The following is a 121,896-nucleotide window of genomic DNA, read 5'->3' as shown; positions in this document are numbered from 1 at the left end:
CTACAGTCCTCTGACATGAAGACTGTGACCAATAAAAAGCATTGACACCATTTAATAAATGTAAAACAAACATCTACTGGGTCTCATGCAATAGGTTATTACTATAGCAGCCAGAGAGTTTCCAAGTTTTACCAGCTGACATTTTTTCTTCCTTTTTTCTCAATGCAATGAACCCTGCTTCCACTAGCACACAGTACATTACTATCTGCACTTCATTGTTTTGGCCACGAGAGGGCACTAATGCACATTTTGTTGAAAAGCATCCATTAATGAAATTTTTTTTTCGAGGAGATTAATTTTGCCATTACTAGACACATACAAAACCTGCACCCTGAGTAAGCATCTGTAAGGAAAACCTTACTTGGCTCCGATCCATGAGAATCAATTCAACGAGCTCAACATGGAAAGTTGACCTCTCCAAGATGATAGCACGGTTGACGTATCTGGTTTTGCCAAGTAAGGCTTCCGGTACTCCAACCTACCGAAAGTGCATTAGAAATATTACAAGCTCCATGAAGATTTCCTTTGCTCTATTGTTCATTCATATCTTACATATACACTACTCTAGCGCTGTTAAAAATAACATTTTCAACAGCATTTCTTCTCGACCAACCAAAACCACGTGATGTCATTTCCTGGGGAAACTGCGCGCATTTTGAGAGGGACGCAGTGCATTGGCTGTACAGTGGCTAGCTTAGCGACACAACAATGACTGAATAAACGTAAATACGGAATACAGACAAGACCAAACAAAACAGGCAAGTTATTAAATAAAGATATTAATTTGATGATTAATGTTTCTACAATAATTGTTATTATAGATGTTTGTATAGGAGTCAGGACGTTACTTAGTTATCTGCACGCGCTCCTCAGTTATGGAGTGAAACAGCTGGGATTTTACTGTGAGTTAGTTTGTTTGTCTGGATGGTTAATATGGCCTCTCTAGAAGACTTTGACATATTTTGTTTATGATTTTCATCTTCAGTAAGAGCTTTATCCGGGTCGAGGTGGATCCAGTTATTCCCGGGAGCATTGGGTGTGAAACAGTACTGTGCGTGAGAGTGCATTGTATGTGAGGCAGCACTGGGCGTGAGGCAGCACTGGGCGTGAGGCAGCACTGTGTTTGAGGCTGCAGCACCGGGTGTGAAGGGCAGTACTGTGAAGCAGCACTGGGCGTGAGACAGCACCTTGTTTGAGGCGGCACCGGATGTGAGACAGCACCGGATGTGAGACAGCACCTTGTTTGAGGCGGCACCGTGTTTGAAGCAGCACCTGGTGTGAGGCGGCAGCACGGGGTGTGAGGTGGCACTGGATGTGAGCCAGCACCGGGCGTGAGACAGCACCGTGTTTGAGGCGGCCCCGGGCGTGAGACAGCACCGTGTTTGAGGCGGCCCCGGTTGTGAGGCAGCACCAGGCGTGAGGCAGCACCGTGTTTGAGGCAGCACCGGGCGTGAGGTAGCACTGTGTTTGAGGCTGCAGCACCGGGCGTGAGGTAGCACTGTGTTTGAAGCAGCACCGGACGTAAGGTAGTACTGTGTTTGAGGCAGCACTGTGTTTGAGGCGGCCCCGGCCGTGAGGCAGCATCAGGCATGAGACAGCACTGTGTTAGAAGCAGCACTGGGCATGAGACAGCAGTTTGTTTGAGGCAGCACCGGGCGTGAGACAGCACCGTGTTTGAGGCGGCAGCACTGTGTTTGAAGCAGCACCGGGTGTAAGGCAGTACCAGGCGTAAGGCGGCCCCGGCAATGAGGCAGCACTGATTTTGAGGCAGCGCCGGGTGTGAGGCATCACTGGGCGTGAGACAGCAGTGTGTTTGAGGCAGCACCGGGTTTGAGACAGCACTGTGTTTGAGGCGGCACTGGATGTGAGGCAGCACGGGATCTGAGGCGGCACTGGGTTCGATGCGGGGATACACCCTGTTTGAACACCTTGGCACTGTATACTATGCACTGTGCTTACCTCTACAGGCTCGTATTAATTTATGACTGCTGTGTTGATCAACTAGAACAGGATGCGCAGGTCTGCAGCACCAAGTCAGCTCCTCCACGGCAATGCTGCAAAGAAGCCGCGATTTGTACCTCCTGCCCCGGTGCACACAGGTGCAGTGCCCACCTCAAACCCAAGGCCAGGCCCGACATCCAGCACTGTACCAACATCAAACCCAGGACAAGTTCCAACATCAGCACCCAAACCAGCATCTTCCAATGTCCTTAACAAGGTACTGTTAATGTCCTGTTCAGTAAACATTCTCAAGTGTCCTTGCACAGCTAGATCAGAGTGTTGTTATGGATATAGTGATCTATACTTTTTTCTCTACGATCAATAGAAATTAAAATAGCTTCTTAAAACATCTGCCACACTTCCACATACATTTAAATATTAATTCTATGCGTTGTTACCCGGATGATCAAGGACGAGCATCTTTTTCTGCACATTTAAACCATTTCCAATAGTAGCTATGTAATGTCGAGATGTAATGTAATGCCGTCTTTTCACACTGAGGAAAGTAAGCAACACCACAATAAGAGCCAGGGACCCCTGGCTAAACATTTGAACAGGATATTCAGTGTAAATTGTTATTGTTTTGTCTTCTAGGAAATGTGTAAATATTGTGTCTAACTGATGAAAGGCTGTAATCATTGAAAAAAATCTTAAACCAATAATAACTGTAAGTAAAGTGTAATAATGAAGGTAAATGCATTTGTTGAAAGAGTGAGGAGTTCTGCAAACTTTTGATGGTCAGTTTTTCACCACAGGATGGTCTTCAGGAGAGTTCAAGTTCAAGAGAGGAAAAAAAAAATCTAGATTAGATTACTAGATCTTTTACAAGATCTGGATGATTTTCATTTTCAAGGTCTAGCTGCATTTATAGTGCATGAGGCCTCTGCTATGCATGCTAACAGCAAACCATGGAACCACTCAAAACTGATTCTCTGCACTGTTAATTAAAGCTGTTTTCCTGTGCAGGTACAAAGGAGCTTGTCTGAGAGGACTGGAGACACTCCAGCTGTTGCCAAAGCATCTGCAGTGGGTAGGGCTTTAGCCAGGGTTCTGAGTGCTGTCGCTCAGGAAGAGAGGAAAGAAAATACCCCGGAGCGTCTCGGCTGTTCTCTGGAATCAGTGGAGCTCCCAGATTCACCCTCATCACAACAGCTGGAGTTACCAAGTTCACACACCTCCATCATGCCAACCGGTAAGATTGAGTATTGGTTCTTAACAGTGGAGTAGATTACAAACATATATATAACTGTAGACACTTTTGGTTATTCTGAACTTTTATTCAAATTATATCCACTTGATTTACTTTCTGATCAAAGTAGCTGGTTATCCAGTTCCCCCAAATATATACAGGTCATTTACTCTCCATCAAAAGTGTGTTCTATTTAATAAATACACACAAAGAATATTTTGCAGTGTAGCAGGCAGACTGAATGCAAATGAAGTCTTAAATATGAAAAGAAGACACCATTCCACCTAGATGAACATAAACCTTTGCAAAAAAACCCTGTAATGGTAATCTAATAGAAAACGAATGAGAGTAGTGCTCCGTCCTTTCTGAAATTAATTTAAAACTTGCATGAACATGAATACAGGGTTCCAAGACGAATACACACTATTGAAACTTTTAGATACTCGGACATTATGTCTTGTTACCCCAAACTAGCTTTGGGTCCCACTTGGCCACTCCAGTCAGCATTTCACTGTCACAGGATGCTTATATGAAACACTGTTATGTGTGTTGTGATTGACACTTGAAATATTGTTTGAGGGGAATGGTGCTTCATTTCTCATTTTTATTATACACCGATCCGGCATAACTTTATGAGCACTGACAGGTGAAGTGAATAAGACTGATTATCTCCTCATCATGGCCCCTGTTAGTGGGTGGGATATAATAGGCAGCAAGTGAACATTTTGTTCTCAAAGTTGATGTGTTAGAAGCAGGAAAACTGGGCAAGCATAAGAATTTTTAGCGAGTTTCACAAGGGCCAAATTGTGATGGCTAGACGACTGGATCAGAGCATCTCCAAAAGTGCAGCTCTTGTGGGGTGTTCCCGGTCTGCAGTGGTCAGTGTCTATCAAAAGTATCCTTTAAGTCCTGATCGGTGTGACCCTTGGAGGCCCCACATCACAACTTACAGGACCTAATGGATCTGCTGCCAACATCCTGGTGCCAGATACCACAGAACACCTTCAGAGATCCAGTGTTCATGCCTCAGTGGCTCAGGGCTGTTTTGGCAGCAAAAGGGGGACTAACAATATTAGGCAGGTGTTCATAATGTTATGCCTGATTGGTGTATGTAGTTATTTTGTGGTGTAGTTTGAACATGTTGCACTATCCTGTAAGATTAGGGTACACTCTGCTTGATTTTCCGACCAAAATAAATAAATAAATCCGACATCTTTCAATCCCCGTTAGCATTTTTAGACGTCCAAGTATCCCTGTCAATCACGCGCTGTGGGCGGCACTAAGGCTGTGCGCTGGAGGAAGTGACGTAATCAGTATAAATAAATTGTGGCGGTACTCGTAGCTTTCCTTCGTGATGCTTAAAAACAAGGAGCTTGTAAACAAAAGTGGATTTCACGCAATATGTCGGGCTTTGTTGGTCCTCTGAGAAAGGACACCATTATCTGATGCATCTATTTGACACAAACTACCGTGTTCTGTAAATATTTTGTCAACTTTTATTCCTTAAAGTTATATACAGTTTATATATTCCATCGGTGTCTATCTATATCTATCCATCTACATATCTATAAATTCTGTCCTCAAAACACACTGCTTTATTTCTAATGATTCAAGAGTTGGAACCGATGGTTATTCTATAATATAAATGGTGATGTGTTAATAATTATTAAACAGCTAACTGATAGATTTTTCAGCTCGGTTCAAAGTCCAGCTCTGACCGCCGAAGCTAAGCTCGACTGTAGACGGAAATGATAATAGATCGGATGTAATTGAAGACACTGAATATATTTAGTTGGAAATCTTAGCGCTATAACCGGTACAAACCTAACTTCTGTGCTGAACTGGCTCCGGCTTGAACTGCACTGCCCTCCCTTATTGTGCCCGCCCCATGAAGGAAAGGAACCAATCAGCACGCGTGGTACATATGATTGACGTCCCACGGATCAGTAGCCACTGAGCAGCTCCCAAAGCAGAGCTCAAGCACAAGAAGCAAGTCTCCCGAGACGTCCCCTTGAAATTAGGAGCAACTGGTGTTTCTCTTGCACATGTCGATGTTACAGTCGCCATACAATCATGTAGCAGAGGAAATATTAGATAATAAATCGAAAGCCAGCGTTTTTCCAGACTCGCTACAAAGCGGTTCCTGGCTGCGTCCCAAACCGCACACTACCGCACTAAATAGTATGCCGACAGAATAAAGCACAAACTATGGCTGGTTATAAAGCTCTCACTACTGTACTGAATAGTATGCAGTCTTAATACTGAGTTTATCCGTTTGTCCTCCTCGGCTTGGGGAAAAAAAAAATCCCCAACGCATTTTAGTCGTGATTTTGAAGCAATTATCAAGTTCTTTCCAATCAACAGCAATTTTATCTCAACGCCTTTGCCATGTGAGAGTGTCATTTTTTTCTGTTGTAATGCAGTTGGGTTTGTTATGTAGGTCAGGCCAGGCTTAAGCAGCTTTACTGAACCTGCGTCAGCTTAAGCTGAAAGGAATTTGAGCAGAGCCCTCCCCTATAGGCGTGGGCCTAATCGAGGCTGGCCTAGTTAAGCCTGATTTTTTTCCCCCTTCACGTCTCTCTGCGTGGAGAGAGTGTGTGGCTGTGTAACAGAACCAGCACAGAAACTCACACACACGTGCAAGTGTTTTCAAGAGAAAGACAAACTGACACACAGTACAGGGCAAGAAGCCAGGGAGAAAAGACCTAGTGGATAGAGGTGAGGGAAAAGAAGCAGAGCCTAGAGGTACCAGGACCAGTCTAGAACCAAGATGTCTGCTTTGTTTATGACGAGCAGCTTGGTGGGCAAGGCACGCTCTTCAAACTTTACTCTGTCTGAGAAACTGGACCTACTCCGCCTGGTTCAGCCGCACATCCGCATTTTGGAGGAGCACACAAACAAGCACGCAGTGATTGTGGACAAGAACCGGTGCTGGGAGAGCATAGCCGAGCGCTACAACAACCTGGGAGGAGAAAGGCCACCCCGGACAGCCCAGGGACTCCGGACCCTGTACAAACGCCTCAAAGAGAGTGCCAAGCAAGAAGTGGTCCAGCGGAGCCACGCCCAGCCTGAGTATCGGGGTAGCATCTCGGAACCGACCAAACGGATCATGGAGATGATTCCGCATCTGTTTCATGGAGGGGACAAAGAGCACAACACGCTCCACAGGTGAGGTCCAAGTATGCATGTGCACACACAACTATATGGATATGAACAACAAAATGAACACAATACAGTACACCAAAGCACATGCATATTCAAACATGATGGAAGACTGATGCAGAATGTGGGACGGTGAGCATCATGTAGTGTGATTGATTTGAACTTAAACCTACACCTGCGTTAGTCCATTAGTCATGTGCTTATTGGTTAGTGTCAATTCTCTCTCTCTTTATCTCTCTCTGTCTCTGTCTCTCTCGCCCCCTCTCCCTCTTTCTCTTTCTCTCTTTCTTTCTCTCCACACACACACACCTGTTTAAAGTCCATATTTAAGTTCTGTATGTCATAAACTATTAGTAAACAGCACTACTTTTCACTACTTTTTTCGTTTTCTGTTTCCTTGAGTTTAAAAAGCCCCATATTTTTCTTTCTTTACTCCAGAGCGCTAGACATTACTCTTCAGTGATGTAGTAACATCAGTGTGTGTATAGTTGTGGGTGGAAGAGAAAAACTGGTTGAATACAGCAGTTTAATATCTAATTTTTCATTCTTGAGACATGAAGGAGCAATGGCAATATGTGTGAAATTAAATATAAAGTTATTAAAGGAAAACGCCACACTAAAACTTGTTTAGACGCCAGAATATGCCTCTATTTAAATATATGGAAGAGAAAAATGATTCTGGTTACTGCTATATTTTTGTTTTGTTCAACGGTTTCTGTGTGCCATGCTGTCATCATACTGCTACAATGTACAGAGACAGGCTAAAAGAGTAAAGCACTGCTTCATTGCTCTCTTTAGGTAGAGATGAAACAAGGACTAAATCCCACTGGCACCACTAAGGTATGAGAGCAGGTAGTCAAAAAGTATTGCAGGTATAATTAGGACACTCTTATCCATGCTGAAAACAGATGTTGATGAAAGGAGTTATGTTTGTAGGTGTTTAGAGGAGTGTTGGGATTCAGCTCAACGGTAAACACTTCAACACACCTGAACACTCCTCAGCACACTTCTACACATCTAAACACACCAAAATATATGTAATAGATAGGATTATTTATATTTATTTGTCTTGACATGTACTATTATCATGTGAACATACTTTTACTGACTTTTCTGATAGGTTGCAATACAAGATGAACTCTCCAGTCGAGCAACCCGGCAGCAGTTCGTCTCTTCCTGCTGCGCCGGACAACACACCTGCTGCCAGAGTGGTGAGGGTGGAGTCGGAGGATGTCAAACCTCCACCTGATCTCCAAATTGTAATCCCACACGATTCACCTGTTACATTAACAACTCCACACAGTCAGGAGCCTGTTGCACAGACTGAGAATGAGGTTGAGGAGGACGAAGAGGAAGAAGAACTTGTCTCTAACGTATACGCAGCCTCTCTCTCGCCCTGCCCCTCCTCTGTGCATCTCCCACCTTCACCTTCGGCACCCGCATCCCGACGCAGCCTCTACGACAGGGGCGGTGTTTTGTTCAGAAACCCTGCGCTGGAGGCGGAGTCTTTGCAGATGATGCGAGAGGAACATGAGCTTTTACTGGCCAATCACAGGAAGCTTGGACAATATCTAGACGAGAAACGAGAAGGGTTGAAAAGAAAGCAACAGTTAGAGGAGGAGCTCTTGAGGTCAAAAGTCAAAGTGGAGAAGCTAAGGGCGGCGCGGCTACGCCATGGACTGCCCCTAATGTAGCAAACACACAAAAGTAGTGTAAAGACAGTAACGGTGCTTGTGTGTATGGGGTTTTATAAATGACTAATTTATTTGATTTATTTTTTAGTAAATGTTTTAACTATCTGTGAATATGAGACACATGATTGTATTTTGTTGCAATAATAAAGCAGTAATTTTTCGTAGTCATGTCTATTTTATTTAACAAGCTTGTTTTTTGGTTGGTTGATATATTTTTTGTAATAATCTTATACAATAACTGCTTTACCTTGTATTGGATACGCAAAATGACACCCTTTATAGCTTTCTGAAGATGTTCTTGTAGTTACAAATAATTACAAAAATAATTTAAATGTCTTGACAACCTACTCCTAAGGCGCATATAACTTGAATTACTTGAGACTAATGGGAGTTTACTATGCATACATAATACTTAGTTCTCCCCATAAACAAATATTACAGGCGTGTGTCTGTGTGCTTCCTAAAATGCATAACACTTTTCAAATAATCATTTTCTAATGAATAAAAACGTTTCTTTAATAAGTTTTTGCTTGTGTGTTTTAGCCCGGTACTACAGTGTAATGTGGTGCAAGGTATCCTCCAGGAAGCACAAGCGCTGGGAAGGTGACGCCGTACTCGTGGCCTCAGGACGCAGTGTTGTCCTCAAAGACATGGAGGGGAGAGATATTGGACGAGGTGAAAACACGACTGCACACATATTGGCTTAACAAAGTTATTACAAATAGTATCTGAGCAGGAATGTGGGTGGGTTGCTTAACTGGCTAGCTTCTGTCCTTGCACCAATATAGACTCTGTAATGCAAGACACAAGTCATGTAGGGCAGGACAAATGATTCATTCATCTTCAGTAACTGCTTTATCCTGGTCAGGGTCACTTTGGATCCAGAGCCTATCCCAGTAACAGTGGGTGTGAGGCAGAAATACACTTTGGATGAATTCCCATGCCGTCATAAAGCACCATGCACACACATTAACACCTAGGGGCAACTTGACGTAGCTGAGCCACCTACCAGCTTGTGTTTTAAGAGGTTACTTTTATTTATATATTTCACACTCCAAGTCGCAGAGATAAATTGTCGTGTTTTTGAGCTTTTCTTTGTAATATATTAAGCTGCCAGTACAAGTCAGCTAAGTGTGCATGGTTATACATTTACTTTTCTCATGAGCAGCTTTAGAAGTGCAACTTAATTTGTGTGAACGTGTGTTTAAGGGTCAGGTTACAAAGCATCTGAGCTGGAGAGTCTGTGCGAGGGCCAGACTTTGACGGTAGGAGGGAAGCAGATCGAGGTCATGGGGGTCATCTCAGATGAAGACTATGCTAAGGGACGATGTTTTCAAGATGCCATCGTGGAGGTTCCTCTAGAGATGACTGCACAAGCGCCAGTCAGACACCAGAGACCTCAGCTGGCCAAACCCTTTGCCAGACCAGCGCTGAAGGATGCAACTTTGAGAGTGTCTGAACCCGAGGGACCTGTCTGCAAGCCAAGGCATGATCCTAATAGCCCAGGTACGCAACTGGCCTTGTATATGAAACTCGCAACTGAAAGCAGAAATAACATTAAGTTCAATAACTGGCATTTTAAAATAACCCTTGCAGCCTACTGAAACTCAGTTGAAGATTAGAAAAACATCACCTGGTCTTTTTCTAATCTTTAACAGTCCAGTATCAGTGAGCATTTCCCCATTAATAACCTCAGACTTCTTGGCGAACAGGAATGGAGCATGATGTGGTCTTCTGCTGTTGTAGTTCATCTACCTCAAATTTGATGTCTGTTGCTTTTCTGCTCATCACTGTTACTCCGATATCTCTAACTTTTGGAGTGTCTTGAAATAGGAGCTCTTGTGATGCCTCGGCCCTCAGCCAATCACCAGTGGCTTTGTAATAAAAGTGGACTCGCATTAGTGGACGTGGTTGTGGACCCTCACCTTACAAATCATCTGCGACCACATCAGAGGGAGGGTGTGGTCTTCCTCTATGAATGCCTCTTGGGAATGAGGTAGGAGACTTTCTCTCTTTTCCCCCCACACTGTTAAGAAGAACACACGCTATAGACCTTTTTCCGCATGATAACAGATTTGTGGCAAGGTTTTAGCCTAGTTTACATCCTAGATGTCCATTCTCCTGATTTGTCCACCCTTGTGGTTTTATAAGGGATGTGTTTGCAAGACTGAAAAACACTAAGATCATTATCGGCCACAACCTAAAGAGCCACTTCCTAAAGAGAGCATATCACTATTTTCTATTTAGGGGCAGCTGTTATGATGCACAGTCTTATGATCACTCACAAATAAAGCAAATGATACTCATCATCCAGTAACAGTGGCATATGTCTAGGTCTCTGAGATATTAGATGGCATATGAACAGTCAGTTTCTGTAGTCAGTGTGTAGAATTCAGGAGGCAGGTTTGAGCAACTGACAAGGGACAAATTGTTATGACCAGACAACTGGGTCAGAGCATCTCAGAAAGGACAAGGCAATACCTAATAATAGTTACAGGAGGACTTTTTTTTTTTTTTTTTACAACCAACAGTGCATCACGTCCTGCTGCCTGTGGGCCTGTGTAGCTGCAGGCTAGTCCATGCTAACACTGGAACCTGAGGGAAAAATGGGATCTCTGAGAATTTGACTGATGCCTGGGTGTTGGTTCCAGATGAGCTTGTTATAGTATTCCAGAAAAGTATTGATCTCCTGGGATGCCCAGCAGTCTATAAAGTTTATAGAACATAGATTACACAGAATGGTACAAAATCGTCCATTGAGCGACAGATTCGCAGAAAAGCATTGAGAGATCTCAGAGGAGAATGACCAGACTGGTTCAAGCTGACTGGAAGGTTACAAGTAACTTAAATAAGTTACTTATTTGACCTTGGTGGAATGAAAGGTTGTCTGGTCCAATGATCTCATGTTCTTTTACTTCATGTAGATGACTGGGTATGTTTGAGCCAATTATTTTGGTAAAGAGATTTCCCCAGAATTTACGGTAGGAAGTAAATAAGTCAGTGAATGGACTGTGATGCTCTAGGCAGTGTCCTGTTGGGAAACCCTGTGTCCAGCCATTCATGTACCATCTACCCAAACAGTGCTGCGTACAAGGTGTGTGATCATGGCACTCCTATTGTGAATGGTTTGAGGAACGTGATGAAGAGTTCTGTTCCAATCTGTGGCAGGTCCACCTCACAACTTCTAACATCTTGAGCCAGGTAGCACAGCATACCTTGAGAGGTTCTTGTAGAATACATACCTTGACAGATTGGAGCTGGAGGCATGACAAGGACACTTTATGTTTTGTCCTTCTGCCACATGATGTTCCTAATAACAGATCTTCCTAATAACCTGGATAGTGACTGTAGTTTTTTCTGTGTAGTACTGCCGAAGGTAACTGTGTCAGTGTGTTGTATGTTGCAGGTTGGCTGGACGCTGTGGAGCCATTCTAGCAGATGAGATGGGTTTGGGAAAGACACTGCAATGTGTGTGTGTGTTGTGGACTTTACTGAGACAGGGACCTTATGGTGGGCGGCCTGTACTGAAGAGAGCGTTGGTGGTTTGCCCCGGTAGCCTGGTGAAAAACTGGGCTGTTGAATTCAACAAATGGCTTGGCAGAGAGAGGATCAGTGTTTACACTGTTGACCAGGTTTGTCCTGATGTGTGTTTTTGTTCTCATGTGTTTCACACTCAGAAGTATCTTTATGTCTATACTGGACTGTGGGCTACAGTAATTCAAAAGCCAGTGAATATACCTCATGTGTTTGTGTGCATGTTTATTCCGTAGGATAACCGTGTGGAGGACTTTATATCCTGTCCCCTGTCTCCTGTGATGGTGATTAGTTATGAGATGCTACTGCGCTCTGTAGAAAACGTAAAGAAGCTGGAGTTTGGTCTGGTCATCTGTGATGAGGGCCATAGGCTTAAAAACAGCAATATCAAGACAGCCAGCGCTCTAACTGCCCTGTCCTGTGAACGTCGGGTAATACTTACAGGTCAGTCACACCCACCCACCCACAAGTTCTCTTCTATTTTCTCACTCTTATTAGTGGTTTCTACTTGTTTTTACTACTATGTTTAGCTAGACTTGATTAGAAATACAAAACAAATCACAAAAATTGCACATGACCGAACTAGAATACATGGTTCATTGTGGAGCACTGCCATCTCACACTGCAGGGTCACAGGTTCAGACTTGAACTCAAATTACTGTCTTTCACCATATTCAGTATATTCACTTAACAGTATTTAATAGTAATCATTTCTTTGCTATGCCAGACTTTAGGCTGAATAATTATTGTATAGTTATCTTCATAGCAAAGTATCATTAGGACTAATGTAAGTAATTTTGCCTAAATGAGACAGATTCAATATTCATTTAAAATAAAGAAATAATACTACAATTTTAGTTTGTATCTATAACCACTACCAGGTACGCCTGTTCAGAATGACCTCCAAGAGTTCTACTCCATTATCGAGTTTGTAAATCCAGGCATTTTGGGAACTTCAGCAGCCTACAGAAAGATCTATGAAGAACCGATTCTCAGATCCCGTCAACCCACCTGCTCTGAGGTAGCGCACTCATTTTAATAAAAGAAATCACATACATTCGGATGCATATGTGAGATCTGAAGAGCTGTAATGTGTTTTAGGAGGAGAGGTGCATAGGTGAAGAGCGAGCAGCAGAACTTGCTCGGCTGACCGGTGCATTTACGTTACGGCGGACTCAGGAGATCATCAACCGTTTCTTACCTGGACGGCTGGAATGGACGGTGTTCTGTCGGCCCACATCGCTGCAGGTGCAGCTGTACAATGAGCTGCTCGCTAGCCGTCCTGTCAAAGCCTGTTTCGCTGCTGCCAGCACACACGCATTTACACACAGCCCTCACCTTGCCTGTATAAATGCTTTGAAGAAACTGTGCAACCACCCTGGGCTCCTTTACAACACAATGAAGGTTTGTGATAATGCCCAGACAACAGCTTGACTTCTTTTGAGATGCATATTAATTTCTGACTTGACTGAGAAGTGAGGAGCTAATTTTACTATTAGAGAATGAAAGAAAAAAATGATTTCTAGAATGCAGTGGTACCCGAGTTTTTAAGGTTTCCCTGTCTGATTGTAAGGTTAGGTAATCAAATCCCTGAAGTGCCAGACAGCCCCAAATCAATTCCAGTTCTTCAAATCACTTCTTCAAGCAAGAATTTAATATTTTTTTGTTTCTTAACTTAAGGCATTTGATCAGGAACACAATCACTGAACATGTCTTACATGTAAGGTTATTTATTTCTTATGATATTTTTCTGCATTTCAGGAGAAGAAGACTGATGATCTATATGACAGCATCTGTATAGATCTTTTTCCCGAGACCTACGCCACTGGAGGTTTTTGCACTGGAGACTCTGGGAAATTGCTGGTGCTCACAGACCTTTTGGCTGCTATAAAGCACGTCAACTTCACAGACAAGTACAGTCAAATACATCCTTGCACTTGGTCATGCATTAGTACATTTAGCTTCATATTAAACGTGTGCAGTGCCTTGCATAATTATTCACCCCCTTGAACTTCACCGCATTATTTTACAAACTGGATTTGCGATTGATTCAGCAAGGTTTTTTTTTTTTTTTAAACTATTAAACCATAAATGGCACAATATAACACTTGAAGGTGCATCATATTTTTTTATTGTGATACAAAGGTTAAAACAGCAATCACTATTTGGTAGAATCACATCTGGCTACAATTACAGCTGTGCATATCTGGTTCCTGATGTTTCTGCCGATTTTTCTTGGCAATGTTGTTCAAAAGCTCGATCAGATCGGCCGACAGTTTTCTTTGAGTCAATTCAACAAATTCTCTGACTTGATAACTGGTTTAAAGGTTTCACAACAGGGGAGAATACCTATGATTGTACATAATTTTTCAGATTATATGGATATCCCCCCAATCCAAATTGTGTCTATTTCAGTTGTAACACAACAAAAACTTCCATAGGGGATGAATACTTTTGCATAGCACTGTATTCAAATATGTCCGTTTTAACCGAAGGGCAAGATTTGATTGACTATTCTGTTCATTTATTCTTTACCTTTCCTTGTTTGCAGGGTTGTGCTAGTGTCTAATTATACCCAGACTCTCGATCTGCTGCAAGATCTCTGTCTTCACCTTGGTTACACCTGGTGTCGGCTTGACGGACAGACACCTGTCGCCCAGCGACAGCGTATCGTAGACTCCTTTAACCATCCAGACTCCTCCCACTTCCTGTTTCTTCTCAGTTCGAAGGCTGGAGGTGTGGGGCTTAATCTTGTTGGTGCCTCCCATCTGGTTTTGTATGATATAGACTGGAACCCAGCTAATGACATACAGGTTTGTCCAAGTAGAATCGTCATGCAAAGAAAATCAGAATGTTGCACCACACCCTGTTATACTTTAACCATACCACAAAGAACATAGTGCCGCTTAATATGCTTATGCTTAAAGTAATGACTTTAAAGGGCATTGAAGGGCAATCAGTTTACAACAACCTTTTTATTTTTTTATTTGACCTTCTATTTTTTTCCTAGCACTTCTACAAATCACAAATGATCAACTGCACTTCATCTACTCTTTATGAATCATAGATATCAGCCACTAGATGGTGCAGAATTTGAGAGAATGAGTTTCTGTAATCTTTGAGAAGTTCTATAATGACAGCAGCATATGATCTTTTGAGTATGCGGTCTTACAAAATATGTAAAGTGTATAAGCAGTTATTAATTACATTAAGGTTATTATAAATAAGTTTGAAGAATCTATTATGAAATTCTTTATTATATATATTTCTACACACACCTATCACAAGTAGCCTTTATTTGTCACATATACATTACAGCACAGTGAAATACTTTCTTTGCATCACCCATCCTTGGATCAGCCATGATGCAGCACCCCTGGAGCAGGGAGGGTTTCTCAAGGGCCCCTACAGTGGCAGCTAGGCAGTGCTGGGGCTTGAACCCCGATCTTCCAATCATCAACCCAGATCCTTAACCATTTGAGCAACTACCACCCCTGTAGCCTTTCTTTTAGCTTGAACCAGTCCTTCAGGTTGTGAATTGGGGCTTCCATTGATTGAATTTGTTTGTCCAACATCTCAGAGTTGCATCTCAACACCTTGAATTGCTTAAGGAATTGTGGCAGGGTGCATTAGCCGGTTAAAATAGTCCACTCCCTTTAGGGAAAACCTTACCATGAAGAGGTGTACTAGGTCTGTAACAATGTTTAGGTAGGTGGTATGTGTCTAAGGAACATCCATGTGAATGCCAGGACCCAAGGTTTCACAGTAGAACATTGCCCAGAGCTTCACACTGACTTGCCTTCTTCCCTTAGTGCATCCTGGTGCCTTGTCTTCCCCAGGTAACTGACCCACATGCTCCTGGCCTTGCATATGATGCAGAAGAAATTGTGATTCATTAGACACCTTCTTCCATTGCTCCATGGTCCAGTTCTGATGCTCTGTGCACATTGTAGGTGCTTGTTGGTGGACAGGGGTCAGCATGGGCACTCTGACTACACACCTAACATAGTAATGGTGAACAGTAGAGAAGTTTCAAACTTAGTCTCCATCTCTGATTTGTACTTGTTGCACTTATGCAAAATATGGTGTATTCACTCTGTTATACCTGCTGCAACTTAAATATTTTCATTTTTCATATTTAATATTTTAGTCTCATCACAATGGTTGTGTTTGCCACAAGTCAATGATGTTTGTAAATATTGATTTTGTGTTATTTTATTTTTATCTAATAATGTATTGTTTATTGAATAATTCATTTATTTTGCTATATCTTTTGTAATGTTCTAGGCCATGGCCCGAGTATGGCGAGACGGGCAGAAGAAAACAGTTCACATCTATAGATTTCTAACAACAGGTTAGACAACATTGATAATACTCAGACTTTTAATTCCACAAAACTTCCTTTTCTTAGGCCTGTAACAGTCATCTAACTGCTACACCCCATTACCTACTGTACTCTACACTACTGTATCAGTGTTATCACTCCTTCTCTATTCACTACCTTCACACTGTTTTCACAGAGGTATAACAACACATCATTTCGTTTGCTTTTAGCCAGTCTGCATCAGTGTAATATATTAGGTGGTCTGGAGAAACCAGTCAAATGCTGCTAGGCCGAATTCTTTCAAAAAGTGTTTTCTGTATCTTTCTACAAACAATACACAAGGTATTGAGCCAGTTTAACAAATAAATTTGACAAGAAATTTGTCTAAAGCCTTGCTAGTTAAGGGTGATTTTTTCACCCATTGGTCAAGAGAGAGAGCGAGAGAGACTATAAAATTCAGCTTTACCTTGTGATCTAACATAATATAATGACTTTATGAAATTAGCAGCTGTGAACAGGCCACAGGGGGGAAAATTACAGGGGATGAGTGTTCACTGTGAGCTTTTTCTCTTTCAGGTACCATAGAAGAAAAGATCTACCAGAGACAGGTGAGTAAGCAGGGACTTTCTGGAGCTGTGGTGGACCTTGGTAAAAAGGGCGAGCACATCAACTTCTCAGCCGAGGAACTACGTGACCTTTTCGCCTTTGACTCTAATACCGACTGCCTCACTCATGACCTTCTTGACTGCAAGTGCTCAGGGGATGGAAGAATGCCAGGTGATAGACACACACATTCTGGATCATTTTGCTGTATCATCAGCACTGTATTGAGTATGAAGCCTTATCATGTTGCATTCAGTATACAGTTTCAGTAGTGTACATTAATTACATTACATAATTATGTAATTACATTGCATACATAATTGCATTAAGATGTAAAGTGTTTTGATTTGGTCTTACGTACACATTTAATAAAAAATTTTTTTTTGTTCTGTTAAATTTGGAAGGTGTGGTTGAGGACGCAATCATGGCTCCAGGGAGGGCGTGTCAGTTGGGTCGCCGTGCAGAAGGTGCCAGTGTTCCACAGCGGGTCAGCATGTCTGAGCTTATGCAGTGGAAGCATTTTTCTGGAACCGTTGCGTCATATGGTGATGTTTACTTGGACCACGCACGCAGTCATATCACATATGCCTTTCAGAGCACTACTTCCAAAACCCAAGATATGGCATAAAACATTCAGGCACACAGACGCTATACATGTAAGAGCGTGGATTTATCAGATGGAATAAATCTGGTGTAAAGAAACGTATGTAAGTATTGTAACTGTAAATATAACAAAGGTTATTCGCAGAGAATGTGCTGTTTATTTTTAAATAAAAGTGTGAATTAAATTGACTTAATGTAAAGTCTGTGTTTGTTCATCTCTCTTTAAGTAAGGTTTGTACAAATATTACTAAGTAGCACAGATATTTGATTCAGTATGGTGAATCTGGAGCAGTATGAAGAATCTTAACCCTATTAACTTTACACTAAAATACTAGATAACAAGATTTAAAAATGTTTTTTTGGCTGTTCACTTTTCGGGGTTGCCACAGCGGATCATCTATTTGATTTGGCACGGGTTTAATGCTGGATGCCCTTCCTGATGCAACGCTCCCATTTTATGGGGACTCTGACTTAACCCACTAGCAAGGAACAGGCTCTGTAGCTCTATTCACATTGAAATAGTATGACTGTTTTGCCCATAAGCATTAGTGTTGAGACCAAAGACAGACAGACACCACATACACCTACTATATAAAGATTTCAATCTGTTTTTCACAACTCCACACTATTTCATGTGACTATACATGTATACTATACTATACGGTTGTACTTTTAAAACAACTGATTAGAAACAGATTTATTGCAACTTTAATACACTAGAGCAAAATTCCAGTGTCAAAAGTTTATGTACAGTAAGGTTGACTGTCTCTTTAAATTGTAAATAATTAGGAGTTAATGGCAGAGTATCACTGACTGTAAAAGGAGCTTTTAGAGACAGTGGCTTTTTGTCCTTGATACCAAGCAACTGAGGCAAGAATGAAAACAAAATAATAATAATAATAATAATAATAAATTGTGGTCCTCTGAAAGTTTGGGTCCATCATTAGGTCCATTAGGTTCATAAGTATCACAAGCTGTTATGCAATAAAGAAAAACCCTTACTCCAAAGCCATTTGATAGTGTTTTCTGCCCAAACACAGCTTACAATGTTTGACCAGGACGATTAGCACTAAGTATGAAGGAAAATGTTTGAGGTTTTTAATGCAAATTTTATTAGAATGCATGGGAGTGGCAGCATCATTTTGTGGTGGGGAACTGGTGCATATGAGTTTTTTTGTGTAAACCTTAAGGAATTCACAGCCATGACATGCAGAAATTTGTATTTCAGTTACTTGTGGTTCAAAACCCATTTCAATAGCTGGACACGTGAACATAACTTAAAGTCAAGGAACAAGGAAAGTTGTCAGCTGTCATTGTGGCTTGAATTGTGACCAATTCTGCCAAAATCGACAGCTAAAAACGTGAAATCTGGTTTTCTTCAACTTCATTTTTTAAAAGTTAAATAAATTTCTCCAAAAATGATGTTGAAAGGTTTATATTTACTTTTGGGCCAGGCTGTTGTCGCGTCCCTCAGATTTCACAAGTGCTGTGATAAAAACCGTTTGTCTAAAAGATATCTAAACCTGGCAGGGTAAGTGAGATTTCCTCCTACTGTATATAGTGATTGTCAAACTGTTGTCAAACTGCTGTGTGATAGCTGTGTCCCAAAATCGGACATAAACCCAGTTTGTCTTCAGCTGCTGGCTTTCAATATGTCTGCAATGATATTGTGCTAATATTGGAATGGAAAATTTCAAAACAGTGTAATTTTCTTCTCTCCATGTTAAGGAGATTTATAATGCTAGAACTTGGCTTGTGGTTGAGAAATGTGTGAAAAGGAAATACATTTCAGTTCTTTTTTTTATTGTATAAAATTAAAAAAAATATTGTAAAAATATTTCAGTATATATATTTCAGTATATATATTTTCATAAATATATTTCAGTTCTTTTGTTTATTGTATAAAATTAAAAAAAATATTGTAAAAATTAAAAAAAAATAAATAATAAAAAATGTAATAATAAAATAATTTAAAAAAAAAAAGATAACAAAAAATTATGCAAATATAGTGTCCACAAAGAAGGAGAAACTATTTAGCTCAGGATCAAAACAAAAATCTTCCTCATGAGAACTTTTCAATGCAAACTTTTTCAAATATTTGCGTTACATTTACATAAGTAGCAAATTATTTTCATGTCTCTTACGATTCATGGAAATGAATTCAATCACATTTTTATTCCTGGAAAATAAATGTTATTGTTTAATTATTCTTAGTTTCCAGGAACTCCTAAGTTGCATTTGACCATATGTCATAAAGGGTAAATCTGGAGCTTTAGTCATGTTTTAAAATGAACATTAAGCTGATATTCCATATGGCTTAATTAGTTAGTTAGTTTAATCCCACATCTGATCTGTTGGAGTATGGGAACAGCAAAGTGCATGATGGTTCAATTATTTACAGACTGATCAGTGACTTGCATTGTCTTGAAGAATGTAAGTCAGAAAAGTAAGTGATGCTAAGGGAATGGGAGACAGTTCAAAGAGCAAAGTCTTTGACCTTTTAGTCTGGATTACTCAAGATACAGGTACAGATATACTTAGATAAAACCACACATCTTGAAAGGATCCATTAAGATCTTAATACTCTCTGCCATATTTGGGTAAGGCACGACCTTGAGGTGATAAAAAAAAGACCACTGGTTTCAGCGTGCACACTTTTCCTTTCTGCAAGCTTGTGTTTATCAGACGACTTTTACTGACTTATACAGACAAGGACTCTACTCCAATGAGCACTGGGCTCCACTCCCCTTAGCAGCGGAACCTTTAGATAATCATTAGGTTCAATAAAATGAGTTAAAGTTTCACTGTAGCAGGAAGTTCTCCCAGCTAGTGAGCTTCACTCTGTTAGTGCTGAGCCAGAAGGGGATCTGTCCTGACAGGTGTGTTTCACTCTCTTACTCCAATGTGCATTTTCAGCGTTATTTGACTTTATATGGCTTGTCTATGCGTTTAGGTTAATAATATCCAGAGCGATGTGATAAAAGTGCCATTGTGTGTGTATATGAGAGTGAGAGACTGGGAAGCACAGGATGTGATCTTGGTTTGACTTTGTTGAGGCTTTCCTCTAGGGCTTCAGCTGGCCTTGACCTTCTATGAAGTATTTTCACTAAATGTCAATGTTTTTAGATGTAAATCTATTTGCATTGTTATGGCTTGTACAAACGGACATATTTTAAAAATGTTTTTCATTTCTAGCGCAAATCGGTCATTGCATAGGTGACTGAATATGGCCTAAGAGGCAGAAAGGCTTTTCAGGCCCAAGTCATCCTACAGTATGTCGTGCTTTTCACTAATTGGTTGTATTCGTTCAATTCGATTCATCTTGTATATTCCTTATAGCCGGCATATTTATATAGAACTGCACATTTGATTTCAGTGTGGGAGTTGTTGAGTACAAAGACAGTGGTCAGTGTGGAAGGCATTGAGTACAAAGATAGTGGTCAGTGTGGGAGGCATTGAGTACAAAGATAGTTGGAGTTCATGATTTCCTTCTGATGGGATTTGTTCTAATAGTTTTTAATGATACTTTTTTAGCATTTTTCTTCTGCATAATCATCAGGTAAAATAGTTTATTGAAACAGAAGGGTCATTCCTTATTCTACACAGTCAAAATTAGAATATGAAAACGTAAAACTTGCAAGTGCAGAATATCGGGAAAGAAGAACGATAGGCAAAGAAGGGAAGTGAGAGAATGAAAGAGTCTCAAAGTCACCTTCTCGCACTCTTCAGGCGTGTCCAAGTAGTTCACTGACACACTCACCACCTTTATTACTCCTGGTCTACTACTGGCATTAGCCAAAAGTGAAAGGATTACTGTTGTGCATGTTATTTAGTTTCTACATGAATAAAACTAATCATTTATCACTTAAATACCAGTTTAAATGGAACCCTTTACTATGTAATCTATTACGCCTGCAGGCAATCATCTGAAAGTGTATACTTAAACTAAGATTAAGGTATTTGATTTAACATATCAGAGCAGGCTAAAAAGCCCATTAAGCTCGGTGAGTCAGTTTTGTCATTGCTTGGGTTTTAAACACACTGACCTTGTGTATGAGGTTGAGAAATACTTTTGGAGAGAACAAGTGAAGTAAAAGTGTCCATAGAATTTGCATTAGATTTTATATTATATTATGTAGGGTATATATTTGCTGGATACCTTGGTCATCGTCATCATTAGGTAACTTTATTATAAAAGTGATTCGGTTCTTCTACTATCCGTATAAAGTAGCTGGGGATGTCATAGAGCCACCGTATTTTTGTATTTGTTCTGTTATGTGTCATGACTGGATTTGGAATTGTTTCAGGTATTATTTCTCATTATGGCAAGAGCACAGCTGCTGGTCCTGAGTCTACTTGTTTGCTCTGTAAGTTCAAATAGCACCTTACACTTGTGTGGTCTCATTTCCTGTAAATCAGTAACTGTACTAAAGTCCACTCTCGGCTGCTATTTTTAATCACTAAAAACCTAATTACGCTTAACTATCAATCTTGAACACCCTTTGCATCAGCCTCTGATTTTTCTAGGAGATCATGAAAATATAATAAGGGATTTTAAATGGATTAAAAACTTTTTTTTTTTTTTTTTACACAGGCTTATGGAGCTGGTTTAGAGGATAGGAAAGGACCATTAGGTGATCAAGAACTGAAAGTACCAGAAGCCACACCAGTGCCATACGCTATTTTTCAGGTAAGCGAAGATCGAGTGTGAATCTTAGCCGTTTAAACAGATCCATACTCTCTATCATTCAGTATCAGTCGTTCATTAGTGATGTACTATTTTACTGTGCTAACTCGTTTTGTGTCCAGTTTACATCCGCAGTAGAGGGCGTGTCGTCATATCTCGTGAGCGGTGAGACAGAGGGGAAGATTTACATAAGTAAAGATGGTTGGCTGTACCTTGAAAAAGCACTGGAATGGAGCCCAGGAAAAAACCATACCCTGAGTGTAAGACAGATAGTAGTGAAATCTACTATCTATCTATCTATCTATCTATCTATCTATCTATCTATCTATCTATCTATCTATCTATCTCTCTATCTCTCTCTCTCTCTCTCTCTCTCTCTCTCTCTCTCTCTCTCTCTCTATCTATCTATCTATCTATCTATAGCAACTGCTCTATTATGGTCAGGGTTGTTGTGGATCCAGGATATCTGTCTATTCTGGGAACATTGGGTGTGAAGCGGGAATACATCCTGAATGGGATGTTAACACATGATCCCTACACACACTTAATTCAAGTCCATTTTATTTTATAGCACTTAAATATTCCTAAACACCATTGTATAGCAGCATTAAGTATGTTGAAAGGGTGTTTATTATGAACATCACAGTCTTTCTAATTACAGCAGCGGTATAATTCTACAATATACAGTACATGTGAGATTATCTTCTGAAGAAGTGGCGATGACACGTTCACACACTCAGGGGCAATTTAGCACAGCCAGTTTATGTATTTGGCATGCTTTTGGGAGGTTGGAGGAAAACGGAGACGTCCATACAGACTCGGGGTGAAAATGAGAAACTCCACACAGAGAGTAACACAGTGGGCAGTTGTATTCGCTGTCCACTGTATCGCTGTGTTGCTTTTAGGTTAGTTAGGATTCCCAGAATTTATACATTTACATTTATGTCATTTGGTAGACGGCCTTATGCAGAATGATTTACATTTATCTCATACATACAGTTGAGCAGTTGAGGGTTAAGGGTCTTGCTCAGGGGCCCAGCAGTGGACCCTGGTGGCCATGGGATTGAACACACAGCCTTCTGATCTTACTTCCCCACTTTTGTAGTTGCCCAACCCACAGTTGTTTTATTAACATTCATAAATGTATTTTATTATAGATTGAGGCACATTCAGATGCCGGTGAGACCATTGATGGACCTTACACAGTTGTTCTCCATGTTGTGGATGTCAACAACAATCCTCCTATCTTCACTGAGAACCAGTATAGTGGAACAATCAAAGAGCATTCACCTGCAGGTGAGATGTTCCTGCTGAGATGTTGGAGTTCCTGAAAACTAGCCAAAGAATCTAGTGCTGAGCCTTGAAGGACTTCTATTTATTTATTATTGCAATCTTCTCTGAATGCAGGAGTTCCATTTGTACGTGTGTTTGCCATGGATGCTGATGATCCGGACACACCCAATTCACAGCTGAGCTACAGCATCGAGAGCCAAATCCCCAACCATAACGAAGTGGCTTTCTTTACCATTGACCCAAACACTGGGGAAATTTCCACCACCGAAGAGGGTAAGACAATCACTCAAACTTCATTTAAAAATGTGTGTGTGTTTGGGGGTTTGTGTAACTATTTGTGTGTTTTAGGAGCTGCATTAATAAGAGCTAGAACTGGAGTGATGTACAGTCGAGGAGAAGCCCGGGGGAATGTTGATGTTCTGAAGAAGAAGTTTGAAGAATTCTGCACTCCAAGGAACGAGATACCCCTCGAGAACAACCCCTTCTTCACCTGTGTCCAACGTGTTGGTGCGAGCATCTCACACACACACACACACTATACTACAGCACCTGCTACAGTGTTTATAGTGTTGTATAAGTTAACCAAAGAGCCATGTTTGTGTGTGTGTGTTTAAAATAATTGAGTCTACTATGGCTTCAAGCTGGACAAGAAAAATCTTGAATTTTAAGTTGACTGGTCCTGAACCTGGGTCAGGAACTCCCAAAAACTGGGAACAAAAAGGTGTTCTATTGGGTTGAGGTCAGGCCAGTCAAGTTCCTCCACACCAAACTCGCTTATCCATGTCTTTGTGGACCTTGCTTTGTGCACTGGTGTGCAGTCATGTTGGAACAGGAAGGGGTCATCCCCAAACGGTTCCCACAAAGTTGAGAGCATGAAATTGTCCAAAATGTCTTGGCATGCTGAAGCAATAAGTGTTCCTAAATGTTCACTGGAACTATGGGGCCAAGCCCAACCCCTGAAAAACAACACCTGAATTCGGTGATTTCGAGGGGTGTCCCAAAACTTTTGCCAATATACTGCGTATATATCAGAAGGACATAGACATCTAACTCTCAGCACTACATGTATAACATCACTAAACCTTGCCCATTACATATAATTTGCATATATACAATCCATATATTGTATCTATGTTTTCTTGTATTGAATTCTGTCTTTAGTGTTTAGCTCTTGTATTTGTTCTGTGCAGAGAACAGGCAACTCAATGTCATACTTGATCCAGACTACATTCTAATAGTGAGAGTGACGGATTTAGATCGGGCTCCGACCGCTCTGAGCAGCATTGCAAGGGTCAATATCGCTGTGACTCCGAATTTGTGGATTAATCCTGGAACAATCGTCATCAGGGAGAATTTTGTATCCGAATACCCCAAGTTGATAGCCACGGTCAGTTTTGGTTTAAGAGTAAAAATACATCGTTAATACAGATTTTGAATGTGATCATTTTAATTATTTTATGTGTGTGTGTGTTTTAGGTGCGTGCCAATGACCCCAATGCAGTCTACAAGTTAGTGCAAAAGGAGAGAGAGATTCCATTCCCTTTCATTATCAATGAAAATGGAGAGATTTACGTCACTGAGCCACTAGACAGAGAGCTCAAGGACATGGTAAAGTTGCATCCATAATTCTCTTGCCAAAAATTCCAATAATTGTTTCTATAATGTTTTCCCATTCCTGTAAGATTCCTATAGGGATTAGGACAAGATAATGGGATCTTATTCAGGTCTAAATGGAACTGTTTAAATCTTTATCCTGTAAATTTAATATACTTCTAGTGCATATATATCTATACATAATAACTTTTGAAAGATATGATATGGAAAATAGTATTTAGACACCACAATGGACTCTGTAAAGCTTTTTTTTTTTGGCAGTTTTGAGGATTCTTTTGTAAGAAGTCATTGTGGTTCAGTTTTTGGTTACTACTCGTCTTCAGTTTTCCAAGATTCTCCCATAAATCTTCACTGGGATTCAAGTCAGGAGACTGACTGCTACTTAAGTTGTATTAGATTTATGCTTGAGGTTGTCTTGATGAAAGTTCCCCGATTCCCATGAGATTAGGGTCTCCTAATGTGTTTCGGTACATCGCTCTATTCACGTTTCCTTTAATGACGTGTAATGCTCCAGTTCCACTATCACCATCTCCCGCTGCCCTGTACTGCACTGTGGGTTTGGTGTTCTTAGGATCAGACACACAAACTTTATGATGACGTGAATTATTGCTAAAGCGTTCTAGTCCGGTTTCATCTGACCAGAGTGTACTGTTCTGAGAGCTCTGATTTGTCTAAATACTTTAAGACGCACGTCTCTGTACTGCTTTCTTAGCAGAAGAGTTTTGCATTGTAACATTTATTTCTAGAACTTGATTTATTTTATGTAACCATTAAAAGTCGAAATACACGAGACATGTAGAGAATGTATGTAAATATGTGCTGGAAGTTATTCACCTCACTGCATGTAAAAGAATGTAAGTCTGGGTTAATGCAGTTTTATAGACGCTTCATCATGTTTTCATTGCCTTAAAAATACTAGTAATGCTTTAGTAATACTTTAGATGGTTTTAATTTATTAGACAACTTCATATAAAGTGTGATGCATGCGTTTGCAGTCAACTGTATCCCTATAATAAGTGTCGGTATTTCCACTTGTATAAAATGTAATAGGATTGCTGAAAACTTTCTATTTATAGTTTAATGCTTAATTATTAGCAATTAATTATGTCACATCAGTTTACAATCAGTTTGCCAACCTCTCTCTCTCTCTCTCTCTCTCTGTCTGTCTCTCTCCCTCTCTCTCTCTCTCTCTCTCTCTCTCTCTTCAGCTGTCTTTGAAAAATCGCATTGTCATACAAATCGCAGTGCTTCATGCTAGTTGATGATGTTTTTTTTTTAGAAATTAAGACTAATATCTTTTCTGTAGCTGGTGAACAGAGTAGCTGGTGTAAAAGTTCAATCATGGCTCTGTGTTCTGATGCAATTGTGTGTGCCTTAGTACATCCTAGTGGTCTTGGCCGAGAATGAGCAAGGTGTCCAGCTGGAATCTCCTATGGAGATCCACGTTGAAGTAGCAGATGTGAATGATAACGCTCCCGTGTGTATCAAAGACAAAGCTGTGTTTGAGGTGCAGGAGAATCAGGAAATTGGTAAGTTATATACACATACACAAGCAGGTTCTTGACACAGAGAAGACCTATTTCATTCTCTCTCGTTCTGATGCTTTCTTAGATAGCTACGTCGGAGATGTGTTGGCTCACGATGCCGATAAAGAGAACACGCAAAACTCGTTGCTGACCTACAAGCTTTTGAGCCAGACCCCCACCAGTCCGTCTGATGGAATGTTTTTCATTGACCAAGCACGTGGAAGTATCCAAGTGGCCAAACATAACTTCCGGAGAAAGGATGTGCCTCAATATCAACTCAAGGTTTCAGTTACAGATGGAGGTGAGGTGATGGTACTTCTCTGGTGATGTTCTCTACATCATTGAATGAAAGAAGCATATTTCCATCAAGTATTATCTCTAAATGGGTAAAGAATCAAGCTTACGAAGGCAGGGGCAGATCTCCAACATAAACAAATGACACCTAAAAACCCTAGTGAAAAAGCCTCACCCTTTAACAATTTACCATTTATCTCTGTAACAAAGGTCAAGTGTATAGCTAACTGTGCAGTCTGTGTTAAAGCTGTAGCTGATTATTAATTGTGTCACTTTAAAAAGTCATGTTGGCTCAATAGCACTTTATTTTCTGACATTTATATAGTTTTTTACTAATAAAAGCTACTAAGTTTTAAAATGTTCTTTTTTTATTTAAGCAATTCAGTTTTAATTCAGTCCAATTTATTTGTATAATGGCTTTACAAAAGAAGAGAAACAGAGAAAAAATAAATAAAAATGAAATTATTAAACTATTTTATCCCTATTTTATTTTATCCCTACATTACAGTTAAAATCTATTATCTGAAATATAATAAATATAATAAAGAAAAAAAAATGAAGTTCCAAAAATAAATATTGTTTCCAAATCCAGTTAGAATCTTTGCTGCTAGTTTCAGGATGTGATATCTGACATGTTTTCTCTGATATCTGATCCACCATTATTTTGTTGTTTTGGTGATTAGGTGCCAGCTATAGCAAAAAAAAACCTTCATTTCTTTATTTTTGTTCCCATCTAGTTTACAGCACAGAGTGTGATGTTATCATCAACATCATCGACCTCAATAACGAGGTCCCCATCTTTGAGAAGAATGACGTGAGTAGTATTACTTTTTACTCGAGTTTTATTCGAGTCGATCTATCTTGTCTGCTCTTACTGGCTGTGCTTGTTGACCCTGATGCAGTATGGGAGATACAGTATACCAGAATTAGCTGAACTGGGAACCACTGTGCTAACCATCAAGGCCACGGACGCTGATGATCCAGGGACAGGCAGCTCTAAGGTAGAATACCACATCAGTGCAGGTGATCCGAACCATGTATTCGCCATAGAAGTTGATGATGCCACTGGAGAGGGCAGAGTCTACATAGCACAGGTAGGAAAACTAGCCTCATGTAAAGATGTAGAAGACAAATTCATCTAGCAATTTCTGGTCTAATTTTTCGTCTTTGTCACTTTCTTTCACATGTCTCTCACCACGTGTGTAGCCATTGGATTATGAGGCTCAGTCTACCTATAAGCTACAAATCGATGCCCGTAATCCTGAGCCGCTGATCCCGGGGGTGCAGTACGACAATCACTCCAGCACCGTCGTTGTCATTGAGCTGGTCGATGTGGATGAGCCTCCGGTATTGAATCTCGATACTGTGATCGTCAACATCCCAGAAAATGTCACTGTAGGAACCACCATCTTGACAGCTGATGCTAAAGATCCAGAGGGACATAAAATCATGTAATAATTCAATTCTGTATAACTTTTTTTTATAACAAAATAGCTATTTGGTCAGCGCAGATGCTCACCATTCAACATGCATAATGTAGAGCTAGTGTACATATACTGTAGCTGCATGAAAAACAGCATGAAGTATGAATATAATGAAGTACAATGGGCTCTGGGTGTTAGGTTTAAGCTGGAGGGAGATGAGCATGGCTGGCTGGACCTGAATGCTGAATCTGGGGAGTTGAAGACTAAAGCAGGGTTTGACAGAGAGGTGGTGGATCAACTCAATGTCCGAATCATCGCATACGAGTCAGGTGAGAACGAGGCCACGGTTTATTATTAAACCCTACTTAAGTGCTTCTGAATGTCATTGTCTTTATATCAGGTGTGTCTGATCTCTAAACTCTAGTGTGGCTGCAAGTCTTCATTCCAGCCGAACTGGAACTGTGCCTTATTCCAGCTGTTGGATCAGCTGATCATGGTTTTCAGTGGAATTCCTAGCGGTTCATTTTGATTCCTTTTGTTTGGAATGAAAACCTACAGCAAATTGCATTTTATTTATTTAGCTTTCAGATGTCCCGTGCCCCATCGATGTCAACATTATAACAAATATTTTTAAGAATTGCCTACAACCTAATTCAGAATTCCTTGACTTACTTTATTGCTTCCATATCCCAAATTTTCCTGTTGTCTTGTTGACTCAACATAAGATGTTCAGACCGATTTCTTCAGTGAAATACAATATAATCTGCTAGACTTGCATAAATGAATAATTAATATACATATCCCTGTGTTTGTCGCCTGTCAGAGGGTCAGATGCAGCAAACTGAAAGGGATGTTTCCATCCAGCTGATGGATGTAAATGATAACTACCCTAAGCTGCAGAAGACTCAGGGATTCATCTGTGTGAAGAAGCCAGAGCCCTTGTTGTTGTCTGCTGTGGACGGAGATGCCGAACCGTTCGGAGAACCCTTTACCTTCACTCTGCAGCCAGCCCGCAAATCTCCTAACTGGGAGATCACACCAGTGGACGGTAAACTGTTAGCTGATGATGAAAGTGCTAAATGAATCCATTAAACACAATATATATACGAATATGGACCAACAAAAAAGAGGAAAACTATTGCTCTGTGTTATGTAGGCACCTCAGCTAAGCTCATTCTGAAGAAGAAGCCCACCACTGACCAGACCTTCAACATCGCCATCAACATCAAGGACAACGCAGGTGTAGGTATTACACAGAAGTTTGAAGGTAAGGGCTCGTTTTTTTTTTTTCACTTATCAGCTATCTGTACGTAAGTCTGGTGTATTTATTCCCTCCTCAATTTTTTCTTTTCACAGTGAGAGTATGTAACTGTACTGAGCTGGGTTACTGTTACGTTGAGCCAGGGAAGCATGCCTGGAAGTTTGGCGTGTCCACTACAGTGGCCATTCTAGGAGGAGTTTTGGGATTTATCAGTAAGATACGACATATACACATATTCATACACAGTAGTGAATGAATTTGACCAGTTTTATCTGTATATGTGTGGCAGCCTGGTGGAAAACCCTTCACATGTTTTACTGAACCATGTTTTACTTTTGGATGACCAGTGAAAAGGGAGAAAATTGGATTTTTAAAGATTTCATACCAAACATGGGGCACTGGCGGATCAGTGGTAGGTTTCTCGCCTACCATGCGGATTCAGTTCAGAGCCAATGCTCGAAACCCAGCCACTGGATGCAGTGCCGGTCCCAAGCCCGGATAAAAATGGGAGGGTTGTGTCAGGAAAAAACAAAATTATTGCCAAAGTACAAGTTCACAGTGATAAATGGTATAAATACAAGTATAAAATTCACTTGCAGCATTTAACACAAGCCTCATCGTCATCTCTTCACTCGACTGAGCTCTATTCATGCTCCAGTTAGTGGGAAAAGTATTCAGTCGCTTCTGTTGGATCTTTGGTTAAATATATTTGTTTTCTTAAATGTGAAATGGCAAAGTATACAGTTACAGTGACATCCGGTGGGTTTTTGCAGACCTCCATACATATCGGCTGATATTGGTATTATAATACCAGTCCTTTTTGAATCTAGTACAACTGGCAGGTACTGTAGAAGAAACTCCATCTATTAAGGGACATAATATCTAAACTTCAGTTCATTTGAAACTTCGGAAAGACTTTTCTTGCCTAAATCAACAATCTTCTAAAATGAAAGCTTTTATTGTGCACTTTTACATTAGTTATTGCTTACAGACACCTTTGTTTCTATGTAATGTACTGTGTGTGTTGTGTGCTCTGGCAAAGCTTTGTGTATAAACAACTAAACATGTCTCAGAGAAAGCTTGTGTAAGCCGTCACCCCCACTGGTTAGTAACTGTTGCATGGCAAATAAACAAATTGGTGAGAAAATGGGGGAAAAGTGAAATCCAGCATAGAAGTCATGGAGACAGCAAGCACTGGCCTCACAGACGACCATATAACTGCACCAGCAGGCAGTCAAACTGCATTGGGAGTAATGCAGGAAACAGCTTTCTAAAGTACAAGTAGACTTATACACTGATCAGGCATAATATTATGACCACCTGCTTAATATTGTGTTGGTCCCCCCTTTTGCTGCCAAAACAGCCCTGACCCGTCGAGGCATAGAGTCCACTAGATCACTGAAGGTGTGCTGTGGTATCTGGCACCAAGATGTTAGCAGCAGATCCTTTAAGTCCTGGAAGTTGTGATGTGGGGCCTCCATTCGTCCCCACCTTGAAACTTACAGGACTTAAAGGATACTTTTGATAGAGACTGACCACCACAGACCGAGAACACCCCACAAGAGCTGCAGTTTTGGAGATGCTCTGATCCAGTCATCTAACCATCACAATTTGGTCTTTGTGAAACTCGCTCAAATCCTTACACTTGTCCATTTTTCCTGCTTCTAACACACCAACTTTGAGGACAAAATATTCACTTGCTGTCTAATATATCCCACCCACTAACAGGTGCCATGATGAGGAGATAATCAGTTTAATTTACTTCACCTCTTACTGCTCATAATGTTATGGCTGATCAGTGTACCTACAAAATGACTCTTTGGGGATCACACAGTAGTTATATACATTAATAAGCAAGTGGTTCAGTGTGGATTTTTCCTTTAACCTTCTACATGCACTCTATTAACTAATAAATATTTCGTCTGTGTTGCAGTTTTGTTCCTGGGTTTTGTAATATGCCGCACCAAGAAGAATGAAAAGAAGAAGAAGGAGACCACGACGGCTGATGGGGAAACCAACGCCATGCTGTAGATGCCATGCTCAGTTACACACACCGGATTATTCAGTTCACATGCAGTGTTGATAGCGCGTGGTTTTGTGTTTTTTGTATTTTATTTGGCAGGTAATTTAAAGGAACCGTTGAACTATGTAATACTGTAATGCACTGGATTTGTTCCTTTCGGCTTCCAGAAATACTTTTCACCTTGAGTCACAGAAAATGTTTTGCTAGCTCTTAGAATAAATGCTTTTTAAACAGAAATACAAAATACCTGATTTAGCCAAGGGTTTGACGTAACACTCCATCTGCTCTCTGTTATATAATCTCTCCATCTGTAATTCCTCACCTGAATGGCCAGTGTTGTTTGCTGCTGTTGATTTTGTTTGTTGATTTTATGAGTGCGTGTGTGTGTGTGTTTGTGGTCAGTGAAGGGTTGGGGCACATGAATCTGTGCTTTATTAGAATGTAACTGCTTGTAGTATTATAAAGAGAAGACACTAGATACTGTAACGCTGTGTAGATTAATATATTTATTCTCATGAACTTTAATCAGTCGAAAATGTCTAAAAATTTTATCACCCTTACCCCCTTTAACCCAAACTCAGGTCCAAGTCAGAATTAAGAATGGAAAGCCAAGCTATGCTGTACTACATGAATCCTAAGCAGTAGATTTGGGTTTGTCTTAATAAACATTTGACAGAGTAGATGTTTATGGTATACTTATTTATATAAAGGTATCATCAAATCTACAAAACTTCACTATTAAACAGATCTGCTGAACACTGCTTTCGAGTTCAATTCCTCCGGATGCATGCGGACAATAAAGGTAGAACATCTTCCTTGGCTTAGAGTGTGTTGAGAAGCAGCTCTGATGCTATCATGGGCACAGACTTTTTGTTCAGTTTCAGAAAGCCTATGCACATCATAGCCTCAGCGTCTTGATTAGAGAAATAATCACGGATTAATTTAGTCTGTTTTATGTTATTTAAACATTTTCATGTGTGATCTCTGGAGAGAAAGTACACGCTCTTCTCTGTTTTAATGAGGAATCATTTTCACAGCCACTACTAAATTAAATTATTTAGAATTGCATCCATTTCTCTAGCCAATATATTTAAGAAAATGCACTCTTTGTTAGCAAGGTTTTAGGCACAGGTTTTAGTTTTTAAGTCACTGAGTCCTCTGCTCCTTACATGACATTGCAGACAGATCCCAAAGCAAACAAAATGATGTGTACAGGTCTAGTGACATCCAGTGGGTTTCTGCAGACCTACACACTGTTCTTGGCTGAAGCTGGTGTTTCGCTGTCGTAGCCCATGCGTCTCAATGTATGCGTTTTCTTCCAGGCCCCTTGTACCAATCTGGCCATTTTCCTCTGACCTCTATTATTGAAAATCACTGTCAATCAATACATTTGTTTTCGTTTGGCATTCTGCGAAAAATCTAAAGAATGTTACGTAAAAAAATCCCAGGAATTCATGAGATTCTGAAAAATTCTCAAACCAACAACCACGCCACATCATCACAGAGATCGGACTTTATCTTTATTCTGATCTTGGATGAGAACTTTTTCTCAAAACAGGAGTGATTAGACAGCAAGGGCCTACTTTACCACGCTGTAAGACTCATGTTAAATATCAGCATACAGTCCAAAGAGACCTGGCAACTCGTGTAATGTTTTATTAAAATATTTAAATACAAAAAAAAAAAAAAAACCAGAGTTCCCATATTCATACACAAGTATGTATAAAGTTATACATAGAAATATACCTGTTACAAGATATGGATATTTAAATGCTTCAAATGCATTACGCCAAGTAAATGATCAGGTATTAGACACACATTTTTGAAGAGATCTACTGTATGCCAAGTTAAATATGTACATATCTGATACTTATTATATTAAACACTAGGAGAGGTAAAATGGTGTTTTAATAGACGTACATTTGCACAGGTATTCCCATCGACCCTGTGCCACTGTATGCTAATATGTTCCGTAAAGTTGGCCATGTTAGAAAACCTTAGTGAAGAAGATTGATTTACAGTTAAATGTCGTTTACATGCAAGTGCCTAGTAAAATGTGTGTTTGTTTACTGCAGGACAGTGAAGCTACATTCGTTTTGACCTACAAACAAGCAGAAGTGGAACACTTACTGGACCGCAAGGCATTTTGTAGACTCCGATCACTACGCACATGAGAAGTGGAAGAGAAAATACATTCGGCCTGTCGTGCACTCAACATTCTCGCTTGAAGACGGTGCAGAGGGTGAACTAATCAGGTCCAGTCTATAAAACAATGCATTTCATTACATAACTCACAGACGGTATCTAAAGTTGTGCATTTGGACAGAAAAACAATTCACTTTTCCCCCCATTATTCTCATATCAGTAACTTACTGTACTCAAAATCCCTCAATGAAACAAGCCATGAAATAAAAAGAAATGATACACAGACCAGACATGCATGCTTTGCTCCTGCTAGTAATTAACATGGCTATCAATACAATACTGCATTAAGGATTTATTTTCGTCTTATTATTATGATGCTGCTACCTAAAACAGACACTTTTCACACTAAACCACTGCACCATGTCTGGGATCTCAAAGGCATCTTCATGATAACAATCATGACATTACTAGTGAATCTGATTAGACTGATTAAACACAATCAGTCTTTATCCCTCTCAATGCAAAGACACACTGAAAACTCTATTGTGTCTTAGGTCTTATACAAAGCTTTTTGGTGGACTTCAGGAAAAAGTTACAGATGCGTGCAAAAAAAAAAAAAAAAAACACAACTAAAACTTTATACGTGAACAATGAATGAATGAACAGTCTTGTTCCTGATTAGTCCAAGCAAACCATACATAAAAGTTTCCTTCAACTGAGAATTTAGGATTCTTTCAAATATAATACAGCAATGTATTGAGATTATAATACGCCTCATAACCTGAAACCTGAAAGTTGCATTTCTGGTAGTAGGCAATACTGAAATCGTAGTTTTTGGCTTCAATGCTTGATATTGGGATGCAGCAGGAATGATAAAAACAAGTCATTTAAACAAGCGTACACACTGTCGCTTATTCATGCAAACCATCCTCAGGCGTCTGGAAGTTAAAATCGGAGTTCTCTTTCATGCCACACATTTTCTCTCACTGTGCTGCTGAACTCAGACAAGCGCAGTCTGATTATAATGCATAAATATAATACGGCTTGATATGTGAGCTCTGCTGATACACACACACACACGCACACGCACACAAAACCCCCACCACCATCATATTGCTCCGCATCTACTCATGAGTGTTTACAAAAGCAGTGTGTAACAGAAACAAAGAAATAAACAGTAGAGTCAGTTCTGCTGAGCTCCTATGACGTGTGGGTTAAACTGCACTATAATGATGGTGATATCATCTCTGTACATGCGCGCTAACTCCTCTGGCAAGCTGAGCATCTTGGATAGCCTCTCGTGATCCACCATGCCAAATTCGTTACTGCCTACAGCGTGGCGGATCAGGTGCGTGGCTGCGTTCTGGTCTTGAAACGTAGAGGAGACCCGTGCCTTCCTCTCCTGTAGAAGCCCCTGCATTTGGCCCAGTGTGACCCTGTAGCCACCCACACTGATGGGCTGCTGCTGGCGAACTCCGGTCAGATGCTCCCCCACGATACGCACCACCTCCTGACGGTGCAGTGTCTCCCATAACCCATCTGAACCAAGTACCAGGAACCGGTCTTGCGGCCGAAGCCGGTGATAGGTCACCTCAGGCTCAGCTGTCAGGTACGGTGGTGTGTGGTAGTTGGGTGGCACAAACTTGGCATGCTCGTTCTCATGAAGCTGGTCTGGGCCTGACTCAAGCACGCGTCGCTGCAGTTCCACACTCCACTTGAATTTGACGTCACCAAACGCACGAAATGGCATGAGGAGACCTAGCAGCCTGTCCTGCCTCACTACTGTCTTGGCTTCAGCTTGCGGGTGCTCAGAACGCACACGGTGAACCTCGGCCTCGTTCTGTGCATTGTGATCGTTGGAGAGGGTCAGTGCCGAGAACGAGCCATCGGGCTCCTGCACACCCAGAACAGCACGGCCGTCACCTGCATTTGCCACATGTAAATCAGCACCATCTATGTGTGCCACGCATGCCGTAGCACCAGAGAAAGCCACACGTAACACCCAATAGTGCAGGAAGGCATTGGCATCCCCCACCTGTGCCTCCAAAGAGATGTCATTGTCCAGCCGTTTGAAAGCGCTTGCTAGCACCTCAGAAATTTCAGGCTGTTCTCCAGGTGTGCTTAGGTCCAGCAGCTCCTGCCAGTATGTGCGCAAGCTGTTGAAATAGAGCCGCGATGCCTCCCGGCTGAAGTAATCATTAGGGTGCTTGTGCCACTGCAGGATAGGCTGAAGGGGCCGGCCGCTCTCCACAGCGTTCTCCAGCTCAGCAAGTGTCTCGTGCGGCAGCATGGCCACGGCTATATAATAGAAGAGCCTCTCACTCAACGCCTGAGCACAGGCACAGCCTGCATGCCCATCAAAGACACCATACAGCATGCCACGTGTCTGCAAGCACGTTGCTGCACTACGCCGGTCCTCAATAGGGGCATTGGCTGGGAGTTGATTACTATCAAACCCCAAGACTGAGCTGAGGTTTTTCCCATCAAACTCAGGCACTTTGAAGCTGTACTCATTGGCCTTCAGGATACTGTTCACCTGAGGTGGTGTGAGGTAGTACGTGAGCCGGCCAGCTGAAGTCCTGTAGCTCCGCGACAGGGGCTGACTTGGAGCCGAAGTTGCATTTGCTTGGTAAACACTGTTGCATGGATGGACTTGAAAGCAGGTTTGGCACAATACGGATGGAACCCAAGTACGACCAAACCCCCTGCAATGGATTACCCGAAACAGATGGGAGGTCACCGCCATCAGAATGCAGCCTTACAAACTTCTGTCAATGGACCTGCAGCAAGAAATAAAGAGAGACACATCATGCAATATAGTTTCCTTTTAGACGCCTGTAGCAATCAACATTTTCACTTAAATTTTCCACAATGTCCTCCAGGGGTTAAACCTTTTTCCCGGACAGACCCGGTACCGGTCATACATTTTAACACTTTTGAGAGAACCATTTTCAGAACTCCTCACTTTTATCACTTGAAAGCAACAGATATGTAGTTGCCTCAAACCAATTTAGTCATATGACATGAACCAATATGTGAATGATTATATTTTAATTAAACAGGCATTTTTAAAGCATCATCCTCAAACACAGAACACAACACAATGCAGGCAGCCCTCCTGCCTCTTAAGCACCTAAAATCTCAAAAGACTAAAACTCTGTTTGACCTATTGATTCTTGTTAAGAGCTGTTGCTTGGACGAGCCTCTTCTTTCTCCCTTTTGAATTTATTTAGATAAAAAAGAAAAAGAAAAAAAAAAAAACACAGATTGCCAAGTTGCCATGAAAGCCCGAAGTGCAAAGTCCTCCGTCCTGAACGTTCCCATGGCCGAAAATTTACTGACCGTTACAAAGCGCCAACACCACAGACACCCGCTATAAATCTGCTTACAGAAAGCTTTTCCATGCTTCTTTATACTTATCGTAAATATCACACACGTTAGTCTTAGATTCTGCAGATGATCCACTGGATCCTGCGAAGGAGTTGTTGCTATAGAAACGTTCAGCACCAGACCATTAACGTAAATCACTCAATTGACTTACAGCATGAACTATCATCAGCGTTGCTGTTACAGAAACCGATCCGATTCAATAATTCAACAAAGCTGTAGTATAATTTGGGATATTCATGAAAGTTGCCAGACTGCAGGGATCTAAACTGGTTGAAAACTTTTCTCAGTCTTATTTCTCAACTCTCACGGTTGGTAAGCATGCATGTTTCCAGCTGGTCAAGGTAAAAGCTACACAGATATTTTTAGTATCGTTTCCCCAGACCCCTGACATCTTGACCTTGGATGGAGTCGTCTATAATTACAGCTTTACACACGCAGCATTACATAACACTACGAATGTTGCTTTGGCCTGTCTGCATGGCTTGCTCTTAGCCAGGTCCAGCACTAAGTTTTTACACTACAGTGTCCGCAAAGCCAAGAGGCACAAGGAAAGTGTGGCGGAGAAAATGCGTAGAAGTTAAGGTAGAGAGGGTGTTGAAAACATAAACACAGAATTCAGTGCCTGTAGTTTCTCCTGCACATAGAGTTAACGATTAATAAACTGCAAGCAAAACAAAAACACTGATAAGTGTCCGGGGAAACGTGGAAAAAAAATCTCCAAATCAGTTTTATGAGCAAGAAAACCGCCCCAAGGACTGACCACAAACCCAGAGCATTACAGCTAGCCAACATCAAGCTAGCCAGGTCCTGCTGCATACTTCTGCCAGGCAGCTAAGCGTATAAACATACATACAAAACTGAATAAGATGTGAAATTATTATTTATTTATTTTTATATTTAATCATTTTTAATACACAGCTTCCTTTCAAATCTGCTTTCCCACATAATGTGCTAGGTAGCTGGTTGGCTAACTGGAGTAGTGTGTGGAGACGGAGACTGTCAGTTACCGAACCCTGTGGGTTAAACCCACCCTGAGCTGAAGGAGCTCGCCAACTCAAAATCAACCAATAAAACCGAGTTTACAGAACACTGTAGCTTTACTACCTAAACACTAACCGGCATCCATACAGTCTTTACCTCCCAACAGTCTTTATCGCGCAGTTTGGCGAGTTGGAGCAGAGAAACAATACAACATTCACACACAAACCCACCTGAAAGCCACCAGATGGTTTTTCTCTCTCTCTCTCTCTCGCCACTGTCCGCTTAATCCAGTCAGGGGTTTCAGTAAACCGGAAGTGGGCGGTTTATAGTGATGGGCGTTTTTTGCATAATCGTGTATAAATGGCTGGAATCTACGTCAATCATTCGCCTCTGCGACACTCATCTCTGAAGGGTTGCCAACTCTGTTTGAGCGAACCGTGTTTTACTGCTCTGTTATATAATACTTGAACTTGCTTTTTTTTTTAACTTTGAATATTAAAGTGTATTTGGATGTCGAAAGTTTTTTGAAAGCAAATGAAACAAAAAGAAGTGTTTAGAAAGTTTTGGTTTCTGAGTTTAACTTACATATAACGCAGACCTGGCAACCCAAGCAGCTAGCCGGGTGTATACTTACAAGAAAACCTGATAACCTTAGAAAAAAATATAAAGTGTTATAATAGTTGTGCATTTAGCACAGAAATGTGCACTTTAAGACGACACGTTATGAAGATTTTCTGACTTTGATCGAGTGAAAAGCCGACGCAACGCTGTCACGTGCAGACGTAAACAGTGGGTGTGTCCGCGTCCGGCTGCGCCTCGTCTCAAGTATGTGCAGAAACACTGAGTGCGGTTTTGAGGGAGGAGATGAAGTCAGTCCAGACAAACTCTCTTTTCCTTCATGTAGTGTGCTGCCACCAGCTGCATCTATGAGCCATTGCAGATATTACTGAATTAATAATAATAATACACCGACCAGGCATAACATTATGACCTGCTGCCTAATATTGTATCAGTCCCTCTTTTGCTGCCAAAACAGCCCGGTCATGCACTGTGCATTCTGACACCTTCTTCAGAAGCTACAGTAGCTCGTCTGTTGGATCGGATCACACGGGCCAGCCTTCGCTCCTCATGTGCATCAATGAGCCTTGGCCGCCCATGACCCTATCGCTGGTTCACTTCCTTGGACCACTTTTGATAGATACTGACCACTGCAGACCGGGAACACCCCACAAGAGCTGCAGTTTTGGAAATGCTCTGATCCAGATGTCTAGCCACCACAATTTAGCCCTTGTCAGACTCGCTCAAATCCTTACGCTTGCCCATTTCTGCTGCTTCTAACACATCAACTTTGAGGACAAAATGTTCACTTGCTGCCTAATATATCCCACCCACTAATAGGAGATAATCAGTGTTATTCACTTCACCTGTCAGTGCTTATAATGTTATGCCTGTATGTTTTACATTACATTAGATAGTATACATTTTCATGTTGCTATTTGACAAATATCAGTCTCTCGTGCAGTTGTGATCCAGGGTGCTCACTGTCCACACTGTCCTGCTGCTAGTATTCCAACCAAAATAGTAAAATTACTATAAAATCAAAATAGAAATTCCATAATCCATAAAAGGCATGGGTATAGAAGAAGAAATAGCCTTTACTGAGATCACTTACTTCATTAAGATTTTTTATTTTATTGCAAAACAAGCAATTGCATCTCAACTTTACAAAATGTTACACAAACCTATGTTTAAACTGTGTATTGTGGAGCAGTGTACAAAATGTATTCCAGAGTAACATTTTAAATGAAAGTAAATATTGATTAAAAACGAGAAAATCTAAGAACTCCCTTATGACTTTTACCTGAAAATCAATCACTTGTTCTCTGTACTAGTTGCAAAACACCCCGTGTTGGCAGGGAAACATTTCATCAGGGAAGAAATGCATTTTATCAGTAATGAACATTCCATCAGTGTGGAAAGTAAATGTAAATAAATAAAAAAATTCCCACTACACCACAGCTGGGATGAAGTACTGAAGAGACACATCCTCCTGAAGGAGAATCAAATGAATAATCCTCTTGTCAACAATATCTGTAGAGAAGAGAAATTGAGAATGGCACTGAAAACGTTGACCCTTGATCGACATATCTTGATTATGTAAAAGTATGCAACACAGATTGCACACACAGCTAATATAACATTCTGCTGTCTAGACCAAGTTTTTGTATCCTCCACCTAATAATTTATATTTAGAGAAACTGACCACTGACTTATACTAATGTTATACTTATGCTCTAGTTGTTGAACACTGATTGAATATAATCTCACACTCTCTTAAGCAAATATTCCTGATGATATTCCCGGGTGGACTATTGGCCTAGGGGTCCCAAGCCCTGATGAAAATGTAATGGCTGCATCGGGAAGGGAATCTAAACAAATAAACCAAAAAAAAAAACCATTGCCAAATTATATATGTGGATAAATGATCTGCTTTGGGACTCACAGCACAGCTGAAAAAATAGCAATAGATTAAAATAGACAGTGAAATTTGAACATACAGTGGCTGTCACGTTTTGCACTGCGCCTCCACCAACCTCCGAGTACCAACAGTAACTATACATTATACATATGATCCCTTCCCCTTTTCACTAACTCATAATTAAAGTACATAAAACCCCTCCACATATCCACTGTCACTTGTTTTGTCATTATGGGCTGTTACCAGTTCACAGTGCTAAATCATTTTATCTCTTCTTGGACAAGGTGCAATTTCTGACCTTTGCTTGAATAATGTACTTACTGCACATGGACTTAGTCGGGTTGACCTGCTGCCCCATAAGGAATTGCTGAAGTTTCCTAATATCCACTCGTGCATGTGCCATGGTCTCGACATCTCTGCTCTGACTCTGAGACTGTGAGGCGCCTGTGGAAAATGAAATACACAAGAAGGGTGTTTAAAGATTAGTTTGGATATGATAAAGTGTGACTAGTTTAAAAAGTCATTATATGTAGCTAATCTTCTGGTGCAGTAAAACCTTGCAGAAAATGTTATTACTACCTCAGATTAGAAATCTAAAACAGATTGAATTGACGTAATAATTTTAATTTCTACTCGCAATCTTTTACTTTCAAGCACTTTTTTTTTATTATTGAAATTATTCATTGGAACCTTAATGCTACTCAGCAGGACTTTCTATATTTCTATGTAAATTAGTATGCAAACTTCCTAATCCACAAACTCACCCCATGGAGGATTGCCAAGATCTTTGAAGTGTGTTGTCACAGACACGAGATCTGTTTCAATCTTTAAGTTCATTTCGCCATTTAGGTTAGCCTCTACTACCTGAATGACCGAGAGACAGAGGAACGAGAGAGAGAGAGAGAGAGAGAGAGAAAGCAAGAAAGAAGATAGTATTATCTTGCTGAAGTGACAAAAGGAAAAAGCATCCATCTATAAATTTTCTAAACCATTTATCCTACACAGTCTAATGGGGGAGCCTGGAAACTATACAGACTTGTTTTTTTCCTGCACCATGCTGTGTAAACTCTAGAGACTGCTGTGTGTAAAAATCACATAATTGGCTGATTCCATGAAAGAGCTGGTTTATAGTTGTTCCTATTAAAGTAGCTGATGAGGAAATATGAAAGATTTATGTGGTGTATACTAATTCGGCTACTATAATGTATTATTACAGGTTCTTTCTTTTATTGTAGATAACTTAATTTCAAATTCCACTGCCCACTCGATGGTCCAGTATGGCCAATTTCCAATAAAGATGACTAAATCCTGGCTCGTATACTGAATAGTAAATCTTTGTGATACTCACCAAATAGTTGGAGAGGTTCTTCATTCTGTCTACCACACTCTTCATAGTCTTCAGAGGGGGTAAATAAATGCTAACCTAAAAATGAAAATAGAAATTTTTTCACTGACTAAAAAAATAGTACTCTTGAAGCTATAAAACCAGTCACCGCTTTTAATGAAGTGTCTCAGTTCAGCTGCTCTAAACATTTTATAAACAATTTTTTTCTGAACTTTGGCTACTGTTGCTACAGCCCACTATTGCTGATATTTGCTAATCTTTTCCTTTATTATCTGTAGATACTAATACAGAGTACTAATGCTGACTAACGCCCTCCATACCCAGTCACTTGGGGTTTGGTGGAGAGCCTCTTCTAAACAAATTTAATATTTGTGCCATAACTTTTTGATGAAACATTGATTTTTCTTCTGCGGTAAAACCAGCAAAGAGTGAATTCAGCTTATAACATATATTAGGGGTCTTCTTCAGTCAGATTTGACCTCGACACCTCACACACACTTCCTCTTTCCTCATTGAATTTGCTAATCACGGTGGTTGAAAATGTAATGCATTTCTAATGTGCACCAACATTAAGTGGAAGATTCCAATATATTTGTTAATATATCGGAAAGAATATTATGTTAAATGGACTGAAATCTAGAAACTTAAAAATCACATGCTCAAGGTAGAGTATAAGTGATTAGCATGTCATTTCACCTCACTTTAAACTTTTTTCCTATATTTCTATACTTCTGTAAAGCTGTTTTGAGAGACTGTCCATTGTTAAAAGTTAAAAACTGTGATTTTTAAGTATAATTCTGAGAGCAATAGTGAAAATGCCTCTTGACATATTCATATGAGTTTGACAGAGAGCTGGTATAGACTCCATAGGTTTGTTCATTTTATACCAAATCCATCAGGGTGTCGTCTGAACCCATGCTTCAATGTAAGCGATTAGATATGAGGAAAATCTGACCTTTTGTACAAAGCAGATAACATGGACAATATCTCAAATACACTTACGTTTAAATATAAAAAATAATGTATAGAATTCTAGAAATTCTACCAGCTATGATATTTGACTGAATCCAAACCACTAACCTGGCACCCCTGCTGGCATAAAGATGCCTTCCATACCCTTTTATTCAGTGACTAGAGGAGATGCCATTTCACTTACGTCAAAGTCCGGCATACTGGGCTCTTTAAAGTCATGCCAAAGCCTCCTGGGTATAACGTCCACTGGGATGTCATGGGTGACAACGCGACTAATGGATGAGAGCGAAGGCTTGGAAGAAAGAGAAAAATAATAAAAAAGTAAGAGACATCAATAAGAGTGAATTATTTATATTGTTTTAAATCACAAGTGTTAATGAAACATGAATTTTCTATAAAGTATGCATGGATCTCCACATGTTTTAACAAGAACTGCACATTTTTCATTGCTTGTGAAAGAATCACAATTTCTTAAACATATGATTTTTATGAATCTTGGGCTTTCACAGCCATTCAAGATACTGGATAGTGGTATAACCATTCACACAAAAAGAATAACACCACTACCAAGGCAAAGATCATGAAAATATTAATATAAATAAAACATCCTTACCAATTCTGCAGCTAGAGTAAGGCATGGACAGTGCTTCTTTGTCAGTTTTATTTTGACAGACTTGGCATTCTGTGCAGTTTTTAAAGCTCGGAATAGGTTCTCTGGATTTATTTCCAAACATATTTCATTAGCGTCTTCTGACACACCTTCCAGTTGATATTCATCAAAAAAATTACCCTTGGAGAGAATAAAATGAAAGATTAGCCAGGACTTGAGCTTATAGAATGTGACTAAAGCAACCAGTAAACTAAAAATGAACTTATACATACAGACAAGTGACAAATTAAAGGAAAATTAAAGTGTCTGTTATGCTGTGGGAAACATTTTGATGCATTGGTTTGGTTTCTCCCTGTAAGAATCATTATGGGGTTATTATGCAACCTGGCTGCATAAATGTGAACACTCCTAAACTTATAGATGAAGATTTTTTATCTTTTTTGTGTAAGAGTTTATCAGATCTTATTTAGCAATATTTTGTCATTCTCTCTTGCAAAAGCATTCTAACTCCACAGATTTTTTTTGATTGGATTTAGATCTGAACTCTGGTCAGGTTTTAGTGAAACCATTCCTTTGCTGATATGGAGGTGTGCCTCCCTGCCTCCCTGAAAAGTTTTTTTGTCTGAGGTGTGTCCCGATTCGCACCTACACTATATTGCCAAAAGTATTCGCTCACCCATCCAAATAATCAGAATCAGGTGTTCCAATCACTTCCATGGCCACAGGTGTATAAAATCAAGCACCTAGGCATGCAGACTGTTTTTACAAACATTTGTGAAAGAATGGGTCGCTCTCAGGAGCTCAGTGAATTCCAGCGTGGAACTGTGATAGGATGCCACCTGTGCAACAAATCCAGTCGTGAAATTTCCTCGCTCCTAAATATTCCACAGTCATCTGTCAGCTGTATTATAAGAACGTGGAAGTGTTTGGGAACGACAGCAACTCAGCCACGAAGTGGTAGACCACGTAAACTGACGGAGCGGGGTCAGCGGATGCTGAGGCGCATAGTGCGAAGAGGTCGCCAACTTTCTGCAGAGTCAATCGCTACAGACCTCCAGACTTCATGTGGCCTTCAGATTAGCTCAAGAACAGTGCGCAGAGAGCTTCATGGAATGGGTTTCCATGGCCGAGCAGCTGCATCCAAGCCATACATCACCAAGTGCAATGCAAAGCGTCGGATGCAGTGGTGTAAAGCACGCCGCCACTGGACTCTAGAGCAGTGGAGACGCGTTCTCTGGAGTGACGAATCGCGCTTCTCCATCTGGCAATCTGATGGATGAGTCTGGGTTTGGCGGTTGCCAGGAGAACGGTACTTGTCTGACTGCATTGTGCCAAGTGTAAAGTTTGGTGGAGGGGGGATTATGGTGTGGGGTTGTTTTTCAGGAGCTGGGCTCGGCCCCTTAGTTCCAGTGAAAGGAACTCTGAATGCTTCAGCATACCAAGACATTTTGGACAATTCCATGCTCCCAACTTTGTGGGAAAAGTTTGGAGCTGGCCCCTTCCTCTTCCAACATGACTGTGCACCAGTGCACAAAGCAAGGTCCGTAAAGAAAAAAAATTCAAGATGGCTGACAAAACTGAAAAATGTCTAACGTTAATTCAAGTTAGCAGCGTCACAATCCATGCATTTGCCACTGATTGGGAAATGGCTTTTGAAAAAAGCTAATAAAAAGTAAAAATAGATACTGGGTATTACTCTTCTAAAATTCATACACTAGATGGTAGAGCACATAGTGCATAGTGTAAGTGAAGTACATCATTTGGGACACAGCTCCTGACTTCTTATCAATTTTAGAGGAACAATATTTTCTTAATGTCCCTGTTGGGCCACTTGATAATGTCGTTACAGGGTTTCATGGTATATTTAATGCCATGGACATTTTTGTAATCTTCTCTTGATTATTTATTTATTTTTATTTTTTTCAAAAATGAGATCCTGTACCTGCTTTAATTTATTTGGGGTTAATAAGTCACTTTAACTGATAGTACACTAACTAGTATTTAACATGAGTTTGTGATTGGATGATTCCGAACACATTCTCAATTATAAAACTATTTTCTTCTCAAATATTTCTGGTTGTTTGTCACTTAAAAAAAAAGAAAAGTCGAACACAAACAGCGGATAAATTTTATTTTACAGTAATGAACTAATTACATTTTCCAGTGCTGGGCTTCCTCAGAGTGTCCGCTAACATCGGAACTGTGCAATAAGTCAATTAGCTCATTTGTAATTTTTCTAGGGAAAAAAGATGGCATGTCTTATGGTGTATTTTTTTGCACTGCAGCATACTCAGAGAATACAATGCTTAACTCCTTTGCAAACTGTGGGAAGATTGGCAGGTCTGATGTAGTCATTTTTATAGAAAGTATTTATTTTCTGCATTCCTCACAGATTAAATACCTCTGCTCTAGAGCACAGTTTATAACAAAAATCTATACAACGATAAATGATGTAAAAATCAAATGCTATGTCCTTCTCTGTCACCTAGGCGAGATTTCAGAGATTTTTCGATTATAGTGATTTTTTAAATGCACTCTCCACCACCGCCATCATCATCATCAAAACACCAAATGTAGTAATATGTTTTGGAAGAAATAGATCACCACCCAGTACAGTTCGTCTGTTTCTAAGCGATACATAATAAAAGTATGAATAAATTTTACCTGCAGTAACTCGCACCACATGCTGACTCCTCCATTGGCAACTTTTCCAGAAAGGACGAAGAAAATGTTGTCGACAGTAAGTCGCACAACACAAGTCTTTGTGAGTTTTGTAATGGTATTCACCACACCTGTAGACACAATGAGCCTGATAAACCTTTGGTGAAGAATAAAAGCTACATTCAATTCAGTTCATCTGTATAGCACTTTTAACAATAGACATTGCCTTAAAGCAGCTTTACAGAGGTATAGAAAAAAAATGATGAAGTTTCTATTTTATCCCTAATGAGCAAGCCTGAGGTGACGGTGACAAGGAAAAACTCCCTGAGGAAGAAACCTTGAGAGGAACCAGGCTCAGAAGGGAACCTCATCCTCATTTGGGTGATACCAGACAGTAAATAATGTAAACGCTGTAACTGTAACTGATGTCCTTTCTTCTACATAAGCTACAAAAGTTATGAACTAAATTTTGTCCACAATAAAGTTGTTGATCTTTCGGCTGCTCCCTACACGTGTGAGGGGTCGCCACAGCAGACCGAATGGTCCACACAACAACTTGGCAGAGGTTTTATGCCGGATGCCCTTCCTGACGCAACCCTCACATTTTATCCGGGCTTGGGACCGGCACTGCATCCATTGGCTGGGAATCGAACCCGGGCCTTCCACATGGAAGCTCGCTCATCCATGTCTTTATGGATCTTGCTTTGTGCACTGATGTGCAGTCATGTTGGAACAGGAAGGGGTCATCCCCAAACTGTTCCCACTAAGTTGAGAGCATGAAATTGTCCAAAATGTCTTGGTATGCTGAAGAGTTCCTTTCACTGGAACTAAGGGGCCAAGCACAACCCCTGAAAAACTCAACGACTTGTCCCAAAACTTTTGGCAATATAGTGTATTATCATATGTTTTCTTTATGTACACAGGCATGATTAAATAACAAAATTGTGGGTTGCTCTGGTGAGTGTGTATAGCTACTACAGCTAGCTTGCTTTGCTGAACTGTTAATCCCCTGGACAACAGTGACCACAGGATCAGTCTCTAAATATCCACAAGCGACGAACTTATTCTACAAACACATCACTACAGTAGAAGCAGCACAACTCCATGTTACTGTCCGGTGTAGAATAACGGAGAAAAACAGCTAGCCTGGTCACTTTGTTCAAACTAGTGTTTACTATTTACCTACGTGTGAAATGATTGAGACATCCCACGTCATTTATCTTCGATCGGAACTTCATTGTCACTTCAGCTGATAAAGTTGCACATTGACAGCGAGTGATTCCACGTGTTATTGTTTCTAAATGACTTTAAATAAAATTATTAATTTCTACTGTCACTGTGTCATAATAAATAACAAACCCGAGCAACTCGCGCCAATGATGCACACAAATGAATGCTCCGTAGAAACAAGGGTATTTTCTATAGGTTCCGCCTGTACATGAGTCATGAGAAGTGTACTTTATATGAGTGTCCAGTGTTAGAAGTATACATTATATGAGTGTCCAGTGTTATTAGTGTCCTTTATATGAGAGTCCAGTGTTATTAGTGTCCTTTATATGATTGTCCAGTGTTAGAAGTGTACTTTATATGAGTGTCCAGTGTTAGTAGTGTACTTTATATGAGGATCCAGTGTTAGTAGTGTACTTTATATGAGTGTCCAGTGTTATTAGTGTCCTTTATATGAGTGTCCAGTGTTATTAGTGTCCTTTATATGATTGTCCAGTGTTAGAAGTGTACTTTATATGAGTGTCCAGTGTTAGTAGTGTACTTTATATGAGTGTCCAGTGTTAGAAGTGTACTTTATATGAGTGTCCAGTGTTATTAGTGTCCTTTATATGAGAGTCCAGTGTTAGTAGTGTACTTTATATGAGGATCCAGTGTTAGAAGTGTACTTTATATGAGTGTCCAGTGTTATTAGTGTCCTTTATATGAGTGTCCAGTGTTAGAAGTGTACTTTATATGAGTGTCCAGTGTTAGTAGTGTACTTTATATGAGTGTCCAGTGTTAGTAGTGTACTTTATATGAGTGTCCAGTGTTAGTAGTGTCCTTTATATGGCAGTCCAGTGTTAGTAGTGTACTTTATATGAGTGTCCAGTGTTAGTAGTGTACTTTATATGAGAGTCCAGTGTTAGTAGTGTACTTTATATGAGTGTCCAGTGTTATTAGTGTCCTTTATATGAGAGTCCAGTGTTAGAAGTGTACTTTATATGAGAGTCCAGTGTTATTAGTGTCCTTTATATGAGTGTCCAGTGTTATTAGTGTACTTTATATGAGTGTCCAGTGTTATGAGTGTCCTTTATATGAGGATCCAGTGTTATGAGTGTCCTTTATGTGAGTGTTAGAAGTGTACTTTATATGAGTGTCCAGTGTTAGAAGTGTACTTTATATGAGTGTCCAGTGTTATGAGTGTCCTTTATATGAGGATCCAGTGTTAGAAGTGTACTTTATATGAGTGTCCAGTGTTAGACGTGTACTTTATATGAGTGTCCAGTGTTAGAAGTGTACTTTATATGAGTGTCCAGTGTTATGAGTGTCCTTTATATGAGGATCCAGTGTTAGAAGTGTACTTTATATGAGTGTCCAGTGTTAGAAGTGTACTTTATATGAGTGTCCAGTGTTAGAAGTATACATTATATGAGTGTCCAGTGTTAGACGTGTACTTTATATGAGTGTCCAGTGTTAGAAGTGTACTTTATATGAGTGTCCAGTGTTATGAGTGTCCTTTATATGAGGATCCAGTGTTATGAGTGTCCTTTATGTGAGTGTTAGAAGTGTACTTTATATGAGTGTCCAGTGTTAGAAGTGTACTTTATATGAGTGTCCAGTGTTAGAAGTGTACTTTATATGAGTGTCCAGTGTTAGAAGTGTACTTTATATGAGTGTCCAGTGTTATTAGTGTACTTTATATGAGTGTCCAGTGTTAGAAGTGTACTTTATATGAGTGTCCAGTGTTAGAAGTGTACTTTATATGAGTGTCCAGTGTTAGAAGTGTACTTTATATGAGTGTCCAGCGTTAGAAGTGTACTTTATATGAGTGTCCAGCGTTAGAAATGTACTTTATATGAGTGTCCAGTGTTAGAAATGTACTTTATATGAGTGTCCAGTGTTAGAAATGTACTTTATATGAGTGTCCAGTGTTAGACGTGTACTTTATATGAGTGACCAGTGTTAGTAGTGTACTTTATATGAGTGTCCAGTGTTAGTAGTGTACTTTATATGAGTGTCCAGTGTTAGAAGTGCACTTTATATGAGTGTCCAGTGTTAGAAGTGTACTTTATATGAGTGTCCAGCGTTAGAAGTGTACTTTATATGAGTGTCCAGCGTTAGAAATGTACTTTATATGAGTGTCCAGTGTTAGAAATGTACTTTATATGAGTGTCCAGTGTTAGAAATGTACTTTATATGAGTGTCCAGTGTTAGAAATGTACTTTATATGGGTGTCCAGTGTTATGAGTGTCCAGTGTTAGAAGTGTACTTTATATGGGTGTCCAGTTTTATGAGTGTCTTTTATATGAGTGTCCAGTGTTATGAGTGTCTTTTATAGGAGTGTCCATTGTTATGAGTGTCCTTTATATGAGGATCCAGTGTTATAAGTGTCATTTATATTAGTGTCCAGTGTTGGGAGTGTCCTTTATATGGGTGTCCAGTGTTATGAGTGTCCAGTGTTAGAAGTGTACTTTATATGAGTGTCCAGTGTTATGAGTGTCTTTTATATGAGTGTCCAGTGTTATGAGTGTCTTTTATATGAGTGTCCATTGTTATGAGTGTCCTTTATATGAGGATCCAGTGTTATAAGTGTCATTTATATTAGTGTCCAGTGTTGGGAGTGTCCTTTATATGAGTGTCCAGTGTTATGAGTGTCCTTTATATGAGTGTCCAGTGTTATGAGTGTCCTTTATATGAGTGTCCAGTGTTATGATCAGTATGTTGTAACAGTGAGGTGTGAAGCTATAACTATGTTTTCATGCACAGAAAAGTCTTTAGGACTGAGGACCTCATGACTTACTGAACACCTCTAAAGCTGGGATATGCACTAAGGAAGATTTCCACTGTGTTGTAATGTAATGTGGCAATAATCAAGGCTTTCTTCTTCTTCCTCTTCTTCTAAAAATACTTGGAGATGTGGTGTAATAGAAAAATAGGCGACCTAACTAAAACTGCATGTCCCTGTGTGTGTTATTTCTTAGATTCTTCGGAAGAGTTTTTCTTCTTGTCATTTTTTTTCTTCACGTTCATCTTCCAAACTGAAGCTCGTCTTCTGTCTCGCGGGGCCATGCTTTGGGAGTGTTTATTGCGCCATCACTACGTAATGTCCTGTATTCTGCGAAGCACAGTTTTGATGCGCAGATGGTTTGACCTGCAGAAGTTCCCACAGAGGAGGGGGAGGAGGAGGAGGAGGAGGAGGTCCGGCTCGGTCCGGCGGAAGCTTCTGCTTAAGACCATCGAGTTGTTCTCTATTCGTCTTTTTTCCTGCACACTTTCCTCAACCGCGTGGCTTTCGACTGCTATTATTATTATTATTATTATTATTATTATTATTATTATTATTATTATTGGTGTATGACGATTTATATTTTATTGAACATTTGTCCACAAACTGAGGATAAGGAAACATATCGTAGGACTCGAAATTTCTTCCAAATGGATATTAATGCCCGAAAGCTGCTGTTATTTTTTGTAGCAGGATTTTTAGGTGAGTAAAATGAAATCTATTATTTTGGCAACAGAAACCTAGTCAACAACTTTTATTGTCTGTTGGGGGAAAAAAATAGAAAGATTTGTTCCTGATGAAGTCTCTACTTCTTCTTTTTTTTTTTTGCCAATTGCACTAAGAATGTCAATTTTCCTGTATATTGCCAGGGTGCATTAAAGATTTATGTTTGCTGAAAACATTATAGGGCTAATTCGACTTTCTCCACATTTACACATCATTCACGTGCATTTTATAGTGGTGTATGTGTGAACGCAGTTTTCTACTCGGTATAGCTTCTTGTCTTAATTAGTCTACTTTACAGGGTTAATTTGACTATTCTTTTGTAAAGAACTAGAAAATTAGAAATTTTATTTGATTGTTTTTATTTATATATTTTATTTAAGTTTACCTGAACCGATTGTGAAGTGGGCGTGGTTTCCGAGCTCGATTTGCAGAGGTGTTCACGGTGTTCACCTTGAGCATTATGGATGCTGTATTAATGATGGTGGTGTTTTCAAAGTTTCTTGTTTTGTATTGGTCTTAAGGACTGAGACTATTGTATTATGAAGTGTTTTGAAAGATCAAGTTCTTTTGGTTCACTCTCTTCGTGTAAACCCAGGCAGGTTTATTAGGTCATGATGTGGTGGTCTGGTAGTTCAGTGTTAAGGAAGGTTGGTGTGATTGTACTGCGATGAACTCTTGAAGGTGTTAATGATCATTAAGTAATAATGATTTTTCAGATTTGTGTAATATTGTGCATGTGTAATTTTTTTTTTTGCAGTAATGAGATTTTTCAACACAACCTTAGGCTAAAGATTTGAGTAAATTGTTCATGTACAAACAAAAATATTGCCCTTGATTCAAATAAAATTGACTTGAAACATGCTTTGTTAGATTTATTAATATTTATGTATCATTAACAACATTTACAGGATAAAGGTACTAAGAAAAACTGATTTGTAGTAACCTCTCACAAGTGGGGAGAAGTGGACCCAAAGCATGACGACAAAATGCCCTCCACAGCGTTTTAGATAGAAAACAATAGATAAAAAAAAAACACAACCCTTTTAAAATGGCAGGTTTTTGTGTTAGAATAAAATGAAACCAAGATCATTTGTTTCAAAACGTTTTCCACCTATAGAATTATTATAACTTTTGGAGTTGGCCTCATCAGATTATAAGACATTTCACTACAATGTTTGGGGTGATATAGGTTTGCTTTTTGTGAGAAAATGCTTCCATCTATCCACCCCGCCCCATAGCCCAGACATGTGAAAAATATAAAAGTTTGTAGTCACGCTTACAGCATAATCAGTCCTTGTCAGCTCCTTCCTGTAGCTCCTTTAACATTGCTCCTTTAAACTTCCCAGTATGTTTTGGTTTTAAATTTTCTCAATTTGTGCTCCATTTTCTCTACTTGTTGATGTCTAGTATTTTGGAGATTCCCCTCTACTGATTGATACCTTTCAACAAGTGAGATACCATGATTTTTGTGGACCATAGCCCCAGCAGTCAAATGAAACCACAAAGATGTGAAGAAAATCCTGCAGAAACAGCTGACCCTTCTTTGTGGTTAACCAGAATATATACTTTGGTCTTATGAAATTGAATATGATTGCTTCGTTCTAAACACTGCCACATCCCCAGTTGTAAAAGGGTGCACACACTTACAGTATGCAGCCAGGTTTTTTGCAATCCAATCATCATTTTTTTTTCCTATTTTCCCTAAAATGTTCCTGATTATTTTTCACTTAGGGTTTTTTTTTTTTTCACATTGTAGTTTCACATAGATTGAGGGTGGAAAAAATGTTCTACGATTTATCTTCGTTTCATTTTATTACAACAAAACATTGGTCATTTTAACATGAGTGTGTAGACCTTTTATATCAATTCTAAATGTTTCCTCCTCAGGTTATCCTCTGAACACTGTATGGTTCTACAGCATTTATTATCATATCATATCATAGTTTATTAAGTGGGAGTGAACAATGCATTGAGATGCAAATGGAAAAAAAATCCAAAAGATCCAAAATCATACATGTACATAACATAAAAAATCCCAAATTATTTTCTTACGATCTTAAAATATTAATAAAGGCAGTAAGAATAATACAGCTCTGAAAAAAAAAAAAATAAGAGACCACTGCCCAATCTCCAGATTTGAACCCTATTGAAAACATCTGTAATGTCATCAAGAGGAAAATGGATGGTCAAAAAACCAGCAAGCAAAGCTGAGCTGTTTGCTTTTTTGCAAAAAAGAGTGGTATAAAGTTCCCCAACAGCAACGTGAAAAACTGGTGGAGAGCATGGAGCCAAAACGCATGCAAATCGGGGTTATTCCACCAAATACTGATTTCTTAATGTTATTTAGCCAAAGCATTTGTTTACAAATGATTTGCATTTTGTTTTATTTGAGTTATTAAAGCTCTGCAAATACTGCAGGATCTTGGGTTATTTTGATGTGTTGTCATTTCCTTTAAATATACACTCTATAGTTATTATTAAATAAAAATAAAACTATCAGCAGTTCACAAAAAAAATGAACCAAAACTGTTCATCTCAGCAATACATGAACCTGGAAGAAAAAAACATAAGAAACTGATTATTTTGCAGTGGTCTCTTATTGTTTTTCCAGAGCTGTCTTAACAAGAGTTATGTATTCTAGATAAACGTATTAATACTTGTACCTTTGTTGTTGCTTTTTTACATCTGTAATGTGCAGATAAAATGTTTCTGACAATTCTGTTTATACCAAAAGAGAACATTGAGTTAAAAGTCACATGCAGTCCTCACGTTCTGGAGTGTAATACGACAGCTCTTCACCTGGAGATGGAGGAGTGTGGAGGACACTTCAAGACTGAAATGGCTGAGTTACACCCCAATTATTCGTGCGACTTTACCCATTTTATTAGGTAACCACTTATATTTTCTACATCATGCTAGATTACAGCTGAACAGTATAAGACTCCCATATAGATCTTATATATCTTTGTATAACCAGATTAATTAGGTTGCCATCAACCTTTACAAAAGCAACATAGTAGTTCACTTAATCTTAATTCATATTCCGTTCTAAAATTTTCATTCAAAGTCAATGTCAATTGAAGCAAGTGCCCCATAAAGAGACTCTTTTTGGCCTTCATTAAAACCCTCAGGTACTGCTAAATAAACACTGAATAAGCATATTCATATACAGTGTGCAGCTATAATACACGGTCCATTAGCCATTTCAACTATAGCTGGTATGCTGGAAAAGCCTGAACAGAAGAGTGACAAATTGGCACAAACCTAGCAAAAGTCTGGGATTGAATTTAGGGTCATATTCCACCATGAATTTAGTTGTTTGTGACTATTCTTTATTATTTAATAACATTATAATTAGATATTTTGAAAAAGTGATGTGTTTCGGAATATTATATAATAGTATCAGGGCTTCGTGTAGCTTGCCATCCACAAGTCAGACCTTTCAGACTGGAGAGGCCCAGCTCTGACACCCAAGTTAATCTGGTACTCAAAAGAACTGTATATCTGAAGAGCAGTCTGTTTTAAGACCAGCAACATTGGTCCAGTTGCTGGCGCTGGAGTAAGGGGACGGGCTATTCATTTTCAAGGCTGCATGTTGGGAAAAGCTGCTGCAATGTGTGGTACACTTTGCACTGTGACCCCAAAAAGCTTCATATAGTTCCACAGATTTATAAATGTAGGTGATACATGGCAGAAACCCAGGGTTCAACCAGAAGGTCTCTTTGTACATTGGTAGTGTATATATGAATAGGTTTTCCTTTACATGAAATAAGCATTATGAGTCTGGATAAACATCTATTATCCAGAAATCTCTGACTGTATGATATATGTCAAATTTCATACCTTCAGTAATTTCCGCATTAATTACCATTTCAGTAATGTGTATCATGTTTCTAAAGTAGTGACTGAACACAATCTCTTGTTTCTCTCTACAGTGCATACCACTACTTTACATCCTGCGCAGAGAACAATTCAGTGAAGATCGGCTGTTTTTGGCCCCACCCAGTGGTAGAGCACTATATTATCCTTATCCACAAACAATTCTTTTCCAACTGCACGAAAAACAAGGACCCAAGTGACACTCTTGAAGACACTTTCAACTCAACCATAAATATTCTTATCATAGTTACAGTCTTACTTACACTGGCCATGGTCACATCAGTGGTATGTTGCAGCAAGCAAAGATAGTACCTATAGGTTGAAGATGTTATGCATATGGTATATAAGACCAGTTTTACCCAAAGTACCACTCACCTGGCTTTTGTATTTGCATGTAAACCATTTGGCTGACACCTTTGATTGAAGTGACTTGATGAGATGAGATGCAACTGAGCAGTTGAGGTCTAAAGGCCTAACTGATATTGAATAATATGGAGATGATCCTGAAGTATGACAGTGTGCATGGTGCATGGAAAGGAAAAGTATGTGAGTGACCCTAAGACACAAACTGAATGGACAAAACTATCCCCAGTTCGTTTGCACTTATAAGGCACTGGTCCTTCAAACTAAACTCTGACAAGGACATAAAATACTTTCCCAGAATCAACAATAATAGAGTGGACATAGGCTTTCATGGGGTACAAAAACTGTTAGAAATTGATGCACAATTTTTTTGAATATACATTATATAAATATACATTGTTGTACCTGGTGCCACAAGACACTGTGTTGATATATACACCATATACATTATTCTTATGTACATAGAATAAATTAAAATGGAATATCATACAGTGTATGTGAATTGAGGGTACAAAATAGAGATACTGTATAGAGATATGCACATAGCCTGATATTTTTCTGCTCTGTCTCTTTCCCACTAACATCAATTTTTACCCTTTTCCCACACTCACAAACAGACAATCCAAACAGGATGTCAACCCCCACTGGCCTTCCTTCTTTCCTTCCTTCCTTCTCCACATTACTGCAACTGAGTAGTCTCATCCACACAGACATATTCCCAACCCCCAGTGATATAAGAACTACAGTAGAAATAAAACCTCTTGAACTTAATTCTTTTTATTGCAGCGCACAGTATTTGTACTCCATCTTTAACCTTTTGAAACAAATTACAATGTTCTATGACTAATATGAAGTTAAACATTTTTATTTAGGTCCTGGTTTTCAAAAAGTGGGGTTTTAGTGCTGTACTCACATTGCTATCTTACAATGATCTTTATGGTGCAAAAATCAGTCCCAGGGCTATGAAGGTTTAATTTGTTGATAAAAAATGGGATGATGCATGATGTATAATCTCATTTTATATGATATTTATTTCTGGCTGAAAATGAAACTATTTGTTCCAGTGCAGCAACATGCCATTAATAGAAGAAACAGTTTCAAAGGATGTTTTTTATTATTATTATTAAATATGATGAATGCCTCTGGCATTAATTTCCTGTTTATGCATTAAATCACTGAGTGAATCTTACTAGCTTATAAGTTAATGCCATATTTTGCGCTGTGAAGAATAAAAATAGAATCTCTTATGCCTTGTTTGGTCAATCTTTTATAGAAAAGTTTAAAGCTAACATCTGAGGTCTCACCAATCACAGGGGACTACTTAGTGACTACATGGAAAGCCTGTAATTTACGTAATCATGGCAGTGAATTGGTTCTCTATTAAATGTCTCTATTTTATTCAGAATTCTTGGTGAATTTCAATATTTCAGTGAATCAAATGATCAAATCTCTCACCACAGCATTATGTTGGTTGGTGAACTGTTTTTATGGGACAGCATTGTCTGCATGTGAAACTCTTTTAAAGCCCCCACACACTGCTGAAAGCATCCATTAAGGCCACATCATAACCTCTGATTTAAACAGATGTACTCACACTGAGTTTGGATTTTGACCTCATGAACAGTTTGGCGATCTGCCACCCCAGTTTTGAATGTTTCTCCTACAAGAAATAGTGTATAAGAGGAAGCGACACATACACTCACTGCTGTGCTTGAGAAGTTTGGGATCACTTAAAAATGTTATTATTTTCCAAGGAAACACACATGAAATTAGTCTGAACAGAAAATATAGCAAAAGAAAAGGACATGCTGACATGTCAGAGTTAGGAATAATGATTTTGATGGAAATGATGAATGTTTTCTTCAAACTTTGCCTTCATCAAAAAAACCCCAAAACACCTTTTGCAGCAATTACAGCCTGGGCATTCTAGCTGTCAATTTTTCAAGATAATATGATGAGATTTCACCCCATGCTTCCTGGAGCATCTCCCACAAGATGGATTGACTGATGGAGTCTTCCTTCGTTGCTGAAATCAAGCTGAAATATGCAACTGATATCCCAAACTTTTGAGCGGTAATGTATATAATTTTGTATAAGTTCTCAGTAATGAAAATGTAGGACATTACCAAACAATACTAAAAACTCACTAACCTTTATCAGAAAGTAAGGGGAAATGTCAGGGAGCTACAGTGAAGCCAAAATGTGAAAGCCAAATTCCTTGGAATGTCTTGATAACCCTGAGAAAGGTGTATATCAAATAATTTTCTCTCATGCCAATTCATGATCCAGAAAAAAAAACATTACAACAACAAAAAAAAAAAGAAGTTTCCATTTTCCAGAGCCACTACAGTCTTGTGGAAGTATATTGCCGCCATCTACAGGCACGAGAAATAACTAAGGAAACATAAATAAGAGAAGGAAATGATATTCAAAATGACAATTATTGTATTTCAACTCATTAAAGGGTCTGCAGTGAAAATCTGTTTCTGCGGAAAGCTAAACGCTGTATAACTTACAAATAAAAACAAAACTATTGTATGATATTGAAATATTGTATGATCTAGGTCAGAATGGCCTCAAATTCTGACCAGACCATATCTTGTCTTTGATGTTACTAAAGCTGTTAAACACATTGAAGACTAAGCCTTTATTAGTCACATATACTTTACAGAACAGTGAAATTTTGCTTTTTATCCTTTTTGGAACCTGGGGTCAGAGTGCAAGCTTAATAGCCCAACAGTGGTGGCTTGGTGGTGGTGGTGGGGCTAGAATAAGTAACCCAGAGTATTAACTGTTGTATGGCAACAAGTCATGCATGCGCACGCACACAAACACACAATGATGTTAGTGCAAAGGTTTTGGTCACCTGAACATAACAAAGTTAGAAGCACAGAATTGCAGAGTATGTCTCTGTATGCTGTAGCTTTACAAATTGCCTTCACTAGAACTAAGGACCCAAACCTGTTCCAGAATGTCAAAGCCTTGTGCACAAGTCAGTTCCATGAAGACCTGGTTTGCCAAGGTTGGTGTGGAAGAACTTGAATGTCCTGCAGAGACCCCAAATGCACTGAACATCTTTACGATGAATTTGAAAGCCCTGTGTTGGAATGGGCACAAATCCCCCCAGCAACACTCCAAAATCCAGAGGAATGTTTTCCAGGAAAACATGGACGGTATTATATATAGGGCATTTGGGAAACTACATCTGGAAAGGGATGTTCAAAAACCACATAAGAATTTGATGGTAAGGTGTATAGTACTGTTGCAATGACATGGGTGAAAGTGTGTCATTGGATACTGCTGTAAATAGAGATAAAATAAATAGGAAATTCCATTAACTTCACAAGGTCATCACACATACTGTGTTTAGAGAAAATGTATGAATGTACAACCTTCAGTGACAACATGCATATCAACTACAATTTTTAGGTGTTGTAGTTACACTATATTGTCAAAAGTCTTGGGACAAATAATTGAATTCAGGTGTTGTTTTTCAGGGGCTGGGCTTGGCCCCTTGGTTCCAGTGAAAGGAACTCTTAATGCTTCAGCATATCAAGACATTTTGGACAATTCCATGCTCCCAATATTGTGGGAACAGTTTGGGGATGACCCTTTCCTTTTTCAACATGACTATGCACCAGTGCACAAATCAAGCACCATAAAGTCATGGATGAACAAATTTGGTATTGAGGAACTTGACTGGAGTCCTGACCTCAACCTGATAGAACAGCTTTGGGATAAATTAGAGCGAAGACTGTGATCCAGACCTTCTCGTCCAACATCAGTGCCTGACCTCACAAATGCGCTTCTAGAGGAATGGTTAAATATTCCCATAAACACACTCCTAAACCTTGTGGAAAGCCTTCCCAGAAGAGTTGAAGCTGTTATAGCTATAAAGAGCAGGCCAACTCCATATTACATTCATATGCATGTACTGTAAGGGCAGATGTCCCAGTTTTGGCCTAGATCACAGTCTCCACTCTAATTCATCCCAAAGGTGTTCTATCGGGTTGAGGTCGGGACTCTGTACAGGCCAGTCAAGTTCCTCCACACCAAACTCACTCATCCATGTCTTTATGGACCTTGCTTTGTGCACTGGTGTACAGTCATGTTGGAACAGGAAGGGGTCATCCCCAAACTGTTCCCACAAAGCTTAAGGTTTTCCAAAATGTCTTGGTATGCTGAAGCATTAAGAGTTCCTTTCACTGGAACTAATGGGGCAAGCCTGAAAAACTTAAAAACACCACCTGGAGTCAATGATTTGGAGGGGTGTCCCAGGACATTTTGCAATGTAGTGCATGTCTCTGTTAATCCCAGCCCCACTGCACTATTATTAACGTTTTTAATGCCAATAAATGTGCAGTTATCATACCAAGCTACATCTACATCTAATAGTTGCATCTTAATTACCGACGATATTCTTTTTGGATATTTGATATAACATGGAACGATGCTTACAAAAGTTTGCTCAACATGTATTTTGACAAACGGAACTGGCTCGTGTTCGTCCGCGGAGGCCTTTCAATGAGCATGCGCAGCCATGAGCGTGCGCGCGTCGACGTTGCATGGAAAAAGTTTCCCAGTACTCCCAACATATACAGATGATGTCCTGCTCGTACGGTTAAAAACATCACTGTATGCCGATTATGTCGTTACTGTACGCACCGGTACATAAAACGAGAAAAAAATTGCGACTCTAGTGAAAAGTGAAAATCGAAATGAATTTCGGCGTTCCAGCGAATTCCCTCTTGTTGTTCCGAGCTTGCGATGAAGGCGACTACGAAACTGCTAAGAGCATTCTTGAGCCTGCTGGGAACGACTCGGGGAGACAGTCCAAAACACGCCTGGACTCTGTCTCGGAGTGCAGTGTGGACATCGTGCGGGGAGGACTGCCACTTGTCCCAGTGGATTGTACTGATGAAGAAGGGAACACTGCGTTACACTTCGCCGCTGCAAGTGGACATGAGCATTTAGTTAGATTCTTATTGAGAAAAGGAGCGTCTGTGGATAGCCGGAATAATTATGGCTGGACACCGCTAATGCAGGCAGCGAGGTAGGTCATTCCTCTTTATTTACTCTGTACTCAGTTCGCCCATGTCTTTATTTTCAGCATCAGTACAGATTAAAGCACGATCAAGATTGTTGTAGTGGATATCAGAACAGCTGTGACTTGGCCCTTGGTTCGAGGGTGTAGGCCGAGTCCCTCAGGTAATCACAGCCGAACAAGGTCTCAAGTGTGATATTGCTCTTTTTTATTTATTTATTTATTTATTTAACAACGGATCTGTAAACAAGTAATTAACTCAAGACAAAATATAGACACATATTTTGGTTATCTTCTCTCCGTCAACGAAAATGGTTCCCAAAGAAGCCCCAACCGGATGAAGCGTTGTGTGTTGCCATGGCAACGGACTGACTCAGCGATAGACAGACAGACAACACGAACTAGTGCTAGAATTTGCTCTTATACTAAATATCAGCGTGTCCAATTAAATGACATTTTAGTAGAACGATAAAAGGAAGAACAATTCATTTCATACATTTATTTGCTCTTTTGAAATCTATCTATCTATCTATCTATCTATCTATCTATCTATCTATCTATCTATCTATCTATATTTTTTTATGTTTCAGTGGTGCTAGTTAATCTTATTTTCATAGTCCTAGGCAGCTGCTTAAAGGGTTGCTGGGACAAGATTTGACAAGTCAGAGTATTTATTACCTGGGCTCTCTCATTACTGACTATAAAAGCCATAGCCCTAACTATCTAATTAATGTCAGAGACCTTGGTAAAGGTTATCTGAGAGTTCAGATTTTTTGAGGTGCCCAAACGTTTCCTGCGTGCTTTCCCTTTTTTATTCTAAAAATGTACAAAGTGAAAATAATACACTAATCTTGCTTAAAATATTGAAAAATGTTTTACCCTTTGGAGATCTTACATGATCTTGCTTAAAGTGTTAAAGAAATGCTACATCTTTAACTTACCTTAACTTGAACTCCCATCATTTTGACTAGGTATGGCCAAATTTTTTGCATGCCACTATATTTAATAAAATAATGTGTGCGTATGTAATGTATGCACATCAATTCAATTTGTTTCAATTTAGTCAATCACTTTAAGCTGTTATGCATTCTCATATCCTTTCCTATTCAACACGGCTGTAAAATGCAGTTATGGTGAAATTACTGCATCGGGGTAGTTGTTAGTTCTCTTCCTCTTTGGGAACTTATTTTTTATATAAAAGAGCAGGTTTTCTGCTTGTGTACTATTTTGAGACACTGCTGTGGGACGCTGCTCACTTGTGGTCCTGGTAGACTCTTATTGGTCAGTAACTCACCATATTATTTAGTTGCACTAGACGATCATATTGTATGCCTGTTAATGCATTGACTTTAGGGCATTTTACTAGTGCATCCCTTTGTCTTTTACATAATCAGTTTTTTTTCAGTCTTGATAGCAGCATGAAGTATTATAAAGTACACTAATGGCTGTAACAGCACACTAATGGCTGTAACAGTACACTTCAGCCACAAATTTAACAATACTGGCTTGATGATTTCAATTCAGTTCAATTCTTAGTATTTTTTTGAACAAAATTTGAATGAAGGAAAAATTCGTATCATTCATATTGCAGAGGTAAGAGATATTATATCATTGAAATATAGACAAATATAGACAAGGAAAACAATAAGAAGGCCTGGGATACAGACAGCGTTATTAGTAGCCAAAGAAGAGGGAAGTTACCAATCCTAAATAAGAAAGTCCTAAGGTATGACACAAAGTGCTTTAAACCTGTGGCTACACCACACTTTAGATGATCCAGAAGAATTCTGTCATCTGTACCAAAGGCTGAACTGAATTCAAGTTCAATTTTATTTGTATAGCGCTTTTAACAAAGAGCATTGTCTCAAAGCAGCTTTACATGAGAAACAACATAAGAAAACAACAAACATATAAACAGACAGACAGTCCTAGATGTTATCCCAAGTGAGCAAGCCTGAGGTGACTGAGGCGACTGTGGCAAGGAAAAACTCCCTTAGATGGTAAGAGGAAGAAACCTTGAGAGGAACCAGACTCAAAAGGGAACCCATCCTCATTTGAACTAAAACCTACCAAAAATAAAACTACGCTTTCCAGAATCAACAGCTTGCACTGAAAATAAAATGCCAGGGTCTCTTGAGCCTGTTATAAAGAATTATATCAAATAATTTATCAGTGAATTATATTGACGCACTTTCTTTAAACTCATGCCTGTTTTTGCTCTTGGGACGGGATATGGCATCAGGGCATGAGCAGATAGTCTTTCACATAGCAGTACCCTGGTAATATAGATAAAGTGCTACATAACTTGTATGAAGTTGTATACAAAGTCCTTTCTATCCAATGCTAAGTCTGAATTTGCAAGTTACCTTCTTGATCCCTGTGGGTAGCACACCTGTCATGTCTAGTGAGCAATTTTGATCAACTGATACTTAATACGATACAAGGGACAGATGTAATTATCTGGCTGCTTGTAGACAAAGTCTGAGCATTCACTGGCAAATTGGATCTTTGGACTCTTATTTATTTTGTTTGCTAAATTTTCCACACATGGTGTTTTCAGAGGTATATCTAGCTAGTTCCATATACATGTACACTACTTCTTAAGTACTGTGGGATTTTAATTTATAATGGCTTTACAGTTTAAGAGTGGATTGACTTACCCTGTTTTTTTTTGTACAGGTTTGGCCATTTGAATGTGTCTCATATCTTGCTTGAGAATGGAGCAGAGATCAATGGCAGGAATCGCATGGGAGCTAGTGTACTCACTATGGCAGCACGTGGGGGCCACACACATGTCGCCAAACTCCTCCTTGAGCATGGAGCATTTGTGGATGACTTTGACCACCTTTCTGCGGCTGAAAGAAATGCTAATGGGAACAACAGTAACCACAATGATAATGGGAAGAACTTCTTGGATATCACATCTTTATTGGTTAGTGCTCAGCACGGTCATGAGGCGATGGTCAGACTGCTTTTGGAGTGGGGAGCTGACGTGAACTTTTCACAGAAGACCACGGGTTGGAGCGCTCTAATGTTAGCCACGTTAAGTGGGAAGGCTAGTATAGCTCAGCAGCTAGTGGAGAGAGGTGCTGATCCTGATCACCTTAATGTCCTGTCCAAGACAGCTTTTGAGGTGGCACTGCATCTTAAGCAAAAAGAGGTGAAGTGCTATCTGGATTCCATCACCACAGTTCGTCCACAACCAGGTAAGATCGGTAGATGGAAGGAAAATAGGATGTGGGGATCTTTGCTCAAATAATATTGAATGGTCTAACCTCAACTTTCAAACAGACACCACCTGTATGCATGTTGGCCTCTTGTAGAGGACACTCTTAGGTCCAAACATTTAGGATTGGATTACACTCATTACGTTTTCTCCAATTTTCCAGGTTCATAGCCCACTGTTGGTCAAACTGAATGTCTTGACTGAGTTTGCACAGTAGGTCAGAGCTGAAATTTACACAGTTGTGATCTTGGAGTCAGAGCATGTGCTATAGAAATGGCCAGTCAGACAGTGGGTCTGCCTCACACCTTGATACTGAGAGCTATTACCTGAAGTGCAAATTAAGATGGCACATTGAACACTCTTTGTTAGCTAGCTGACACTATTTTATACTATTTGTTAGCTAGACAATATGGCCACCATGATTCACTTTGGAGATTAGTATTCTTAGAGTGATGTGCATAGTGCTTTCTGCCAAGAGATATTATTGTCATATTGTCTGTCACTTTTAAAACACAGGAAAACTGAAGGGTATTTCTGAAAAAGGTAAACCAAGACAACAGTCCTTTCCACCCAGACCCTGGACATGTTTATTTGCAAACAAGAGGATTCACTGACTCAGATTCACTGAAATATGAAGAAGGGAAGCTTCTTAATAACTTAAAGTATTTACTGTTATGAACCTAATGAAATTACACAGAAATGTTACATAAACAAATGTATTAATAGAATATAACAATATAATATTTTTTATAATGTTATTATTATATTTTTACACAAATGTGAAATGTTAATCAGCTTGAAGTTGGCATGTTTTAAATGCTCTAAAAACTTTAAATAAATAAAAGTATATTGGCTCTAGTGGGTCCTTCAAAGTCCTTAGATTATTATAATATTATTATTATTTTAGTATTATCCAGCCAGGTGGGTAATTTAGCTCATAAGAAATTCTGCATACTCAATCAGTGATTCATTCACTTTTGATACAGCCAATTGTTGTAAGGTCATATGCTTATGCTAGAATTATTAGTCTTGGATCCACTGAGTGAAATGTGCTGGCATTGATGATGGGCGAGTTGGACTGCTGTGTAAAGTCTTCTCCAGCACATCCCAAAGATTCTCGATAGGGTCTGGACTGTGTGTTGGGCAGTCCATGTGTGAAACTGATGTTTCATACTCCTTGAACCACTCTTTCATAATTTAAGCCTGATGAATCCTGGCTTTGTCATCTTGGAATATGCCTGTGCCATCAGGGAAGAAAAAATGCAGTGGTGGAAAAACCTGGTCATTCAGTATATTTAGGTATTGAAGTCAGCTGACCTCATTTTTTGGCATTTCGTTGCTGAACCTAGACCTGACCTATTGAAGCAGGCCTAGATCATAACACTGCCCCCACAGGTTTGTATGGAAGGCACTAGGCATGATATGTATGTGTGTGTGTGTGTGTGTGTCACAGTCTGGGGTTCTACTGTGTTTTTTTTTCACCAAGCATTTAAGTGATCTCTGATCACAATAATTCAAATTCTTTTTCAGACCACGTTTCTTCCTTGAAGATTACGGTTCACCACTATCTTTCCAGATTGTAATAATTCATTGTACAGTTCTGAACCCAATCTCAGTATATTCAGAATTGTCTTTCGTTCTTTTCTTTGCTTGATGCAGGCCAATAATTTGACCCTTCTGAAAAAGAGTAACATCTTTTCCACGACCCCAGGATATGTCTTCCGACATGGTTGATAAGAAATGAGAATCTACTCGTTGCAGCAGTTAGGGTTAAATAACCGTCTTGTACCAGCTGAACCAGCTGAAACATATTGATCACTGCAGCTCTTACCTATTTGTTTAGTTAAATCTAGGGTTGCAACGGGACGGAAAATGTCCGCTAAATTAATGGAAAATTCCTGAAAAATTTCCATCTGACCTTCATCTCAGGAATTTTGGAATTATTCCAAGTTGGAAACTTAACAGGAATTTATAGGAATTAATGGGAATTTATTTAAATTACTTAGAAAATTGTGGAAATTTATATAAACTGTATATACAAACATTAAATATAAACATTTTGTTTGGTCATGAGCTGGCATGCAAGCAAACTAATACATAAATTAGATTTTTGACTTTGATTTAATAGTAAGTAGAACTTTAATTCATTCTTTCATTGAACAACACAAAAGCATAAATGTTGAATATAAAAAAGAAAACATATTTCCTTATGTTTGCAGTAAAATGAAAGCATCCCCTACCCTTTCCCTTCCAAAAAAGTCCCATTCAAAATTGTAATCTTCGGGTTCAAATGCAGAAATGTGGCTTCAATATTCTTGTCAGAGCATGGGCTAACCTGCAATTTTGCAAATTCCCAATTTGTTCCCATTAATTCCCATATATTCCCGTTCATTCCCATGGAAAGTTTCCAGCCTTGAAAATTCCCCGAATTTTGCAACCCTAGTTAAATCCAGGTGGTGATTTTTTTTTCCAGGCAGTGTATGTACATACATGCATAGGGAATGTAGTACAATGGCAGTGACCTGTATTGAGTTGTTTAAATTAATTACGAAGAAAAGACGGAACTGTTTTCTGAACAAAACATTTGCAGCAAGCGTAATGCCATGGGTATATCCATAGATTTTATACCTATAAAACAGGGGTCTTCAACATCCGAGTAGCTCGCCTAAAGGTTCATGTACGAAACTGATAAATCAATAAATTGAAATTGACATACAGACCTAAAGCTATAAGCACAAATTGAAGTAGTTTGGATAAAGGATAAAGGAAACACATGGCAGATCCATTCAACTTGGAAGCTGCTGAGGATTCGACAGCGTTAGGAATGAAGCTGGCGAATGAATCTATCCTGTAGACATTGTGTATGCTGTAGACATTTCTTATTAGTGCAACTGGTGTTTCTTAGTAAAGTACTGTTTAATGTTTCCCATCGCACATGCATATGAATGCCTTAACAATACTATTATTTAATCACAAAAAGTCCAATCCAATTTCAGTTTTCAAAAAATAATATTACCTTCAATATCAAAGGTGTTCCCTTTTTTCGAAAAGAGTGTTTTTTAGTCTTGCTGAGGCCATAAGGGTATGTGCTAGGGGAATTGTAAGTGACAATTTGCTGCTAAATAATGAAATCTAACAATAATAACTGATGGTCAGCTGGTTTGATTGATGGCAATAAGATATCTAAATAAATATTACTAATAATATAACACAAGTATGCTCTCTTGGCCACCTTCATTTTGTCAAACTCTAACTCTCAGTGGAAAAAAGGTTGGAGACCTAAAACATATATAGCCATATATGCAATGGCTAAAAAAGGCAACCTTAACTAGAAAGGTATTTATGTTAAATTACACTCGGCATTAGTGAGCAACTGTAAACCAACTGTGCTAATGCACCTTGTTTATAGATATGGCCAGATATCTGGCAAAATATCTATATATTTCATAACATATAGAGTACTGTGGGCCTTATGTCAAACTCACAAAATGAACAAGTAACACGTATGTATTCATTCCTGTAAGGTATGTGTGTCTAAAAATGGTGATTATAAATATACTTAATAGTGTTATATTTTCTTTATTTTTTTGGTATTTTTCTTTTTCTCCTTTTCCCACTAGATGATGAGAAAAAAAGGCCTGATGTTTTCAGTGCTCTAAAGCTAGGTAAGAACCACTGAGGATGATGAATCTTTTAAAATAATTCATCGAATAGGGTTTCAGGGTTTCATATCGTATTAACGATAAATTATTTGTGTGTGGGTGTTATAGGGAATGCTCAGTTGGTGAAGGAGATACTAGAGGAGGATCCATCCCAGGTGAACATGGCTAATGCAGATGGGGCATCACCTTTAATGATTGCAGCTGTGAGCGGTCTGTTGGAAGTGGTGCAGCTTCTGGTTGAGAGGAATGCGGACATAGACAAACAGGACGGTGTCCATGGCTGGACAGCTCTTATGCAGGCAACATATCATGGGTAAGGCTTGAATCTCTGAATTTTTAACTAATGCTGGTTTTCCCGAACAACATTTTGCCATTTTCTTGCCCTTTTAGACACACAAAAACATCTCAGACCCACATGATATTCAGTCACATATCTAGTCCTGCTCTTTTTTGTCCTTTACAGGAATAAAGATGTGGTGAAATATTTGCTGAGTCAGGGAGCTGATGTAAACCTAAGAGCCAAGAATGGATACACAGCTTTTGACCTGGTCATGCTACTAAACGACCCAGGTAGAGTGAAATGTGCTTATTGCTTTGTAATCTTAAATAATCAGCCTTTTTAAAATCTCATTTCTTCTTTCTCCCCATTCTTCTCTGTCTTACTCAAGACACTGAATTAGTGAGGCTGTTGGCTGCTGTGTGTATGATGGTAGATAAAGACAAGAGTAGGCACAGAGACAAGATCTCCACCAAGAAACACCTGTCTCCCAGCGTACTTGCGCCACCAGATGATAAAGGAGGCCTAAAGGTTGGACTTTGTGCACAATTTAATTTCTGTATGTCATACTGGTCTGAAAACATGCCTCACCATAGATTAAGTCATTACAAATACTCTTGCTTAGCTGGAATATGGTCCCTTCAAAACAGATATTGCAGAGACTTTCAGACAACCTTGTGATTCTCTTTTTTATTCTCTTCCTCTCCAGTCCTGGTGGAACCGCATGTCCAATCGCTTTCGTAGACTGAAGCTAACACACACACTAAGGCATGGTCTCCCTCCCAATCGCCTAGCTCCATTTCACGATAACCCAGGGGTTCTGCTGGATGCTACCATGAAGGCAGAGAACAGAGCAGAAACGAACAACACTGAACCAAGTGGTACAATTATTTCTCCTGCTGGAGCACCTATGGATGACCTCACCATTGCATGGACTGATAAGAGTAAAGACAGCGGTAAGAAGCTGCTCATGATTTTAGGGATTGCTGTTCTTCGTTGGAGTAATACTTATTCCCATTGATATTTCTCATTTATAATCAGCCCTGTAAAAATATGGAGATAAAAATCTATTGTAATTCAAATTTATGTTTAAGAAAATAAAGCAATGTTGAACATGTGGGATATTTCACTGTATTAACTGCGGAAAGATTTCAAGTATGAGTAAAAACAAAACTAACTTTTTTCATGTTGTCATGATACGTACAAGATTTATGAAGAATTTAAGGCAGTTATGGTATTCTATGATTTTTTTGAAGGTCTTGGCAGAAACAGCAGTGACAAAGATGACTTTCTAATTACTACAATGGTAAGGATTTTCATGACCTCATGGATTTGAAACCTTCTTCTGCATTAAGTATAATTATCTCTCTCTTTAGCTGAGAAATGGTGCACCTCTGACACGCCTGCCCAATGACAAGCTTAAAGCCGTGATCCCGCCCTTCCTGCCTCCATCCAACTTTGAGCCGTGGAACTCGGATCGCTCACGGGTTTTGAAAGAAGGCAAGACAAGTGAACAGTCACGTCTGACTATGCCTCAGAGACCAAGCAAAGCCAATTTCAACACCAGTGGAAACTCTGATATTGTAAGTATCTTGTATGGCCTTGTCTATGGTTAGATTTATACCAAGTGGAAACTACATGACTTTGAATATCTTAGAATTGCGGTACTGCTCACAGCACATTTGTTCTGCTGTATATAGCTATATTATTCTCTTTGTTTTTGATGTTTTCTTGTTCCTAACAATCTTTAGGGTGTAACATGACAAATCATTGCTTATAGAAGCAATATTATGTAATATATTGTCCTTAAATTTTTTGCCTTTGTCCTGCAACAAAATATAATGGATAATGGAACTGGATGCAGGCATGACAACAAATGAATCTTCAAACTTTAATTAAGATATTTCTTGACAGTGTTGCTGTATAGAATCAATGGAAGAAGGAACACATTTTAGTCAGTGGTCTAAAATGTAAATATATGCCATAAAGGGCAGAAATTTGCACAAACGTGGTGCAGTAATACTGGTGCTAAACATCTGTATCTGTTTTCTACTGATGTTTTAGACCTCCATAAGTCGAGTAGTGAGCAGATCCATGAAGTTTCCCAGCATCAGTAAGGTTCCATCCACCTCCCCCTCCAACTCAGGCAACTATAACTCACCTCACTCATCAGGGGGTTCCAATGGAGTAGGAGGGGTCAATCGCCATACATCCGACTTGCATAACCGATCAGGTACACCCAAACACAATATAATAATTGATATAGAAAGAAAAAAAATGCTTATTTTCGCTTTTATTGATTATAGCCAATAGTGTCACAAAGTTCATGCATAATTGTATTTAAATCAAATATTCAATTATCAGAATCATATAAGTTAGCTTTTCCTCCCAAATAAATGTTTTTTTTATTGTTATGTTTTTTAAAGCAGCAGAAGGTTTTAAGAGTCCGTGTCAATACGTTTTTGTGCTAACTTTCTAACCAATGATGCGCCACCTCTGTACATCCTCCTGGACACAAAAGGGGGTTGACAGTCACGGCTGTTTTGTCGTGCTCTGGCCCAACCACATAACATCACCATGCATGTCTCTATGAGCTCTGATTTCACGGAACTGAAAACAGTCTTTGAATATGTGCATTACAATGCAACACCTGGTTCGAATACATCCGCTGTGCAAATTGGTACTGCCTGCATGTCCAGTTTATTAACACCATGTTATGTGGCAGAAGTGAGAGCAGGCTAGCATGTGTTGTCATGTGTTTGCTGCATGCTCTTCAAGTCGAAAAGAAAGGAAGCCATTTGGAATTCAGCCTAACTATATCAAATATTCCTTTGAGAAATTGGGTTAAATTGAACATGTTTATACTGAATCACTTTATCTGCCATATTATGAGCCTGTAATTGTTCACATTCATAAAAGTGCTCCTGATTCATTAACCTGATGATTCTTTAAAAAGCTAAATATAAACAAAATTAGTCTCTTAAGAAGTATATATATGCCATATAATGGTATAGAATTGATAATCTAATAAAAAAAAAACGGTTTAAAGCATGGGACAGTGGAGATTGTGATTTAATCTCCCAGAGTTCATGAAGAAACATTATTTAATGTTATTAGTGTTAGCAATATTTAATAATTTTAGCTACACTCTTTCATTTCGCAGCAGATAAAAAACATCAAATATTCCCAGTTTACTAAGAGCTTGAACTTGGTTGACATATAATACACTTAGTTTTACATCAGGATTAATACTAGTATAATGTCTTTGTGCTGTATGCTGTGAAATTCTTACTGTGGTGCTTGACCTAGGAGCTTTTCTTAATTGTCTTACCCACGTTGTGTTATTCGACTCTTCTCAGGTGGCAGTGCGTCTGATAGTGTACTGTCTCAAATTGCTGCCCAAAGGAAGAGGGCTGCAGGTCTGCTTGATGTCAAAGCTCCACCCCCTGAGGCATCAACTTCTACACCCCTGCCCACTGTGCCTGACATTAGCCTGCCTAGCATTCAAAGCAACCAAAGCATGGTGACCAGTGACTTGCACTCCAGATGGGTATGGACCTGCTGATATTTGTTTTCTTATTACGAGATAAAAAATAATTTGGTCTATAATAATGTTGTCTTAAAATTTAAATGTTGCCAACCACAGATATGAAGATGTCTCTTAGGCAAGAAGATGGTATTCTCCACACATTGTCCACAACATCTCTCTAGTCACTTCACTGAATCACTAATCACATGTGAAATGTCTGACAGTATGTGTTCAATTTATGATTTTATTGATTTTGTAAGATAAAGTGCTCACTATTTCAGGCTTTAGGCTGTTTATTTTTTATTTGACTCAGTTACAAAGCTGGACATTTCACCCTGGATAAGATGCCACTCCATCATACCATTCACATACACATTTATATACACACACTCATTCAGACCTGGAGAGAACCCTGGGTAGAAACCAGAACCCATTGAAAACCAATGGTTTCAACCATGTTGAGAAGAAAGCCCATCAGAGTACACATCAAACATGCAGGTTGATGGGCTACAACAGCAGAAGGCCATACTGAGTTCCATTGCTGTTAGCCATAAACAACAGACTACATGCTCATTAAAACAGGACAATTCAAGATTGGGGAAAAAAACACTATCTGTTTGGATGATTCCCCATTTCTAACGTGACATGCAGACCTAACCAACCTTGTGTCAAAAATTCAGAACTATTAATTGTTTTAACATTCATTCAGTCAGTGCAGGACATCTGTGCAACAGGAAACACCAGTCACATGTCCAATGTTTTGATTGTGGAAAAAATAAGAGATTTCAATGAACAGGTTGTTGTTTACACATTTAGATGTAAATATCTGGAAATGAAATCTGAGAAATCCAGTCTATAGCCTTATATACTTTTTTGGAGCTTAAAGCCAGATTGAGTATTTTCAGAGGGGACTGTACAAATAGTTTTAATAAGTGAGCGAGTGTGTATCTCTGGTGGAAACTACTATATATGAACAGTATGTCAAGTCAGTGTGTTTTATGAGTATTGTTAATTTCCATCAATCTAACCTAACACTAGCCTACAATCTCCACAGAAGGTTGATCTGAAAAAGAGGCCTCAGTCTGGGAATTCCTCCACATCTAAGAGTACATCCCCTACCCTGACTCCATCGCCATCCCCAACTCCTAAGCCTCTAATTGGTGAAACCCTGTCTTCTGCTTCCTCCCAGCCATGTTCTAAAAGTAGTGGTGGCTCCAGCAGTGGCACCATCACTGATGAAGGTCAGTGCAAATAAAGATGATCAGACTTTATGGTGTGTAGGAATGTCTCTCTCATTCACACTATTGGAATTATACCAGTTCCTAACATACAAAAGCCAATATGGTGTCTGTTTTACATTGAAGAGTTGTGTCTAGAGCTTGATCTCCATACCAGTATGGACTATGCAGTACTCTTATTTCTGGACCATGAACGTAAACAGGGTATTCAGAAAGGAACACATTTATCTACAATATACATTGGCCACCCTGAGCAAATTGTGTCAAGACATAGAGCAGGGTAAAGGTATAAACCATATCTATGGTTTTGAATGTTCCAAGGAGCACGGTGGGTTCTATCATTGTGGAAAAATGTTTGGAATCAACACGATATCCAGCCAAACTCAGTAACCAGGTTAGAATGGCTTTGATCAGAGAGAAAACAAGATCCCACTGGCAACTTTAACAGCTTTAGAAGTCCTCTGCAGAAAAGAGAGTACTTGCTGGAACTACAGAATTTCTCCATCAGTAAGAGCTTCATGTTGGAATAGCTAAATGAAAACTGGTGCTGAATATAAGCACTGCTCATCATTTGGGCAATACCACTGTTATTGTGAAGCATGGTGTTGGCGGGAGTAATTCTCAGTGGCAGGAGGGGAAAGACGGATCAGAATTAAAGGAAGGATGAATGCAGTCGAAATACAGAGAGGTTCTTAAAGAACACTTGCTCCACAGTGGACACAGCCTCAGATATTAAGGCAAGGTTTAACCTTTCAGCACGACAACATGAATATAGCCAAGACAACCCTGGAGTGGCTTTGGAACAAGTTTCTAAATGTCCATAAATAGCCCCACCAAATCCCAGACCACATAGGACTTCAGTGAAGCAACATGAAGATGGCAGTTCAGACACCTGTAGCCTGTAGAGTCTTGTCAAAGTAGACTTAGATGTCCTCATTGATGTACTCATCAATCTATTAAACAGTAAATTGTGCACAAATCATATGTGAGAAGTGGATTAAATTGTTTCCAAACCTACAGTGTCAATGATCTTTACTTTTATTCCTTTTTCACAGATGAACTTTCAGGTATACTAAGAAAACTTTCCCTGGAGAAGTACCAGCCCATCTTTGAAGAACAGGAGGTATAGACATGGCCATCTCTAAAGTCTGCAACTTTTTCTTGTACTTACATGTTATTAAAATAACTTTTATGGAAGAAAAATCAAATGTTAAGAATAAGCACAAAGATGTGCAATGGATTTAACACAATAGTTAATAGTTTGATTTTCTCTTTAATCAAGTTCCTATTTTCAAACACTACTATTGCATGCTTGCATTTATTCATCTCTGTAAATGACCTGTATTGTTTTATTTACAGGTAGACATGGAGGCCTTTTTGACTCTGACTGATGGAGATCTGCAGGAGCTGGGGATTAAAACAGACGGGCCCAGACAGCAGATTCTGGCAGCCATTTCTGAACTTAATGCTGGAAAGGTGTGTTTTTTTTCGGTTAAAAACTGGTAGCCAACTTTGTCTATTAATATTCAAAGTAATCTGGTCCCATGTTTATAGACTGTTTTGTTATAATATCATATGAATTTCAGGGAAGAGAAAGACAGATACTGCAGGAAACTATCCACAATTTCCAGTCATCTTTTGGGAGTAGCGCAAGCAACCAGCATCCTGCAGGTTATTCACATTTTGAGTATTAAGCACAAGATATAATAGATATAAGATATAACTTTTGTGTACTTATTGCTATTTTACTGTATCTGGAAGCTCTAATATACTTTATATTTATTTTTTTTAAACTCCAGTTTGGGCAAGACATCAGCTACATACCCTTAACAAAAGGTAACACTTTGGGCCAGATGAGGGACTGGAGAATGGTGCCAACTCACTTCAAGACTGATCGTACCCAAAGCAAATGAGAAGTCACAAAGGACCTCACACGTTATTCTGCATAAGGGACTGCATCTTAGAATAACGCATACAAGCACTGACGTAGTGTCGCATATTGGATTTGTGTATTTTGCCATCCAATTTGTGCTGTTTTATGTATTGCTAAGTTTGGGCATGATGACAAATAACTGTCTCAGATGATATGATGTACACCGATCAGCCATAACATTAAAACCACTTGCCTAATACTGTGTAAGGCCCTATTGATGCAAAAACAGCTCAGACCTTTCAAAGCTTGGAGTCTACAAGAGCTTTGAAGCATGCTGTGGTATCTGGCACCAAGACATTAGCTGCAGATCCTGTATGTTTTGTAGATTGTGAGGTGGGGCCAGGACACATTAGCCTGCTCACAGAGCCCAATGCCATTAAATACCATTCCAATAAAGTGTACTTGCTCTGCAGCATTTTTTAGGTACAGTAGGTGGTATGTGTAAAAGTAACATCCACATAAATGCCAGAACCCCACATTTCCCAGTAGAACATTGCCCAGAGCTTAACACTGCCTCCGCTGGCTTGGCTTCATTCCATAGTTTATTCTGCTGTCATGTCTTCCTTTAGAAAGCGATGCACTCACACCCGGCCATCCACATGATGTAAAAGAAAACGTGATTTCTCCGAGCAGGCCACCTTTTTCCATTGCTGCTTGGTCCATTTCTGATGCTCATATGCCCATTTGTAGGCGATTTCATCAGTGGTTAGGGATCAGCATGAGCACTCTGACTTGTCTATTGCTATGCAGCCTCATATGCAGCAAGTTGCGATGCTCTGTGCTTTCTGACACCTTTCTGTCATAGCCAGCTTTATCCTTCTTGTAATTCATTCTACAGTAGCTCTTCTGTGGTATAGGACCAGACAGGCTAGCCTTCGCTTCCCAAGCTTATCAATGAGCCTTGGGTGCCCATGACCCTGTTGCTAGTTTACCTGTAGTCCTTATACCACTTTATGTAGGTATTAACTACTGCATACTGGGGTCACTCCATGATTTTGGAAATGCTCTGGCTCAGTCATCTAGCCATCACAGTCTGGCCATTGTCAAAGTCACTCAGATCCTTACACTTATTTTTCCTGCTTCACTTCAGATCAAATTCAAGAACTGACCGTTCACTTGCTGCCTAATATATCCCATCCCGTGACAAGTGCCATTAAGATAAGAATACATACTCTTTCACAAAGCAGTAGTACAACTGCTGACATTAACAATCTTTCACAGCCTCTGGAGTAATTACCAAATACTATGTTTGAATTTGTACACAGTTTTATGTTTAATTAATCATAGTTCTATGAAATGTAAAGGGCAATATGTTTACTGTATAAAAATGTATCATATACTGTACATAAAACATTTACAATTAAGCTGGTACCTCTCTGTAAGAACTGAACAGTGCTTACATGTTTAACATAGATTATGAGGGACTATATATACAGGAGTTTTCTCTATAATTAAACTGTTGCAACATTACGTTCAATCAACAAGCCATCTGTGTTTCTAACCTAAATTCGTTTCTCAGCCGTTTGTGGGGGAGCTTAAACGTAGGTGAAATGTAAAAGTGTCTGTGAGCATTTTCAATGACAGTCAAGAAAACCGAGCGTGTAATGTCTTGAAACTGATGCATACAATATTGGGCATGGATCATTCTTTTGCTTCAGATATTATCACAGAAGGAGTCTGGTTTGTGACTATTTTGTGAGTGATCATAAAAGAAAAGAAAATGCAGCATTTGGCATTGGATAGACTTTGTAGACGATTAAGTGTTTCCTTAATTTTTTGAGCAGTGTATTTAGCCCTGCCTTTACTCCTCCTTTTCAGGGATGACCTCTTCCAAAGCTGCAGGGACCACCTCTCTACACATTTTACAGAGATTGAGGTGGTAAACCCGCTATGCCCCTCATAGTCAGTGTCTCCGAGTCACTGTATGACCTACAATTTGGAGCTCGATGTGGAGAACAGCACTATATTTCCCTCAGCAATAGCCAAAATTTTGGTCAATTTGTCCCCAAAATCAGTGGATGGAGGCGGGGACTAACTGCTGCCTATATCATATGCTTTTGACTCCTGAACTGGATTATTATGGGCATTAGTGGATAGTCATGAACATCCCCATGCACACTGCCTTGAAAAAGGTATTAGTGGATACTGGACTGACTAGTCTTGTGAGACTGGCATTAAACTCACTCCACCCGAGGCCATTCCCTAAACCGTTTCCCATTCATTTTCAATGGTAGTGCTATACACTATACATGTCTTGCCCCTGCAAAATCTCATTGGATTTCGAGTCCAACGCCTTAACCACTCGGCCATCGCAGCCAGACAGGTTAAAGATAAAGTACAAGTGTTTGGAGTTCAAATCCAAAATGTTTCAAAATCAGTACAGGGAAGAGACACACTATATTGCCAAAAGTATTCGCTCACCCATCCAAATAATCAGAATCAGGTGTTCCAATCACTTCCATGGACACAGGTGTATAAAATCAAGCACTTAGGCATGCAGACTGTTTTTACAAACATTTGTGAAAGAATGAGTCGCTCTCAGGAGCTCAGTGAATTCCAGTGTGGAACTGTGATAGGATGCCACCTGTGCAACAAATCCAGTCGTGAAATTTCCTCGCTCCTAAATATTCCACAGTCAACTGTCAGCTGTATTATAAGAACGTGGAAGTGTTTGGGAACGACAGCAACTCAGCCACGAAGTGGTAGGCCACGTAAACTGACGGAGCAGGGTCAGCGGATGCTGAGGCGCATAGTGCGAAGAGGTCGCCAACTTTCTGCAGAGTCAATCGCTACAGACCTCCAAACTTCATGTGGCCTTCAGATTAGCTCAAGAACAGTGCGCAGAGAGCTTCATGGAATGGGTTTCCATGGCCGAGCAGATGCATCCAAGCCAGACATCACCAAGTGCAATGCAAAGCGTCGGATGCAGTGGTGTAAAGCACGCCGCCACTGGACTCTAGAGCAGTGGAGACGCGTTCTCTGGAGTGACGAATCACGCTTCTCCATCTGGCAATCTGATGGACGAGTCTGGGTTTGGCGGTGGCCAGGAGAACGGTACTTGTCTGACTGCATTGTGCCAAGTGTAAAGTGTGGATGACAGAGTCTGGTGTGGAGGAACTTGACTGGCCTGCACAGAGTCCTGACCTCAACCCGATAGAACACCTTTGGGATGAATTAGAGCGGAGACTGAGAGCCAGGCCTTCTCGTCCAACATCAGTGTGTGACCTCACAAATGCGCTTCTGGAAGAATGGTCAAAAATTCCCATAAACACACTCCTAAACCTTGTGGACAGCCTTCCCAGAAGAGTTGAAGCTGTTATAGCTGCAAAGGGTGGACCGACGTCATATTGAACCCTATGGATTAGGAATGGGATGTCACTTAAGTTCATATGCGAGTCAAGGCAGGTGAGCGAATACTTTTGGCATCTTAAAGATTCACAGGTAAATGTTGTTTTAATCTATAAGGCAGGATGTGTGCAAATTGTTCTACAGTGCTGTGAGGAATTGAAGCATATTCCACATTGCTGAAGACTCGGGTGTTTCAGCCAGGGCATCAAGCATCAGGCTGCAAATGATCAGGTAGACGTTGCATCAAATGGGCTGAGAATAAACAAGTCTTCATTCCAAACAAGTCCAGAGATTACCAGAGATTATTGTTTACTTTATCCTCTCTGGTGCGCTCATCAGTAAATCCAGCCTATGAATTTTTTTGGTTTGAAAGTAAATCTACTTACTGTTGGACATCCATACCATCCCTAAGCACAACACATAAAGAACATTATTGCCAGAAGTGAACTATGAATTTATCCTTTAAAGACTGCATGTCCTTTTTTTTATCAATTTAATTTTAAGCTATTTGTAGCATATTAAAGATAATTTAAAAAAGTATATAAAAAACAAATGTAAAGACAAATATGTTGATGTAATCTTTGATGTGTACTGTATGTAATAAAAAAAGTAGAGCCATGGTAGCATGTGACGTGAGGTGTGTGTGCTTGTGTACACGCTATGAGGTGCATCATGTTCATAGAGTCTGTTAATAAACTTCAGTTTGTTATAACGTGGTTTCTTCCTCAGCTCAGAAATTCCAGGTGGCCACCCAGTCACAACAATTTGTCAACGAAGCTCCAGGCTGAAAAGCGATCGTTAAAGAGAGAGAGAGATGATGGCGGTGTTCAGAATCGGAATCGAAGAAAGCAAACAACACTCAGTTTTTCTGTCTATGGTAGGTGCAAAGACCATTTCATTCCTCACAGATTTATTGACACCAAAAAGACCGTCTGAAACACTAGCTGACATTTCGAAAACGCTCAGAGACTTTTATGTGCCAAAGAAATCACACTAATGACTATGTCATGTGTAGTATGTTTGCCAGCTATAGATCACCTAAGGTAATTATTTCGGCTAATGGACCTCAATTTGTATACCTTTAAGCAGTCATTGAACAAGCAAAAACAATTAGGCATCACACTTCAACATTGCATTGACAGATTTTTTTTTTCCGTTACAGAAATACTTCAGTCCCGTCTGAATTGTTTCTGAAAAGAAAAATTAGAAGAAGGCTATCACAGATACAGCCACAGTTCTCTTCTCAATTCAGGAAAAGCAGCAAACACAAATAAGAAGTTCGGCTCATGTGAGAGTATTTTATCCACAGTAGAAGGTACTTGTGAAGCAGTTCAGGGGAAGGGAAGAGAAGTGGAAGGCCATTAGGTCCAGTTACTTACGTGGTCTGGGGAAAGGGCAAGTCCTACAAAAAGCATGTAGATCAGTTAAAATCAACAAAATTAACGAATACTGAGCAGGATGTGGAAGCGCTGTCGGATAAAACTTCTGTAACACTTCAGGAACGGAGCAAGTGAAAATTCAACAGTGGTATCAGAAGTATCTCAAAAGTCTGTTAACATTAAGCCTTTCTGTGTCAGAAGAGTATGCCAGAGATTAAATCTGTGAAACCCCAATGAATCTGGATAAAGATGCTGTGGGTTTTTTGTTAAGGGTTTATTTATTTATTCATTCATTCATTTATTTATTTATTTTGGTTGGCTGTTGTTTTATTTGGGAAAGTGGTACAGTGAGTGTAGTGTATTAAATATAATACAAAAAAGTAAAAAGTATGTTTTGGGATGAGTTGGAAAAGTAATAAATTGTTATTGTCTGTTTTTAAAGACAAATGTGTTGATATAGTCTAGGACGTATATGTACAAAAAGAAAGTAGAGCCATGGTGCCATGTGATGTGGAGGGTGTGCTTGTGTACTGTACATCGAGATGCTTGAGATGATTTCACTTTCAGTTAAGACAGTATTTCTTACTGTCTTTGTTGCTGTCATCTGCCAGCAGTTGTTCTTGAACACAATCATTCAAAACAATCATCCCTCAGCAGCTGATTGAGAAGCTGATCCTGCTGGCCCTGAACACCTCTCTCTGCAACTGGATCCTGGATTTCCTAACTGGGAGACCTCAGTCAGTCTGGATCGGGAACAGCATCTCCAGAACCACCACACTGTGCACTGGAGCTCCTCAGGGCTGTGTGCTCAGTCCACTGTTGTTCACTCTGCTTACTCATGACTGTGCAGCAATGCACAGCTCCAACCATATCATTAAGTTTGCCGATGACACGACCATGGTGGGTCTCATCGGCAAGAACGACAAGTCAGCATTCAGAGAGGAGGTGCTGCGGCTAACAGCCTGGTGTAGAGCCAACAACCTCTCCCTGAACGTCGATAAGACTAAAGAGATAGTTGTTGACTTCAGGAGAGCACAGAGTGACCATTCTCCACTGTTCATCGATGGATCCTCTGTGGAGATCATCAAGAGCACCAAATTCCTTGGCTCCATCACCAAGAAAGCCCAGCAGCTCCTCTACTTCCTGAGAAGGCTGAGGAAAGCCCATCTCTCTTCCCCCATCCTGACTGTCTTCTACACAGGGACCATCGAGAGCGTCCTGAGCAGCTGCATCACTGCCTGGTTTGGGAACTGCACAGTCTCGGATCGCAAGACCCTTCAGCGGATAGTGAGGACAGCTGAAAAGATCATTGGAATCTCTCTCCCCTCTATCATTTACTCCAAACGCTGCATCTGCAAAGCCAACAGCATTGTGGATGACCCCACACACCCTTTACACACACCCTTTACACACACTCTTCACCCTCCTGCCATCTGGAAAGAGGTACCGGAGCATTCGGGCCCTCACAAACAGACTGTGTAACAGTTTCTTTCCTCAAGCCGTCAGGCTCCTCAACACACAGGACTGAACTGTACAAAACTCTCTGTCTCTCACACACACACACACACACATCTTATATTGTTCATTACTTATTGCACTACCACAACTCTGTTAATATGTGTTGTCAGGCTGCTATATATATTACAATCATATATGTTATTAGTACCTGGTTTTTCTACTGTTTCTCACGCTGTACATCATTTCATTTTATTTCATATCATTTTACAGTTCATTGCACATGTTCTTTTTCTTTTTCGGCACTAAGTGTCCTGTTTTTGTGTTGTCTTTTTGTACATATTGTTTTTGCACTGTCTTGTCTTTGCACTGTTTGCTCCTAGTTGCACACTCTGCACTTTATGTGGCTAGGACAAAACTTTGGTCCTAGCTCTGTGTTGTTTTTTGTACTTGATCTTTATGTTGTATGTTTATGTAGCACCAGGTCCTGGAGAAACATTGTTTCATTTCACTATGTACTGCGTCACCTATATGTGGTTGAAATGACAATAAAGCTTCTTGAATCTTGAAATGGACCTCATCAATCTCTTTCCTGTTCTACAAATCCCCCAATTTGATCAGACGCTGGTCTTGTCCAGGATAAATATTGGTAAGTGGTTGTACTTTTGACTGGTTACTGGTCAGTGTTGTAGTAAATTTGATTATTGATTGCTTCAATGGAGGCAACTGTGTTTAGACGTCATGTCAACAGACATAAAATAAATGCTTATGATGACTTTAGAATGTTTCTAAAATGAGAACTTTCTTCCTGACACCATCATTGGGCAAGGTTTAACATATCTGAACCAATTTTTGAACAACTAGAAGGCTGTTTATCTCTGTGTAGGCAACATGCTCAAACACTGCATCAATCTAACCTGTGCTTTGTGTATGTTTTCTGGCTGCAGAGAGGATCATATCAGCCCACAGTGGACAACATGCAAGTCCTCAAGCTGAGCTAGTGACAGTACATGCTGTAGCTTCCAGTTTCTCGAACATCATGTCCAAGTCTATCCCATGTCTTCACACAAGTCTGCACTCAGAGACTTATTCCTCTTGTTCAACCAGGGCAAGTAAGCCCTGATACATAATGTTTGTTTATTTCACCATGGATTATCCAATCATATGGACATGTGCTGTTTTTTCAAGATTTCATTACTAATTTATTGGACAAGGTATTTGATCAGTTCAAACTGTTTTAACACTGAATATATACATGAAAAAATAGTTTCTTTGGTCTGACAATGATATTTTTGTGCCTTGGTTTTTACAATGGACCTTATTCACTTTAATGACTAATTTATCATTGAAAGTTGTTGACAGTAAAGTCTATGCAAATCAACTGTAATGCATTATGTGTTGTACTTTTTTTTTTTAACTGTAAAATTCTGCCATTTTGCAGTAAATCTGAACTTTACCGTAAAATACCATAATATAATATACGGTTGTATTGTGGTTTTTATCTGAGAAAGGTTTACAGTATATTTGTTATTTTACAGTAGTTTACCGTAAACAGGTTTACATTCTGTCTGTTTTTTTTTAACAGTAATTTGTTGTAAACAAACAACAGTTCTCAACTGTGAAATTTACAGTTGCTGATAAAGCATTCCGTAAAGTGGTGAACAGTGTCACCGTACAATTTAATAAATATATTTAATATTAAAAGAAATATTAAAAACATTTTTTACAGTGTTTCTCCATCTTTTGGTGACTGGCAGTGAGATGTTATGAGCTTCATTCATTTGGAAAAAATTAGGTACATAATAAAAGGCAATACTGGCATATTCTCCGAAATTTGGGACACTTAATTATTCATTTTTTTCCGATTATGTGAATTCTTCTTCTATAGTTGGTCAGTCTAATCATTAGGATGTCCTTATAATTGTGGCTTGATCTTGATCAAAAGTGTATTGAGTACAAGTATGTGCACTGTGTGTACATCATTTATATTAATGTTTAGAGATTATGTAAGCGATTGTGATTATATTCATATTGATTCATTCATTCATTCAATCATTCTTTTATTTAATTTTGTTTCTAAACTCTGATTCAAAGTTTTGTCTGTACATAATTGACATACACTTTATAATTATGTATTGAGGGTTTTTTTGGTTTGTATAACTCAGAGTGTGGGGGAAAAATGTTGTTTCTATTCTCCTGTATCTGTATCCTTTTATTATTATAAAAGTTCAATAAACAGGTTCAGCAAAAGAAAAAAAAAAACAGAAATTGACTGAAATAAACGAATGAAAGCTACATAGTGTTATTGGAATCTCCTTCAGTATATGTTAAACATGCTCCTTACAGAAAGCTTCAGCATTACAGTAGTTCTATATATTCAGTATTTCTTTACATCACCTCACCTCACCTCACCTCACCTCACATCACTGCATTTAAAATGTTTATGGGGAAGCTTAAATGATTGGAGTTTTACTTTGATTTAACTGTTTTTAGAGAAACAATAATCAGAAAGAGGACATTCTTTAAAAAGAGAGATTTGATTTGAAACCTGAACTGCTATCAGGGCCATGCTGAACACCTTCTGACCAATCCAAATCAAGTATATTTAAGTATATTTATTTGATATATATCCATATTTTGGTGTGATTTATACACATGGGTTTGTCCATTATGACTATTGGAGGCTTTATGATGTCCATTTTATGATGAAACAGCAAAAGACTTCTGAAAATCATCTGTCATTTCCTGATCATGATAAATACCAACACAGCTAGACTGAAATATACAAGCAGGGGCGTAATTTCCACTGGGGACAGGGGGACATGCCGCCCCCCCCCCACTTTTCAAAATCCTGTTTGTGTCCCACCCACATTTTACATTTGTTTGTTATGATTTTTAACCACGTGCCATCATCGCCACGGAGGAGCCGGACCGAGCAGGACACAGAGAGTCTACATGAGTCGATGCACGTGTCCATGTCCAGGAACGCCGTGTGCACACTCTAACACTCTCACAGAAAGGTGTAATGAACAGGTATAATGAACAGGTGTATTGAACAGGTATAATGAACAGGTGTATTGAACAGGTATAATAAACAGGTTTAATGAACAGGTATAATGAACAGGTGTAATGAACAGATATAATAAACAGGTATAATGAACAGGTGTAATGAACAGGTATAATGAACAGGTGTAATGAACAGGTATAATGAACAGGTATAATGAACAGGTGTAATGAACAGGTATAATGAACAGGTGGAATGAACAGGTATAATGAACAGGTATAATGAACAGGTGTAATGAACAGGTGTAATGAACAGGTATAATGAACAGGTGTAATGAACAGGTATAATGAACAGGTATAATGAACAGGTGTAATGAACAGGTGTAATGAACAGGTGTAATGAACAGGTATAATGAACAGGTATAATGAACAGGTGTAATGAACAGGTATAATGAACAGGTATAATGAACAGGTGTAATGAACAGGTGTAATGAACAGGTGTAATGAACAGGTATAATAAACAGATGTAATGAACAGGTGTAATGAACAGGTATAATGAACAGGTGTAATGAACAGGTATAATGAACAGGTATAATGAACAGGTGTAATGAACAGGTGTAATGAACAGGTGTAATGAACAGGTATAATAAACAGATGTAATGAACAGGTGTAATGAACAGGTATAATAAACAGATGTAATGAACAGGTGTAATGAACAGGTATAATAAACAGGTATAATGAACAGGTATAATGAACAGGTGGAATGAACAGGTGGAATGAACAGGTGGAATGAACAGGTATAATGAACAGGTATAATAAACAGGTATAATGAACAGGTGTAATGAACAGGTATAATAAACAGGTATAATGAACATGTATAATAAACAGGTATAATGAACAGGTGTAATGAACAGGTGTAATGAACAGGTATAATGAACAGGTGGAATGAACAGGTATAATAAACAGGTATAATGAACAGGTGTAATGAACAGGTGTAATGAACAGGTATAATGAACAGGTGTAATGAACAGGTATAATGAACAGGTGTAATGAACAGGTGGAATGAACAGGTGTAATGAACAGGTATAATGAACAGGTGTAATGAACAGGTATAATGAACAGGTGTAATGAACAGGTATAATGAACAGGTATAATAAACAGGTATAATGAACAGGTGTAATGAACAGGTATAATGAACAGGTGTAATGAACAGGTGTAATGAACAGGTATAATGAACAGGTATAATAAACAGGTATAATGAACAGGTATAATGAACAGGTGTAATGAACAGGTATAATGAACAGGTGGAATGAACAGGTATAATAAACAGGTATAATGAACAGGTGGAATGAACAGGTATAATAAACAGGTATAATGAACAGGTATAATGAACAGGTGTAATGAACAGGTATAATGAACAGGTATAATGAACAGGTATAATGAACAGGTATCGTGGTTGCGGCACAGGCAGCGATGAAACGCCAGAAGCAGCAACAGATGACTTTAATGTCATCCTGGATGAAAAGAAAGAAAGGAGACGTGAGATGGTTGATTCAGTAAATTAGCTCAGGTCAGGATTATCATACTTTCATGAAGATTCTGTGTAGCATGAAAACGTGTTCAATTTAAACCGCACATTTTCTCTCAGCAGTGTATGACAATCAGACTCTGGATGCTAGATTAATGTTAGACTCAATATGATCATAACGCAGTCCTTTTCATATCAGAGGACAGATGAGGTGGACAGTTAGGATACATGGAAAGATGGGATTGAATAGATAGATGGAGGACAATGTTTTTAATATTTTTTTATGTTTGTGAGATTGTGTGCCAATCTTGCATTCTGTGTACCAAATATGTAGTGTATCTACTGAGTTATCAATTTACCCATCCCTTTGGATTACAGATCATTATTCCTACTCTACTATAATACAGTGTTGGAGGCATAAAAATTATCTTTTTTAGGTATTTGTGCTGCACAGAAAATTAGCACCAGGAATGTAAATATTTTAATTTGTTCATTAACTAATGGTGGTTGTTTATGCATGAAAGACAAATATTAAAGTAATGATCCACAATTTCATATAATTCCATATTAATGTTGCTGCTGTCTATCTGCAATTGATATTACACAATAGTGATTCAACACACACAGTTCATGAAAGCTTTTTGATGTTTCTATTCTAAACCCCTGCGGTTTGGTGGATGTGTCTCTGACAGACGTCCTGTTCAACAAGTCATTTATTTTACATTTTCAGGTACAGCAGTTAGTTTAAAATAAAAGTTTTTTTAACAGTGGAAATTTTATCTCACTTTATTTCAATTTTCTTCACACACAAAGCATTAATGGTGAAGATTTTTGACTTTATAAAATGATTTTCTCAGGTCTTGGTGATCGGCCCTTTATTAAACAATAAAGAAAGTAAGACATCTTTTTTATATAGACAGTTTAGTAGCCTATTATTCATTCTGACAGACTTTATTATTATAATCAACTTAATTATTTCCTGGATTTTGTATAACCATAGACCCTAAATGTATATAAATGCAGGTAATGGGATTCAAAGCCAAAACATTTTCTCCCACCCCAGCTACACCCCACCAGGTCATAATCCTACTACATCACAGACAAACCCACACAGCTGCACACACACTCCATTTAGACATTTTTAGTTATAAGGAGATTGTCACTAACTTTTTTGTGACTGTTGAGTGAGAATCATTCCAAGAACATTTATTTTTGTACCATTACAGTCTAACACTATAAGGTGGAATTAAACATTTCAGGATGTGCCATCATGCCACAATATCTATTTTCCTATTTAGTCTTTGATTCTTAGATTCTTAAATCTTACATTTTCTGATATCTGACAGCTGGGTCTGCGTTCAGTGTAGCTTGGAGTTGCTTCATTCATAGTAAGTTATTTTACATAAAAAAGCAATCAGCAAATCCACAAGTGAATGCTGCTAGAAGAATGACATTAAATCTGGTTGAAATACTGTGGCGTGACTTTAAACAGGCTCGAAAACCCTCCAACGTGGCTGAATTAAAACAATTCTCCAAAGAAGAGTTGACCAAATTTTTTCCACAGTGATGTGAAAGACTCATTGCCAGTTCATTTATGATCAATTGCAGTTGTTGCTGCTGAAGGTGGCACAACCAGTTATTAGGTTTAGGGGCAATTACTTTTTTACATAGGGCCAGGCAGGTTTGGACAGCTTTTTTCTGTTAATAATTGATATTATAATTTAAACACTGCATTTTGTATTTACTTGGGTTATCTTTGTATAATAAAATTTGCCTGATGATCGGAATCATTTAAGTGCGACAAATATGGAAAAAAAAAAGGAAGAAGCAAATAATTTTATTTTATTCATTTTGTCCAACTGCAAAGACAGCCATGACCCATCATGCACTGACACCTTTCTATCAGAACCAGCATTAACTTCTTCAGCAATTTGAGCAACAGTAGCTCGTCTGTTGGACCGGATCACATGGACCAGCCTTTGCTCCTCACGTGCATCACTGAGCCTTGGCTGCCCATGACCCTGTCGCCGGTTCACCACTGTTCCTTCCTTGGACCACTTTTGATATCTATCAACTGACCACTGCAGACCGGGAACAGCCCACAAGAGCTGCAGTTTTGGAGATGCTCTGATCCAGTAGTCTAGCCATCACAATTTGGCCCTTAGTCAAACTCGCTCAAATCCTTATGCATGTCCATTTTTCGGTGTCTAACACATCAACTTTGATGACAAGATGTTCACTTGCTATCTAATATATCCTACCCACTAACAGTTGCCATGATGAGGAGATAATCAGTGTTATTCACTTCATCTGTCACACACACACACACACACACATATATATATATTGTTGTCGTTGCATATGGATTACATAAATCCATGTGTTATTTCAGAGTTTTGAAATCTCCAGTATTGTTCTAGAATGTAGAAAATAAGTCTTGAAAATAAGTCTGAAACTTTTGACTGGTAGTATATATATAGTTTGGAAACAGGTGGTCATAATGTTATGGCTGATCAGTGTATGTATATATGTGTGTGTGTATATATATATATATATATATACACTTTATTGTGCAAAACAATATGTGTGCATGTGTAAAAATAAGAATTAATAAGAAAAAAATCTCAGATATTTAGAGACAGACCTTTTCTATTTATATATCTATTATATAAGTCAGTATGAGTGAGAGTGAGAGGAATCACGGAGTTCTGCGCATGCGCTTGTCGGTCTTGTCTGCAGCGTCACGTGATCTAGTTTGTGTTTAAACTGTGGAGTGTTTACTTTTAAATCCTAAAGTGTTGCGGTTCTGAAGGTCGCAAGATTTGGATTATCTTTTGGCACGGTGTAACGGTGAGTTACTGAGTTTCCTCTTTTTCACTTAAATATAAAGTCTTTTAAACACCGCGTTATTACAAAAAACCGCAATCAGGAATATCGTTTTATATGATTAGATGGTTTTGAGAAATTCTGTTCGGCTAATCTTTATTTGGCTAATCGTTTTACGGACACGATCAGTATGCTAAAGCTAGCGGACAAAGCGGCAGACTCCAGTGAAACGAGCAGGGAAGAAGAAAACAGTGTTCATGTTTTCAGATATGTTAACATCAGCTTTTCATAAAAGTCCCAATGTTTATTTAACGTTTGCTAAAGTTTACTAAGTCAAACCGAGGAGAGTTAGCAAAGATTAGCCAGACGGCTAGTTAGCATGTAGCTAAGTAATTGTTTTTCAGTGTTCATAGTTTGTTTTTTTTGATGGAGTGAATAGAATGAGTTAAAATGCTTACAATAACATGAAGTAACTTATTATTTTAAGGATTTTTAATTGTCCGTGTTTGTCGAGTTGTTAAAGCGGAGAGAGAAAGGGGCTGTGAGGAAAGGCAGCTAGCTGAACAAAACCAATCGGTACAAATAAATGGAGCTAGTGTGGCAATGTAGAGTGCAGCTTAGGCAAAAATATCAAGCTGTTTGTTTCAGTTCTGTTCAGCAAGGCTTTGTTTCTAGCTGTCGTGAATAAAATAGTTAGGAGTAGTGTAATTTATGATAAAGGGCGAATTTTTGAGAGGAGACACAATTGGACTCAAAGGGGATGTGAACCACTGGAGTAAGAAACTGCTAAAGTAATACACTGTAATAGAAATGTATTTTAATCTGCATTTTTTTGGGGAAGATATTTTTAAGCATTGAAATAAATGCCCAGTGTGACTAACAGTGAAGCCGTGATACTGGAAGAGCCCTGTATAACACCTATAAATGCAGCTTAAATGTAAATACTGAGTTTTAATGCACTGTTATAGAAAGATTACAGTAGTGTAACTTGTGTAAATACTTCTTGTTTTGATAGTGAGGCTTTCCTGCTTTATAAAACATACACAGTGTTATTAAAAAATAATTTCTGCTTCCTTTTATGAGATGTTATTAGATGTGTTTCATTGTCTGTTCGGCTTCTTTGACACAGGGAGAAGGAGGGAGACATTTGTGTTTCCACAACATGAGTGGACCTACAACAGAGAGCTCAACGCTTACGAGAATGACAACAGCTGACCTGCTCAGCAGAATGAAGCTGGAGATGGTGAACATGAGGTGTCGACAAGGAACCTGTCCCCTGATAGAAGCCCATTCCCACCTGTGAGAGGCCTCTCTCCTCTCAGGACCCCATCCCCTCCCAGGACGCCATCCCCTGTGCGGAGCCCATCCCCTCTCAGGACCCCATCCCCTGTGTGGAGTCCATCCCCTCTCAGGTCCCCATCCCCTGTGTGGAGTCCATCCCCTCTCAGGACCCCACCTCCTGTGAGGAGCCCATCCCCTCTCAGGACCCCACCCACTGTGAGGAACCCATCCCCTCTCAGGACCCCACCCACTATGAGGAGCCCATCCCCTCTCAGGACCCCACCCACTGTGAGGAACCCATCCCCTCTCAGGACCCCACCCCCTGTGAGGAGCCCATCCCCTCTCAGGACCCCATCCCCTCTCAGGACCCCATCCCCTGTGTGGAGTCCATTCCCTCTCAGGACCCCATCCCCTCTCCGGACCCCATCCCCTGTGACGAGCCCATCTCATCTAAGGACCCCACCCCCTGTGAGGAGCCCATCCCCTGTGAGGAGTCTATCCCCTCTCAGGACCCCACTCCCTGTGAGGAGTCCATCCCCTCTCAGGACCCCATCCCCTCTCCGGACCCCATCCCCTGTGACGAGCCCATCTCATCTAAGGACCCCACCCCCTGTGAGGAGCCCATCCCCTGTGAGGAGTCTATCCCCTCTCAGGACCCCATCCCCTGTGAGGAGCCCATCCCCTGTGAGTAGCCCATCCCCTGTGAGGAGCCCATCCCCTGTGAGGCACCCATCCCCTCTCAGGACCCCATCTTCGATAAGGAGTCTACCTGCTTTGAGGAGGCCACCACCTTCAGGGAGTCCACAGCCTTCAACAGTTCCTCTGCCCCAGTCTTATTTCGATATCAACATCCACAACATTGAGGCTGGTATGTACTATGCTCCTGCCACATTGATAACTCCTGTCCAACGCCAGGGCATAAGGAGGAGGAGGGACGAAGAGGATGGCAATCAGGAAGCCCCTCTGAATAGATGGCAGCGTGTGGATCCTGATGAAGAGGTGGAGTTCATCAGGACGCCTGTCCTATTAACCACTTGGTTGGTTAATATTTTGCTGAATGAGATGTAACATCAAAAAGCTCAGTCTTCACCTCATATTCATCACCTCGTATTCATGATGTAAGGTATGTATCTGTGGTAAGTATGTGTGGTAAGTATTTCACCCCTAGATTTCAGCATTAGTGTTATCTCTAGTATAATCTATAAATGTAAACCATTTTAATGATAGAATTCTGGCATCATTGAAGTAGTTATGACATCTAGTTAAAATAAAATGTAAATAAAATGTCTGCTGATTTTTGCATTTTGTTTTTGTTAAATGTATAGGATTTTTAGATTATTAATGTTGTTTGTTTATTTCCTGTGTATTAGTCTGATTTACATTAATAATATAATTATATTAATATAATTTGCATTGTTGTTGATTTATGCATTTCTGTAAATATGTAAATATTACATTTTTTTTTTTTAAGTTATACAAATGTAGTGTACTCCCACCCCCCGAACCCCCCTCTCATCCCCTTCTAAACCCCCTAAACACCCCCACCCCTAAGTTTAGAGTTTATTAAGATATTTATACCACAGCGATTTGCCAATGATAGCAATGTTTCATTTATTAAACATTAATGTTAAATAAGCATTTCATAAAAAAATATCACATCAACCTTTTAAGAATCACTTTATTAAACAACAATCAGTTTTTTAATTCATTCATAGTCTCAGATTATGTCTGGCATACATGTATTTATTTTAGAAATAATTAATATTAATATTAACGTATAATAAATACTACTAAAATAATACTAAAATAATTGTACTAAAATGTTTTAAAAATAATGCACACATTTCAATCAGATTCAAGCATTTCGTTGTGGTATAAAATATATTAATATCCATAATAAGTTTATAGTTCATCATTGCTTGTAAATAGTTATAAATAGTTAATAAATTATTTTTTTTGTTCAATACTCATGTGTCTCCAGTGTCTTTTTTTATAACACATCATAAGCATTTCTCATTTATTTCTCATATAATTACACTGTAGAAATTCTCCCTCAGCTGGAACCTTGGTGTTCAGAAGTAATTCCACTGTTTTCCTCTCACAAGCAAATACTTTCTAGCCAACAGTCTAAACCTGTTAAATCTGTATAACTAATGATCTGGTGTTGTTGTAATGCCAAATAAACTGATAACAAATGAAGCTCAAGATATGATTTTAATTGTACATGTTCAAGTTAATTCACAAAGGTGATCAAGTGATTAGTTCATAGATGAGACTTAGGAACTAACGCACCATGAGGAAGAAACTTCAGAGTTCAAAGCAGCATCAGCTCTAAATATGGAGGAAAAGCTGTCAGAGAGATGCTGTGGTCAGATAGACACCAGGGTTTGGATAACAAGTTTGCATTTCCTTTCTGCAACATTTAATAATTAACCACAACACTTATTTTTTCTTTCACACAGATTTTATTTTAGATTATGCGTTATTAAAAACAACCATCTGTGGTGAAAAACACTGGCAGCTGTGGTTGCTAGAACTTTATTACAAAAATCTTGTACTATCTTGTAACTGACAAAGCTGCTGTCACAAAAATTTCCCTCATGGGTTCAATAAAGTTGATCTATCTACGGTCAATGTGTGAATATACTTTGCCCAAAAAGAGGAAAAGCATTATGAGTTAGAAATATATTTTGTTTCACTACTTGTGAAGTGGTGTGGATTAAAAGACAAATAATACAAAATGAAAAAGAATAAAATAAATCAACAACAAAGAATTCTCTAAAATATATAATATATAATAATGCTTTAATTAAAATCCAAATTTTGGTGTGATTTATACACAGGGGTTTGTACATTCTGACTTTTGGAGGCTTTACTATGTCCATTTTATGATGAAACAGGAAAAGACAAAGACTTTGAAAATCATTTGTCATTTTCTGATCATGTTAAATATCAACACAACTAGACTGAAATATACAGGTAAGATATGCAACTAATTGTAACATGAACAGAGCAAGATATAAACTAATATCTACTGGTTTCCTGTCAGGGTTGTGGACTGTTTTCTGGCAACTAGAGGCCCCCACTGCCTTTTTCTTGGTGTCCAGTCTCTGTCATAGGTTTGTGTATTTAAGTTTCCCTTTCCCAGAATACTTTGCTCAGTGTTTCCTGTACCTTGACCAACTCTAGGTCAGTCTCATGCTCTGTTTTAGGGACTTCTCCTTAAAAGACTTTGTGCATCTGCTATAGTTCTTTGTTTTGATTTATTGACAAGTGCTCTTTTGAGCTGACTTGTTGGATTTGTCTTATGGATTATTTGACTTGCATTATCATCTAATTAAAGATAAGTAAACATTTCTCCAGAACTGTGATCTGGTTATGTGCATTTGGGTTCAGCCCCCTTTGTTTATGAGGGAAAAGTTTCACATATTTACAGATATTGACAACCACTGATATATTTTAATACTTTTCAGCTAAAAGTTCTGACATCTGATGTAAAAATTTAGCAATTAGTATCATATTTGTCTTCAAAGTAATTAACTGATCATTTTTTGAATATGACCAATATGCTGACTTTAGACATAACAATTAAGTCACTTGTATATATGTAAATGTATTAGTGTACATGTCTGCTTTGTTCATTGCACTAAAACAACTATTTTACTAAAAAATGGATATGATTTTATACGTTTTCATCATATTACTTTCATGCAAATGTCACAGTACTCTGAACACCTATAGTGCTAAAGGTAGCTACAAGCTATTCATTCATCAACTAATGTTTAGCTTGGTTTATCACCAGTCTTCTGTCATGTCTTCTTTTACATTTAGTTCGATCTATAAGCAACAACACTTTATTCACCTTTAGAGTTTAAGGTACTGGGAACAGGAATATCACTCGCATACGACATTTCGAACACATCATATCACACCTCATATCAAGTTTATAGGCTACCAGTTTAAAAAATAAGTAAAAATTTTGCATTTAGTTCTATAAAAATTCAAATGGATCAGTTGGTTATAACCCTATTTGTCTTTATATACAATTTTCCTGATGTGAAGGAAAACTCATACGAACCAGTGAGTTCGTTAGTTACTATTTAACTAATAGAGGTGTAGATGACATTTATAGGTACTGATCTTCATATTCAGTAACCATTATCAATCACTCAAATACTACATATGCTTTGTTTACCACTGCTTTTATCATTACATATGTAAAAAATACTTGATGTTGGCCTTTTTCTTACTGCCAACAAATGTCAGAGACCTTTATATTCAGTCATATTGTAAGTCATATATGAAACAACAGAAGTATAGCATGTAAAACAAACCATAACAGAATTTAAAGAGAAAAAAACATAACTGATCAATAAAAAACAGACTGCAAAAGACTGCAGTGGAAGTTGGTCCAAGTTTGTTGGTCAGTTTGAAACTCATCAAATATGTTCTTCATAAAACCAAAACATTTCACACAATGTATAGCATGTGTTACTGTGTAATGCGTAATGCTTTAAAAGGCATTCAGCACTTAGAGTTAAGCATGAACTGCACACCTTAGATGCTTTGTCCAGCTTATAACAAGAAATTGCATGTAGAAGTTGCTGTATTGTGAATGTCAGCATTGTAGAGTACTTGGAAAGAGTAGCAGTGTAGAATACTACTTAGAGAACTACTGGAACATCCAGACAGTAAGACGTTACGATAATCCAACCTAGAGGTAACAAAAGCATGAACTAGTTTTTCTGCATCATGAAGTGACATCATATTTCTTATCTTGGCAATATTTCTGAGATGAAAGAAGGCTACCCTAGTGATATTATCTACATGAGCTTCACACGAAAGACCAGAGTCAATAATCACACCAAGATCTTTTACTGCTGGACAAGATGAAACAGAAAGACCATCCACCGTTACGTTGTAATCAGAAAGCTTACTTCTAGCTGCATGTGGTCCTAGTACTATCACCTCTGTCTTGTCCGAGTTAAGCAGGAGGAAGTTAGTGGCCTCCAATGTCTAATGTCCTTTACACATTCTTCTATCTTAATAAGCTGGTGTCTCTCGTCTGACTTCGCTGAAACATATAGCTGTGTGTCATCAGCGTAACAGTGGAGGCTAATACTATGTTTACGAATAATTGCACCAAGGAGTAGCATATATAGGGAGAAAAGCAGTGGGCCTAAGACAGAACCTTGTGGAACAACGAACATAACCTTGGTATGCATAGAGAAGTCACCATCTAGAACTACAAACTGATAACGGTCAGTCAAATAAGACCTGAGCCAGGAGAGGGGTGTTCCTTTAACACCAGCAACATTTTCTAGCCTATCAAGTAGAACAGTGTGGTCAGTGGTGTCAAAAGCTGCACTAAGATGATCACACTGTAACACACACTGCACTGTTATACATGATCACACTGTAACACACACTGCACTGTTATACAGGATCACACTAACACACACTGCACTGTTATACATGATCACACTAACACACACTGCACTGTTATACATGATCACACCGTAACACACTGCACTGTTATACATGATCACACCGTAACACACTGCACTGTTATACATGATCACACCGTAACAAACTGCACTGTTATACATGATCACACTGTAACACACACTGCACTGTTATACATGATCACACTGTAACACACACTGCACTGTTATACATGATCACACTGTAACACACACTGCACTGTTATACATGATCACACTGTAACACACACTGCACTATTATACATGATCACACTGTAACACACACTGCACTGTTATACATGATCACACTGTAACACACTGCACTGTTATACATGATCACACTGTAACACACTGCACTGTTATACATGATCACACTAACACACACTGCACTGTTATACATGATCACACTGTAACACACTGCACTGTTATACATGATCACACTAACACACTGCACTGTTATACATGATCACACTGTAACACACTGCACTGTTATACATGATCACACTGTAACACACACTGCACTGTTATACATGATCACACTGTAACACACACTGCACTGTTATACATGATCACACTGTAACACACTGCACTGTTATACATGATCACACTGTAACACACTGCACTGTTATACATGATCACACTGTAACACACACTGCACTGTTATACATGATCACACTGTAACACACACTGCACTGTTATACATGATCACACTGTAACACACACTGCACTGTTATACATGATCACACTAACACACACTGCACTGTTATACATGATCACACTGTAACACACACTGCACTGTTATACATGATCACACTGTAACACACTGCACTGTTATACATGATCACACTGTAACACACTGCACTGTTATACATGATCACACTGTAACACACACTGCACTGTTATACATGATCACACTGTAACACACACTGCACTGTTATACATGATCACACTAACACACACTGCACTGTTATACATGATCACACTGTAACACACACTGCACTGTTATACATGATCACACTGTAACACACTGCACTGTTATACATGATCACACTGTAACACACACTGCACTGTTATACATGATCACACTGTAACGCACACTGCACTGTTATACATGATCACACTGTAACGCACACTGCACTGTTATACATGATCACACTGTAACGCACACTGCACTGTTATACATGATCACACTGTAACACACACTGCACTATTATACATGATCACACTGTAACACACACTGCACTGTTATACATGATCACACTGTAACACACACTGCACTGTTATACATGATCACACTGTAACACACTGCACTGTTATACATGATCACACTGTAACACACTGCACTGTTATACATGATCACACTGTAACACACACTGCACTGTTATACATGATCACACTGTAACACACACTGCACTGTTATACATGATCACACTGTAACACACACTGCACTGTTATACATGATCACACTGTAACACACACTGCACTGTTATACATGATCACACTGTAACACACACTGCACTGTTATACATGATCACACTGTAACACACTGCACTGTTATACATGATCACACTGAAACACACTGCACTGTTATACATGATCACACTGTAACACACACTGCACTGTTATACATGATCACACTGTAACACACACTGCACTGTTATACATGATCACACTAACACACACTGCACTGTTATACATGATCACACTGTAACACACACTGCACAGTTATACATGATCACACTGTAACACACTGCACTGTTATACATGATCACACTGTAACACACTGCACTGTTATACATGATCACACTAACACACACTGCACTGTTATACATGATCACACTGTAACACACACTGCACTGTTATACATGATCACACTGTAACACACTGCACTGTTATACATGATCACACTGTAACACACTGCACTGTTATACATGATCACACTGTAACACACACTGCACTGTTATACATGATCACACTGTAACACACACTGCACTGTTATACATGATCACACTAACACACACTGCACTGTTATACATGATCACACTAACACACTGCACTGTTATACATGATCACACTAACACACACTGCACTGTTATACATGATCACACTGTAACACACACTGCACTGTTATACATGATCACACTGTAACACACACTGCACTGTTATACATGATCACACTGTAACACACACTGCACTGTTATACATGATCACACTGTAACACACACTGCACTGTTATACATGATCACACTGTAACACACACTGCACTGTTATACATGATCACACTGTAACACACTGCACTGTTATACATGATCACACTGTAACACACTGCACTGTTATACATGATCACACTGTAACACACACTGCACTGTTATACATGATCACACTAACACACACTGCACTGTTATACATGATCACACTGTAACACACACTGCACTGTTATACATGATCACACTGTAACACACACTGCACTGTTATACATGATCACACTGTAACACACTGCACTGTTATACATGATCACACTGTAACACACTGCACTGTTATACATGATCACACTGTAACACACACTGCACTGTTATACATGATCACACTAACACACACTGCACTGTTATACATGATCACACTGTAACACACACTGCACTGTTATACATGATCACACTGTAACACACACTGCACTGTTATACATGATCACACTAACACACACTGCACTGTTATACATGATCACACTGTAACACACACTGCACTGTTATACATGATCACACTGTAACACACTGCACTGTTATACATGATCACACTGTAACACACTGCACTGTTATACATGATCACACTGTAACACACACTGCACTGTTATACATGATCACACTGTAACACACTGCACTGTTATACATGATCACACTGTAACACACTGCACTGTTATACATGATCACACTGTAACACACACTGCACTGTTATACATGATCACACTGTAACACACTGCACTGTTATACATGATCACACTGTAACACACTGCACTGTTATACATGATCACACTGTAACACACTGCACTGTTATACATGATCACACTGTAACACACACTGCACTGTTATACATGATCACACTGTAACACACACTGCACTGTTATACATGATCACACTGTAACACACACTGCACTGTTATACATGATCACACTGTAACACACACTGCACTGTTATACATGATCACACTGTAACGCACACTGCACTGTTATACATGATCACACTGTAACGCACACTGCACTGTTATACATGATCACACTGTAACACACACTGCACTGTTATACATGATCACACTGTAACACACACTGCACTGTTATACATGATCACACTAACACACTGCACTGTTATACATGATCACACTGTAACACACTGCACTGTTATACATGATCACACTAACACACACTGCACTGTTATACATGATCACACTGTAACACACTGCACTGTTATACATGATCACACTGTAACACACTGCACTGTTATACATGATCACACTGTAACACACACTGCACTGTTATACATGATCACACTGTAACACACACTGCACTGTTATACATGATCACACTGTAACACACACTGCACTGTTATACATGATCACACTGTAACACACACTGCACTGTTATACATGATCACACTGTAACACACACTGCACTGTTATACATGATCACACTGTAACACACACTGCACTGTTATACATGATCACACTGTAACACACTGCACTGTTATACATGATCACACTGTAACACACACTGCACTGTTATACATGATCACACTGTAACACGCACTGCACTGTTATACATGATCACACTAACACACACTGCACTGTTATACATGATCACACTGTAACACACTGCACTGTTATACATGATCACACTGTAACACACTGCACTGTTATACATGATCACACTGTAACACACACTGCACTGTTATACATGATCACACTGTAACACGCACTGCACTGTTATACATGATCACACTAACACACACTGCACTGTTATACATGATCACACTGTAACACACTGCACTGTTATACATGATCACACTGTAACACACTGCACTGTTATACATGATCACACTGTAACACACACTGCACTGTTATACATGATCACACTGTAACACACACTGCACTGTTATACATGATCACACTGTAACACACACTGCACTGTTATACATGATCACACTGTAACACACACTGCACTGTTATACATGATCACACTGTAACACACACTGCACTGTTATACATGATCACACTGTAACACACACTGCACTGTTATACATGATCACACTGTAACACACTGCACTGTTATACATGATCACACTAACACACACTGCACTGTTATACATGATCACACTGTAACACACTGCACTGTTATACATGATCACACTGTAACACACTGCACTGTTATACATGATCACACTGTAACACACTGCACTGTTATACATGATCACACTGTAACACACACTGCACTGTTATACATGATCACACTGTAACACACACTGCACTGTTATACATGATCACACTGTAACACACTGCACTGTTATACATGATCACACTGTAACACACTGCACTGTTATACATGATCACACTAACACACACTGCACTGTTATACATGATCAAACTAACACACACTGCACTGTTATACATGATCACACTGTAACACACACTGCACTGTTATACATGATCACACTGTAACACACACTGCACTGTTATACATGATCACACTGTAACACACTGCACTGTAATACATGATCACACTGTAATATACTGTGCCATGTCTACTGTGTATACTCTATAATAATGTATCATATGTCATTACCATACTGTTTATCCAAGTATATGTTTAGATTGCAATTTAGACTGTACAGGCTGATTACAGACTATATATAGAAGTATTTAAATTTGTACATTACATATTCTACTGCAATGTCTGGAGCTGTACTCAAGAATTTCACTCACTTCTACATGTGTGGATGGTGATGTGACAATAAAGTGATTTGATCTGATCTGAGTTAAAACTACAGACAGCTGTTTACAGACACCAAACTCCTGAAATATCACCTGTGTGCTGTTTATTTTGTGGGCATGTACTCCAATAATACAGCATAAATATTTTAGTTTGTAGTGTTTCAATTAGAACTCCATCACCATATCATACAAAAATAATAATAAACATAATTTATTTAGAGTAAGCGCTCTGTGTGCTGCCATTGTCCAGTATAAAGTCCACTATGATTAACTCATGTTAATAATAAGAATATGAACAATAAAATAATTACAACACAGGACAGCTGTTCTAACTGTTAGATAAGCTTTATTTCAACTCCACTGATCAAAATGTTTGCTTACAGTTGCCTTTTAGTCCTACTGCCAACACGATTTTTCCATTTTCAGACAGTTCACATTTATCTATGACAAGAAGCAAGATATGCCACAAATGATCTAAAAGCACACCATCAGACTGAGCTTTGTCCAGCAACTTCCATGTACATTAGTGTCTTAAAAATCAATTTTAGCCACAGCAGTATGTCAGAGCTTGAGATGCATTTCCTCAAAACACCTGGAATCAGTTATAAATGTTGCCTGCACAGACAAAACAAGGACATTTTAAGACGCATTGAGGCCATTTCTGTCAAAAATGAACACACTTAAATTAATACACTAGCCTTCAAAATAAGGGATGTACAAAACAGAAAAGAAATATATAAAAGGTGGACACTTTATAGCCTTGCTAAGGCCATAATAATATATATAGTGGGGTCCAAATGCCATTTTTTTTATTTAATACATTAATTTGTTTTACAGATTATATTATTTGACAACAACTTGAAGTGAAATCTTTGAAATTTATGCTTTCTGAGTTTCTAGCATTTAGCATGTTGCCTTTTTTGCTTTAAATGAGTGTGTGCATGTGAGCTGCATGGACACCACAAGTTTATGCAAAACCTTACAAGTCATTTTAGATCAAATGCATCAGTGTGTCACTTGAACACATGCTTCAGTAAAAAAGATCAGACATGAGGAAAATCTGACCTTTAAATAGACACCTAGAAAGAGTACAGAATCTTAAATTAACTACTGTTTACTTTCTATATTTTAAATAGGAAAAAATGCAGTTGAAGAAAAATCCCAGATTATTAATGTGGTCACAGAATTTGTTGTTTTACCCGAGTTGGTTTCTTCAAGTCTATTGTTTTGCGGTGATTGAATGAATCTGACATTTGACAAATTCAGACTTTCAGCATGTGAAATGTTAAAAAAAAACCTGTGAGGGTGGACTAATGCAAATTTTGAGAAATTTGCAAAATTAAGAGATGACTAGAGCACAAGCCTCCATTCAAGAATATTGAGGATTAATATTATTATAATTATTATATATATTATAAAATTGTCGTCTAGATACTTGTCATGAAAACCAGTCGGGAGTTTGTGAGAATGATGTCTAATGTCACGCGCTTTGGTGCCTTTTTGTAACATTGCTAATGAATAAATGACATATTCTATGCGCCAATCGCGTTAGCTCTAGCAGCTAATGCTAATCGCTAATGCCAATCACTAGCTTGGTCCTGCTGACTGAAACTTTCTGTTGGTGTTGACTTGTTAGTTCAGTTATTATCTTGATGTGTGGTTTGCGGGCATTCCAGTTTCGGGGTGCAGCTAAATATATATATTTTTCTTTTTTTACTTTTGGGTACTGATGGACGGACAAGCAGAGAGTCGAGCTGCTTCTTCTTCTTCTTGTTTAATGGTGAATAACTCCTTAAGATCATTATCGCCACCTACTGTACTGGATGTGAAGTAAGTTGACATAGGTGATGAGTCTGAAATTTGAGAAGGGGATATTTTGGTGGATGTTCCGTTTTCCTTCCAATCTATGGCGCACTCAGTTCACATGCTCATGCTAGCGCTGCGTGTTTAGCTCCTCTAACACTCACAATTAGCTCTTCATGCCCCAGATTAGGTAGAATACTCCCATCCACACATATTATCATCTAGATCCTAAACCTGAGTCATAAATATATACTGTATTTAATCAGTGCTCTGTATACCTGTTCACGTTGTCTTTCCCCACTTCACTCTCATGGTGGAAGTGAGACTCAGATGGTGTCTTCATGCTTCTGATTCACTGAAGACTCCTGGTTTATGTCATCTGTAGTGGGGCAGGGCAGGGGTCCTTGATCTCCACGATTGAGAACCCTGTGCTAAAAATCAGGATGTGAACAAAACATTTCCTCTAAGGTACATAGTCTCAAGGTCAGCTTTGCAAACCTAAAAGCCATACAGATGTCAGTGAAGGTAGTCACAGTAAGCTCCCTGTTTTACAGTTGTTCATGTTAAACAGCATTTTCTCAGGTTCTCCCAATGCATGTCGCACTACTCTGTGGTTGTTGTTGTTTTGTTAAATCTGGTATTTACTTTATTTCATGTTGTGTAAATTCAGGACCAAGTGCATTTTGGAAGAACTGACTGTTCATGAGTGTGTGCATATAATAAAAAATCTCCTTCCTTTTATTCTTGTGCTGGGTGAAGTTTGCATTTCAAAATGCATAATTACACAATTCATATTTTACCCTGTAATGCATAGGAAATGCCTAGTTCCTGACCAGAAAATGGGAGTAAATGTAACTTTCAAATGTGACTAGTACATTTAGAAAAACAAAGTAGGGTCCACTCAAAGTTAAGTAATATGGAAGCTTTAAAAAAAATTAGGTTTAAGTTTCAATAAAAATACACTTTTAAAACTCTCAAAGTTAAGTAGAGCAAACCCAAAACAATGACTAAGGAAATGCAGAAATTTAGAGCAAGAAGTATTTCTTACATATAGAAAATTAAGTAATAAATACAAAGACTAGTCTTACTTGAACTACATAATTATTTTTATTAGGTAGATCAGGCTGAATATTTTTATCAGAGCAGACTGGTTAAAAAATAATTTAAAAAATAATAGTAATAATAATATAGTCACCTTTAGAAAATGTGGATTCAAACACATTTCTTATTCTTCTTTAAGCAGAAGCGTTCCTTCCGCCCATGGCTACAGGGGTGGCGGTTGACCCACGGGGCCTTAACCCGAGACCATTCAAGGTCAGTGACCGGCCGCGAGCCAGGGCCGAGCTTCCTCCTCTCTTGGGAATGGTTAGATGTCTCCTGTAGCGCTGGTGAAGTGGAAGGCGTGTTAGTCGCGCGGCAGACCATTTGTAGTGCCCGTGCCAGGCTTCCCCCTTGTCTGGCCGAATGACTTTGGTCATCTTCTTACCACGCATGCGTAACCCCACCGGCGCCCTCGGGTAGCGTGGGATTTGAGTGGTGTAAGGCAACCATGCCTTCTGTCTATGCCCTTAAGGAAAAAGCTCTACCGCTTTCAAAAGAAGTTTGCCTCTCCGGTCTGGACGTGGTGCGCAGTCGTGCCGACAAAAACCTGCTCACTCACACGTACAGGAGAGGGCTGGCAGAGGTGCCGAAATAGCTCAGTTGGGAGAGCGTTAGACTGAAGATCTAAAGGTCCCTGGTTCGATCCCGGGTTTCGGCAGCTGGAGGTAGTGCACAGTTCTGCAACTTATGCCTCAGACTTGAAAACAGCAAAACGTGGAAATAGCACAGGATAAAAATCTGAAAGCCCCCTGGTCTGAGGCGAGAGCAAAAAACTAGGATGCTACAGAACTCTTAGGTTCTCGTTGAACGCTTAGCCTGCACCCTTCAGTTTACGTGACCGCATGCCTCAATACCTGCCTACAAATCATTGGCAAGGTAGCCTCCTAGCCTGCATGCCATTAGAAAACCCCTGCTTTTGACAAGGCTCCTTGGAAGCGCTGCCACCTGATGAGGTGGCTGAGAGGTTAAGGCGATGGACTGCTAATCTGTTGTGCTCTGCACGCGTGGGGTCGAGTCCCACCCTTGTCGTGTGTGTGCTTCCCATTTACCGCTGTGTGCCACACAGCAACAACTGAATGCTCCCCCAGACAGTCGTGCAGCGTGAAAACAACGGTGATCCGACTACTTTGAAAATCGTGCAGTGTGAACTCGGCATAAGTGTTCCACAACCTTGGGCTGCATTCCCATGCTGGTTGGACACACATGCTGTAAGTTCATATGAACAAGCCACTTCAACCGGAGGTGGAGGATATGGACAGCCAATCCACATTTCAACTCTTTGGAGGCGTGGGTTCAAATCCCACCGCTGCCAGGGTGGCCTTTTGTTCTTAATATTCTCCTAGTGCATGTTCCCGCTCAGTGCTTAATTAGTAAATGAATAATTTCCGGAACAAAACCAGCAGTCTCTCGCTGCTGTGACAAAACGGTGGTAGCGCAATTATAAAGATTATAAAGATTCGTTGCTGAATGGTCTCATGTATTATCCTGTTCCATATCCATGCCAATCGTGAATTTAAAAAAAGAAAATCTTGTAACACACACTGCACTGTTATACATGATCACACTGTAACACACACTGCACTGTTATACATGATCACACTAACACACACTGCACTGTTATACATGATCACACTAACACACTGCACTGTTATACATGATCACACTAACACACACTGCACTGTTATACATGATCACACTGTAACACACACTGCACTGTTATACATGATCACACTGTAACACACACTGCACTGTTATACATGATCACACTGTAACACACACTGCACTGTTATACATGATCACACTGTAACACACACTGCACTGTTATACATGATCACACTGTAACACACACTGCACTGTTATACATGATCACACTGTAACACACTGCACTGTTATACATGATCACACTGTAACACACTGCACTGTTATACATGATCACACTGTAACACACACTGCACTGTTATACATGATCACACTAACACACACTGCACTGTTATACATGATCACACTGTAACACACACTGCACTGTTATACATGATCACACTGTAACACACACTGCACTGTTATACATGATCACACTGTAACACACTGCACTGTTATACATGATCACACTGTAACCACCTGCACTGTTATACATGATCACACTGTAACACACACTGCACTGTTATACATGATCACACTAACACACACTGCACTGTTATACATGATCACACAGTAACACACACTGCACTGTTATACATGATCACACTGTAACACCACACTGCACTGTTATACATGATCACACTAACACACACTGCACTGTTATACATGATCACACTGTAACACACACTGCACTGTTATACATGATCACACTGTAACACACTGCACTGTTATACATGATCACACTGTAACACACTGCACTGTTATACATGATCACACTGTAACACACACTGCACTGTTATACATGATCACACTGTAACACACTGCACTGTTATACATGATCACACTGTAACACACTGCACTGTTATACATGATCACACTGTAACACACACTGCACTGTTATACATGATCACACTGTAACACACTGCACTGTTATACATGATCACACTGTAACACACTGCACTGTTATACATGATCACACTGTAACACACTGCACTGTTATACATGATCACACTGTAACACACACTGCACTGTTATACATGATCACACTGTAACACACACTGCACTGTTATACATGATCACACTGTAACACACACTGCACTGTTATACATGATCACACTGTAACACACACACTGCACTGTTATACATGATCACACTGTAACGCACACTGCACTGTTATACATGATCACACTGTAACGCACACTGCACTGTTATACATGATCACACTGTAACACACACTGCACTGTTATACATGATCACACTGTAACACACACTGCACTGTTATACATGATCACACTAACACACTGCACTGTTATACATGATCACACTGTAACACACTGCACTGTTATACATGATCACACTAACACACACTGCACTGTTATACATGATCACACTGTAACACACACTGCACTGTTATACATGATCACACTGTAACACACTGCACTGTTATACATGATCACACTGTAACACACACTGCACTGTTATACATGATCACACTGTAACACACACTGCACTGTTATACATGATCACACTGTAACACACACTGCACTGTTATACATGATCACACTGTAACACACACTGCACTGTATACATGATCACACTGTAACACACACTGCACTGTTATACATGATCACACTGTAACACACACTGCACTGTTATACATGATCACACTGTAACACACTGCACTGTTATACATGATCACACTGTAACACACACTGCACTGTTATACATGATCACACTGATACATGATCACACTGTAACACACACTGCACTGTTATACATGATCACACTGTAACACACACTGCACTGTTATACATGATCACACTGTAACACACACTGCACTGTTATACATGATCACACTGTAACACACACTGCACTGTTATACATGATCACACTGTAACACACTGCACTGTTATACATGATCACACTGTAACACACACTGCACTGTTATACATGATCACACTGTAACACGCACTGCACTGTTATACATGATCACACTAACACACACTGCACTGTTATACATGATCACACTGTAACACACTGCACTGTTATACATGATCACACTGTAACACACTGCACTGTTATACATGATCACACTGTAACACACACTGCACTGTTATACATGATCACACTGTAACACGCACTGCACTGTTATACATGATCACACTAACACACACTGCACTGTTATACATGATCACACTGTAACACACTGCACTGTTATACATGATCACACTGTAACACACTGCACTGTTATACATGATCACACTGTAACACACACTGCACTGTTATACATGATCACACTGTAACACACACTGCACTGTTATACATGATCACACTGTAACACACACTGCACTGTTATACATGATCACACTGTAACACACACTGCACTGTTATACATGATCACACTGTAACACACACTGCACTGTTATACATGATCACACTGTAACACACACTGCACTGTTATACATGATCACACTGTAACACACTGCACTGTTATACATGATCACACTAACACACACTGCACTGTTATACATGATCACACTGTAACACACTGCACTGTTATACATGATCACACTGTAACACACTGCACTGTTATACATGATCACACTGTAACACACTGCACTGTTATACATGATCACACTGTAACACACACTGCACTGTTATACATGATCACACTGTAACACACACTGCACTGTTATACATGATCACACTGTAACACACTGCACTGTTATACATGATCACACTGTAACACACTGCACTGTTATACATGATCACACTAACACACACTGCACTGTTATACATGATCAAACTAACACACACTGCACTGTTATACATGATCACACTGTAACACACACTGCACTGTTATACATGATCACACTGTAACACACACTGCACTGTTATACATGATCACACTGTAACACACTGCACTGTAATACATGATCACACTGTAATATACTGTGCCATGTCTACTGTGTATACTCTATAATAATGTATCATATGTCATTACCATACTGTTTATCCAAGTATATGTTTAGATTGCAATTTAGACTGTACAGGCTGATTACAGACTATATATAGAAGTATTTAAATTTGTACATTACATATTCTACTGCAATGTCTGGAGCTGTACTCAAGAATTTCACTCACTTCTACATGTGTGGATGGTGATGTGACAATAAAGTGATTTGATCTGATCTGAGTTAAAACTACAGACAGCTGTTTACAGACACCAAACTCCTGAAATATCACCTGTGTGCTGTTTATTTTGTGGGCATGTACTCCAATAATACAGCATAAATATTTTAGTTTGTAGTGTTTCAATTAGAACTCCATCACCATATCATACAAAAATAATAATAAACATAATTTATTTAGAGTAAGCGCTCTGTGTGCTGCCATTGTCCAGTATAAAGTCCACTATGATTAACTCATGTTAATAATAAGAATATGAACAATAAAATAATTACAACACAGGACAGCTGTTCTAACTGTTAGATAAGCTTTATTTCAACTCCACTGATCAAAATGTTTGCTTACAGTTGCCTTTTAGTCCTACTGCCAACACGATTTTTCCATTTTCAGACAGTTCACATTTATCTATGACAAGAAGCAAGATATGCCACAAATGATCTAAAAGCACACCATCAGACTGAGCTTTGTCCAGCAACTTCCATGTACATTAGTGTCTTAAAAATCAATTTTAGCCACAGCAGTATGTCAGAGCTTGAGATGCATTTCCTCAAAACACCTGGAATCAGTTATAAATGTTGCCTGCACAGACAAAACAAGGACATTTTAAGACGCATTGAGGCCATTTCTGTCAAAAATGAACACACTTAAATTAATACACTAGCCTTCAAAATAAGGGATGTACAAAACAGAAAAGAAATATATAAAAGGTGGACACTTTATAGCCTTGCTAAGGCCATAATAATATATATAGTGGGGTCCAAATGCCATTTTTTTTATTTAATACATTAATTTGTTTTACAGATTATATTATTTGACAACAACTTGAAGTGAAATCTTTGAAATTTATGCTTTCTGAGTTTCTAGCATTTAGCATGTTGCCTTTTTTGCTTTAAATGAGTGTGTGCATGTGAGCTGCATGGACACCACAAGTTTATGCAAAACCTTACAAGTCATTTTAGATCAAATGCATCAGTGTGTCACTTGAACACATGCTTCAGTAAAAAAGATCAGACATGAGGAAAATCTGACCTTTAAATAGACACCTAGAAAGAGTACAGAATCTTAAATTAACTACTGTTTACTTTCTATATTTTAAATAGGAAAAAATGCAGTTGAAGAAAAATCCCAGATTATTAATGTGGTCACAGAATTTGTTGTTTTACCCGAGTTGGTTTCTTCAAGTCTTTTGTTTTGCGGTGATTGAATGAATTTGACATTTGACAAATTCAGACTTTCAGCATGTGAAATGTTAATAAAAAAACCTGTGAGGGTGGACTAATGCAAATTTTGAGAAATTTGCAAAATTAAGAGATGACTAGAGCACAAGCCTCCATTCAAGAATATTGAGGATTAATATTATTATAATTATTATATATATTATAAAATTGTCGTCTAGATACTTGTCATGAAAACCAGTCGGGAGTTTGTGAGAATGATGTCTAATGTCACGCGCTTTGGTGCCTTTTTGTAACATTGCTAATGAATAAATGACATATTCTATGCGCCAATCGCGTTAGCTCTAGCAGCTAATGCTAATCGCTAATGCCAATCACTAGCTTGGTCCTGCTGACTGAAACTTTCTGTTGGTGTTGACTTGTTAGTTCAGTTATTATCTTGATGTGTGGTTTGCGGGCATTCCAGTTTCGGGGTGCAGCTAAATATATATATTTTTCTTTTTTACTTTTGGGTACTGATGGACGGACAAGCAGAGAGTCGAGCTGCTTCTTCTTCTTCTTGTTTAATGGTGAATAACTCCTTAAGATCATTATCGCCACCTACTGTACTGGATGTGAAGTAAGTTGACATAGGTGATGAGTCTGAAATTTGAGAAGGGGATATTTTGGTGGATGTTCCGTTTTCCTTCCAATCTATGGCGCACTCAGTTCACATGCTCATGCTAGCGCTGCGTGTTTAGCTCCTCTAACACTCACAATTAGCTCTTCATGCCCCAGATTAGGTAGAATACTCCCATCCACACATATTATCATCTAGATCCTAAACCTGAGTCATAAATATATACTGTATTTAATCAGTGCTCTGTATACCTGTTCACGTTGTCTTTCCCCACTTCACTCTCATGGTGGAAGTGAGACTCAGATGGTGTCTTCATGCTTCTGATTCACTGAAGACTCCTGGTTTATGTCATCTGTAGTGGGCAGGGCAGGGGTCCTTGATCTCCACGATTGAGAACCCTGTGCTAAAATCAGGATGTGAACAAAACATTTCCTCTAAGGTACATAGTCTCAAGGTCAGCTTGCAAACCTAAAAGCCATACAGATGTCAGTGAAGGTAGTCACAGTAAGCTCCCTGTTTTACAGTTGTTCATGTTAAACAGCATTTTCTCAGGTTCTCCCAATGCATGTCGCACTACTCTGTGGTTGTTGTTGTTTTGTTAAATCTGGTATTTACTTTATTTCATGTTGTGTAAATTCAGGACCAAGTGCATTTTGGAAGAACTGACTGTTCATGAGTGTGTGCATATAATAAAAAATCTCCTTCCTTTTATTCTTGTGCTGGGTGAAGTTGCATTTCAAAATGCATAATTACACAATTCATATTTTACCTGTAATGCATAGGAAATGCCTAGTTCCTGACCAGAAAATGGGAGTAAATGTAACTTTCAAATGTGACTAGTACATTTAGAAAAACAAAGTAGGGTCCACTCAAAGTTAAGTAATATGGAAGCTTTAAAAAAAATTAGGTTTAAGTTTCAATAAAAATACACTTTTAAAACTCTCAAAGTTAAGTAGAGCAAACCCAAAACAATGACTAAGGAAATGCAGAAATTTAGAGCAAGAAGTATTTCTTACATATAGAAAATTAAGTAATAAATACAAAGACTAGTCTTACTTGAACTACATAATTATTTTTATTAGGTAGATCAGGCTGAATATTTTTATCAGAGCAGACTGGTTAAAAAATAATTTAAAAAATAATAGTAATAATAATATAGTCACCTTTAGAAAATGTGGATTCAAACACATTTCTTATTCTTCTTTAAGCAGAAGCGTTCCTTCCGCCCATGGCTACAGGGGTGGCGGTTGACCACGGGGCCTTAAGCCGAGACCATTCAAGGTCAGTGACCGGCCGCGAGCCAAGGCCGAGCTCCCTCCTTCCTTGGGAATGGTTAGATGTCTCCTGTAGAGCTGGTGAAGTGGAAGGCGTGTTAGTCGCACGGCAGACCATTTGTAGTGCCCGTGCCAGGCTTCCTCCTTGTCTGGCCGAATGACTTGGTCATCTTCTTACCACGCATGCGTAACCCCACCGGCGCCCTCGGGTAGCGTGGGATTTGAGTGGTGTAAGGCAACCATGCCTTCTGTCTATGCCCTTAAGGAAAAAGCTCTACCGCTTTCAAAAGAAGTTTGCCTCTCCGGTCTGGATGTGGTGCGCAGTCGTGCCGACAAAAACCTGATCACTCACACGTACAGGAGAGCGCTGGTAGAGGTGCCGAAATAGCTCAGTTGGGAGAGCGTTAGACTGAAGATCTAAAGGTCCCTGGTTCGATCCCGGGTTTCGGCAGCTGGAGGTAGTGCACAGTTCTGCAACTTATGCCTCAGACTTGAAAACAGCAAAACGTGGAAATAGCACAGGATAAAAATCTGAAAGCCCCCTGGTCTGAGGCGAGAGCAAAAAACTAGGATGCTACAGAACTCTTAGGTTCTCGTTGAACGCTTAGCCTGCACCCTTCAGTTTACGTGACCGCATGCCTCAATACCTGCCTACAAATCATTGGCAAGGTAGCCTCCTAGCCTGCATGCCATTAGAAAACCCCTGCTTTTGACAAGGCTCCTTGGAAGCGCTGCCACCTGATGAGGTGACTGAGAGGTTAAGGCGATGGACTGCTAATCTGTTGTGCTCTGCACGCGTGGGGTCGAGTCCCACCCTTGTCGTGTGTGTGTGTGTGTGCTTCCCATTTACCGCTGTGTGCCACACAGCAACAACTGAATGCTCCCCCAGACAGTCGTGCAGCGTGAAAACAACAGTGATCCGACTACTTTGAAAATCGTGCAGTGTGAACTCGGCATAAGTGTTCCACAACCTTGGGCTGCATTCCCATGCTGGTTGGACACACTTGCTGTAAGTTCATATGAACAAGCCACTTCAACCGGAGGTGGAGGATATGGACAGCCAATCCACATTTCAACTCTTTGGAGGCGTGGGTTCAAATCCCACCGCTGCCAGGGTGGCCTTTTGTTCTTAATATTCTCCTAGTGCATGTTCCCGCTCAGTGCTTAATTAGTAAATGAATAATTTCCGGAACAAAACCAGCAGTCTCTCGCTGCTGTGACAAAACGGTGGTAGCGCAATTATAAAGATTATAAAGATTCGTTGCTGAATGGTCTCATGTATTATCCTGTTCCATATCCATGCCAATCGTGAATTTAAAAAAATAAAATAAATCCCTCTCTCTCTCTCTCTCTCTCTCTCTCTCTCTCTCTATATATATATATATATATATATATATATGTATATATATATACATATATATAAAACCATATATATATATACATATATATATATACATACATATATATATATATATATATATATATATATATATATATATATATATATATATATATATATATATATATAGATATATATATATATATATATACACATATATATATATATATATACATATATATATACATACATATATATATATATACAGTGTTTCTATATTAATATTAAAAGCCATTTTGAATTGGATTCATTATTGGGGTTTGGAACTTAACTGCTTAATGTTAACTGCTTATGACCAACTGGCATCATGTAGAATTCCGAATTCTGTTCTGAACATCACCTGACGACGTACATAGCAACCATCCTCAGACCACCTTTAGCTATCGACAGAGAAACAGTGCCCCTTGTGTAGCAGCGATTTTACACCATTTAGCAGCATTTCACCACTTTTAACTGTTTTATACAATGGCTGCACTGTTTGTGAAAGATCTTCACCCTGAAGTATCAGAGGTGATACTTTCTAATAGATTCAGACCTGCAGGACACGTCCAATCTGTCCACATTTGCAGGGACAGGAAGACCGGCTCTCCTCTCGGATACGCGTACGTCAACTTTCGCTATCGAGATGACGGTAAAACAAACCTTTTCTTTTTTCTACACTGTTTCTTATCTGTTTTTGCAGCAGATTTAAGGCTACATGTGTAACTTCTGTAGTATTTTATAGTTTTACTATATGGATATGGTCATGTTTTAAATGGTACTAAAAAGATATGAAAAGATATTTGGATGAGTTATATATAGACTATAATAGACTTTAATTAAAAATGAATGGCTTATTTCTGTTCCTTCAGCTGAGAGAGCCATCGATATGTTCAATTTTGAACTCCTCCTGGAGAGACCCATGCGTGTCATGTGGTCAAACTGGGAACCCACCGCCAAGCCCATCAAGGGAGGGAACATATTCATCAGGAACCTTGATTGGTCCATTGACTGCACCTCCCTGTTTGACACTTTCTCTGTGTTCGGGAGGATCGTGTCATGCAAGGTTCGAGCTTTGAGCTGTTATATATGAATATATATATATATGAATAGCTGAATATCTGAGTTTCATGATTAGTGTGTTGTTGTGTGTTGACACGCTGTGTTTCTCCTGAAGGTTGTGGAATCAAAAGGTTTCGGGTACGTTCAGTACGTGTCAGCGGAGGCGGCGGCGCTGGCCATCGAACGGCTGAACGGAAAACTCCTGAACGACCGGCAAGTGTAAGTCACGTGTAAATTAGTGTCTTTTTACCAGCCAGGGTTCAAATATCAGGATTTTTTACATTCCTTTTTAAACTAATTGCACTGAACTCTTTATATTGTCGAAACAGAGATATGTTTGGTGTTATGAGGGTATTTCAGTCAACATCAGGTGGTAATTCCGCTGCTGAGGACATAACTTTTAACAGCAGGGTTTAGATTCTAAGTGCAGCTTCTCTGTTGTGTTACAGCACCATCGAGTACTTCAGGTCTTGGGAGGAGCGCAAGGTGGAGGTGCGCAGGGCCGAGGAACCCAAGGTGGAGGTACACAGGGCCGAGGAGCCCAAGGTGGAGGCACGCAAGGCAGAGGAGCCCAAAGTGGAGGCACGCCCCAGTTCCCAACACCAGGGCAATAGAAAATTTATCAAGAAGATTGGCCACACCATCCACAGAAAGTGCCTGCAGAGAGCACCGAGCATTGTGCAACACTGCACAATGTACCACCAAAACTGCTCCAACCAGTGCTGCCTCCCTGGTTTGAAAGGAGCACCCCAGCTGTTGAGACACCTTGTGCAAAGGACACTGTCCAAACCGCCGAGGCATCTGCCTCAGAGGACATTGTCAACACTGCTGCCTCACAGAATGTCCGTCCCGCCGAGTCCCCTGCCCCAGTAGACAATGTGGAAGCTGTTCAAACAGCTGGCCCAGAGGACTCTGAGGAAGCTGTGAAGACAGCTGCCTCAGAGGGAACTGTGGAAGCTGTGGAGACAGCTTCCTCGGTGGAAACTGTGGAAGTAGTGGAGACACCGGTCTCAGAGGGACATGTGGAAGCAGTGGAGACAACGGCCTCAGATGACAGGGTGGAAGCTACTGAGACAGCTGCCCCAGAGGAAACTCTGGAAGCCGTGGAGACAGCTGTCCGTAAGGACACAGCTGTTGACACAAGTGTCTCAGAAATCAGAGTTCCGGCTCCACTTCAGGTCCGAAACACAACAAAAAGCAAACACACAACAATAACAATATTCTGCATGCTAAATATTACATGTTAAAGATAGTGTATGATTATGTTTCTGATATTGATTCATATTTAAATGGATCATTACATCACATCACAGTGAACACAGGAAATAAAATGAATTTCTGACTTCTGTCCTCAAGAGGACTTTTAGAGATGGAAACAAGAAGAGAAAGAAGAAGAATAAGAGGAAGAATTTATAAACCCCATCATTCTTCTTCTTCTTCTTCTTTTTATTATTACTATTATTGTTATTTTTTTATTCCTCTTCTTATTGTTATATTGTTATATTATTGTTATTATTATATTTTTAATTCTTATTCGTATTATTCTTATTCTTATTATTAATATTAAACCTTTATTGTAATTCACTTCATTATTCACTGACATTATTGTAAATAATAATCACTTACACTGACATTATTGTAAATAATATTAGACCTGATTTTATTTTACCTCATTTGTATTTTCATTAAATTTTCAAAATCAACTTTGTGTATGTTTATTTATTTCCAAGAACATTTAAATCTACTACTATAATCATCTAATAAATCTTATAATCTAATAAAAATAAAATAAAAATATACTAGTGAGGATAGATGGATAGACAGACAGATACTCGTGTGAGTATAGATGGATGGATGGATAGACGGACGGACGGACTTTATTGATCCCATAAGGGAATTTTTGTGTTACAGCAGGCGGTTTCTTTATCAGCATTACTGTAGTCCCCCAATCAAACATATACGCAAAGCCGAAATAAAATGAATTAAGATCAATTTAGCAATAAAAGAAATATACAGTGACATTTAACTCATAATAAATATTTCAGAAATATACTAGAACACTATGTCAAAATACCATACTACACTATTCCATACTACACCCACTATTATACTGTATTAAAGTATACTATACTTCACTGCTACACTACAATACAATATAACACTAAACTATACTTAAATAATAATGATGAAAACTTTTTTAATCGTTTTTTTAAGCATTTTAATCTATCATTGCTGAACACTTTTGTCTCAGCAACATTTACTTCTACCAAAACCAGAGGGTTCATAGCAGATCTTGTTTATAAATATAAAATATGAATAAAATAAAATAAAATAGATACTGCACTATATTACGATATAATATTCTATGCTATACTTTACCACACTATACTACACTATACTATATAACACTATAGTACACTTCTATACCACATAGCACCTTACCACATAGCACCATAGCATATCATATATATATATATATATATATATATATATATATATATATATATATATATATATATAATGAGAGAGAGAGAGAGAGAGATAGATGAGAGATAGATATAGATAGATATAGCTTTGATGCCTTGGTCCACCTTGTCCATCAGTGTATCATGCTTGTGTGTTTTACTGTGTTCAGTCACTTTCTCTAACAGGACTTCATCCTTAACCTTTGGGTCTTGCAAGTATGACTTTGTGTCAGCTCATATAGTGTCACCCTGGAGACCAGGGACATGATTTGGAGCTCTGCAACATATTTTAGTCCGGACTCAGCTCTTTCTAAAGCAAAAAGGGTTTGCTGCATCAGGTCCATGGCTAGCACCAAAAACAGAATTGGTGCTTCCCTTGGCTCCTAAACAGCATGAGTGAGGGAGTGGTACAGCTCTTTGGTATCCTTCTCAATGTAATGAGTCCATTATATCTGTCTGAGGGTTAAACACATATGGTTCTGTAACTGCCTGATCATTTTTTACTTTTATTTTAATGAACTCATTATTTATTTTAATGTCAGGCTTGTATATTTTAAGGTTGCAACATTCACAACTACTAAAGTTAACAATTCAGTTCCTGCTGAAAGACTAGAAGACATGTTGCATTCAGGTATGCTTGTTAAATGGACCATCATCGTTCAGCTGGACGTTCTGCTGCCAAAAGTAAAGCTGTTGAAGCCAAGCACTATATTTAAGTTTGATTTGGGGATACATTTGCTGTGAGCAAATGCCCTTGAAAGTGAAGAAAATGTAATAGAAAACATTATTAGATTTTTTATAATTACAGCAACACTGTGGTACGGGGGTGGGATGGTTCCTCAAGACCTCAGACCTGCTGTAATGAAAATTGCAGAAAGTGAAAAAGTGTTTATCTGAGAGCTTTTGAGTTAATTTAGTATAAGATGTATAGAAAGGGAAAGGAAAGACTTATACCTTTTTACAGATACACAATTCATTTGGGAATTACTTTTCTTTTGCCTTTAGATGAGGTGAATTCTAAGGAATAAGATAGCTACTTGGAGATAGATGGATAGATAGATGGATGGATAGATGGATAGATAGATGGATGGATGGATAGATAGATGGATAGATAGAGTTTTAGATGGAATTATTGGTTTGGTTATGGATGTGGTTTAAGAAATATGAGCAAATGGGTTGATTATTCCACCCACTCCGGATTCTGTTTTAATTTCAATGAGCAGTAACTGCTGGCTGGAGAATATCCATTACGTTAAACATGGATACTTACATGGATTACATGTCACAAACATTTCCTTTTTATGATCTGAGTAAGAGTTTCTTCCACATAATACAGAAGTGATTGTTGCCCCTGGTTTTATTTATTCAGGGTTTGGACTGCACTGTAAGATGAAGACTCCTCCTTAGCATGACATGCCAACTAATCAATCTGTACAGATTACAGAGTATTACACAGATTATAAAGTATTACACAAACTAAACAGTAGAGGTGTATCTAAAGGGCAGGCCAGGAAGTTGGGGTGTCAGGCAATGAGGGTGCGGCTGCAGTACCAATTAGATCTGTGAAAATCAATGTCAAACATTTTGAACACAAAATCACACAAACCTATAATTTAATTTAATTTAATTCACATTTCAATGTATTTTGTGTGATTAATGTAGCAGGTGATGAATTATACTTTGTAGTATATATTTTTCTGCTTTGGCAATGAGGGAGAGTGAGAGAGAGATAGAGCATTTAACTTACATGGCTGTGGAGAAGACAGGAAAGGATGGGAACAGAAAGAGACTTGTGTTTACCACTGAGTCAAAAATCATGATCAGTAGACTGACCCCTACTCTGGTCAGCATGATACCTCATGTAGAAGGGGTGGGGAACAGCTTGGCACTAAGCAGAGGGAGGGTTGAAGGCTTTATCCTATTATTTACATTACTATGATTACTTAAATAAATATTTATATTTGTTCCTATTAGAGCCTCATTCTGATTATTTTTAGTCATCAGTATATGTATAAAATTTTCCTTTAAACACAAACAGAATGTTTCACTCATATACAGATCATTTTTAAAGAATTTCACAACTTTTAAATGGTTTACTAAAACGTGGAAAAATAACAAATAACATTATAGCATATGTATATATGACATTACGTATATAACAGAAAGACAGAAACACAATGGCAGAAAAGAAAGGATCTCCACATTGAAGTGATAAATCGAGATGAAGGTAATATCATAAAATGGTAAAGTATATAATCATTATACAAATAAGTTTATTCATAAACAATTCTATTTATCTATATATTATCTATAATAATAACTTATGGGAATAGGGGGAGAGGGATAGGAACAGAGGGACTGATTAAAAAGGGATAGATTAATAAGGGAAGAATGATCTTAAGGGCTAAGCCCTTCTTCAGGTCCTGGGGTTCACTGTACAAACCTGTAAAAAAGGAGAAGAGATTTTTAAAATATTAATTTAATCAAAAATAGAAATAAAATTAATTCATACTTACATGTGGAGTCTGAGCAATGTAGGAAAAAGAAGTGAGAGAAAAGAACATGAAATGAAGTGGAAGAAAAGATGAAGTGGGTAAGGGGAAAGACATTGCTCAGAGCTCCTCCAAAATGTCCATCATCAGCTGGACGTGCAGCTTGAGGAGTCGCTGAACTGTGGTGGCTAAGGCTGCTGGGTCACTGGTCAGCTCCAGAGGCTGAGTGAACAGTACTTCAACAAGCTCTGTAAGGTAATCCTATTGACAAATGACACACACATCCAACATAGTGTCACTGAGTTTAAGATACAATCCCGAGAATTTGTGTATCGTGGCATCAGAAGATATTCAACACTTACAATAAGCACTGTGAAGTACAGCTCTGCTGCAGGCTCCCACACGTCCACGTCCCACATGCTGAAGAGCGCAAGCAGGCGCTCCAAGAATCCTCCCTTAAACTTTTGGAAAGAAAGACAAGCTTCATTAATGCCATGTCTTATCAGGTTTTAAAAATATGGAAAAAGGAAAAGGAGATCAAATAGACCATGTTCTGAAACTCAAACATTGCCTAGAAATCTCCTGATAAGACACTTACTGGCTGAGGTTTTGAGCCATTTATAAAGCAGCCGAAGAGAATCAGCTCATAAAAAACATCCGGGAAGTTGTAGTGGTGATCCTGCACAGAGCAGAAAAATTACAAAAATAAATTAGCTTTACATATTGGACTCCTGTTTTCTTTATTAGCAAAATTGGTTATGTTTAAACATCTGCCATTTCACACAGGCGTTTGTTAGCTTACACAGGAGCTGAGCTCTGCTTTAATCGATTCCTGATTGGAAGACGTCCTCAGGAATCGAATCAGGGCCTCGTAGGCCAACAGCACACCAACTACATCCTGTTCAAACAAACAAAAAAATCTCTGTAACTAACTTTGGCTATGACTGAGTAACTGAAAGGATTTTCATCACAAAAATCAAACAGTCTTTCATCATTCTGAAGTCACCTGGTTGTTAGCTGCTGCCAGTCGCATGACAATCCTTTTTCCCACCACAAACAAGAAGTCCTGGTTGTGGATGCTGGCAAGCAGAGTCTGAATATAAGACAGCACACAATATACATTAAAGAAGAGTGGACTTTACCTGCGCAATAACAGCAGCTGAAGAAAGGTTTTACTCACAGCGAATGCCTCACGGAGAGCGGGCACCTTCAGGCCGATGTCAGTCACCCCTCTATCTGAAAGATGGCAGCTAAGAAAGAAGAGATGTAACTCTCTAAAACCTCCTGCCCCTGTCCACCACCCAAATCTATACAAATATTATACTGTGTAATTATTAAAACTGAGTTCATCAAGCTAACTAGCTTTATACTCACTATGATATTGTGTAAATAAAATGATTAGTGAAGTTCTATAGGTAGATAACATACACCTGTAACCAAGCTCTTTAGGAGAGCTGATTAATCAGTAGTCTAAACATGATTTAGTGTAAAACCAGTAGTCAGGGTTGTTAAAAGTCACTTTTTAATTTTTCACTTTTTAATAATGAATATTATATTGTAGAAATAAATGAAATTCTCCTTGTTCAAGCTCATCAACTTGGTTCAGGATTTTAGTGTCATTTAAACCAACAGCCAAGTTCGCTAGCAGCTTAACTAACATTAGGCTAATCATTATATTTATATTATATTTACCAATTAATTTTGTAATAATTACAACAAATAGACAGGTTCTCTAGAGCTTGAGAATATGATAAGCTGTAGATATGATTAGTCCAACTATTACAGTGTCATTTAAATCGGTAAAAATTGGCTAAAGTCTGTTAGCGCTCTAGCTGGAGAATCACAAGGCAAAGTATGATTTAGTGTAAAACCAGGTTAACAACGACCGCCATCAGCGCCATTGACCTACAGGGTGCTGGTGGAAATTGGGCTACTGTTGGTCGAAGAAGTAGAGGAGGGAGGAGAGTGTGCAGACAGAGAGAGAAGAGGAAAGGTAAGAGTGTAGGACTGAGAATAGGAACTCTGAATGTTGGCACTATGACAGGGAAAGGTAGAGATCTGGCTGATATGATGGACAGAAGGAAGGTGGATATACTGTGTGTACAGGAGACCAGGTGGAAGGGTAGCAAGGCTCGTAGTATAGGAGCAGGATTTTATGGTATGGATAGTAAGAGAAATGGGGTAGGTGTGATCCTGAAGGAGGAGTTTGTGAGGAATGTTCTGGAGGTGAAGAGAGTGTCAGACAGGGTGATGAGTCTGAAGTTAGAGATTGAAGGGGTGATGCTGAATGTTGTTAGTGGTTATGCCCCACAGGTAGGTTGTGAGTTAGAGGAGAAAGAGAGATTCTGGAGTGAATTAGATGAGGTGATAGAGACTATTCCCACGGGTGAGAGAGTGGTGATAGGAGCAGATTTTAATGGACATGTTGGTGAGGGGAACACAGGTGATGAGGAGGTGATGGGCAAGTTTGGAGTTAAGGAAAGGAACCTTGGAGGACAGATGGTAGTGGACTTTGCTAGGAGGATGGACATGGCTGTGGTTAACACTTATTTTCAGAAGAGGGAGGAGCATAGAGTGACTTACAAGAGTGGAGGTAGGAGCACACAGGTAGACTACATCCTATGTAGAAGAGGCAATCTGAAAGAGATTAGTGACTGTAAAGTGGTAGTGGGAGAGAGTGTAGCCAGACAGCATAGGATGGTGGTGTGTAGGACGACTTTGAAGGTCTGTAAGAAGAGGTCAAAGATAGAGACAGAGAAGAAAACCAAGTGGTGGAAGCTGAAAAAGGAGGAATGTTGTGAGGAATTTAGACAGAAGTTGAGGCAGGCTCTGGGTGGTCAGGTAGTGCTGCCAGATGACTGGGAAACTACAGCAGAAGTGATCAGGGAGACAGGAAGAAAGGTGCTGGGTGTGTCATCTGGAAGGAGGAAGGAAGATAAGGAGACTTGGTGGTGGAATGAGGAAGTTCAGGATAGTATTCAGAGGAAGAGGTTAGCCAAGAAGAAGTGGGACATGGACAGGACTGAAGAGAATAGACAGGAATACAAGGAGTTACAGCGCAGAGTGAAGAGGGAGGTGTTTAAGGCCAAGCAGAAGGCGTATGACGAGTTGTACACTAGGTTAGACACTAGAGATGGAGAGAAGGACTTGTACAGGTTAGCTAGGCAGAGGATTCGAGATGGGGAGGATGTGCAGCAAGTTAGAGTTATTAAGGATAGAGATGGAAAGGTGCTCACAAGTGAGGAGAGTGTACGGAGGAGATGGAAGGAGTACTTTGAAGAACTGATGAATAAGGAAAATGAGAGGGAACAAAGAGTTGAAGGGGTGAACTCTGGAACAGAAAGTAGATAAGATTAGAAAGGATGAAGTCAGGAATGCTTTGAAGAGGATGAAAAGTGGAAAGGCAGTTGGTCCTGACGACATCCCGGTGGAGGTCTGGAAGTGTCTAGGAGAGGCGGCAGTGGAATTTTAACTTTGTTACTGTTGTTTAACAGGGTTTTAGAGAGTGAGAAGATGCCTGAGGAATGGAGAAGTGTATTAGTGCCAATCTTTAAGAATAAGGGTGACGTGCAGAGTTGCAGCAACTATAGGGGGATAAAGTTGATGAGTCATACAATGAAGCTATGGGAAAGAGTAGTGGAAGCTAAGTTAAGGAAGGTAGTGGAAATTTGTGAGCAGCAGTATGGCTTCATGCTCTTTGGGAGTGACCAGGTTGGACAGGATTAGGAATGAGTACATCAGAGGGACAGCTCATGTTGGAGGTTTGGGGGACAAAGTTAGTGAGGACAGATTAAGATGGTTTGGACATGTTCAGAGGAGGGAGAGTGAGTATATTGGTAGGAGAATGTTGGACATGGAGCTGCCAGGCAGGAGGAAAAGAGGAAGGCCAAAGAGGAGGTATATGGATGTAATAAATGAGGATATGAAGCTAGTGGGTGCAAGTGTTGGGGATGCAGAAGATAGGGATAGGTGGAGAGAGATGATTCGCTGTGGGGACCCCTGAAGGGTAAAGCCGAAAGAAGAAGAAGTTAATGTTTATAATTGCGCTACCACAGTTTAGTGACGTCATGTTCCGGGAAAACTTAAGTTGTGTGGTTGGTGTCGGTCACAGCGGTGAGAGACTGCTGGTTTTGTTCCGGAAATTATTCATTTACAAATTAAGCACTATATATATATATTCTACCTATCTACCTACCTATATATATGTATTCTACCTAATCTGGGGCATGAAGAGCTAATTGTGAGTGTTAGAGGAGCTAAACACGCAGCGCTAGCATGAGCATGTGAACTGAGTGCGCCATAGATTGGAAGGAAAACGGAACATCCACCAAAATATCCCCTTCTCAAATTTCAGACTCATCACCTATGTCAACTTACTTCACATCCAGTACAGTAGGTGGCGATAATGATCCTAAGGAGTTATTCGCCATTAAACAAGAAGAAAAAGAAGAAGAAGCAGCTCGACTCTCTGCTTGTCTGTCCATCAGTACCCAAAAGTAAAAATATATATATATATATATTTAGCTGCACCCCGAAACTGGAATGCCCGCAAACCACACATCAAGATAATAACTGAACTAACAAGTCAACACCAACAGAAAGTTTCAGTCAACAGGACCAAGCTAGCTATTGGCATTAGCGATTAGCATTAGCTGCTAGCGCTAATGCTATTGGCGCATAGAATATGTCATTTATTCATTAGCAATATTAGAAAAAGGCACCAAAGCGCGTGACATTAGA

The 121,896-nt window shown here is 39.2% G+C and overlaps 6 protein-coding genes, 1 long non-coding RNA gene and 2 other non-coding genes across 14 annotated transcripts; 6 read left to right on the top strand and 3 right to left on the bottom strand.

Moving 5' to 3' along the window:
* Positions 1-647: 647 nt before the first annotated feature.
* Positions 648-17,293, top strand: rad54b (RAD54 homolog B). Of its 3 annotated transcripts, none has more exons than XM_058375778.1 (15): positions 648-758; positions 2,006-2,218; positions 2,968-3,193; positions 8,590-8,721; positions 9,256-9,552; positions 9,880-10,042; positions 11,453-11,678; positions 11,817-12,024; positions 12,462-12,601; positions 12,682-12,984; positions 13,342-13,493; positions 14,132-14,393; positions 15,868-15,934; positions 16,481-16,681; positions 16,912-17,293. In XM_058375778.1, exons 2-15 carry the CDS (start codon positions 2,012-2,014, stop codon positions 17,133-17,135), a joined length of 2,808 nt encoding a protein of 935 aa, XP_058231761.1. In that variant the 5' UTR covers positions 648-758; positions 2,006-2,011; the 3' UTR covers positions 17,136-17,293. The 3 variants fall into 3 exon arrangements, with proteins under 3 accessions (XP_058231761.1, XP_058231762.1, XP_058231763.1); XM_058375779.1 differs by having other exon boundaries at positions 650-758; positions 2,011-2,218; XM_058375780.1 differs by lacking the exons at positions 648-758; positions 2,006-2,218; positions 2,968-3,193 and adding an exon at positions 6,184-6,358.
* A 2,598-nt stretch (positions 17,294-19,891) lies between these two features.
* On the top strand, positions 19,892-31,993 carry cdh17 (cadherin 17, LI cadherin (liver-intestine)). The gene is made up of 19 exons (XM_058376515.1): positions 19,892-19,989; positions 21,418-21,477; positions 21,705-21,800; positions 21,920-22,057; positions 22,955-23,093; positions 23,205-23,363; positions 23,439-23,597; positions 24,281-24,477; positions 24,567-24,698; positions 26,083-26,233; positions 26,316-26,531; positions 27,262-27,338; positions 27,427-27,618; positions 27,731-27,975; positions 28,147-28,277; positions 28,772-28,996; positions 29,105-29,215; positions 29,305-29,421; positions 31,143-31,993. Exons 2-19 carry the CDS (start codon positions 21,433-21,435, stop codon positions 31,238-31,240), a joined length of 2,628 nt encoding a protein of 875 aa, XP_058232498.1. The 5' UTR covers positions 19,892-19,989; positions 21,418-21,432; the 3' UTR covers positions 31,241-31,993.
* An 880-nt stretch (positions 31,994-32,873) lies between these two features.
* Positions 32,874-38,081, bottom strand: pdp1 (pyruvate dehydrogenase phosphatase catalytic subunit 1). Of its 2 annotated transcripts, none has more exons than XM_058376516.1 (2): positions 37,979-38,081; positions 32,874-36,157 (listed from the first exon to the last, which is right to left on the bottom strand). In XM_058376516.1, exon 2 carries the CDS (start codon positions 36,121-36,123, stop codon positions 34,561-34,563), a length of 1,563 nt encoding a protein of 520 aa, XP_058232499.1. In that variant the 5' UTR covers positions 36,124-36,157; positions 37,979-38,081; the 3' UTR covers positions 32,874-34,560. The 2 variants fall into 2 exon arrangements, with proteins under 2 accessions (XP_058232499.1, XP_058232500.1); XM_058376517.1 differs by lacking the exon at positions 37,979-38,081 and adding an exon at positions 37,905-37,968.
* Positions 38,082-39,432: 1,351 nt separating this feature from the next.
* Positions 39,433-47,209, bottom strand: hus1 (HUS1 checkpoint clamp component). 3 transcript variants are annotated; one of them, XM_058376519.1, is made up of 8 exons: positions 46,998-47,209; positions 45,819-45,946; positions 43,158-43,334; positions 42,729-42,836; positions 41,576-41,650; positions 40,992-41,091; positions 40,549-40,671; positions 39,433-39,839 (listed from the first exon to the last, which is right to left on the bottom strand). In XM_058376519.1, the coding sequence occupies exons 1-8, from the start codon at positions 47,029-47,031 to the stop codon at positions 39,757-39,759; spliced, it is 828 nt and encodes a 275-aa protein (XP_058232502.1). In that variant the 5' UTR covers positions 47,032-47,209; the 3' UTR covers positions 39,433-39,756. The 3 variants fall into 3 exon arrangements, with proteins under 3 accessions (XP_058232502.1, XP_058232503.1, XP_058232501.1); XM_058376518.1 differs by having other exon boundaries at positions 39,435-39,839; positions 47,002-47,209; XM_058376520.1 differs by lacking the exon at positions 45,819-45,946 and having other exon boundaries at positions 47,002-47,209.
* A 3,000-nt stretch (positions 47,210-50,209) lies between these two features.
* LOC131343897 (receptor activity-modifying protein 3-like) lies at positions 50,210-56,021 on the top strand. Its single transcript, XM_058375748.1, has 3 exons — positions 50,210-50,508; positions 53,267-53,420; positions 54,468-56,021. The coding sequence occupies exons 1-3, from the start codon at positions 50,376-50,378 to the stop codon at positions 54,718-54,720; spliced, it is 540 nt and encodes a 179-aa protein (XP_058231731.1). The 5' UTR covers positions 50,210-50,375; the 3' UTR covers positions 54,721-56,021.
* A 3,291-nt stretch (positions 56,022-59,312) lies between these two features.
* Positions 59,313-77,594, top strand: LOC131344518 (ankyrin repeat and SAM domain-containing protein 6-like). Its single transcript, XM_058376870.1, has 16 exons — positions 59,313-59,827; positions 62,498-63,024; positions 66,665-66,709; positions 66,815-67,019; positions 67,170-67,276; positions 67,375-67,514; positions 67,693-67,939; positions 68,240-68,289; positions 68,360-68,566; positions 69,048-69,216; positions 70,343-70,533; positions 71,567-71,753; positions 72,806-72,873; positions 73,110-73,226; positions 73,337-73,421; positions 73,550-77,594. Exons 1-16 carry the CDS (start codon positions 59,493-59,495, stop codon positions 73,588-73,590), a joined length of 2,721 nt encoding a protein of 906 aa, XP_058232853.1. The 5' UTR covers positions 59,313-59,492; the 3' UTR covers positions 73,591-77,594.
* A 24,855-nt stretch (positions 77,595-102,449) lies between these two features.
* Positions 102,450-102,522, top strand: trnaf-gaa (transfer RNA phenylalanine (anticodon GAA)). Its single transcript has one exon. It is a non-coding gene; the product is annotated as a tRNA-Phe (tRNA).
* Positions 102,523-110,137: 7,615 nt separating this feature from the next.
* Positions 110,138-110,210, top strand: trnaf-gaa (transfer RNA phenylalanine (anticodon GAA)). Its single transcript has one exon. It is a non-coding gene; the product is annotated as a tRNA-Phe (tRNA).
* A 6,710-nt stretch (positions 110,211-116,920) lies between these two features.
* On the bottom strand, positions 116,921-117,804 carry LOC131344024 (uncharacterized). Its single transcript, XR_009203271.1, has 3 exons — positions 117,755-117,804; positions 117,519-117,617; positions 116,921-117,417 (listed from the first exon to the last, which is right to left on the bottom strand). It is a non-coding gene; the product is annotated as an uncharacterized LOC131344024 (long non-coding RNA).
* Between the last annotated feature and the right edge of the window lie 4,092 nt (positions 117,805-121,896).

This window comes from Hemibagrus wyckioides, linkage group LG23 (assembly GCF_019097595.1).
Source record: "Hemibagrus wyckioides isolate EC202008001 linkage group LG23, SWU_Hwy_1.0, whole genome shotgun sequence".
In the NCBI taxonomy this organism is placed as follows: Eukaryota; Metazoa; Chordata; class Actinopteri; order Siluriformes; family Bagridae; genus Hemibagrus; species Hemibagrus wyckioides.
This window is presented reverse-complemented; position numbering and strand designations above follow the sequence as displayed.

Excerpts from the sequence above, each read along its gene's own strand:
- pdp1 (XM_058376516.1), bottom strand. The coding sequence starts at position 36,123 with ATGGCGGTGACCTCCCATCTGTTTCGGGTAATCCATTGCAGGGGGTTT.
- hus1 (XM_058376518.1), bottom strand. The coding sequence starts at position 47,053 with ATGAAGTTCCGATCGAAGATAAATGACGTGGGATGTCTCAATCATTTC. Across the intron at positions 41,651-42,728 it reads CCAGTATGCCGGACTTTGAC|GTTAGCATTTATTTACCCCC; the intron begins GTAAGTGAAATG and ends TTTCATTTTTAG. Across the intron at positions 41,092-41,575 it reads AGAACCTCTCCAACTATTTG|GTAGTAGAGGCTAACCTAAA; the intron begins GTGAGTATCACA and ends TCGGTCATTCAG.
- rad54b (XM_058375778.1), top strand. The coding sequence starts at position 2,012 with ATGCGCAGGTCTGCAGCACCAAGTCAGCTCCTCCACGGCAATGCTGCA. Across the intron at positions 10,043-11,452 it reads GAATGCCTCTTGGGAATGAG|GTTGGCTGGACGCTGTGGAG; the intron begins GTAGGAGACTTT and ends TGTATGTTGCAG. Across the intron at positions 13,494-14,131 it reads CACGTCAACTTCACAGACAA|GGTTGTGCTAGTGTCTAATT; the intron begins GTACAGTCAAAT and ends CCTTGTTTGCAG.
- LOC131344518 (XM_058376870.1), top strand. The coding sequence starts at position 59,493 with ATGAATTTCGGCGTTCCAGCGAATTCCCTCTTGTTGTTCCGAGCTTGC. Across the intron at positions 67,515-67,692 it reads ATGATAAAGGAGGCCTAAAG|TCCTGGTGGAACCGCATGTC; the intron begins GTTGGACTTTGT and ends CTTCCTCTCCAG. Across the intron at positions 67,940-68,239 it reads TGATAAGAGTAAAGACAGCG|GTCTTGGCAGAAACAGCAGT; the intron begins GTAAGAAGCTGC and ends ATTTTTTTGAAG.
- LOC131343897 (XM_058375748.1), top strand. The coding sequence starts at position 50,376 with ATGACGATTTATATTTTATTGAACATTTGTCCACAAACTGAGGATAAG. Across the intron at positions 50,509-53,266 it reads TTTTGTAGCAGGATTTTTAG|AGAACATTGAGTTAAAAGTC; the intron begins GTGAGTAAAATG and ends TTATACCAAAAG. Across the intron at positions 53,421-54,467 it reads GACTTTACCCATTTTATTAG|TGCATACCACTACTTTACAT; the intron begins GTAACCACTTAT and ends TTCTCTCTACAG.
- cdh17 (XM_058376515.1), top strand. The coding sequence starts at position 21,433 with ATGGCAAGAGCACAGCTGCTGGTCCTGAGTCTACTTGTTTGCTCT. Across the intron at positions 21,801-21,919 it reads TGCCATACGCTATTTTTCAG|TTTACATCCGCAGTAGAGGG; the intron begins GTAAGCGAAGAT and ends TTTTGTGTCCAG. Across the intron at positions 27,619-27,730 it reads GCAGAGTCTACATAGCACAG|CCATTGGATTATGAGGCTCA; the intron begins GTAGGAAAACTA and ends CCACGTGTGTAG.